Below are 144,179 nucleotides of genomic sequence, written 5' to 3' on the forward strand. Positions count from 1 at the left end.
ATAGATGACTACTATATTTTTTAAATAGTATATTTTTAATATAGTACAATATATTTTTGTGTAATATATTAATAAAGCTCATGCAAACATTAAGAAAATGTTTCCTAAAAACTTTAATGACACAATCTCTCTTTAATGCATTTCTTTTAATAATAAGACATAAAATATACACAAGCATTGTATTACCAGAGATGTGTTTCAGTTGCTGTAATTCAATAGTAATATTCAAAGAAAAACAATAAAACTTAATCTCCAAAGCATTAAACTGAGTTATAATGAAATTTGTGCTGGGTGCTGCCAGAAAATTAGACGGATGAGATAAAAGGCAAGCGTTTACATTGTAATTGTACTGTAAATCACACAGATAATAATTGTATTACACAATTGAATGTAGGTATCTTGAGGAAATGCAGGGAGCTACAGCTAAAGCTACAATTTCTTAAGACCGAGTAGCTCCTGGAAAGATTGACAAGTTAAATAGATTTTTTTCATTCAATATTAAAACAAAGACATAGTAAACTGCAGCATAAATTATCTCCTAGTACTTTATGTACCGGTTATTTATTTAGGACTATTAAAGCACACCTTCACCCAAAAGATAACACTGAGGCCTGCACGGTGGCCATGCATGCTTGCTCAGTTTTTGAGGTGCTAAAGTGGTCATACACGTTCAACGCCTGTCATCTGCACACTTTTTCAGCTGACAGCTACTTTTCCCGATTCCCCCAAAAACATGCATCGAGCATGAATGGTTATTTATAATGGGAAGGGATAATAAGCTGGCGAGACTTCGGTGAATAACTTTGGTATTTGATTTTTAAACTGGAAAACCATTTTAAAACTTGGATCCGAATTTCAGGGACCAGTCGGACCCAAAGCAGAGTTTGGATCCGAGTTTTAAAATGGAACAAGACTTCAGGAACAATTGACTTCTCCTCATCGGAGGCTATACATTTTAATGCTGTACGAAGATGGACGTTTTGAGCGAAGCGACTTCGGATCTAAGATCCAAAACTCACTTCACTCATCCCTAGTCAGGAGCAACAGACAATTAAAAAGAGTGAAGAAAGAAAAAACATGAAATTGCAAACATTTTCTGATAAGTTTCACAATGATATATTTAACACTAGTATTATCCCATCCAAACTGGCACTGTTTGGTGCTAAATCTAGGATTGGTCTGCAACAATGTCAATAGCCAGTACATAAAGTTATAACTCTGGACTCCCGTGGTGACCGCTGTCCTAGGGGAACAAAGGATTTGGTGATTTCATACTGTCTTATCTTTAAAGCCATTTGCGTTCAATATCTGCTGTACCTAATGGAGCCGGCCATATACAGCATATACTCCCCAACATGGGGTTCCATCTATACAAAGCATGTGCACATATGCTTTTACCCCTTATGGCCTGGGACAATTTTGACCTTGAGGACCAAAGCAAATTTTTTGACTTCAACTCTTATTGCATTCCATTAATCATAACTTGTATGTTGCAAGGTGAGCTTTTCTTTTTGGGACTAAAGATGAGCGAATTGATTCATATGAACAAGATTTGTTCATCTTACAGTGCTCTTCAGCGGCAAGGGGCTGTCGCTGATGTTCAGGAGGCTTCCCACTGCTGCTTGATTGACATCTCACCTGGCCCTGGCAATCTTGCACCAGGGCCGCTCTGCCGAGTAGCTGTGCTACTGCTACAGCAACTGCATGTACTGCTACACAGACATTGTAAAGGCAACACAAGCAGTTTTTTTGCTATACCTATGTGTCTTCTAACAACAGGAATTTTGGTCAGATAGCCATGGGGTCCTTCAATGGATCCTGGATAGAGATGAGCGAATTGATTCTAAAATTCAGCAATTTGCCAACAAATTAAACTGTAAAGTTTAGACAGCAGCGTTGGAATTGGTGTCTACAGCCCACCAGTAAAATTCATTCTAGTAGCTCACTGCACACCTAGCCTCAGACTGTTCTGTCCTGGAGCCCATGTCAGTCTCCTGCTGATGGCTTGCTTTGGACCAGGACTCTCTAAGCCTGGAACAGATGGTCACACAGCGGCAGGCCGCAGCAAGACAGCGGAAAGTCTGATGATGGAGGCTCCTGCAGCGTCATTGAGAAGGCAGGTCCCTGGGGATGCGCGCGCTACAGGCAGAGGGCAGCCAGCGCGATGTGAGGGTAGTCCTTCGCACTCCTCGTCTGGGAATGCCAGACACTGGGTTCTTTCTCCCATTATGGATACCGCGACTGCATGGATACCTTTGTTTATGAAAGTGTCACCAAATGTATCTATAGCAAATACTCACCCTTTAATCACTGAGAGGTTTTTATTAGTGACCTGCATGAGTAGAGATGTTTGTAAACAAAGGGATACTGCAAATTAGCTGTTAATTATGCACACTTTTAGAGGAGGAGTTTACCTCCTCCCCACCTACACCTGGGGCTATTTAAATGGAACCTGTCACCTGTTACCAGTTTCCTAACTAAAGGCAACATAAATAAGTGACTGATTCTCTTAGCAAAATGCTGGGTCACTTTCTTCAATTGACCCAGTCAATCTGCCAACATCTTGTATTGAGAAGCTCCAGCTCATAATGAGGAGTCCTGAATATTCATGAGCTCCTGACTCTCCCTGCCTATCTGCTGCTGATTGACAGTTATTTTCCATATAAATCAGCGGCAGGTGGGCAGGGGAGTGGCTATAGCTCTGAATTAAATATACGCTGGACTCACTGACATCACGCTGGACTCAAATCAGCTCATTAGCATTTTGGCATGCGGCATCTTTGTGTGTATATTATGAGGTAACCATCTGTCACACCAGTTAATGATTGTATATAATTAGTTAGATTATAATCAAATATCCACATGACAGGTTTCCTTTAAGTTTCATTCTGTTACATGACCCACTGCTTGATAAAGACCACAGGTCGAAACGTTGCTATGTTTGTTGCTCTTCAATAAACCACAAGATCATCTGAATTTACTGAGTGTTGTGTATTTTCTGCATTGTCTAGTGCAGGGATGGGCAAACTGGGGCTCTCCAGCTGTTGTAAAACTACAACTCCCAGTATGCCCAGCCTGCCTACAGCTATCAGCCTACAGCTGAGCATGATGGGATTTTTAGTTTTACAACAGTTGGAGAGCCGCAGTTTGCCCATCACTGGTCTAGTAGGACAATCAGCCTTTGTCCTCATCTGCGTGCACCACTCACCCCATGGACCGTTATCAGGTACCAAGTGGAGTTTTTCTAAAATGAACTATACCCTATTTGGGTTTGGAGTGCTGCTTTAATTACGTTACCTAGAAGTCATCTCAGGCACCCAATGTATCCTTAATAATAAATTGAGTAGTTTGCTAAATAATCAACACATTATTTTATATGGATGCATAGGCTGGTTGAGATGCTGTTTGCTGAATATAGTAGAGACAGTGTGTTGCGTTGTGTGACTCTTGTGCTGGTATTACAGCTCAACCCCATTCCAATGAATGTTTCCAAGCTGGCATACCAGCATACAGCCTATGGTCAAGAGTGGGGCTAGTCTAGAATAAAAGTCACACTTCTGAGACACACTGTTATCTCCAGAATGGGGCCCCTGAAGTGAACATAGAGCAGCTGTACATGTGCGACGATCCTTTGTTCACCACTATGGGAGTTCTGAAAATAGCCGAGCACCAGCTCAGTTTTTTTCAGCAGTCTCATAGCGGTGAATGGAGCTATAACCGCACATGTCTGGTGTGCTCTCCATTTACCACTATGGAACTTCTGAGGACAGTAGATCATCCTTGCTTGACTATATTCAGAACTCACATAGTGATGAACAGAGAGCATGACTTTCATGTGTGTTGCTCTCCTTCACTTTGGGGGCCCCATTTTGGAGATAGGAGTTATCTGACAATGATGACATATCTTAGTGTTGTGCCATAAATTTCCGATATGGACCAATCCCTTTAATTAACCCTTAAACTCTGGTGATTGAGGGGGTCTTTTTTATTAAGAACAGCATTTTAGATGCCGGTCTTGATGAGCCCCTGCACTAGTAGTGGATCCGCCAAAGTTATGTAGAGGAGCCGACCTCTACTTAACTTCAGCATATCCAACGCCGGTCTAAATGCCAGTTGCCTTGTTTGCTTACATTTAGAACTTTTTCTTCACCTAAAACATGCATAGAGAATGCGTCACATCCACTTCTTTAGACCTGGTGTGAGCAGGGAAAAGTTGCAGACTGCAGAACAAATAACCCCCTGTGTATTGCTTTGTCGATGGGACAAATTAAACAGATTGCATTCATGTTTTTTGAGCACTCGCTCCGTACAGTATTCTAAGAAAGTTTTATGCAAATCAACTTCGGATGTTTCATCCGAAGTCGATTCGCTCATCCCTAGTTGTCACCATAGGCCGTTGTTATGGTCAAACAATTAATTTACCAGTCTGAGGTGTTTATGAAAATCACACAAAAAAACTGTTCACTGGGTAGCAATATCGTGGAGACATTCCACTGGCAGAAGCTGTACTAGTAAGGTCAACACTGATAACTCATGGTAATGTGTTCCTGTAGTTACTGGCTCAATCGGATTGAGATCTGGGGAATTTGGAGGCCAAGTCAACGCACTTTTTGTCATGTTCCTGAAAAATGTATGGAGTGTGGCAGGAAGCATTATCCTGCTGAAATTGGCTGCCAACATTAGGCAATGCTATAAGGAAGATCTTACAGCAATGGTTAGGTAGCTGGTACATATCGGTGTTAACATTGACATGAATGCCAAGACGCATGGTTCCTGTTCTGTTGTTCATGTGCCCACTGTAGGTACTTTTAGTAGTGAACAGGGTCAGTTTGGGCACTCTTACCTTTCAGCATCCATGCAGAGCAAGCTGCAATGATCTGTGTGTTCCGACATCTTTCTATCATAGCCAACATTAACATTCTCAGCAATTTGTTGTACAGTAACTTTTGTGTGCGGGTTATGCTTCACTGCCCATGCACCCTGAGCCTTGGGTTTCATGATTGCTTCCCATGAACCCCTTTTGGTAGTAATATTATTTTTTTCTGCATGCATCACAATTTGGCCCTCTGGCAGACCTCAGATCCCTATGATTGCCTAATTTTCCTGCTCCCCACTAGTGATGAGCGGCATAGGCAATATTCGCTTTCGCAATATTTAGCGAATTTGTCGCATAATATTCACAATAAATTTGTGAATTCGTTATTTTTTGCAATTTTGCAAATCGGCACTAATGATGCGCATATTTTTTGCGCAATACATGCAACTTCACATTTTATCAGGTCTGAGTAGATATTACTCATTGGAGCACTAAGTATTGTTGTGACATCACAGCACTACAGTATGTCTGTAGCATGTATGTATGTATGTATGGGCAGCAGAGAAACAGTAATTCCTATCACACTACCTAACACCCTGCACCCTGCACAGATACACTATATCACTATCTAACCTACACTGATCTCTCACTAACTATCTGTATTATATATATGAGCTAACTAACTATTTAATGTAATTGGATAAGGAATAGGATCCAGATGAAAGCACAGAGCACAGCAATGACACTGCTGTCTCTCTCAGAACTGCAAAAAAACTGCAGAAAATGGCTGCTGGGGAGTCTCCTATATAGTAAGGGGTAGGCAACTTTCCTATTGGTTGCTAGGGATGTTGCTAAGCTCTGATAAAGACATTGCAGCCTTCTCATTGGCCCACAAGCAAGAAGGGAGGTTACTGATGAAAAAAAAATATAGCACTATATTCTACATCTTCGTGAATTCTTGAAGTGCAGATAATCGTGCAAAAAATTCACGATTAGAAAATTCGCGATCAACACTACTCCCCACATATCAACTTCAAGAAATAACTGTTTACTTGTTGCATAATGTATCCCACTGCTTATCAGGTGCCATTTTCACGAAGAAATCAGTGGCATATAAAAGAAGATGGTAATCCGCAAAGACGGACATATTGAACAAATTCTTTCTTTGTTCACAACAACTTTTGCTTATACCTTACACAATTCTTCCCTTCTGCATTATGTAGATGTCCTCAAGTGACCTTTAATGTATGAATTCTCAATCATCCCATTGGGAAGGGGATGAGTATGCATTACTTAATTCCCTATTAAACATTTATAAAGCTGACATCATAGAATCTACATTTATAACGTTGCACAGTTATTCTCCTCTCCACCCCTAGAATAGTACTTTTATATGGCATCATTGATTTGGTCTCTATGGTAAGTAAATCAATTTTTGTTTAAGACTTTACCCAAAAATTTCAACATGAAACACATGCAAGCAGAAGTTAACTGCTTTAAATTATGTGGATTTTCTATATTTTATTAAAATACAGTGCATTAGGAGTATGTAGGAGTGTGAGCTTTAAAAATGTTTCATAATTTTAACTCAATACCATTTCTGCAGCTATAAAGCGGTTTTCCAAGAGGTTTTACTCTAGATGACGGGGACCCCTGACGATCAGCTGTTGGAGGAGGCATCGGCACTCTCAGTAATTCTGTGGCCTTCTCACAGCCTTTCCTAGGCCACGTGATGTCACATTCATCGGTCAGATGACCTAGGCACAGCTCAGCCCCATTGAAGTGAATAGCGCTCCGCTGCAATACCAAGGATAGACGCTAGCCGCCGAATTGCGAACATATGGCGATGTCAGCGCACGCCATATTCTTTTGCTGCATTGCACCGAACTTTGACCCATGACACATCCATCAGGTGGGACAGGACAGTCAATTGAGATGTTTCAGCACATGGACACACCCCAACCCTATAACAAAACCCGATCTGGCAGCAATTTTACATTATGTGTTTTGCCAGTGTAGGGAGAGGTTGCATTTTGGAGCAGGGACAGGCTGTTAGGAACTTAGGGACACCAAATGCTAGCTAATAGGGCCACAAAAGTAATTTTAAGGACTGGTAACGTTGTGCTATTGATAGTTGTGATACACAGAGGGGTGTGATATACTTATAATATACTTTATAACATTGAAAGTATATTATAGTGCATTTGTATGCTTCCAGAAAATACTGATTGAGGGCTGCGATCTATCAGCTTCTACAAAATAGTGATTGATGTTTTCCATATACCTGCGTCCACAAAATTATTGCGTGAGGGTGATATACCTGCTTTAACTAACAACTGATTAAAGCCTTCCATATATCAGCTTCCACAAAATAGTGATAGAGGTTTTCCATATACCTGCGTCCACAAAATTATTGATTGAGGGTGATATACCAGCTTCAAATAACAACTGATTGAGGCCTGCCATATATCATCTTCCACAAATACTGCTCTTCTCTAGGGACTTTGGCACAGGGTCATTTTGAAAATGACAGGTAGAGGAAGAGGCAGGCCATTCCACAGGGGTGGTAGGGGTCAGGCAGGTGCATCAGGCCGGAGCCTAAGTGGGAAGTTGGAAGTTGGAGAAGGTGTGTGCGATTATGTCAAAGGACGCACTAGAGTTGGTTGAGTGGCTCATTCAGCCTACCGCTTCTGCACCCTTCTCATCCTCTGTATCTGCACCCTCTTCACTCTCTGCTGTGTGCACCCCCAAAGACACCATCACCACCACCATAGCCCCACCACTCGAGTCAGAGGAATTATTTTCCCATCCATTCCCAGACCTTTACCGATGCGCAGCCATTCTTGGCATCAGATGAGGAAGAGGAGGTAGCAACGGCCGCCACCCAGCGGTCTGACGACAGTACCCAGATCAGCCCAAGGAGGGAGGTCCCTGCTGTTGCTGCCTACTCCGAGATCTCTAATGTCAGTGGTGGTGAAGGTGACGATGATGAAGTGTCGATGGACATCACGTGGGAAGAGGAGGGGAGTTCAGAGGGAGAGACGGAGCAGCAGTTAGGGAGGAGAAGGAGGAGAAGCAGGCAGAACTTGCAGTGCACAGGAGGTAAAAAGCAGACTACAAATGTATCTGGAGCGAACCATCCACCATGCACGGTCACATCTTGCGCTCCCAAGACGCCGGCACATGGTTCCGCAGTGTGGGCTTTTTTAACGTGTCAGCTGCTGACAATAGTGTTGCCATCTGCAGCCTGTGCTGTCAACGCATAAGTCGCAGTAAGCCCAACACTTACCTACGGATGACCGCCTTAAGAAGGCACCTGGCCTACCATCACCGAGACCAGTGGGAGCAACGCTGTCACAACCCACATAGCCACACTCCTGGCGTTCCAAATCCTGCCTCTTCTCCTTCTCATCTCTCCTCCCATTTGTCCTCCACTCCACCTTCAACCGTGCTGTCGTCGCGTTCATCTGGCACAAGGCAGACCTTCAGGGCCCAAATGTTCGAGTGTAAAATAAATTATGACGCCGGATAATCCTCTTGCCCAACAGCTGACCGCTGGCTTAACGGAACTGATTGTCCACCAACTACTGCCATATAAATTGGTGGACTTCGAAGGCCTTTAGAGAATTTGTGGCCATTGGCACACCACAATGGAAGGCCCCCGAAGGAAATATTTTTCCCAGAAGGGCACCCCTGTACTATATGGCCACGGTCATCAGCAAGTTAATATATCTCTGTCGGTGCCAAGATACATCTGACCACAGACACGTGGTCTAGCAAACAAAAGCAGGGAAGGTACATAACTTTTACTGCCCACTGGGTGAACCTTCTGACAGCCATCAAGCATGTGACCCGTAGCACCCGTGTGGATTTGGTGTTACCGGCACGGATTGCATGCAGGCCTGCCTCTTCTTCTCCTCCTCCTACTCCATCCTCCGTCTCCTCCTTGGCTGGCTTCTCCTTTTCCACTGCTACCGCCTCTTCCGTTGCACCCCCCATGCTCCCCAGAACCTATTCGATGTGCCAGGTGAGACGTTGCCATGCTGTGCGGCGGCTGTGGTACCTGGAAGCCAAGAGCCACACCGGTCCTGCGCTGCTTTCAGCTCTGCAATCAATGGCTAAACCTGCTCAATTTGACAGTTGGTAAAATGGTGTGCGACAACGGTGCCAATCTGCTGAGCGCGCTTTAAACAGGGCAAAATGACACACGTGCCGTGCATGGCACACGTCCTGAACTTAGTCGTGCAGCGATTCGTTGCCAAATACCCCGGGGTCCAGGACATTTTGTGGCTGGCCATTTTAGAAGATCTTACATGGCCATGGCTCGACTTGCTGATGTTCAGCGGCGACACCACCTGCTTGTCAGACGTCTGATTTGTGACAGCCTCCTTGTATATGCTTGATAGGCTGCTCCAGCAGAAGCATGCCGCTAAATATTACCTGTGTGAACTCTGCAGCCGGACAGGTTCTGGGCAACTTGGCTTTTTTTCACCGCGCCAGTGGCTGCTCATGCGCAACGCATGCAGACTTCTGCGGCCATTTGATGAGATCACCAAACTGGTCAGTCGCAGCCAGGGCAGTAAGATCGTACCTTACGGCTTCTTTCTGGAGCGTGCATTGCATTGTGTCATTGATCAAGCCGTCGAGGAGCAGGAGCTGGAAGATGAGGAAGTCGCAATGCTGAATGAATTCCCGGGGGGGCTACTCCATCTGAGACAAGTCAGAAGGAGTCTGAAGAGGAGTCAGAGGAGGATGGTGTCTTGGGGGAGGAGGAGGAGGAGCAAGAACAGGCTTTAAACTTTTCAGGGATCCCTGGTGTTGTCCGTGGCTGGGGGGAGGAGACCGAGGACGACATTCTCCTGGGTGAGCCAAGGCGCTTCACCGCTTCCAATTTAGTGCAAATGGGGGCCTTCATGCTCCAGTGTTTGAAGAGGGACCCTCATATAAAAAGCATAAAGGGCAGGGACCAGTACTGGGTGGCAACGTACTTAGACCCCAGATACAAACACAAAATGGCCGACATGTTACCAGCATCACAGAGGGCTGTCAGAAAGCAGCATTTCCAGGCCTTGCTGCGAGAGATGCTGCATTCTGCTGTTGCGTGCACTGGCAGACGAGTTTTCACCCACAGCAACAGGTGTGGGTACCAATCCTACCGCGCCTGCAAGAACAGGGCGGTTTGAAGATTTGTTGGTCACTTCGGATATGAGATCATTCTTGCAGATAACCCATCAACAGCTGCCCTCCGGATCAAGCCTCAGGGAATGCCTCGACTGACTGACTACATTAGGTTAATGGCCGATGTGAACGTTCTGAGAAGCGAGGAACCCGTGGACTAAAATTAATGAGGCATGGATCTCAAAGGAATTCAACACCTGTAATGAGCAAGTGTAATTGAATTTCCTCAAGCCAGCCCACACATATCCGCCACCACCCAGAACAAAGAATGGTCCTTGTCTTATGAATATACAGCGGCATAAAGGGCCTTTTCTGTCAGGTGAATGCCTAATTTGTGGGGCCTCTACTCCAGTGGCCTACAGTAAAAATGTATCCAGTGACCGCCTAATGTACCTCCAGCCACATCATCACAAGTTCTTCTCTTTCAGGTGAATGCCTATTTTTTGGGGCCTGTACTGGCCTTCAGTTAAATTTTTAGCCAGTGACTGCCTTATGTACTTCCAGACACATTATCACAAGTTCTTTTCTGTCAGATGAATGCCTAATTTTTGGGGCCTGTACTCCCGTGGCCTAAAATAAAAAATTTCTAGGCACATTTTTGAGAGTTTCCCTTTAAGACGCATACAAATGGCCCCTGATTAAAATACATATTTTTTGTGAAAATCTTTGACAATGATCCCCCTCTGGTATGTCACTGTCCATGTTGTGGGACTATTTGTGTACTTCTAGTAAGTATTTGGTGGCTTCAAATATGACCTGAATGTTTTTCAGGTTCGCCTGCCATTAAAGTCAATGGGGCCCGCCACGAACGCGCAGTTCGCGAACATTTGATCGCGAACGCCGATATTTGACCATCACTTATTAGCAATATATTATATATTATATTTCTTTTGACGTGGAGGTATATATTCATGTAATGAATGGGGAAGATCTCACACATCTCTGTGCAGGAAATGTGAATATTAGGGTATGACTACACCCTTAGATTCTGGATGAAGTTTTGACAGCCAAAATCAGGAATGAATTCAGAAAAGAGGAGAAAATATATCTTCCTCTCATCCACTCCTAAGTTTGGCTCCCAAAATTGCTTATAGAAACATGATTCTGTGGCCGTCCCCATATACTTCAGAGAGAGTGCACCACATCAACTACGGTAGTTTGTCATTTTGGGGCTTGTTCGTTCCATGTACTTAGACTGTGCTGATATTTAATTACAAGCATCAACACAATCTTAGAACCTCCATGTTTTCACTGGAGGGAGGCAATAAAAGTGCGTCAAATTGATCATAGTGGCTGATAGTGGATAATAAATTTGGTGCAGGGCTAGAATCTTTGATGGGGACTGATGTTCCCATAAGCCAACTTTGATCCTCTGTATGTGGAGTGAGATGCACCTAATTTTGTTAAGAAACAGATGCCTCCTAATAAATTAAATGCATTTCAGGCTTTCCATGTGCCCGAAGCTCAAATCTATACCAGCAGGGGCTGAACAATACCTTACATCAGTTTCTGGAGTAATTTGTAGTAAAACTGGGGGACAATGCTCCTCCTACTAAGCCCCGCTCCTTACCTCGTCACTTTAGATAAGTGGTGAGAAGCTCAAAAATTCACTAATTATGGAGCAAATATAGTATGATCCATATGCAACTTTTTGAGACCACACAAGTGCCGTTTAAAGAGTAACTAAATATTTGCATCAAATATTAATATGATATTCCTAATGCCCTAAAAAAACTTTTTCTAATATACTTTATTTATTCATTTAGTATTTTTCTTAAAACTCAGTTCTCTGTACACCGCTGACCGCTCAGCCGTGTACGGAGTACGGGGTGTGAAATTTATGTATTTGGCCGCAGCAGCGCAGGGAGTACGGGCAGGAGCGCATATTGTTGTTCCTGCACGTGACCCCGGAGGATTACTAAATCCTGGCATAGCACATGGGCACCTGCTTCTGCCTGCTCCGCTAAACTTAGAGCTGTCCTGCAGTTCTCTTAGCTTAGCGGAGCAGGCAGAAGCAGTAGCCCGCTCTGCTCAGCTAATCCTGGCATAGTACATGTGTACAGGGTACCCGTGTGCTATGTCTGGAGTTAGTAATCCTCCGGTGTCACGTGCAGGAACAGCAATATGCGCTCCTGCCCGTACTCCCTGCACTGCTGCGGCCCCGTTCATAAATTTGACACTCCGTACACAACTGAGTTTTAAGCGGACAGTGAATGATGCGCTTTAGGCCTCATGCACACGACCGTTGTGTGCACCCGTGGCCGTTGTGCCGTTTTCCGTTTTTTTTCGCGGACCCATTGACTTTCAATGGGTCCGTGGAAAAATCGGAAAATGCACCGTTTTGCAGCCGCATCCGTGATCCGTGTTTCCTGGCCGTGAAAAAAATATGACCTGTCCTATTTTTTTCACGGCCAACGGTTCACGGACCCATTCAAGTGAATGGGTCCGTGAAAGAACACGGATGCACACAAGATTGGCATCCGTGTCCGTGATCCGTGGCCGTAGGTTAGTTTTTATACAGACGGATCCGAAGATCCGTCTGCATAAAGCTTTTTCAAAGCTGAGTTTTCACTTCGTGAAAACTCAGAACCGACAGTATATTCTAACACAGAAGCGTTCCCATGGTGATGGGGACGCTTCTAGTTAGAATACACTACAAACTGTGTACAAGACTGCCACAGGGGGCGGTGATCAGCACAATTAACCCCTTCAGGTGCGGCACCTGAAGGGGTTAATTGTGCTGATCACGGCCCCTGTAAGAGATCAGGGCTGCCAGGCAGCAGGGGGCAGACCCTCCCCCCCTCCCCAGTTTGAATATCATTGGTGGCCAGTGCGGCCCCCCCCCCTCTATTGTAATAATAGGTTGGTGGCACAGTGTGCGCCCCTCCCTCCCTCCCTCCCTCCCTCTATTGTAATAATAGGTTGGTGGCCAGTGCGGCCCCCTCCCTCCCTCTATTGTAAAAATTTGTTGGTGGCACAGTGTGCCCCCCCCTCCCTCCCTCTATTGTAATAATTCGTTGGTGGCACAGTGTGCGCCCCCCATCGGCCCCCCTCCCTCTATAGCATTAACAACATTGGTGGCCAGTGTGCGGCCCCCCATTCCCCCCCCCCCATCATTGGTGGCAGCGGAGTTCCGATCGGAGTCCCAGTTTAATCGCTGGGGCTCCGATCGGTAACCATAGCAACCAGGATGCTACTACAGTCCTGGTTGCCATGGTTACTTAGCAATAGTACAATAGTAGAAGATTCATACTTACCGGCTGCTGCGATGTTCGTGTCCGGCCGGGAGCTCCACCTACTGTTAAGTGACAGGTCTGTGCGGCGCATTGCTAAATGAACCGTCACTTACCAGTAGGAGGAGCTCCCGGCCGGACACGAACATCGCAGCTCCCAGGTAAGTATGAATCTTTTACTATTGTACTATTGCTAGTAACCCGCTGCCACCAATGATCGGGGGGGGGGGGAAGATGGGAGGCCGCACACTGGCCACCAATGTTGTTAATGCTATAGAGGGAGGGGGGGCCAATGGGGGGCGCACACTGTGCCACCAACGATTTATTACAATAGAGGGAGGAAGGGGGGGGCGCACACTGTGCCACCAACAAATTATTACAATAGAGGGAGGACGGGGGGGGGGGCACACTGTGCCACCAACAAATTATTACAATAGAGGGAGGAAGGGGGGGGCCGCACTGGCCACCAATGATATTCAAACTGGGGAGGGGGGGGGTCTGCCCCCTGCTGCCTGGCAGCCCTGATCTCTTACAGGGGGATATGATAGTACAATTAACCCTTTCAGGTGCGGCACCTGAGGGGTTAATTGTGCTGATCACGGCCCCCTGTAAGAGATTGGATGCTGCTAGGCAGCAGGGGGCAGTCATGTACACAGTTTGTAGTATATTCTAACTAGAAGCGTCCCCATCACCATGGGAACGCCTCTGTGTTAGAATATACTGTCGGAAATGAGGTTTCACGATCTAACTCATATCCGACAGTATATTCTAACATAGAGGCGTTCCCATGGTGATAGGGACGCTTCAAGTTAAAATATACCATCGGATTGGAGAAAACTCCGATCCGATGGTATAAAAGGGACTCCAAACTTTACATTGAAAGTCAATGGGGACGGATCCGTTTGAAATGGCACCATATTGTGTCAACGTCAAACGGATCCGTCCCCATTGACTTGCATTGTAATTCAGGACGGATCCGTTTGGCTCCACACGGCCAGGCGGACACCAAAACGACTTTTTTTTCATGTCCGTGGATCCTCCAAAAATCAAGGAAGACCCACGGACGAAAAAAAACGGTCAAGGATCACGGGAAAACGGAACCCCGTTTTGCGGACCGCAAAAAAATACGGTCGTGTGCATGAGGCCTGAGGGAGGGAAAAGACTAAGAAAAATACAAATTTAATAAATAAAAGTATATTAGAAAATTGATTTTTTTAGGGCATTAGGGACATCATATTAAAATTTGATGCAAAGGTTTAGTCACTCTTTAAGCGTTCATACATCTCCCCTTTGTATAAGTGAATACCAACTATTGTTTGGCTTACTTTGTGCAGAATTTTGGAGCAAAATGTAACTTCTTAGCCCATACTTTTTCCCTTTAGGTCATAACCTAACGGCACTAGCTGCTGTGAATTTTTCTAAAACTAAATGCACCAAATTGCACCAAAAATGTCCCTAACTTTGTAGTATCATATGACAAAGCCTATGAATAAGCCTATGTATAATCACATTAGTAGATGGTTACTGTAGAAGAATGTTACGCAGTGGTATAATATTGGTGAGTTTACACTTCGGATATTGTAAAGTAATAGTTTGTTCTTAATGTTATTGAAATTCACGACACTTATTCATCTTCCTACCTCACATCCATATATTATGCTATGCTGTCTCTCTCCTCGCAATGCTTTCTTTATTAAGAATTCACATTGCACAAAATACAGCCATCAGTGTCAGCCTCCTTTAGATATATGTAAAACTGACTATGGAGATTATACCGGGGGGATTTGTTGTTTTAGTAGGCACACACAACAGTTATTTCCCTATGGCACAACTAAGTCCATTAGTCACTTTAAATATTGGGGTTTACAGCTAAGCCATTCATCATGCTAACCAAGCCACCAGGGGTATTCTCTTCCTCGGGTCCTGTAAACATGAAAAACCTAGACACATAATGAAATATTCATTTTAACCCAGCATGCACTGCACCAGTATGTCTTTTCTTATGCTTCTGAAGACCGCGGAACACCTTATTAAATATGTAAGGGGAACGGTGTGTTTAGCTCATAAACTAGGAGAAAAATACTGCAAATAAAACCATTACCAGAATTTATAGGACATATATTCCTCTATAAGCAACTTTAGTTACACAGCTAAACTGGGACATGAGGTAGGCAGAGTAGGCAGTTGACTATGGGCCACTAAGTGGAGCATTTATAGATTAACCACTTGTCAACTGCCTATTGACTGTACAGTGATCCCTCAAGATACAATGTCCTCAGGATACAATATTTTCAACATATGTTTTTTCTGACCCATCGTAAGTTGAAACTAGACTCAACATACAATGCCTCAGACTCAGATCCAACCAATCAAGGCCACTTCTCTGGTAATAGCTGTATTAGTTGCTAGTTATCAGCTATTCCTGACTGTTATATATAAGGATCTGTTTTATCCGTCTTAGTTATCTGCTTATTTATCTTAAATCTTCATTTTCTCTTATCTTGGATGACATTTTGGGGCTGTGGAACTGATTACTCAACTTACAACGGTTTCAGCATACAATGGCCATCCTGGAACCAATTAATATTGTAACTTGAGGGACCACTGTATATGTGCAGGTAGTTGGCATATATCGCTACACAGATGTTTTAAAATGTCTGTGCAGAGACCACAGCTGTGTGATAATCTGCAGCTTCAGGAGCAGGATGCCCACTGTCATTGATAGCAGGGCTCCCCACATCGAAGGCAGGGATGGTTTTTCACTGTCTCTACCTTCCCCATCGCTTTATACCACTTCCTGCTCTAGTTCTAGCGGTCATGTACTTGGCGGGTAATTGGCACAAGTTGCTGGGTCTTAGCAGACCCAGATTAGCTCTATAGTGAGGTTGTACAGCCTTGAAAATCCTCTATGGGGGCTACATTCCACCTGTAACTGAGGCTAGCCATTTAGCCCAAATTTTGACATTTAGCCGACCATTGACCAACTCAGATAAATGTCCACGCACAATAATATCAACCTAGCTACAGGTTCTAAAATCCACAGCATGTTTATTATTGCCATGATCTAAGCACGGAAAATCTGTGGATTTGCTTAATTGAATTATCTGCCCATAGATCCACTCAGGGGCGCATTGGCCATAGACCCTACAAGGAAATTTCCTGGTGGGCTGATGCCCCAGGGGGCCACCCAAGTCCTCCTCTCTGATGCTGACCGGGTGCATATTGAGCTCTCCACAGTAATCAGGTAGAATCAAGTACTCATAACCGGTCAGCGACCGCACATGCCCTCCTGAATTCAACTACTGACCTCTTCACCTCCTAAGCCTCCTGCTCTAGAGACAACTGGAGGAGGAGGACAGAAGATGGTAGCTATTGATGGCCATCACTGCCAGCTTTTGGGTCAGTATATTGTTCTACACTGTGTTATTTGGCTCTGCTGGGATGGTATTTTTCACTATGGCATTGTTGACTCCACCTACTTGCGTTGCCCTGCCCTCTGTTAATTTAGACCTGCCTACAAAATGGGGCCACTTTTAGTTTTTTTTCCAGGGCCACTTTATGTTCACAGTCCGTCCCTGGATCCACTGGTTAATCTGAGACAGAAGTCTGAGTTTCATTTTTGGATTTCCGCTATTGCAAATCCCTGCCATGTGAACATGGCCTTAGTCTTAAAGAGAACCTGTCACCTCTCCTGACACGTCTGCTTTAACTACTTGCATTCCCCATGTAATAACGATTCTGGAACATCTATTCTTGTAACCCTATAATTAGTGTTGAGCGAAGCATCTGAAGCGGAATTTGGTCCAAAGTTTAGGAAAACTTGGATTCCAAACTAATCCAAATTTCCTCGCACTTTATGGTAACAAATCAGTTTAACTAAAATGGCGGCTGCACATGTTAGAAAGTGTGGAGGAGACAAGCCCGGGAACACAAGATCGCCCATAATGCTGTGCAGCCAGCCAATCCGCAGGTAGCCATCCCCCTGTGATGTCACAGCTAGGCAAAGCCCTATAAAACACAAATCCCGCACAGTCGCCAGCATTTTTCCTGTGAGCTGAGCATAGGGAGAGACATGAAGACGCTCATTCACTAGGGACAGTGTTGCTGTAAAGTACAAACTGTTAACAGAGAGTGCAGGGAGACACAATTTACATTTACACAATTTGCAGTGCACCAAGATTTATCATAACTAAAATCATCTTAGCTAATCTGTTCTGTTAGCTGTATGTAGAGTTACTGAGTGTCCATATTAGGCCTCATGCACACGACAGTTGTTTTTATCGGTCCGAAAAATGGGGTTCCGTTGTTCCGTGATCCGTTTCCTTTTTTGTTTCCGTGTGTCCTCCTTTATTTTTGGAGGACCACCAGACATAAAGGAAAGTAAAAAAAAGTCTAAGACAGGTTTGCCATGCAAATGATAGGAAAAAAACGGACACGGATGACAATCTTGTGTGCCTCCGCATTTTTTAGCGGTCCCATTGACTTGAATGGGTCCGCGAACCGTTTTCCGCAAAAATAATAGGACAGGCTATATTTTTTTGACGGACTGGAACCACGGATGCGGATGGCAAACGGTGCATTAGCCGAGTTTTCAAAGGACCCATTGAAAATCAATGGGTCCGCAGAAAATCACGAAAAACGGCACAACGGACTTGGAATAAAACAACGGTCGTGTGCATGAGGCCTTATAGGCAGGTGTAATACATCGCCCTGTACACAAGTGTGCAGTGGACCAGAAATCATCCTAGCTAATCCGTTCTGGGTATACCTGATTTATAGCAATTTGTGATGAATAAATTGTTAACTAATCAAATTTCTTGTCGAACTTCGGCGAAGCGGGCAAATCAAATTTTTTAAAACTTCACTCATCTCTACCTATGATGTGGCATTCTTCCTGCTAGAAGTTGTGAATGAATGGTCAATCGTTTTCAATGAAGGTCAAGATGGGTGCTACCAGTTGTTATTGTGTCCTTGCCCAATCTGATACTGGTAGCCTGATTGGATCTTGTCGACTGTGCAGGGACACATCCCCAACTGGTAATATGCAGCTGGACCTTTATTGCAGACTGTTGGCAATTCATTCATAAACTTCTGATAGGAATAACAGAGCAATGGCACAACATGGTGTCATAAAAAGAGATGCTCCAGAATGTATTATTGCATGGGGAATCCCAGTAGTTGCGAAAACACTCATGTCAGAAGAGGCTACAGGTCCTCTTTAAAGTGGTTATCTGCATTTTTTATTTTATTTTTTTAATGGTCATTCTCTTCATATAATTAAAGGGCTGAACCCGGACATACCTCCATTTTCACCCCGGCAGCTCACCTGACTTGAGCATCGGAGCAGTTCATGCTTCGATGCTCTCCTTTGCCCTGCGCTAAATCGCGCAGGGCAGAGGCATTTTTTGGAGATCCGGTGACGTACCGGGCTCTCCATGGGGTTGCCAGGAAGCCCAGTGATGTCACCGGCACTGATCGGCGGGCTTTAGCGCTGCCCTAACCAGTAAGCGCAGGGCAAAGGAGTGCATCGGAGCATGAACTACTCCGATGCTCAAGTCAGGGTGGCTGCTGGGGTGAAATTATGGATATGTCCGGGTTCAGCTCTGAACCCAGTCAACCCCTTTAAGCAGTTTAACAATATTAATGTTGACAATATTCCAACCAGGCGAGTGCTGTGCCTCCCGTTCCTTCGGCACCTGATCCTAGCCCAGCTACAGACAACGATGTAAACAGGTTGCAGCTACGCAGTCTGGCAGCCTTGGGCACTGACTGCTCACAGCGCTCAGGGCTACCTGACTGAACAGACACAACCCATGTACATCGCGGGTTGTAACCGGGCTAGAATCATGTGCCACATGTACAGCACATGATCCAGAAAGTCCCCTTAACCTAATTACATGGGGACCGTAACACTATCACTGTTGCGGATGGGAACTGGCCATGTGCACGCCATATGCTCAGGATGGGGACCCGTTGACTTGAATGGGTCCGCGATCCGCAAGATATAGCAAAAGATAAGACATGTATTATCTTTTGCGTTGTGGAGGCACAAACCCCAAAGTCCATGGAAGAGACTCGTAGTGTTTCCATGGGATTCTGATTTGTGCCTCCACTCTGCAAAAGATATGACATGTCCTATCTTTCGCAGGATCTTGCAAATTGCGGACCCATTTAAGCATGTCTGCATCTGCAGCACGGAGTGCACATGGCCAGTGCCCGTATAGTGCGGATCCTCCGTATGCTGTCCGCAATACTGGCACGGAGCCCTTACGTTCATGGGTATGAGCCCTTAAAGTGCTTAATCACATGAAGGGGATCCATTAAAATTAAAACAAAATTGTGGATAACCCCTTTAAGTGTTGGGCCCATCGTTTCTGACAATACAATACAGAATATATATTTGATCAAAGCCACCAAGTGTTCCCGCACTGACTGCATTTCACAGCATGTTCCCATCACTGTTATATGCCATTTGAGTCTGATGATAGAAAATTAATAAATGCAAATATCACACATTTTCCAGTCTAGGTTCCATTTTTTTCCTGCTTTTGAATAAAGAGAATTCAAGAATGCGATGGAATCTCCGAGGCGCAGCCTGATTCCTGCATGGATCAGGGATTACAGATTGCCTTTTTAGCCTCATCTTATCCAGATAGTTTTTTTTTTTCCAGTTATTTAATTTACTCTACATGAAGTCTATTGATTATTCAAGCTGGCAGTCAATTTTATAGGGCACCCCATGGTTTCTTTGCTTAATGTAGTCAATAAGTGTAATTGCTTGATCAGTACAGACCATGAAACAGGTTTTTGTGTCTCTTTTTTACAATGCGTTGATAGCTTTATCTGATGCATCCTTGGCAGGGTGTAGGTTTTACAGCACTATCCAGAAATCCCAGTGGTCTCTGGATTAATGACTATAGCTTTCTGCCGGAGCTGCTGATACTGCTGTCCTGAATGTATTAGCACATCTGGCACGCCATGTTCGTTTCTGATGCCAGCCTCTTTTGTTCTGTACCCTCGGAATATCTCGCCAGTGCCTAGTTAACTGGTATCAGTCTACTGAATGTAACTAAGGCTCTGCTTATGAGTATACATTATTAACCTTTACTTACATGGAGAGCTCGGTGTTGTACTCAGTCTGCATTCCTGTACGTAAGCCCCAGCTCATGTGAAGCTACTGGCTGAAAAGCTTGAGCTCATGGTTAGGGTGTGACCACACAGCGTGGTCGTTATGTGGTCATGCTGCGGTCAGGTACGCAGAAAACTCCAATTGAACTGAGACTGCACTCTTTAGTCGGTCTGCATTGTTAATGGCCTTGTGGCACCTGCAATACCATGCAACCGACCAAACAGCGTGGTCTCACATAGCTTAATTATGGCCCGTTGTGGCCTATAGCACCTGACCATAGCAAGGCACTGCATGGTCGCACCCTTGCCTTTTAATGTTTATCTTTTCTTCATAGGGTATGTTCATATAGTTTTAATTCCACTTGGATTTCAGGGCATTTTCAGTGCAGAAATCCACATGAAAGCCATAGCAAATCCATATTCCGTTATTTCCAGTAACAGTCATCCGGTCTCATGAATTTCAAGAATGGCCATGCTTCTTCTTGGCATGGTTTCTGTATGGGAGCCATGGCTGGTGACCACACACAGAGTAATCCATGGTCAGATCCGCAGCATTGAAGCTATATAATCCAGGGGCAGAAATCGAAGGGTCAGCCACAAATTTCTGTACTCGAAATACACATCAGATTTCACCAACGTGTATTTAAAAGCATGTGAACTTACTTTTACAATGATATACATATTTAAAATACTGCAAAGTGACAGATAAGTCAAACCCTAGATCAAGAACATTCAACTAGGTGGAAGGTCAATGTTGCTAAAATTATTGTGACCTACTCCTGCTGAAAGTCCTTCATCATCAGCACCATTACCTCCCCCAGGGTCACTTTCTACAGGGTATTCACCATAGACACTAGAACCCCCTCGCCTATACCTTTCAAATAGTGCCCATGGGGCTCTGGTAACAGGCAAATACCTCTTCTATAGCAATAGCATAACCCGACTGTGGTCTTCAGACAGTGGTCTCAAAGTTACTAAATATAAAGTGAACCTGTCAGCTGACTTACGCTACCCTGTCTGGAGAGCGGGATATGACAACGGGAGAGAAGCTTTCAGAATAAAATAAGAGTAAATCCTGACTCCTAGTGGAGACTGTAAGAGTCCTGATTTCCCTGCCCACACACAGAGAATGACAGCTCTGCCTGTATCAGTGTATGTAGGCAAAAAGTTGTCAAAAAGTTGACAATCATCATGTCAGGATCTGCTATGCTTTTTACTTAGCAATCTTGCTACAAATCATATGAACCCAACGCGTTTAAGGGAACCTGACACAAACGCGTTTTTAGTGAACCTGACAAAGGGGACGTTTTATTCTTGAAACGCATTTTTCATTACTACAACTAATAAAGCCTTCTCCTAATACCTACTCCTGTTGTCTGACCTGCAGTGTTGTGTCCTCTTTTCTTCTCTTTGCACCTTGTCGATTTCGGGCCGAGATTTGGACCTGACTAGATGGAGAGAGGCAGTAAACCTCTACTGTTAGGAGCTGAAGCTTGGAGACATGTTGTGCCCTCAGCGCAAATACACAAATACATAAGGTTAGCAGATACTGCTAACCCCCTGCTTATGTCCTGCACATGGTGAAATTCTGTTTTCTATTTTATAAAGATGTTGTGTTCATTTTTTCCTATAAAGAAGTAGAAGAGAAATGTAGGAAACAAATGCCACATCTAGAGAAACAGTCTTATGCCATGATTGGTGTAAAAAGGGAAAATCAGAAAGCACATGCCAATATCTTTCTAACAAAGCTAGAACCAGCCTTGTACCTCAGATGGGTCCAAGGATCTCCCCTTTCACTGCTCCAATTGCTCTGCTAGATTATCTTCAGCCTGGTGGCTCATGGAGTGTGTCCCTTCTGCTTCAGCTCTCTCCCTGTAACTGTCACAGCTTCTAACAGAAGATATGGCTGGTGGCAGTTGAAGATTTAAATTGAGCACTTTCGACCAGCTCAGTGAAATGGACAAAAAAAATAAGGAAAAGAACAAACAGCAGGTGGCGCTGTACAGATACATTTTATTGAATAGTTCAGTGGCTATAATATATTTTTAACTACATGCAATTAAAAAAGTATTCAGTTCAAGGTGGTGGTTTAAAAAGTATAGAATATGTGCCACAACCTCTTTAACACTGCAAAAATGCAATGTTAATAGGGCATTTAATAATTTCCTATTGGCCAATATGTAATATTTGACAGTAGCTGTTTTGTTTTTTTGCTAAAAAAAAATGCCGACAAACCACTGCAAAGACCAAAATGATATTAATACTTCCATAGACATTTTCCTATAGTATGTATGATAAATACACTACTGTCTACTATACTTCCCTGACTGCTGTAGTGTCTCAATAGAAACACATGAAGACTGGGATTAGTTTGTTCTGTCCATTCCCCTTTAAAGAGTGAATAATATCTGCAACATTTATACGCTTTAAAAGCAGGTCCTCTGGCACATTCCCTAACAGATTTACAGTAATTAAAGATCTGTAACTCTATTTCTCAGTACATTATGTCAACGACTCAGGCAATGTTTGCTGAGACTTGATTGTCACAGTTTTATGTTTGGTGAAATTGGGTTATTAGGCATATAAAACATTGTCTCTCGAAGCAGGCCAAGAAAATGTAATAAAAACATGCAGCACAGGTGCATAAATCCATGGACAATATAATTATATAGCACACATGTGCCATTCACAGTGCTGGAGGTGACGTTGCCAAATGTAAACGTACTATACTATACTTCAGACCAGCTGCAGGACGCGCAGTGTTTTCCCATCTGAGTTTAATCGAGAGGTCAGACGTGTAACGTTGTGACTAACCAGTTTCCTACTACTTTCTCATTTTTACAAATTTAATGTTCCATTCACACTGTACACTCGGGGTGGGGGGGGGGTCTGGAGAACATGTCTTGAGCTCAATTGTTTCAATCCAACGTAATATGTTTTGTTGTAATAATGAAAACAACAGCGACATAAAACTCACACCCAACAAAAAAGTAATAGACTATTCTTTATGATGAGATATCTACTTGTTCTATATACTGCGATATTCTGTAAAATCATATGAAATGAGAAGGTGAGCTGGGTCTATAAAATGACTATGCTGAAACCTGCTAGTAGGTTATAAGGAGCTAATAAAATGAATAAAGCCTTTAATGCTGGTCCAAACAGATGTGCATCACCATGGGATTGGTCCTATAGCTACAATATAGACTGAAGAAGAGTTGTCACAGCTGAAAAGCTTTCATAATTATGTATTTTCATCTGTGACTTTGGAGATCCAAAAACGTAGCAACTTTTGCCGCTTTGTTGGCATCTTGTGACTTTTGTATGGCTGAGCAAAAGATTAGCACCTTTATGTACTGTAAGTCAGTCCTCTAGATTTATGGCACCAAAAATGTGTTGAATTATCTACAGAGACTCAAGCTGATATTGGAGGTAGGTTCTGAAGGTCTCACATCACTGGGAGATGTGTCCACACAAATTTTGGCCCCTTTTTTTTAGACTAATAGGGCTTTATATTTTGGCATAAAAATTCAAAAGTGATGCAGGGATAGAGTTTAGAGTTTGTCTTCTTAAACCTGGGGCATACATACAGTAGGATGCAGTTGGAAAGCCTAGGGCCATGCAGTATAGAGATATGAAGAATACTGCAGGCAAAATGGGTTACTACATGGCCACATATGAATAAAGTTATATAAAGGAATGAATGGATGAATGGTCACACTCCTGTAATTCCCAGAGCTGTTCAGCCTTCTGGATAAGTTTGGAACTTCACTGTATGACATGCAAATGGGCCAAAAGGCATATATACAGGGGCTAAAGGCACCAATCTTCAGAACATCTTTACTTGTGTGCTTAATCACTGTGCCTTCCTCTGATGATATTACTATTACTAGATTCTTCAAGGGGTTATCCGAGACTAAATCAGACATCCAGACGTGGCTGACTGCAGTGGTGATGATACTCTCCTGGTCACCACTACTGCTACTCTTATACAAAACTTGTGAAACCCTTAGGCCCCTTTCACACGGGCGTGTATTCTGCGCGGATGCGATGCGTGAGGTGAACGCATTGCACCCGCACTGAATCCTGACCCATTCATTTCTATGGGGCTGTGCACACGAGCGGTGATTTTCACCCATCACTTGTGCATTGTGTGAAAATCGCAGCATGTTCTATATTCTGCGTTTTTCACGCAATGCAGGCCCCATAGAAGTGAATGGGGCTGCGTGAAAATCGCAAGCATCCACAAGCAAGTGCGGATGCGGTGCGATTTTCATGCACGGTTGCTAGGAGACGATCGGGATGGAGACCCAATCATTATTATTTTCCCTTATAACATGGTTATAAGGGAAAATAATAGCATTCTGAATACAGAATGCATAGTAAAATAGCGCTGGAGGGGTTAAAAAAATAAATTAATTAAACTCACCTTAATCCACTTGCTAGTGTAGCCCGGCATCTCTTCTGTCTTCATCTGTGCTGTGAGCAATAGGACCTTTGATAACGTCACTGCGTTCATCACATGGTCCATCACATGGTCCATCACCAAATTATTTTTATTTATTTTTTAACCCCTCTAGTGCTATTTTACTATGCATTCTGTATTCAGAATGCTATTATTTTCCCTTATAACCATTTTATAAGGGAAAATAATACAATCTACAGAACACCGATCCCAAGCCCGAACTTCTGTAAAGAAGTTCGGGTTTGGGTACCAAACATGCACGATTTTTCTCACGCGAGTGCAAAACGCATTACAATGTTTTGCACTCGCGCGGAAAAATCGTGCATGTTCCCACAACGCACCCGCACCTTTTCCCGCAACGCCCGTGTGAAACCAGCCTTAAGGAACCATGACTGAGGGATTCCCATTTTCTTACATTTAGAAGGCTGATGAAAAAATGTCCTCCATCATTACATAAGGATATGTCGTTTGAAAGAAAAAAAAAGTACGGTAATGAAAAAAGTAAATGAATGTAGCTACAGTAAATCCCTTCAAATTACTATATTTAGCCTCACAAAACTAGATTATATGTCACAAAACATTTGCCACATATAGGAGAAAATAATAATTTGTTTTATGATCTTGAACCCTGTCAGGTGGGAATGCCATTTGTCAGCTGTTCACCTATTTTGTCCCTGGTGAACTAGGAACTCTCATAATTACATGTCACGCTGTTATCTTTGCTAATCATATGCAGCCTTATATCTCCCAGTCACAGGTACCTACTGGTCCAGTTTCCAAAGCAGCATCAGTAGCATTTTATGCAATTGTCTTTTATCTACAAGTGTAATTTTTATTTTTGTTTAATATTTAATTAATTTCAAACTAGAGAAAAATTTTTAAAATAAATATTTAATTAACTTCATTAATTCTTACATGATCTAAAACTACATCTTTGCAACAACAAAAAATTATAGGCAAGTTCCAGGACACTATTTTATTATAATCAGAGATGAGATAAGTTTTTAAAAATTCGATTCAGACGATTCAGCAAAGTTCTTCAAAAAATGTGATTGTTTTGAATTAATTTGTCACGAATCATGATAAATCTGGTATACCCTGGCCACTCTGCCTAATCATACGCATCCTACCTGGTGGCCCAATCTCAGTGTGAAGCCTTGGAACTTAAACTGCAGGGACAGTGCAGGGAGAGGGTATCGCTATGTGAATTATGTGCTAGTGCACCCACATTCATAGTTAATCTGTTTTGTACGTACTATGCGATCCATATTACAGGCAGTTGATATTTTTCACCATCTACATCACTGTGCAGGGCACCAAGATTTATAGCTTATCCCTTCTATTAGCTGTTGAATTACTGTGTGTCAGTATTACAGGTCAATAAAAGCATGAAGTCTAATTTATTGCTGTGGACTTAACCATGCAGTGCCCCAAGATTCACGTGGTAGACCCATGACAGAGTGGGGATGGTGGTGGCAACAGTTGCAGTAACCGTGACAATAGTGGTCCCATGACAGAGTGGGGGCAGTAAGGCTGTGTTAACATCACTGTTTATGTTTCTGTTCTGATCTGTCAACAGATCTGATCTGTCATCTGAGCCATAAAGCCTCTTTCAGACAGAATTTTTTCAGTGTTTTTCATCAGTATTTGATAAGTAACTTTAAGCCAAAAACAGAAGTGGGTCCAAAACTGAAATAAAATGTAATGTAATGGAAAATCTCATCTGTAATTTGGACCCACTATTGCCTCAGGCGTTCCACATCCAACTTCCTGGAGGGCTAAGTGGCATTCAGCACTAACTGTTCTGTCTTGTCCTTACATGTCCAGGGCTGAAAGGAATTGCCATGTGTCTACAATTTGCCGATAGGTATGGGTTACCCGCTCAACATCATTCGTCATAGAAATCTGGGATTGTAATACTGGAGAAGACTAATTTATTTGGTAAAAGACTAAATTGTTCGCTAAAAAAAACTCATGGGCAACTCTGCTGTGCAATTTATTTGCCCACAGGGTGTTAAATAAGACCACCCTGTAACACTAAATCACAGTAACTGTTTGGCTACACTCTACATGCCACAAACAGTAGAATGAGACAGGTGTATCACCCCAATTTTTGAATCAGGGCCCAATAGCATTGCTTATCTATTAATCAATGTGGACACGCCACAAACAGTAGAATGTGACAGGGGCATCACTACAATTTGTGAATCAGGGCCCAATAGCATTGCTTATCTATTAATCAATGTGGACACGACACAAACAGTAGAATGCGACAGGTGTATCACCCCAATTTGTGAATCAGGGCCCAATAGAATTGCTTATCTATTAATCAATGTGGACACGACACAAACAGTAGAATGTGACAGGTGTATAATCCCAATTAGTGAATCAGGGCCTAATAGAACTGATTTTCTATTAATCAATGTGGGCACACCACAAACAGTAGAATGAGACAGCTGTATCACCCTACTTTGTGAAACAGGACCTAATTGCCTATCTATTAATCAATGTGTTTATCTATAACAGAACAGATTAAGTATTAATGGTGCAGCAAGTGAACTAGATAAACGCACGTATATATTAGACAGCCTGTTGAGGCTAGGTCTGACACACAGTAAGTCTATGTATAACAGAACAGATTAAGTATGAATGGTGCAGCAGATGAACTAGATAAATGTGCCTATATATTAGACCGCCTGTTAAGGCTGAGTATAACGCACAGTAAATCTATGTATAGCAGAAGAGATTAGTATGAATGGTGTAGCAGATGAACTAGATAAACACTCCTATATATTAGACCGCCGGTTAAAAATTAGTCTAATGCACAGTAAGTCAGTACGTCTCTGTTTAACAATGAATGTCGCAGCAGTTGAACAAGATGCACAGGGCAATTACACTGAGCCTAAACTGTCCCTTCAGTCTCCCTATGTTCTCCCTATGCTCCCCCTACTGTGTCTAAAACATCTCCCTACAATTTCCCTACACTATACCTGCACTGTTCTTATCCAATATTCTACATTTAAAAGCGTTCTAACACACTGTCCCTAGCGCTTGTCATGGCTCTCTCTATGTTCAATTCACAGTGAAATGGCAGCAACTGTGCAGGATAAGGCTTTTATAAGGCTGTGATATCACAGGGGATGTCTATCTGCTGATTGTCTGGCTGCACGGCATTATGGTTCATATTACGTTCCCGGGCTTCTTACTTTCACTTTGTAACACGCGCAGCCGTGATTTTTAAAAAAAAAAACAATTTGTTACCTGAAAGCACAAGGAGATTTGGATTCTAAGCAAAATTCAGATGGAAGTCAATTAGTTTCACTTTAATTCGCTCAACACTAATTATAATATTCCATTATTTGTCAAATTATGACTTTTTTTTAAATGTTAAATACCATTGTTTTATGCGGAATACTATTTTGTGACACAGAATGGAAATGGAAATGTCGGGTCAAACTTGCATGACCTCTGATTTGTTAATTATTCAATAAACATAAAGTATGATTATAGGCAAATGACTCAATAAACCATCCCAAACCATTGAGAGACTATTTCATTTTGTGACACAGAATACCGTTTACATTTTGTGACACAGAAAATAATTTTGTGCCACAGAATACAAATTTCTGACAAAATGCTGTAATATCTTTGTGACCTAGATTGCTTTTTGGTGAAACAGTGATATTTTGGGCTATAAAATATCATTTTGGGGCACAGAATTTATTACTGTCAAAATTTTTTTTTAATGATCAGGAAACTAGTTGTTTTTATGATCAGGAAATTGATTTCTTTGTAGTGAATTAAATTGCACTAGCCAGCAACCTGGCAAAAGTGATAGAACAATCAAAAACCTCAGACATCAAAAAGAAAGGATGGCCTGTTCATTGCATAATGCTAAGTGATCTTTTGCTGCTGTTTCACATAGGACTATAAAATACATTTATTTATAGGTAGATAAGCAGATCATTTGAGAACACAAATAACTTTAGACATATTGTAGACTTTTTAGGAGAATTCTCAAAGTTTCTACACAATTTCTTCGGGAAAAAATACTTACAAAAGAGCAATATATTCAGCATCCATAATAATGAATTTCAGAACATCTGCTCTCTGTGACACCTATTAATAATGAACTCGCAACATTTCTGCTTTTCTTGTCATCAAAACATAGGCTGTCATTAGGACAAAGATTTTCTGATTACTTGCAAACAGATGTTGCAGCATTTATGACTACTAATCTTAATATTTCTGGAATATTAAAGACATTGTAAAGGCACTATGCAAATGGTATAAATGTAACTATAGAAAAAAAACACAGATTTAATATTTTGCTGTTGTTCGCAAAACAATTCAAGTCTGGAATTATATACTATTAGGTTGCAGCTTTCATTGTGCAGTTTCGGTGAGTTTTACAAAACCCCAGAATAGATGCTAAATTGTATCAATGCCGCAACATGTGAACACAGTGTTAACTTTCAATAACATTTTTATTTATTTGAAAGTAAGAACAGGAAATGTACACAACATCAAAAACGAAACAATCTCAAGAGTCATCAAGAAGCAACAACATACGGTAAATAGGCATTATATAACTGAACATGCAGGGAAAAATGGCTGCCCCAATTATACAGGATGCATTGCAATGACAGAGCAAAAAAACAACGTACAAAAGCACCATGGGGTAAAGAGCATAATAATAAGAGAGATGAGGGATCCCAGCAACCCAGCCCTTTCTCCGAGATCCCTGTGGCACCACAAAGCCCCAAAACAGGAAAAATGGTAGAGATTGCACAAAGTTAGGTAAGCCTAAAGCCTAAAGGCTACCATTACTGATGGCAACTGCCAAGACTTTAATAACTAAAACTAGAACCTAGCCAATGAAAAAACAAGGACAAAGACCAAGACGACAAGAGTGAAACACAAGACACACTAGGAGAGGAATGGGAAGAAGGAAAATAATGGAATATAACAGAAAAGAAATATGTTATTTAGAGGGGGAGGGGGAGGGAGTTGCCCAACACCATCGTCAAGATCCTAAATTGTAAATAGGTAGATGGATATCCCCAAACCAAGAGAAAAAGACACAGTCTTCCATAACCCATAAAAGGTGGCTCAGTGGTTAGCACTGGTGCCTTGCAGCGCTAGGGTCCTAAGTTTGAATCTGACCAAGGACAACATCTGCATGGAGTTTGTATATTCTCCCTGTGTTTGTGTGGGTTTCCTCCAGGTTCTCTGCTTTCCTCCCACACTCCAAAGACATCCTGATAGGGAACTTAGATTGTGAGCCCTATTTGGGACAGCAAGTGATGTTAATATCTATAAAGCGCTGCGGCATATGTCAGCGCTAAAATAAACAAATAAAATAAATAAACTACCAGGCTTACTAATTTCTCCTTTCTGTAACTACATTAGACCACAGTCTCGTGGTCTGGAGAGTATTGATACCAAATGGACCATGTTCATTTAAACAACTTTTCCTGGTCACCAAGGACTGCTGCCAGTTTCTCATTAACCATAATCCAGGAAAACTTCAATTTAAGCAAGTCAAGGCTGACAGAGGGGGTCCTCCAGAAGAGTGCTATTGCTATTCTAGCCGCACTAAAACATATGGAAATTCATCTATGAAAAGTTATAGGAATATCAGGAATTCAGCACCCCAAGAAAGAGTCCCACAGAGATTTGCGCAGATTGAACTTAGAGATAGTATGGATGAAATTTATCAACTTGAATCCAAAACCTAGTGAGTTTAGGGCACTTCCACCTGAACTGTTTCCTCCTAACCACAACTGTGAACACACAACCTTGAGACATTAGATTACATTTGGGAGAGTCTCTGGGAATTCAAAAACAGATGTAGCCGAGCTAAACTTGGTGGTTAACACGTTAAGTAAACAATGGCAAAATAATGTTAATCGACTTTTTCAAAGTATTCCAATGGCTTTTGTCATGAGATAACACTGTGACATGTGTTATGAGTCAATTTTAGCTCAGCTACTGTACATCTGCATTAAGGCCTTATGGCCCGCATTGGATAAGGAAAGATTAATCAAAATCTTAGTGGTTGCTTCTGCCATATCTTCCCAATCTTCCCAATCTTCTTCATTGTCCTCCTGTTTTCGCATGTATGAAGGCTTTCCTGATAGATATACCCAGTCCACATATGGGCCCTGTTTTATTATGTCTTTACTCCATAATTCTGGCTTCAAAAAGTCACAAAAGGTTTTTTTTTTGCAAGTTTTTGGGCTCACTTGCGAAAACAATTTGTGACTTTTTGCATTTTTACACGACTAGCTCCAGTTTTGAAATATGGGTGGGAAACTGGGAATGTTTTCTTATGTTTAGGAGCTTCACTACAGATTTAGGTTTATCACTGAGACTTTTTTTTAAAAGTCGCTAAAAAAAGCGCAATCTCACTCCTGTAGGAGGTTGAAGTAAGAAAACTAGAGCTTTTCTAGACAAAAGGGTTTGATTTAAGGATGAGACAAATTTATCAAACTTGCGACATTTGATAAATGTGTCATAAGTACTCTAGCGCAGACGCAAGCAAAACTGATTTCAAATGTTCTCCTCATGATAATTTCCCCCCATAGTCTTGAAAGATGTTATTGGGACACCCCCAGGTTCCTAGGATAGTCACCCGAGGGGGGCGGTACCGACAGGAAAATACAGCCAAAAGCTGGGCCAATTGGGCACTGTGATAATACTTAATGAGGTAGCGTAAAGGGTTCTCTTGTGATCCAATGACATTTGTGTTGACAAACTGGCTGAGTTTACTCTGAAGACCATTTTAAATCCTACATGAAACTGGAATGGGCAGAACAAATACAGGATTTTTGGTAACTAAGCCATGGATCAGCCCTAGCCAAGGTAGTTGACTGAATAAGGTCCTGTTCCAGTCAATGTATAAGAGGGAGATAATTGACCTTGAATAAAGAGCCAAAGGGGAGACTAGTCTGCTTCCAGTGAAAGTCAAAGTTCAGTTTTAGAATCTGCACTACCAGATCGGTTAGATTAATATTTAAAGCAAGAGATTTAGAGCGATAACCCCTCAGAACTGACAATCTATAAAACCCGGCAAGCAGGCGAAAAAAGATTGGGGAGAGACGTGAAAGGAGAAGATATAAACAAACGAACGTCATCTGCGAATAAAGCACACTTATTTTCTTGACCTTCTATGTGAAAGCCTTTGATGTTTAGCTATTGAGCCAAAGGTTGATAGCTAATGCGAAAATCACGGATGATAAAGGGACAACCTCATCTTGTGCCCCATGTGATATTTTACAGTGAACTTAGTGTTAAATAAAAGTCAAATCCTACTTTACTGAAGTTGCCGAAATAAATTAAAAAAAACACATTGCTCCATATACAGTGTCTTTATTTTGGTGCCTCACATCCTGGAATTAACATGGATTGTTTGAGGATTTGCATCATTTAAGGCTACTTTCACACTTGCGGCAGTGTGATCCGGCGGGCAGTTCCGACGACAGTATTCGCCGATCTGGCTGTGACTGAAAGCATTTGTGCGGCGGATCCGTCTCACAAATGCATTGCAAGAACGGATCCGTCTCTCCGCTTGTCATGCGGACAGACGGATCCATCTTGTATCTTTTTTCACATTTTTACCTGTCTGTGCATGCGCAGGCCGGAAGGACGGATCCGGCATTCCGGTATTTTGAATGCCGGATCCCGCACTAATACATTCCTATGGGGAGTCTTCAGTTTTTTTCGCCAGAGATAAAACCGTAGCATGCTACGGTTGTATCTTTTGCCTGATCAGCCAAAACTACTGAACTGAAGACATCCTGATGCATCCTGAACAGATTACTCTCCATTCAGAATGCATGGGGATATGCCTGATCAGTTCTTTTCCGGTATAGAGCCCCTGTGACGGAACTCTTTGCAGGAAAATAAAAACGCTAGTGTGAGAGTACCCTTAGACTATTGTGTTCTGATCCATCACATAAAATTCAAATTAACAAAACATTGAACTTAAGGCTGTAATGTAACAAAATACGAAAAAAAGTCAAGGGGGCTGAATACATTTGCAAGGCACTGCATGTAACGCTCTTAATTTTACTAGTGTTTAGCGCGAATATTCGAATAGCGAATATCAATCGCGAATATCGCAACTTTGATAATTCGCAAATATTACGCATATACTGCTAAATATTCGTTATATCGAATATTAGTCATTTTTTACATCTGAACAAATGATTCCTCCCTGCTTAAAATGCTTGTGGTCAATGAGTCAGGCATACTCCTCCCCACAAGCGTCCCCATCACCATGGGAACGCCTGGTGGTTAGAATATACAATCAGATCTGAGTTAGATGGTGAAAACTCAAATCCGATGGTATATTCTAACACAGAGGCGTTCCCATGGTGATGGGGACGCTTGAAGTTAGACTATACCAACAGGCGCATACATACTGGCCCCCTGTTGCCTGGCGGCACCTGACCTCTGACAGGGCACTGTGATCCACACAATTAACCCCTCAGGTGCCGGATCACAGCACCCTGTCAGAGGTCGGGTGCCGCCGGGCAGCAGTGCGCCCCCCCCACTATTAAAATCATTCATGGGCAGTGCGCCCTAACCCCCTCCCCCTCACCAGTATTACAATCATTGGTGGCAGTGCGCCCTCAATCCCCCCTCCCTCCCCAGTATTAATCATTGCTGGCAGTGCGCCCCCCATCATTGGTGGCAGCGGCAGTTCCGATCGGAGTGTAATGCTGGGGCGCCGATCGTTTACCATGGCAACCAGGACGCTACTGAAGTCCTGGGTCCTGGCTGCCATGGTCAGTTAGTCAGCATTGTACTTACCTGAGCTGGGGCCGCTGGGCGCTCCTTCTTCTCAAACTCACAGGTCTGTGCGGCATATGCTTATAGCAATGCGATTTTTTTATTACAGATTTTTCGCAATAAAACGAATATCTCGAATACGAATATTCGCGAATATATGACGAATATTCTACCATATATTCGCGAATATATGACAAATATTCTACCATATATTCGCAAAATATCGCAAATTCGAATATTGCCCCTGCCGCTCATCACTAAATTTTACCACAACATAGACAATAAAATTAGATAACACAATTACATTATTTAAATGGTAGATGCATAGGAAGATGGATGATAGATAGATAGATAGATAGATAGATAGATAGATAATAGATAGATAGATAGAAGGTTTCTATATTTTCTATAGTTCTGCAAGGTGCAGAAAGATGTTGCTGTGAATAGTAGAATCTAATATACATACTGAACATTGAGGATCTCACTTTTGGTCTATTAGAGAAAGCGCCTCCTAGTCAGGGGAACATTACACATTACCATGCTTCACTCTGCTGAAAAACAGTTCCAAAAAAAATCTTTACTCATGAAATATTTATATTCCAGACACATCACTAAAAGGAGAGTATGATTACAGGGACTGGATTATATGATTGTAACATAATTGCTTTATTTTTAGGCCTTGATGCTTAAGGAAAACATGATCTAGAAGAAAATGAGCAGTGAAGTTTGGTAACAGCGTACATTAATCAAAAAGAAAAACGCTGCAAGAAAGATGTGATCGTTCAGCTCTTTTATCCCTAAAACTTTTTTTTTTTTTTTACTTTTAAAATATGTAAGGAGCCTCTGTTTTGTCCTCATTTATCATCCGCTTGTCATTAGATCACAGCACAAAGGTGTCAATATTACTAAAGATTCTACATGATATTGGAAGGCTTCTCCTGCAGGGATAGACTACATCTTATGATAAATGGCTTGTTAAGTGCAATAACATAAGGAAAACATTGACTAATTCCATTGATTTTGTTTTTAAATGTATCTGTATGGTATGTTCAGTTAAGCGTAGAAAGTGTAAAATCTATATTCTGTAAAGAAAAATACAGATTTTATAGAAAATAAGACCATGGAAACAAGCAAAGTAGGTTCCCTACCAACCAAGGAAATGTGTCACCAAAAAATTGTATCTGCCAATTAAAACCAGTTAGCGACACATATATTTTTTTGCAAACCGTAATTTTTAATTTTTTTATTTTCTGTTTACTGAACATGATTATGGGGGCAGCCATCTTACCTGAGCTGTTCTCAGCATTTAGAAAACCTTAAGAAAATTGTCTTATGGCAACCCCATGGTCCATAAACACAACAGTCAGGAGGGGACCTCATTGACTTCTATGTGAGAGTTGTCTAGGCATGCTCTGTGATCTGTGCAGAGGTCATTGCAAAAGGAAAGAATAGATAAGCTTTGACAATCACCTATTGTGAATGGAGGATCTTCTTAGCTGTCATTCTGATCCTGCCTGTAATGATATCACCTCTGTGTACAGATAAGAAGGTAACTGCAGTAAAGTGATCTGTACAGACCAAGAAGTGGCACCTATTATTAGGCTTAGTGGTTGGTGCAAAAACTGCAGGAATTTATGGTTTTTGTTTAAATATAGATTAGTGACATGAAAATTAAAAATATTACCAAAAATGTGGTTTAAATAATAGGTAATTTTCTGATGACACATCCCCTTTAAAACTGGTCTAATTTGCAGTAGTCTTATGTTTAACCCCTAATGACCAGGCCTGAAAAGCATATTTATTTTTTTCATTTTTGCATTTCAGCAGCCATAACTTTTTCATTTATCACTGACATGGCTGTCTGAGGTCTTGCTTTATGTGAAATATATATTTTTGACGTTGTTCAAAAGTATATCTAAATTTACAGTACATATATATATATATATATATATATATTGTAGGGGTCAGTTAAACCCTGGAAATCTCCACCCTCGACCAGACAGCTGGTGCCAGCAAGGCCCGCTCGGGATGTACTCCCTGCAGACCCAGCTCCAGAGGTCTGTTGGCGGGGAACCCATGGACACTAACTATGACTACCGGCCCTCGATGTATGCCAGGTGCCGTCGTGTGCATCCATGGAGACTTAAAGGACTATCCCACCGCCCTGGTGTCTCTATCCACGGTGGCCTGCAGATGGACTCATGAGGTGGCCGTCGCCACAAAGTTACATTATGAACTAATATTTGGGAGAGACTTCCCCGGTTTCCTGTCACTGTGGCTTGAGGCGAGAGCCACTGATACACATGGGGCAGGAGCAACCCCAATAGAATGGCCTTGCTCAGGGGGGAAACTGGAACCCCGGGAACCTGAGACCAAAGGGCCAGCAGTAGGGGTGGCTGCCACTGCGGGGGAGCCAACCCCACTGAATGTAATGGTGGAAGACGTGGAGGATTTGCCGCCGGGTCCGGAGTTGGCAGACCTCAACGTCTCTGGAAACAATTTTGGTACAGCACAGCACCAGGACCCGACTCTATCTCGGGCCTGGGAAAATGTGGTAGCAGTTGAGGGTGAGCCGCAACAACCGGGAGGCAAGTCTATGTTCCCCCATTTTGTGGTTCAACAGGAGATGCTATACCAGGTAAATCAACTATGGGGTGAGCATATTGAACAGTTGGTGGTGCCCAAGGCGTATCGCAAGCTCGTGTTGGAGTTAGCACATGTTCTTGGGGGACACCTGGGCCAGCAGAAAATGCAGGACCGAATTCTACAGCAGTTTTACTGGCCCAGTGTGTTCAGAAAGGTGGAAGAGTATTGCAAGTCTTGCCCAACCTGCCAGATAACTAGCCCCCAGCCACATTTCCATAGTCCCCTGGTCCCTCTCCCGATTATTGAGGTTCCATTCGAGCGGATCGCTATGGATCTCATAGGCCTAGTACTAAAGTCCGCTAGAGGGCACCAACACATCTTGGTAGTCCTGGACTATGCCACTCGGTACCTGCGACATACCTCGGCTAAACTCATAGCCAAAGAGTTAGTGGAGATGTTTTCCCGAGTGGGCCTACCGAGAGAGATTCTGACCGACCAGGGGACCCCTTTTATGTCAAAAGTAATGAGGGAACTCAGTAAACTACTACAGATCAAACGTCCATCTATCACCCGCAAACAGACGGCCTGGTAGAAAGGGTGGAGAAAGCCGGAGCAGATGTACCATGTAAACTTACTGAAACCGTGGAAAGATAGGGAGACCAGTACAGACAACAGCCCCCGGCCGGGTTTTTTGGGGGTAGAGTTTACAGTCCCACGGCCTGATACGAGAGAAGCAGTTGCCACAGTAAAGATAGCTGACAACCTTTTCTCTAAACAGACTCAGGAGGCCAGGGAGTTTGTCAGCAGGAACACGGATGTGTTTTCGGACCTCCCTGGACGCACTTCTATCATCCCACATGACATTGTCAATGAGCCTCAGGCCAGAATCCAGTTGAAACCATACCTGGTACCTGAGTCGCGGCGACAAGCCATCTCGGAAGAAGTGCAGCTGATGTTACAGCTGGGCATCACCGACGAGTCAAAAAGTGAATGGGCCAGTCTGAAGTCTTAATACCCAAGCTGGATGGGGTGTTACGATTCTGTAACAACTTCCACAAACTTAATGAGGTTTCCAAGTTTGACGCATATCCCATGCCTCGAGTGGATGAGCTTATTGAGAAGTTAGGCCAAGCCCTGTATTTTGCTGTTTTGGACCTCACCAAAGGGTACTATCAGTACAAGGTATTACCCTTTGATCTACATGGCGCTCCCGCCACGTTTCAAAGGCTAATAGACATTGTACTCCATCCACATCATCGGTACTCTTCGGCGTACCTGGATGATATCGTTATCCACAGTACCGACTGGGAAAGTCACCTACCTAAAGTACAGGCTGTAGTGGACTCCCTTAGGGATGCTGGTTTAACCGCTAACCCCAAAAAGTGAGCAATAGGGTTAGAAAAGACCAAGTACCTAGGGTATGTAATTGGGCACAGAGTTATCAAACCTCAGGTGAACAAAATGGAGGCAATTCGGATATGGCCACGATCTGTCACTACTCGGCAAGTAAAGTCCTTCCTGGGAATGGTGGGATACTATATGAGGTTTGTCCCCCACAAGTCAGTGACGGTCCACTGGAATGAGCAGGTGGAAAAGGCTTTCTCCGCTTTGAAGTCATCCCTGTGTGGATCCACGGTTTTGGTGACGTCCGACTTTAAAAGGGAGTTTATAGGTGTTGCCTTCGGCGCCAGAGGAAGATGGTAGTGTGTGCCTGAGCTCCGTCTAACTAGCTCTGCTTTATCGAAGCCTACGCTCGCTATACCGACCAGATCATGGTGAAAATCGGCAACCCGAGACAGGGAGATACCCAGCAACACCAGAAGCATCCAGTTACCTCGGGGGACATGGACAAATTTATTAAAAAAGCGGCGGCAATACATGTCGCCAAAGAAAGCAAGATGGCGCCCGCGGCTGCCCCTGAAGACGAGTATCAGAACTCAGAGGGAAGAGACAGCGACTCAGAAGAGGCCGGAGGTCGTCAAAACCTTCCTATCTCCAGGAAATACTTGAAGTCAGTCCTCACCAAAGCCCTGGAACCACTAGTAAGTGAAGTTTCCTCCATGCGGCAGGACATTAAACACATTGGGGGCAGAGTAGAGGATTTGGAATCCGCTCACAACGCTGCACTAGATTTCCAGGCGGCTGCTTCTAACAGCTTACAAGTGGTCCAAAACCACCTGAACAACGTCTATGCTGCGTTAGAAGACCAAGAGAATCGGGGCAGGAGGAACAACCTGAGGTTCCGAGGCCTGCCCAAATCTATTATCCCCTCAGAAATCCCAGAGGCTATGATGGCATTATGTGAGCAAATCCTAGGCCCCGATTATCCTAGCCCAATTATTGAAAGGGCTCACAGGGCCCTTCGCCCAAAACCAAAACCAGCAGAACCGCCCAGAGATATAATCTGCCGGTTTCTAAATTTTCAGGATAAAGAAGCCATACTAGAAGGCGCCAGGAAAAAATCGGAGGTCCTGTTCAGGGATTACCGCATCCATATATACCAGGACCTGGCACCGATCATCCTAAAAAAACGCAAGGCCTTGAAACCTTTAACAGAATGGCTCATCCAAAAGAAAATTACATACAGATGGACTTTTCCTTTTGGCATCTCCTTTCTATACGATGGGAGCAGGATTACAATCAGAACCCACGCTGACCTGGAACAACTGTTTCAGCATCTGGAAATCCACAACATGGAAATAGAAAACTGGGACTTGATCCAAGATGTCGCCTCCTTGCCGGATATTCCCAAGCCGCAGCCTTTTGAACCCAGAAGGACCCCCAAAGCCCAGCGACAAAGGAAAAAGGCCAATTCAATCACACCTAGACGTCTCTCCACAGACTCCTTCTGATTCAATGCGAATCTATTATGTCTAGTACCTGCTAACCCAGTTATTCTTCCTGGGAAAAGATAAAGAAATGATCCATATCAACCCTCTATAAGTATACTGTTAATATGTGTTAGCTTTAAAAATTTACCTTATTACCTCCCCTCCATCCTGCTATTCCCCCCTTTTTTCCCCTTTCTTACACCCCCTGCCCCCCCTTCCCCCCCTCCTTCTCCTTTACCCTTCCCCTCCTCCCCCCTTCCCCCTTTCCTCCCCCTTTCCCCCTATCTGCTTTCCCCCCATCACTCAGAACAAGCTGCAAGGAGCTTTTGAAATTAGATATCCAAAACCTCCATACTAGGCTGACATGGTCTCTCCTCTTCATGCCTAGACCCCTAGTCTCATAAAGCCCCATATTGTACGGTCGGTAGTATCGGAGTGGGATGCGTTCCATAGGTTCGTTCCCTTCTGATACTTACTCAAGATATCGTTGATAAAGCTTTGCTATTTCAAGGGTATACCCACTTCCCCCCCACCTACTGAGTAATGTCTATGCAAATTCATTGCTTATGTCTTTTGTTTTACTCTTGTTATTTTAGTTACCACGTTTTTACTGTTACAACGTCACCTGAAGACCTCAGATGGATGAATTTGGTATGGGCTGCACATCAAAGGTTGGATCTTTCCTTACTATTAGATGCTAATCTCCTCCACATAGAGCTAGAGATTTTCCTCCAAACCACACTCACCGCGGACTCTACCCTTCCTCATATCCCAGATGGATGACCTTAAGATAGCATCCTATAATATCAGAGGCTTCAACTCGCCGTCTAAGAGACGTCAGATATTTGGCATGCTGAAGAGAGAGGGAGTAAAGGTAGTATTTTTGCAGGAAACACACCTAAAGCTAGGCCATTTCCCTAACCTTTCATATTCATACTTCTCCCAATGGTTCCATAGTGGCTCCAATTCTTCAAACTCCAAAGAGGTTAGCATAGGTCTACAGAAAGGAGTTCAGTTTCAGCTCATGGACCAAAAATTAGACCCGGAAGGCAGGTTTATAATGCTGAAAGGGAAAATCCTGCACCAAACCTACACATTTGTCAATGTGTATGTTCCCAACAGGAAACAAATTCCCTGGTTGAAAAATATTTTAGACATAATGAACAACTTCAGGGAAGGTACTTTAATCTTAGGAGGAGACTTCAATCTGGTACTGAATCCCTTATTAGACTCTTCATCAGGCAAATCAGCACACTCTCAGTCAGCTGTCCGCTCCCTGACTTCGAAGTTATGGAGGGCCCAGCTTATTGATGTTTGGCGCACGTTCCACCCAGACACTAGGGACTACTCCTTTCATTCAACAGTCCATAACTCATATCAACGTTTGGACTACCTCTTTATATCCAAAAACCACTTACAATACTGTAAAGACACTAATATAGGTAATATCCTCCTTTCCGACCACTCCCCTATATATCTGACCCTTACCTCACCTAAGGAAAACAAATCCCATAGATCTTGGAGGTTAAATGAACAACTGTTGGGAAATGCAGAATCCAGATCAAAAATTAAAAAAGCACTAGAAGACTACTTTAGTTTGAACGTATCCTCAGGGGTATCCTCTCAGACCTTATGGGACGCCCACAAGGCGGTAATACGGGGTCAGTGCATTAGCATTGGAGCTTATCTTAAAAGCCATCTAGAAGAACTAAACGGATATAGGCGTTCCCTCAAAGATCTTCTTAACACTCTTTCAGCAAAATACTACCTAAACTCACAACAAAAGATCTTTGCCCACGGGAACAAAGCGTCTAGGTTCGTAATGAATAGAGTCAAAATGAGGAAATCAAACAACTTTGTCCACAAACTAACAACTACATCAGGCTCACACATCTTTGACTCAGAACTCATTGCATCACAATTTAGAAGCTTCTACGAAGCATTATACAATTTGGATACTCCCACCTCCCATCTTTCCTCACAAGAACTCTTGTCCCCTCTCTCTACATATTTAGAAAAGTTACATCTTCCAACTTTAACCGAGGAGAATAGAATAACGCTGACCTCCCCCTTTACGTCAACAGAACTCTGTGAGGCCATACGTAACTCCCCTAAAGGGAAAAGCCCTGGCCCAGATGGCCTACCCATCTCATATTACTCTACATTCCAGGAAATCTTAGTTCCTTACCTAATTCCGCTTTTCAATCAAACCCTTGCCAACACTCCTCTCTCTAGCGACATGACTAAAGCCCATATTGTTTTAATCCCTAAAGAGGGCAAGGACCCAACACTATGCCCTAGTTATAGACCTATCTCTCTCCTTAACATTGACCTTAAACTGTTGGCCAAATTGCTAGCAAATCGCTTAGCGTCTATACTTCCCACCCTAATTCATAGAGATCAGACTGGCTTTGTTAGGGGGAGAGAAGGTAAAGATAATACCGCTAGAGTGCTTAACATCCTCTTTCACATACAAAAGAAATCACTACCTTTGGTCCTTCTCAGCACAGATGCTGAGAAGGCATTTGATAGGGTTAAATGGTCCTTTATGAAAGCGGTCCTTTCCATACAAAAATTCCCGACATCCTTCCTATCAGCCATAGATGCCATGTTTTCAATGGCCTCAGCCTCCATATCAGTCAACAATATTATTTCCTCCCCTTTTTTAATTAGCAATGGAACTAGGCAGGGCTGCCCTTTATCCCCCCTTCTTTTTGTTTTATGTATGGAACCCCTTCTGCATTCCATTAGGTCTGACAGAGATATCAGAGGAATAACCCTTGGAGATCAAGAACACAAGACGGCAGCCTTTGCCGATGAGCTGCTGATGATGATAAGCAACCCTTCAGTAGCTCTCCACAAGATCTACCACCACTTAGAGATATTTGGCAAATACTCCAACTTTAAAGTCAACCACAGTAAATCCCTGATTATACACTCCGGCCTATCGACCTCCTTGGCTAAACATCTAGAGCATAATTCCCCCTTTAATTGGTCAAGCCCTCATTTAACTTATTTAGGTATTAAAATTAGCAAAGACCCCTCCCAATTGTATGCCTTAAACTATGTGCCACTACTAAACCATATTTCCACCTCTCTTAAAAACCTTGATTTACCAATCTTCTCATGGTTCGGTAGGAAAAATTTACTTATGTCCCTAGTTCTACCTAAGCTGACCTACTTACTTCAAGTCCTCCCTATTCCTGTCCCTTCCTCATATTACGCTTCTCTTCGGTCTTTATTTAGTTCATTTATTTGGAATGGGAAAAAAGCCCGCCTATCATATAAGATCCTAAATAGACCCAAGGCACTGGGCGGAATAGCTCTCCCAGATCCAGAATTATACGGGAAGGCTGTCTTACTAGCCAGAGCGGTAGACTGGCTGAGAAACCCTCCTCATAAGTCTTGGGTTCAGATGGAACAAACCTTAATCAAATCATCTTTTAAAGCTCTTGTGTTAGGGCATAAATGCTTTCTTCCCTTTCCACCGGATGTAACTCCTCTGATTAGGGCCACTTTTAACACCTGGAAATGGTTCCAATCTACCTTCCTCCATATTCCTTTCCCTTCGCCACTCCTTCGAGTGGGAGATATCCTGCATACCGCACCTAAAGCCTTACAAGATAGCCTACCCACACACCTTAGAGTCTCCGATATTTTGCTGAGAGATCTATACACCGACGATATTCCTCCTTCACTAAATAAATTGAGGGAAATCCTGGCTATTCCTTCTTCTCTTGCGCTTAATAACCCAATTTACTTCATTAAAACGTATTTATCCCTCCACATTTCTTTAGGTGACCTAATAAGACCACTAACATGGTTTGAAAGCTTGATAGAAAACTCACAAAATCCCCCAAGAATCATATCACAATTTTACAGCAGACTCAGATCCCACACCTCTAATGTTCTACCTTCTTTCATGGGCCATTGGGAGAAAGACCTAAAACATACTTTTACAACTAAAGAGATTGACACTATCCTACAATCCCCACATAAGTCTTTTAGATGCGTTCGTATTCAGGAGAACGGTTATAAGATTATGACGAGATGGTACAAGACACCGGATATCGTTTCTAGATACTCAAGTTCTGGATGCGATAAATGTTGGAGATGCCTATCAGACAGAGGTTCCTTTATACATGTATGGTGGAATTGCCCCAGCCTTTTTGCCTGGTGGGAGAAAATATTTCAATTAGCCAACCATATATGCGGAGCAGATCTAGTTCCTTCCCCAGAAATCGCACTCCTGAGTCTCTTTCCATCTGGTCAGAAGATTTTAAACCGAATACTTTTCAAACACCTGATAGCAGCAGCAAGATTCTTAATTCCGAAACTATGGCTTTCCACAGAACCCCCTTCCATTGACCAATGGTTATCAAAGGTCGACCAAATACACAGGTTCGAAGAAATCTCATCCTGGGAATTGAGAAACTTCCAAAATTTCAAGAAGTTGTGGAGAGATTGGGAAATCTTTAGAAACCCTAACAACACCCCCCAAGACTTATCCTCAAACACAGAATTTTTAAACCCTCTTGTTTAAGGTCCTTCATCCTTAATAATTGCAGCTATTCACCTACTGCGCCCATGCCAGTTCATCCATCCATGCATACTATGCCAACTTAATTCAGACAAAAAGCTATACTTAATAGAATATGTAAAATGGTAAGGATGCTTTTACCTACATATGTCAAGATATACCATGTGACGTTAATGTTTCTATTTTCTGTTATTATTCACTATTACTTTATTGTGAGGTTTGGCCTCCACCTGTACTGTATCTTGGTTTTCAATAAAGGAAATAAAAATAAAAAATTTAAAAAAAAAGGGAGTTTATAGTACAGACTAATGCCTCCAAAGTAGGTCTTGGTGCTGTTCTGTCTCAGGAGGTCAACGGGGAGGAGAATCCCATTGTCTTCCTTAGTCGGAAGCTTACCCCAGCTGAGACCAGGTATAGTATAGTGGAGAGAGAGTGCCTGGCTATCGAGTGGGCACTTGAGTTTCTCCGCTATTATTTGTTAGGAAGAAAATTTTGTCTGGTGACCAACCACTCCCCTATCAAATGGATGAGCCAGGCCAAGGACGGAAATGCCTGGGTCACCCGGTGGTTTCTGTCTTTGCAAAATTTCACATTTTCGGTGGAACACAGGGCAGGCCGGTTACTAGGAAACGCGCATGCCCTGTCCCGGGTACACTGTTTAATGTGTGTCCACCCCCTCAGGGTTGAACAAAGGGGGAGGTATGTAGGAAGGAACAAGGGGCCATCATTGATGGTCGGTATGTGTCACGAGGTTCCTGGCCTCGTGAGGTAAGAGACGTTTTTTTTTTCCTGAAGTGTCATTATTGCAGATTGCAGTCTGACACTTCAGCTGTTTAGTATGGCTGTAAAGCTGATCCGGGATGGCTCTTACTGGGAGTAGCCAAAGTGCTGGGTGGGTGGCTTCACCACGTTCCAGGCCGGGTCTTGGCAAGCTTAAAAAACAGTCAGCACCATCAGGTGGTGTGGATTTTCCTCCATCTGACATTGAAGCTGTGGAGTCCTCTAGGCTGAAGACTGCAAACAGGTGTGCAGGCTGCCTGGAAGCCTGCCAGTGAACTTTTCTGTGGCTGAGCATTCAGCCAGGTGTGAACCGACACCTAGGATTCCAAGTGAACATTGTTTTGTTTTTGCTGTGTGTGAACAAGCACCAAGACTGTTATGTTTTGCTGAGTGTGAATAAAACACAGAAGTTTGATTTACAACCTGGTTCCTTGCCTCTATACTGCGTCCGCTAACTTGTCTACCAGAGCAAATCCCCACTATACATATATATATATATACTGTATATATACACACACCTAATATACGTTTTTATTTTTTATTTAATGTGTGTACGAAAATGTATTTTACACTAATAAATGGTGATTGTTTTTTTGGGGGGGGGCTGTTATTTTTTTATCACATTATTTGTAACATTTATTTTTTAAATCCCATTATGTGATTAACATTTTCTAACTTTTTTTCATGCTTATAATGTGTTAGCATACTCCTGTATGACAATACATTATACTCTGTGCCTGTATGACACAGATTGCTGTTAGGGCAACACCAGTGTTTTTGTTTATTTTTTTAAGCCTCCCACCCAACATCGAATAATGCTACCTGGATCACATCATAGCTTACAGACTGAATATTTAGGCCCCTTTCACACGAGCAAGATTTCCGCGCGGGTGCAATGCGTGAGGTGAACGCATTGCACCCGCACTGAATCCGGACCCATTCATTTCTATGGGGCTGTGCACATGAGCGGTGATTTTCACGCATCACTTGTGCGTTGCGTGAAAATCGCAGCATGCTCTATATTGTGCGTTTTTCACGCAACGCAGGCCCCATAGAACTGAATGGGGCTGCGTGAAAACCGCAAGCATCCGCAAGCAAGTGCGGATGCGGTGTGATTTTCACGCATGGTTGCTAGGAGATGATCGGGATGGAGACCCGATCATTATTATTTTCTCTTATAACATAAATATAATGGAAAATAATAGCATTCTTAATACAGAATGCTTAGTAAAATAGGGCTGGAGGGGTTAAATCTAAAAAAATATATATTTTAACTCACCTCATCCACTTGTTCGCGCAGCCCGGCTTCTCTTCTTTCTTCTTCTTTGAGGATAAGGACCTGTGGTGACGTCACTGCGCTCATCACATGGTCCGTCACATGATCCATCACTATGGTGATAAGGGAATAAGGGAAAATAATAAAATCTACAGAACACCTAACTGAAACCCGAACTTCTGTGAAGAAGTCCAGGTTCGGGTCTGGGTACCAAACATGCGATTTTTCTCAAGCGCATGCAAAACGCATTAAAATGCTTTGCACTCGTGGGGGGAAATCGCGCATGTTCCCGCAACGCACCCGCATCTTTTCCCGCAACGCCCATGTGAAACCTTAGTGTCTCCCACTCACAGGGGGGGGAGGAGAACCGGTCTGGGGTTCATACTACCTCATGGGATCCAAGACCCAGATCATTGGGTCTAGAAGAATGAATGAAATTAGATCATTAGTACACAATCAGCAAAGTCAATACAATACTGGTACATTGATAGAATTAAGTAATTAAATAAAAATCCCAGTTGAGTCCTTTGGGGAAGAGGCTCTGGAGAGTATAAATCCAGTAGGCCTCTAATTGGTTTAGTAGATACCGGTATATATGGTTACCACCTCTCCTTGGATACTGGACTTCTTCAATGATTTGAAATTTTAATTGGAAAATAATGTGTTGGGCCTTCAGAAAATGGTCAGGTCGAGGGAACCAATTCTTTTTACACCAAATGGTCGATTTGTGACTGATGATGCGATCTTGAATAGATTGTGAGGAGCCCGCAGGGACATTTAATGGGATGGACCACAAAGGATGATTTGCATATGTAGAAGCCTTTGATAGGGAAGGTCATTCCAGTGTGTGTGTGTGTGTGTGTGTGTGTGTGTGTGGGGGGGGTATGATTCGGTCATCTTTCATGACATTAGAATAGCAACTACAATGAAGGTTGGGGTATGTTCCCTGCCCAGTGGTGTAACTACAATTGACTTGGCCCCAACACAAGTTTTTGAATGCCCCTCCCACTCCAACAACTTCTTTGCAACCCCTAACTCACATGTATCCCCACTCCTGTGGTTAGCCAAATTAGGCTCTCAGACAAGGCCCACTAGCTTCTCAGTCCATTTCCTACAGTGTCACTGTATATAATGTCATTGTATAATACTGTTGAGGGTGCCCTAACAATAAAATATTTTAGTCTTCCTCCTGAGGGGGCCCCTTGTGAATCTGGGCCCCAAAGAAGCCGCTTCCCCTGCTTCCCCTATTGCTACGCCACTGGGCCCGCCGTTGGGTGTGTAGGAAGGGTTGTCTAGGTATGTGTGTGATAATGCCAGAGTCTGAGCTTTGACTACTTTGCCCCTTAGGTTTGGTGGACGCTTGAGGCACATAAGTGGTGATGACTAGAAAGTTTGGATAAAGGGATATGTTTCTCTGAACAGAGGCCATACTTCTATTTATATAACTTCTATTCAACACCTCCAGAGCTGAACTACGTCTTGACATCACTCACAGAGTCAGGTCATAGGGCATACCTATACTCACTACATTTATAATGCCCATCTGGCGCTCCCCTTGAGGTAGCAAGGTGGCACTCTTTGCCCAGTGCTAGAATTGGATCTGATCTGTACACAGTAAGTATCTATGCCCTTGGTGAACCTTCCATTCATAGTGTGCCCAGGGTGGCCATCCTCCTGTCCCTTCGATAGCTACGCAAACTATGGACACTTTCTTTTCTTCTCCTCTGATGTATGCTCTTTCCTTAACGTCTCCATTTAGAGATAAGATCGCCATGATACTTTCTTTCAGCCGCGTCTTATCTCTGCAGAGTTTATCACAGAAAAAAAATGTAAGATTCCTATCATCCTCTACCCCCTGGGGCCTCAACACTGTCATCCTGCTGCTACCCACAATACTGTGGTAGGGTCATACAGATAGTCCTCCATAACAATATGCTCCTAAACTGTCCTCAATGGTAATAGTGTTCCCTAAAGTACCTTCAATAGCAACCGCATTAGTAGTAATGGCCTCCATATTGTGCCCAATAATGATGCCCCCACAGCATCCCAAATATTAATAAAGCCCCCTAGGAGGGAGGAGGAGAAAAGTTGATAGGAGCGCAGGAGCAGGCAGCCGAGGGGCCGAGCAGACTTCCCTGTCACACTTGCCTGCTCCGCCTTTCAGTCGTCACACTGCCTGCTCCTGACTACGTGTTCCTGGCTACGTGCAGAGCTGTGCCCTGAGAGCTGTGCACAGCCAGAAATACATCCCTAAGGTACCCCTAATGACCCCAGTCCTAATAAAGTGACCCCCCAATAAAGTAACCCCCCTAATAAAGTCACCTCACTCCTAATAAAGTGAGTCGTGACCTCACTCCTAATAAAGTAAAAGCGAAGAGGTAGAGCAGCATTAACGGACCTCACCGACCAATCCCGGAATGCATCAGCCACAACAGGACCGCAGATCCGTAGCAGTCCACAAAACAGTAGAAAGAAGAAAGGTTACGGCAGCATCTCCGGTATATCCTTTATTGAAGCCATGAGTGTGTACAAGTAGCAAACAAATACGACGTTTCGGCTACATAGTAGCCTTTATCAAGCATGTAAACATTAATTATAACAACCATAAATAGTGAAAGTTAACTCCTCCCACCGATTGGTGGGACCAACCAGCGTAAAACCACAACCCACTAATATCATCTGTGTAATTAAGAGGTGAACACAATCAGGTATCTAATTAAACATGTCGACCCCTGCAATTTGGTGCTCGGGGCAACTGCCCACCTGACTCCCCCTCATGCTACCCCACTGCTGGGTTCACAATCTAAATTCCAAACTAACCTCTCAGTATATTTTTGGAGTGAGCTCTGCCTCTTTAGTGTAATTATAGTATATAAAATATCTGCTCCTGGTTTTTGGAAAGGCTACACCACATAAGGTAGTCACTATGTTAAAGGGGTTTTACATTGTTAGATATTGATGGCCTATCATCAGAATATGTTATTAATATCAAATCGATGAGAGTCCAACACCTGGCACCCCCAATGATCAGCTGTTTTGAGCCACCACCGGTGGTGGAAGCAAAACTTCCATCCACTGTGTAGTGGCCATGCCAGGGTACTACAGCTCAGCTCCCATTCAAGTGGATGGAGCTGTGCTACAGTATGCCAGCACCAGAAACTACACAGTGGATGAAGTCTTCCCTCCACTATATTGTTTACGGCACTCGAGACAGCTGATTGTTGTGGAAGCTGGGTGTTGGAAAATAGGTCATCAATATCCTTGGGCCAGAAAACCCCTTTAACAACAAGCCCATTATTTGACCATAAAGATATATTTGTTCCTTGTGAGCCCAGATTGTTCCATGTAGCATATCCAAATAGAACTGTTACATTAGTAGAGCTCATTTGGCGCAATGTACCACTAATTTTTTACATGACCCCGTCTTAGAAGATTGTATATTTGTTTGTAAATGGTGGAGCATGAGATACTGCTACTTGCCAAATACTTCTGGCATGTCAAAAGCTGGAACAGATGAAAGATATGAAAAATGACCTCTTAAAATATCTCCCATTCTGCAGGGAAATATTTGACACCATGAGTCTAACATTTAAATATTGTGGAGTCAAGTTTGGAAAAATCAGACAGATATAATTATTGGTGTCCTTGTGACCTCTAGGGAATAGGTCAGGAACACAAAGGAATAGGTGTCCCTAAATATTTCCAACTCTCCGGCCATAAACCGAGGCGCATGTTGGTAATACACAATTTGAGCTTTGCCATGCAATTTAGCACATTACTGTTTCTTCAATTATTACATAATTATTAGTTTATCCTAAATCATCGTATTTCTACCATACATTTATATTTTATATTCATATTCACCTCATTATTTTTTCTTATTGAAAAAAGCTAAGATATTAGCTGAATGTCAAAAGGGAAACATAATACATTAAATACAGTACTTTTTTGTGGTATTTTTCTCTACTTTCAGAGCCGTGTTTTGAGTGTTTTTTTTTTTTTGAAAATGCAACATACGCTAGGCATGATGTTTTTTCATGCTTTCCCCCCATAGTCTTCTCTATAGGAGTTCATGAAAATCATGAAAAACATGCATGCAGAATTGCATAAAAAAAACGCTAAAAGATTCTTGCATTCAATGAATTGCAATTCATTTCCATTTTTACAAGCCAAAAAGGAAAAAAAAAATAATAAGTGTGAAGGAGACCTTAGGCCAGAATCATATATGCAATTTTTGTGATGGATTTTTCTTAGCCAAAGGAGTGGATAAAGGGGGTCATTTATGATAAGAAGTACGCCACTTTTTGGAGTACTTTTGTCACAGATTTGGTCACAAAGGGGATTTGCAGCCGAATCGACGACTTTTACCCACTCACGCCATTTTCCGAGGTGGCGGAAAAAGGGTGTGTGGTGTGGGTGGAGAAGGGGGTGGGCTGTCTGGCCTGTCTCATTTATCATTTTCTACACCTGTTTTTAGCATAGAAAATGACAAATCTACGCCAGCAAGGGAGTTTTGATGGGACAGAAATCACTTAAAGGGGTATTCAAGTTGCTAAAGTTATCCCCTATCCACAGGATACGGATAACTATTAGATTGGTGGGGGTCCTACTGTTAGGACCACCACTGATCAAGAGAACAGGTACTCCATACCCCTCGGGGTGCCCCGAAATGAACGGAGCTGCCGGTCAAACATACGCACTGCCGCCATATGGGAGATCCAGAAATAGTGGAGCTCTGTATTTGGCCGCCTCCGTAACTCCCATTGAGATGAATGAAGGGGCAGTGAGCATGCATGACCTCCAAGGGTTATGGGATACCCCTTCTCATGATTGGTGGCGGTCCCAGCAGTAGAACCCCAACCAATCTAATAGTTATGCCCGATCTTTTAAAAACCGGAAAACACCTTTAATTAGCAGCAATTTAGCAAGAGCTGCATGTGGGAGAACACAATTTTCCAGTATTCACGCACACATATGCTGGCATGTATATGTACATCATTGTCAGAGATGGCCCTTGGGGATGCTATTGGGCTTGGGAGGGCTGGCCTGGCACTGAGCTTCTTCCTGACATGAAAACACTGCATTTACATGCAGCTGCCTGTAGAGGGAGCACAGTGCAGATAGATTTTACACCTTTCATTGCTTTAAATGGTAACTGTAAAATTTGCATGCACTGAGCTCCCCCTAGTGTTAGCTTAAGTCAGACAGTTTTATAATAAACTGAGGGATGTTGCAGACATAGAACTGTAATTACAAAAAACAAGATGGCTGCACACCATTATACATACAAACAATAGAGCTAAGAAATGGGGGTCATTCTAAATAAAAGTGGTACAATACCGACTATAATTGAGTTAATAGAAGCTCTTAGCGCACATATTTGCTCCAACATGTGTCGGGCCCATCTACCAGGCGTCAAGGTGGCTTCCGCAGATGGGTCCCTAATAGGGTTGAGCGAACCCGAACTGTAAAGTTCGGGTTCGTACCGAACTTAAGGATTTTTGGACCCAGAACCCGAACATTTCTGTAAAAGTTCGGGTTCGGTGTTCGGCGCTTTCTTGGAGCTTTTTGAAAGGCTGCACAGCAGTCAATCAACAAGCGTCATACTACTTGCCCCAAGAGGCCATCACAGCCATGCCTACTAATGGCATGGCTGTGATTGGCCAGAGCAGCATATATATATAAGCTTGAGTCACATAGCGCTGCGCGTCACTCTGCTGTTACAAGTGTAGGGAGAGGATGCTGCTGGAATTGTGATTTCAGGGAGAGCATAGGAGAGAATCTAACTCAGCGATCTACAGACAAATAGTTGTGTGGGTGCAGGGCACTATCGTTTTATCCTGCCCTGAGCTCATTGACAAAAAAATACAAACTTTTAGAATTCTGTTAGTTAGGTGGGTGGCGGCGGTGGCGGCCATTTTATGCATGCTTAGTGCACCAGCACTGCATCTGAGCTTTTGGGACATTGCAAATCGCCATTTTTGGGGGGAAAACTACAACATCTGTATTAGTCAGTGTGCAATTTAAGGTAGAAATACACCCATCATTTTCTGGGGTTTGAAAAACACACTTTTTTTTTTCTTCAAAAAACTGTATTTTTCAGATCTGCAAGTGTTAAATTCAAGTTTAATATATACAGTTTTCATATTCTGTTAGCAAAAAAAGACTTTTTGGGCAATCTACAACATCTGTATTAGTCAGTGTGCAATTTAAGGTAGAAATACACCTATCATTTTCTGGGGTTTGAAAAACACACTCTTTTGACAAAAAACACTATTTTCAGGCCTTGCAGCATCAGCACGTGTGAAATTACAGGCTTATATACTGCTGTCAAATTCCGTTTTTAAACACACTCATTTGGGCACAAAAAATTTAGTTGGCAGCCTTTGATGCAGATGTCATTGTGAGATACACCCTAAATACATTTGGGTTACATTCAGAGATTTTAAATACCGCCATTTGGTGCACCAATTTTGAATTCAGGCCTACACTGGTTCAGGCCCCTGAGAGATACCACCTCTACATACAGGGGTTTGAATTAGGCATTTTAAATACAGCCATTTGAAATACAGCCATTTTGTGCAAAGATATATTTACTGCAGGCCTACAGAGGTTCAGGCCCTCTGAGATACCACCTCTACATACAGGGGTTTGAATTAAGAATTTGAAATACAGCCATTTGAAATACAGCCATTTTGTGCAAAGATATATTTACTTCAGGCCTACACTGGTTCAGACCGTGTGAGATAGCCCCCTACATACAGGGGTTTGAATAAGGCATTTGAAATACAGCCATTTTGGGCAAATAAATATTTAGTTTAGGCCTACAGAGGTTCAGGCCCTCTGAAATACTACCTCTACATACAGGGGTTTGAATTAGGCATTTGAAATACAGCCATTTGAAATACAGCCATTTTGTGCAAAGATATATTTACTTCAGGCCTACAGAGGTTCAGGCCCTCAGAGATACTACCTCTACATACAGGGGTTTGAATTAGGCATTTGAAATACAGCCTTTTTGTGCAAAGGTATAATTACTTCAGGCCTACAGAGGTTCAGGTCCTGTGAGATACCACCTCTACATACAGGGGTTTGAATTAGGCATTTGAAACACAGCCATTTGAAATACAGCCATTTTGTGCAAAGAAATCTTTAATTGAAGCCTAGTCTGGTTCAGGCCGTGTGAGATACACTCTTTACATACTGTCGCTCTTTTCTACTATTAATTAAACACCCATTTAGGGCAAGATCCTAAATTCAAAAAATATGAGGAGAGCGTCAAATAAGGGACGTGGCCCAGGTCGTGGTGCTGCTGGTGGAGCTCCTGTTGCAGGGAGAGGACGTGGTCGTTCTGTGCCAGCTACACGCACAAGTGAAACCTATTCCTCAGGTGCGAGTAGGCGACAAAACCTGCAGCAGTATTTGGTCGGGCCTAATGCTGCTCTACGAATGGTGAGGCCTGAACAAGTACAGGCGATAGTACTGTAGATTGGGTTGCTGACAGTGGATCCAGTTCCTTAACATTGTCTCCTACCTAGTCTCCCGCTGAAAGACCACAGTTGGCACCTGCAGTCGATGTCCATCAGTCTTTCACCTCACCTCCTTGCAAATCAGCCAAGCAGTCTGAGCCCCAAGTCATGCAGCAGTCTCTTCTGCTTTTTGATGACTCTGTTAGCAGGGTTTCCCAGGGCCATCCACTTAGCCCTGCCACAGAAGTGGAAGAGATTGAGTGCACCGATGCCCAACCACTTATTTTTCAAGATGAGTACATGGGAGGACCATCGCAGCACGTCTCGGATGATGACGAAACACAGGTGCCAACTGCTGGGGCTTTCGAAAGTGTGCAGACCGACAAGGAAGTCAGGAGTGAAGACTGGGTGGAAGATGATGTGGAGGATGATGAGGTCCGCGACCCCACACGGAATCAAGGTCATGCGAGTGACCGATGTAGTTCGGAGGAAGAGGCGGTGGTCGCACAGAGCCACCAGCACAGCAGAAGAGGGAGCAGGGTGCAAAAGCGGAGCGGCCGTCCTCTAGACAGTACGCCTCCTACTGCCCACCGCAGCAAGGGACCGAGCACACCAAAGCCAGCTCCAAGGAGTTCCCTGGCGTGGCAGTTCTTCAGACAATGTGCTGACGACAAGACACGAGTGGTTTGCACGTTGTGCAATCAGAGCCTGAAGCGAGGCATAAACGTTATTAACCTGAGCACAACCTGCATGACCAGGCATTTAAGTGCAAAGCACTAGCTGCAGTGGAGTAGACACCTCAAAAACCAAGAAAGGTCTCTGGCTCCTCCTGCTTCCTCTTCTGCTGCAGTTGCGGCCTCTTCATCCACCTCTGGAGTGACAGTGCCACCTGGCACCCCACAAACAGAGGATCTGCCAGCAACACCAACACCTGGGTCACCAAGCATCTCCACAATGTCACACAGAAGCGTTCAGCTCTCCATATCCCAAACGCGATCCCTAGCCCTGAATGCCAGCATTTCTAAATTACTTGCCTTTGAAATGCTGTCAATCCGTCTGGTGGAGACGGATAGTTTTAAAGGCCTTTTGGCGGTGGCTGTCCCACAGTACGTGGTGCCCTGCCGCCACTACTTTTCAAGGCGATCCCTTCCCTTCACAACCAAGTAGGCAACAAAATCAGGTGTGCACTGCGCAACGCCATCTGTGGCAAGGTGCACCTGACTACGGATACGTGGACCAGTAAGCACGGTCAGGGCCGTTATATCTCCATAACAGCACACTGGGTTAATGCAGTGGCGGCTGGGCCTGAGGATGATAGCAGTTTGGCACATGTCCTTCCACCACCGAGGATTGCAGGGCGCTTCAGTTTTCCTACTGTTGCTTCCTCCTCCTACTCTGCTTCCTCATCAGGTCAGCGTAACACCTTTACCACCAACTTCAGCACAGCCAGGGGTAAACGACAGCAGGCAGTTTTAAAACTTATCTGTTTGGGGGACAAACCCCACACCACGCAGGAGCTGTGGACGGGCCTTGAACAACAGACCGATGAGTGGTTTGTGCCAGGAAGAGGTCGCCAACGCAGCTGGGGCACCGCCAGCACCTCAGAAGGCAGGGTTAGCATGGCCGAAATGTGGAAAAGCTTTGTCAGCACGCCACAACAACCAGCACCACCAGCTGATATGGAATGTCTTAGCAGGAGGCAGCACTTCACCAACATGGTAAAGCAGTATGTGTGCACACGCCTACACGTACTGAATGACGGGTCTGCCCCCTTCAACTTCTGGGTCTCCAAATTGGGCACATGGCCTGAGCTTGCCCTTTATGCTTCGAAGGTGCTGGCCTGGCAGTCTATTGTCTTAAAGTGTATTTAACACGGCATTGCTGCCTTTACCTACAACACCACATTCACCGCCTCCTCAACCTCCGACTCCATATTCACCTCCTCCTCTGAGTTGCAGGTTAATAATTAGTAAATTTTTTGTTATTTTATTTTAAGTTATTTCCCTATCCACATTTGTTTGCAGAGCAGTTGCCATGCTCTTAAGCACATTTTACTGCCTTTTACATCCCTCTAGCCTTTTCAAGGACTGTTTTAGAGCCATTTTTATGGCATTTTTGCTGGGTGACAAGAAGCTAGTTTTGCCGTGAATAAACCCCTGCTGTGCCTGGGTGACAGGGGCCTAAATCTCTCAAAATCCTCTGTTCTATTGCTGGGTGACATGAAGCTAGTTTTGCCGTGAATGAACCCCTGCTGTGCCTGGGTGACAGGGGCCTAAATCTCTCAAAATCCTCTGTTCTATTGCTGGGTGACATGAAGCTAGTTTTGCCGTGAATGAACTCCTGCTGTGCCTGGGTGACATGGGCCTCGTTCTCTCAAAATCCCCTGTTCTATTGCTGGGTGACATGAACCCCCTTTTGCTGTGAATGAACCCCTTCTGTGCCTGGGTGACATGGGCCTAAATCTTTCAAAATCCTCTGTTCTATTGCTGGGTGACATGAACCCCCTTTTGCCGTGAATAAACCCCTGCTGTGCCTGGGTGACAGGGGCCTAAATCTCTCAAAATCCTCTGTTCTATTGCTGGGTGACAAGAACCCCCTTTTGCCGTGAATGAACCCCTGCTGTGCCTGGGTGACAGGGGCCTAAATCTCTCAAAATCCTCTGTTCTATTGCTGGGTGACATGAACCCCCTTTTGCCGTGAATAAACCCCTGCTGTGCCTGGGTGACAGGGGCCTAAATCTCTCAAAATCCTCTGTTCTATTGCTGGGTGACATGAACCCCCTTTTGCCGTGAATAAACCCCTGCTGTGCCTGGGTGACAGGGGCCTAAATCTCTCAAAATCCTCTGTTCTATTGCTGGGTGACATGAACCCCCTTTTGCCGTGAATGAACCCCTGCTGTGCCTGGGTGACATGGGCCTCGTTCTCTCAAAATCCTCTGTTGTTTTTGCTGGGTGACATGAACCCCCTTTTGCCGTGAATGAACCCCTGCTCTGCATTGCTGACAGGGAACAAAATTTAGTGAAAACATCTGTTACTGATCGGAAGATGCGCGACTACAAGCGCACGCTGATGATAGCATTCCCACCTGACAGCGGGGGCACAGTGGAAGTACAAGGCGAAGGCAGAGGAGGAGGAAGAGGTCGCCAACGCAGCTGGGGCACCGCCAGCACCTGAGAAGGCAGGGTTAGCATGGCCCAAATGTGGAAAAGCTCTTGGAGGTGCTGACCTGCCCTGCAGCCAGTGTATAGTGTGAACGTGTGTTTAGCACGGCAGAGAGCATTATCACAGGCCGCAGCCAATGTGGACAAGCTTACGTTTATTAAAATGAACCACTTTTATCTAGAATGACCCCTATTTCTTAACTCTATTGTTTGTATATATAACGGTGTGCAGCCATCTTGTTTTTTGTAATTATGTTTGCTTCATGGATATGCACCTGTGATTCTGAAGGTTCTAGTCTAAATTTTCTTGTAGTATATATTGATGGTAGCACCTCTTTTAGACTGTACATCTACCTGGGACTTCTGAGCAGAGTACGTATGTAGCTGGTCTCTACACTGCCCTGAATATTGTAGGCTTAAGTAAGTCAAAGAGAGGCAGTATATTTAGTGTTAGGGACCCATCTGCGGAAGTCACTTTGACGCCTGGTAGATGGGCCCGACACATGTTTGAGCAAATATGTGCGCTAAGAGCTTCCATTAACTAATTTATAGTCGGTATTGTACCACTTTTATTTAGAATGACCCCCATTTCTTAGCTCTATTGTTTGTATATATAACGGTGTGCAGCCATCTTGTTTTTTTGTAATTATGTTTGCTTCATGGATATGCACCTGTGATTCTGAAGGTTCTAGACATAAAACTGTATGGCGAAAATTATCTGTGTATTTATGCTATCTATGTGGTGTAAATGTATTGAGAAATATGGTGTTCAGAATGACTGTCTTATTTATGTAGCACTCATTCCACTTTTTTCGACATCGGAAGTCGGATAAAGAGGGTGAACACTATGACTTTATTTTTTATTTGAATTTTTTTGTAAAGTTTCTGCCTAATAAAAAAATGTAAATTTGTCAGAAATCTGGGGAGCTGCACTTTGCCTGAGAGGGTTTAATTCATGCGTACTTTTGTTCGTTGAATAACTACGATAATTGGACTTCGGTAACTAATTTTAAATATAAAAAAAACACTTAAAAACTTAAAACCGAACTGGTCTTCGGTTCTGAGTTACCAGTCGGAACCGAAGTCGAATTTGGTTTAAATTTTTAAAGTGGTTTTCCATATTTAAAATTAGTTACCGAAGTTATTCAACAAAATCATGCGCGACTTCGCAAATAACTAACTTCGGCTATTCGGAGCCCATACATTTTAATACTGTATAGAGCGGGATCTCCATACAGTAGTAATCCGAAGTTTAGAACAAAGCGACTTTGGATGTAACATCCGAAGCTCGCTTCGCTTATCTCTAGTCACATGATAGCATCAGAGCATGTGGAAAATATGCTGTGGATCTCTGCAGCTAAGGAAGACGAGGACTATTACCCAGGGCTCTTTGTTGGGTTTATACAATTGGTCTCATTGGCTATGGACAAGAAGGGCGGTTTGGTGGTATGCCAATGGGTTCTAGGGAATTCCTCAATTCTGCAAGGTAATTATCAGATGGCTCCTACAGCTAATTGTATAATAGTAGATGATACATATTAAATCATTGACAGAGCAAGTACTCAGCCCCACTCTCTGTTAACTTTGATGTTAACCAAGAAAAAACATGTTTTTCTCAGACTTTTCAGTCTTGTAATTAAGAGCCACAAACCAATGCGGTTGTGATTAAATGTTTTTCACAGTTACATAGTGGAGCATTATTACATAATTCATTACACTTCTCACATTGCTGGCTAAATAGGTAAAATATTGTTTTTATTTTTTATTTTACTAAATATTTTCTTGTTAGACGACAATCATGGCCTGTAAATTCATTAAGGATACAACAATAGCAGCCACTCAAGGCATTAAGATTTTTTTCCCTTTTATTTATTTTCTTTTTTATACAAGCATAGAAACAATAACATTCAGACCTTCATATCTCAGGAGCAAATAGAGCCATAGGTCTAAAATCTATACCTTTCCCTCTATTATCTTGACCGTATCTTAATTTTTCCCAAAAAGTCTTTATCCTGCTACATAACCAAAAGCAATACATTCTATCTGCCTCATACTGTTTGCATCCTGTTTATACTCCCTTAAAGGGCTTGTCTCATCTGAGACAATGGGGACATATCGCTAGGATATGCCCCCATTGCCCAATAGATGCGGATCCCAGAGCTCCACCGTTCCCCATTATAGTTAATGGGGCTGGTGGGCATTCAATTACCGTCTAGCAATGTCGGAACCAGAGAGCTGCGGCAGGCTGTTCCATGTCGAACCAGCATGCTGGATCTCTTGCTGCTAGTGCAAAACTAGCCTAAGTGTCCAGAGATCAGGGTAGAAATGTTCCCCAGGTCAACTCCTTATATATCTTAATGAATCAATCAAGGATGGAATACCTGCGCGGCCGCCAAGAGCCAATATCATTATAAATAGCTCTAATTATAATAATGTCGCTGCTGGGTTCTACCCGGGTTATTGCCTATGTTCCAGTATTAGTGTGTAAAAACTAAAAAGGTAGCTCTGAACCCGCGCTGATAAAGATCATATAGTCAGCAAAATGTATGTATTGGTCTCTCACAAGATTGAGCTGTAGCTGGTGAGAGTAGAGAGGAGAATGTGAATGAAATTACAATAACTGCCTCAAAAGTGCACAAGAAGGGTAATATTATATTACATTCAATCAGTACTTGCCTCAATGATAATATGGGGGCCACTCAAAGCAAGCCAGGTTGTATCTGCTTCCCCGCTACCTCCGCAAGTGACTTCCAGGCTGCCGTGATGTAAATATCACGATAGATCTTCAGTTTCCTACAACTCACATGTGCGCCGCCAGCCAGGCGCTCACACACGTGGGAGAAAGCCGCTGTAAAGGGGGAATATTAATTACCAATATTTATGTAAATATCAATAATTAATATTCATAAATAGGAGGAGCCTTCTACCGATGACTCCGCCTATTTATACCTTTATATTAATAACACACTTTCACTTTGCCTTACGCTAATCACTAAGCTAGCTGCAAGCGCCTAACTGACTACCGCTAGTAACCACACGTTACACAGTAGGTACAAATAACACACAATATTTATTAACACCTACAGTACATAACACACGCAATGCACTAACAATACAGTACTAAAAATACAGTACTAAACTACACTACACAATCCCAAATTCCACCTACAAACTAACTATACATTACAATAATACACTTACATACACACACATACATTAACAGCCCACCCAACCTGGACTAATAACTATCCCTACAGGGAAATGAAGAGTTAAACATCCCTCAAGGGGTTATGTACTCAGCCCATCCAGGGAATGCTTCAAGTCGTTGGTGGGGTAGTGGATCGTTGTCCCGGGGGGATATCCTCTTGAGGGGGGCGGGGGCGGCTCGGCTCCTCTCCCTCAGTGCAGGGGCCGCCGGATACTTATATCCGGCGGCCCGCACTGCCGCACCACCCACACTGTGGCGCGCGCCACCATCAGGGACACGTGGGCCGGCGCAGTGAGATGATGTCACTGCGCCAGCCCGCGCGTCCCCGGACGAGCGCGTCGCGGCCGCGCCACCTGACAGGCGGGAGAAACCTTTTGATCTCCCGCCTCCAACACTTCGCATTCCGGACAGCGCGATAGTAATCGCGCTGCCGGATGCACATAATAGAAGGAGGGGAGGTTTCTCTCCTCTTCCTATTATGCATAATTATCTCCAGCAGCGCTGGAGATTGTAGCGGATTGTATTTAGCCTGTCCTGTTTAATTCCTGTAAAACGGCATTCGGTTAATTGTATTGGTATGTACTGTAAACTGCAATGTTTACTATGTTAAATGCATTGCTTTTCTGTCCCTCTGTCATCTCCCATCAGCCCTTGCTATTGTCTGGCCCTACCCTTCCTTGTACCATAATCTTCTATGTGACCAATTGTATGTAAATGGGGCTGTTGGGGAGTTTAAAAGTGTGTGCTGTGTCTAAATAAAGTCAGTTCTGCTCCTGATGCTGTGTGTCGTCCAGTCATTGGGATTGCTGTTGGGATATTATTGGATTACTTTCCCTGCTGGAATTACTACTCTATGGATTTATAAGACTTGTTCCTGAGCCTCACTGGGATCTTAAGTGGAGATTCGCTGTGGAATATCAGCTCTCCGCTACATTGGTTGGCAGCGCTGGGATCCAGACTCACAGAGGAACAAGGATTAATGGAGATTGATTACTCCACTTTAAAACGATCCACACTTAAAGATCTTCTGGAAGCAAGAGGTATTTCAGCCAGCAACAAAACAAAGGCAACACTTATCTCTGAAATAATGGCAGAAATCCGAACAGAGGATGATTCGGTCACTGCACAGAGGGACGAGACGGACGGAACAGAGCAAGCAGAGTTCCAAAGGCAGCTCCAATTCAGACTGTCATTTTATGGGGAGAACCCACCAGTGGAAATTATCTCCAAGACAATGACAGAGGTTCAAGAATTTATAACGCGGCAAAGGAGACCACAAACACCAAGCCCAGCAGTGTCTATGGTGCAAGAGGGTAAGCCAAAAATTCCATACCAGGCATTTAAAATGAAAGTAGAAGCGGAGGAAGATATAGATGCATTTCTCCAAGACTTTGAAAGACTATGCATGTTACATAAAATACATATGGAAGATTGGGTACCCATCTTAGCAGGACGGTTAACTGGGAGGGCAGCTGAAGCCTACCGTACGATACCAGATACAGAAATTAGGAATTACAGCCGTGTCAAAGAGGTTATTCTGGCCCGATATGCTATGACACCAGAGGCATACCGAAGACGGTTCAGGGAATTGAAAAAAGCAGAAAAGACTAGCATGCAGAATGGGCTTGCCGTTTACAAAGGGCAGCCTTCGGATGGGTACAGGCGAACCAGGCACGGTCCATGGAGGACCTATTACAAATGCTGCTACTAGAACAGTTCTATGATGGGATACCCGCAGACCTGCAGGAATGGGTGAAAGACCGTAACCCCACGTCTATCACAGAAGCAGCTAAAAAGGCCGATGACTATATGGATGCCCGCAGGCAGCACAAGCTTGTGGGTGTTAAACCAGCTGTGCGACCTCTAGGGGGAAACCAATTTTCAGCTAGCACCAACACACCACTAAGACCGCTACCCCCACCAGCTCCTACAGCGGCTCAACCGAGGTTTCGCCCACCTTCCTCTGTGCAATGCCACCAGTGCTAGAGGTGGGGACACTACAAGCGGGAATGCCCGCAGCTTAGAGACCGATCCACCTGGATCCGACCAGGACCACCACCACCACCGAGAGCAGCAGCACACCACTATCAGGAGGAGACACCCACTGCTTATGGCTCTGCAGTTCCAGTCACCACTATAGAACAGTGGGAAGTACTCCACGAAGCCAACCCACTACAAGCACAGGCGGATAATCGGCAGCACCACAGGCAAACAGTATACCTGGAGGGGAAACCTATGCAGGGACTCAGAGATTCGGGAGCAACCATAACCTTGGCCCAAAGCCACTTGGTCGCGGACAAAGCTAAAACCAATAGAACTGTGGCTGTCAGGGTTGCTGGGGGAGCCGTATATCGGCTGAATACAGCAAGGGTTCATTTGCATTGGGGTGCGGGGTCAGGGACTGTGGAGGTGGGGTTGATGCCCCAATTACCCGCAGAGGTGATACTGGGAAATGACCTGGGAAAGCTCACATCTGCGTTTGAGCCGCAAACCACAACCACTGAGGAAGCCCATCCAGTGGTCACCAGGCAACAGGCCTGCGCCCAGGACTACAACACACTACTGGAGGTTGAATGAAAAGACTGTATCAGACGCTTATCCGATGCCCAGTATGGATGAACTGCTAGACCGGATGGCCAGAGGCCAATACCTCACTACTATTGATCTGTGTAAGGGGTACTGGCAGATACCCCTGGCTCCGGACGCCATCCCTAAGTCAGCCTTTGTCACCCCATTCGGCCTATACCACTTTAAGGTTATGCCATTTGGGATGAAAAACGCTCCGGCTACGTTCCAGCGGATGGTGGACCGACTTCTAGATGGGTTCCAGGACTACACCTGTGCCTACCTCGACGATATTGCAATTTTTAGCAATACCTGGCAGGAGCACTTGACCCATATAGGAGCAGTTCTTGTTCTGTCCCCACATGAAGGCGAATGAAGATGTAAATGATAATGACTTTGTGACTGTCCTACCTTCGTATCCAAGCAGTGGAGCAGACCGGACCGGCAGATGCTCAGGTTAGATGGATCCAGACGTAGACATGAGGATGCAATCAAATGTGGGTTTATTTGATCCAGAGCAGTTACATACGGTGATACAATACAGGAATGCAGTAGATGTTGTGATGTGGATGTCTTTCCTGAGGCTAACTGCTGAGGCAACTGCTGAGGCTACTGCTGGTCAAAAACTGATGCCTTCACAAGCCAAGGTGTGTGTCTCCAGTCACAAAGGATGCAGCACTGAAAAAGGCTACAGGAAGTGACCAGGCCCAAGGCTGCTAAAACCACGCCCAGAGATAAAACTTTATAGACAACGAACGAGGCGTGCAGCATACAAATTCCGGCCAGCAGATGGCAGCAGAGAACAATAGATTTAAACAACATAGGTAAAACAAGAAATAATGCAGTGCAGAAATTCAATATGAAAGGAACAGCACACTCCCCGTCTGAAATTCACTTTGGGGATTTCACTATGACGAATGTCAATAAAATATAAACAACCTGTAAAAGAAAAACATGTTAGAATGCAAACATAGATTAGTCCTGTGTTCAACTTGGAATGGAGAAGATCTGCGAAACTTGATACAGTCCTGTTCACCCATCAGGGACGTTCTCGATGGGTCTCATCCAACTGGAGAAACGTTCAAAGAGCTGACAACCGAAGCTGGCGGTTTGCTTTGTTCCAGTGACTAATGCACTAACTTCAGTGCGGATTTCTGGATCATTATCCGGATCCTGGATGCTGAAAACTTCCTGTACACATTCGTCCGCCTCTCCAAGCAGAAACTCTGAACCTGTAAGCCAGGTAGAGTTAGTAAAGGAACCTATAGACATAGGCCTAGTGGCGTGATCTGCTGGATTAAGTTCGGATGGTACATAGTGCCATTGTTCAGGTTGGTCCGATTGTGGATGTAACCTAAAACGACCTTACTGTCGGTGTAATACTGGACTTCAGCTATGTCGACACCCAGTTGTTGTTGTACGAAATCCGTAATCTCCACTGCCAACACAGTCCCACAGAGTTCCAGTCTGGGAATAGTATGAGCGGGCTTGGGGGCTAACTTAGCCTTACCAAAGACGAATCCAACGTGATTTTGGTTGTTGGGTTCTGTCACCTTCAGATAGGCAACCGCTGCGATGGCCTCCGTGGAGGCGTCCGAGAACACGTGGAGTTCTTTCTTTATGCTAGAGGAAAGTGAAGTTTTAATATAGCATCTCGGGATGTGGATCTCATCCAAGGCACACAAAGATCGCTTCCAGGCTTCCCATTTTTGCTCTTTCTCGGAGGGAAGTGGGGTATCCCAATCCTTGACTGTTTCAGAAAACTGTCTCAGTAGAGATTTACCTTGTATGGTAATGGGCGCTACAAATCCCAGCGGATCAAATAGGCTGTTTACCACTGATAGGACGCCTCATTTTGTGAATGGCTTGTCTGCACAACTTATCTGAAAACCGAAGGAGTCAGCCGAGAGATCCCATCTGAGGCCCAAGCTCCTCTGCACAGGTGGACTGTCCAGTCCCAAGTTAATATCCTTGAATCCTGGTGCATGATCGCCTGATTCGAAGGCCCTCATAACGGCCAGGCTGTTTGAAGCAATTTTGTTTAGTCTATGTTTAGCTTGGTACAACATACCTTGAGTCCTTTTGAGCAGATCGATAGCCGCTTCTTCAGTCGGTAGTGATTTGAGTCCATCGTCTACGTAGAAGTCCTTTTCTACAAAGTCTCTGGCGTCTTTACCGTACTCGGATTCTCCCTTTAATGCAGTTCGCCGAAGGCCGTAATTGTCACGGCAGGTGAAGGGCTGTTTCCAAATACGTGTACCCTCATTCGATATTCTGCCATCTCTGCGTTGGTGTCGTTATTCTTGTACCACAGAAACCTGAGGAAATTCCGGTGGTCCTCTCTGACTACGAAACAGTGGAACATCTGTTCAATGTCAGCGGTGATGGCAACGAGCTCTTTTCTGAACCTCATCAGCACTCCAACTAGGTTAGGCTACTTTCACACTTGCGGTAGAGAGATCCGGCAAGCAGTTCCGTCGCCGGAACTGCCTGCCGGATCAGGCAAAATGTATGCTAACTGATGGCATTAGTAAGACTGATCAGGATCCTGATCAGTCTTAAAAATGCCTGATCAGTCGAAAAAATACATTGAAATGCCGGATCCGTCTTTCCGGTGTCATCCGGCAAAAACGGATCCGGCATTTATTTTCTCACCTTTTTTTCAGTCTGCGCATGCGCATACCGGAACGACGGATCCGGCATTCCGGTATTCTGAATGCCGGTTCCGGCACTAATACATTCCTATGGGAAAAAATGCCTGATCCGGCATTCAGGCAAGTCTTCAGTTTTTTTAGCCGGAGATAAAACCGTAGCATGCTACAGTTTTCTCTTTTGCCTGATCAGTCAAAACGACTGAACTGAAGACATCCTGATGCAAACTGAACGGATTACTCTCCATTCAGAATGCATGGGGACACACCTGATCAGTTCTTTTCCGGTATAGAGCCCCTGTGACGGAACTCTATGCCGGAAAAGAACAACGCAAGTGTGAAAGTAGCCTTATTCGTCAGATTAGGACCTGTGAGAAGGACATCATTAAGCGATACACCTTGATGTTTGGCACTTGAGTCGAAAACAACCCTAATTTGATTAGGTTTCCGTGGGTGATACACTCCAAATGAAGGCAAGTACCAGCACTCGTCGTTCTTCCCTAAGGATGGAGCTGGTTCTGCATGGTTGTTGCGGAATATTTTGTCGATAAAGGCAACGATGTGTTCTCTCATCTCAGGCTTACTGTTCATGGTACGCTGAAGAGAGTTAAATCTAGACAGAGCTTGTTCCCTATTGTTCGGGAGTCTCACCCTGGTAGCTCGGAAGGGTAATGGAGAAACCCAGTGATTGGTTTCGTCTTTAAGGAACTCATTGTCCATTATCTTGATAAATTCTCTGTCCTCTACTGACAAAGCTACTTTATCATCGTCCTTGCTTGTGTGAAAGACTAATCTTCCCAAGTTGTCGGCAAAGGGAGGAATGTCGTCAGGTGGTTGTATGAGGTCTGGAGCCTTCTCTTTCACCTCATAGTGATGAGGGCAAGGCTTAATGCAAGTTGTGCGTCCATCTCCACGCACGAACGTTTTGAATGAGTGGATTTTTGGCTGATCCAAACATACATTTCCTATGACTACCCATCCCAAGTCCAGTCTCTGGGCGTATGGTGCATAGGTCGGGAAAATTACACTGTTGACGCACCTTGTGTACCCTTAGATTGTCTCTGCCAAGCAGGAGTAGAATCTCGGCGTTGTTGTCCATAGGTGGGATAACGTTGGCTAGGTGCCTTAGGTGTGGATGGTGAAATGCAGCTTCCGGGGTAGGAATTTCATCCCTATGGTTGGGTATTTGATCGCATTCGATCAGCGTCTGTAGAGGTATTTCCGTATTTCCACTGACGGAACAAGCGATGAATCCTTGTGCCCTCCTGCCGCTAGTCTCTATGCGACCCGAGCAGGTGTTTAAGATGTAGGGTTCTGATGGTCCCTTTATTCCAAAGGCTTCAAAGAATTTAGGTCCTGCTAGGGAGCGGTTGCTTTGGTCGTCAATGATGGCATACATTTTTACTGCCTTTTCTGGTAGCCCCTCCGGGTAGACCTTGATTAGGCATATGCGGGCACAACATTTCTCACTCTGGCCCTCCCCACATACGTCCAAGCATGAGCAGGAAACAGCAGTGGCTGTGTTAGCGTGGTTCTGGGGCCCCCGCCATGACTTTGAGCAGGACTGGTGGTGACAGCAGCAGGTGAATCCCTTGTGAGTGGAGTTGGGTGCATAGCTGAGGCATGTCTTTCACTATGACACTCCTCACACTTGATAATGGATTTACAGTCCTTAGCCATGTGCTCCAATGAAGCGCAGCACTTGAAACATACCCCAAGCTCGGTGAGGACTTTCTTGCGCTCCTGTATGGTTTTGGATCTAAATCCTCTGCATTTGTTCAGTGAGTGTGGTTTTTTATGAATGGGACATTCACGATTGAAGGCCTTGTCTCCTGATGAGGTAGTGTACTGTCTACCAGTGGGTACTGCAGATGATGGTAGGTTAGTCTTTCTAACATTCACGCTGCTCTTAAAGTCTCTGTGTTTATGCACAATACTTTCATACCTTGATGATGGTGTCACTGAAGCTGTAGTATTGAACTCCAGGAAGTCAAGGCTGGGGTCATTCCTCATCTGGGACTGTTCATCGATGAATCTACAGAAATTAATAAATGGGGGAAAAGTGACGTCATGCACTCTTTTGTACCTTGGGACTGATGCCGCCCACTTCTCTTGCAGGAAGTATGGTAACTTCACGACAATTGGGTTCACCCCATGGGCTGTATCCAGGTAGCACAACCCGGACAGACGAGGGTCTCTTTTGGCGAGCTCCAGTTCCATGAGCAAATCACTTAAATCCTGAAGCTTATGGACATCCTTGAGACTGATCTTGGGGACGTTCTGCAGTCTCCTGAATAGTGCCTTCTCTATTGCTTCTGCACTGCCAAAGGTGCGTTCGAGTCTCTGCCAGGCTGCAGCGAGACCTGCTTCTGCTTGTCCCACATAGACAGTTCTAAGGCTCTTGATGCGATTTGTGGAGCCTGGGCCCAGCCAGTTGATCAAGAGGTCGAGCTCCTGCTCTGCGGTTAGGTTGAGGTTGGCGATGGCGGCTTTGAAGGTTGCCTTCCAGGCTCTGTAGCTCTCCGCACGGTCATCAAATTTTGAGAGACTGGTGTTAATTAGCTCTCTGCTCACCATAAACCTGGCAAACTCAGACATATCTGATTTCTCACTGCTTGTTGCCATGACAACTTGTGATGCCCCTGGGGCGTATAGGCTGCGTGGCGTGAAAGGGTGAGATGCTTCCGGGTAGAATGATGTTGCTGCAGGGTTGAGCTGTGGTCTAGCCTCTGTAGATTCTGATGACTGCTGCTTGAGCTGTGGAGGTAGGCCAGGAAACACCTGGTAGCCATCTTGCTGTAATAACTGCCCTTGAGAGAGCGCGTCTGGGCGACTGTTATTGGATTGCTCGGGTGCTGTGGGTGTCACTGGCACTGCGGGTAGAGCTGACTTGGAGGTTTCAGTGTTGTTGGCTTGGACAGTACAGCACACTGGGGGTGGTGCAGATAACTGTTTCAGTACATAGTCGCTGGTGCGATCAGCTGGATCGTCTATCTCCTCTGGTGGTAAGCAGACTGAATCAAGGCCTTGGCTTAATGCTTGCTCAAGTAGTCTTACTTTTGCTAATGCAATTTCCTCTTCCCTCTCTGATTCAAGGATCTTTATTCGAGCCTCTGCTTCTGCCCTCTTGGCTTCTGCCTCTGCTTCTGCCCTCTTGGCTTCTGCCTCCGCTTCTGCCCTCTTGGCCGCCGCCATCTGTGCTTCTGCCCTCGCAAGGACTTCTTTTTCAGTGAAGGAACGTCTCACTTTGGATTGCTCTGCATTTATGCGGGTCTCTAGTAATCTGTCGCTCAGGGCGGAGCTTCTAGAGCATGATGATCTGTAGGACCGCGAGGAATGTTTGGATGAATGCGATCTGTGTGATCTGGTTTCTTGCAAATGAGAGATGCAGAGTTCCACTTTATCTTTAGTGTCCAGCACCATGGCGTCTCTTTGTCTGTCTATTGATTCTGCCTTGCACAATTCTGACGGGGCTTCTTCAATATTAGAGTCTTTTAGAAAGGTGGATATACCTTGTGGACAGTCTCTTGTATCTTTCATGGGCTGCGTTCAGCCGCCCGACGGCAACTTGTAAACTGGTGGCATCGCCTGAGGAGGACTTAAGTCCTGATATGAGGGAGGAAACTCGTTCCCATAGCTCTTCCAGGTCGTCACATAGCTCATCTTTCCTGGTGTGATAATTTTCTGTGATCTTTATAGTTGGTTTGAGAGAGCGCCTTGGTCGCGTGACTTGGTCTGCTGGAAGTGTGGGTTCTACCTCCAGCTCTTCATAATGATCAGTATCAGGTTGCATTTGCTTTGTTTCATCACTGGGGAACTGTACAAGGTCCTTTTCGGACATTTTGATTTAAGGTGCGCTGTCTCTTTAAGAAATTTAACTTTTGAATTGGGGGCTGAAAATTGCAGTGCGGCTCAGATGAGGCACCCCGATGAGTTTCCCAAGGTGTTTTGAGTGAATTGCGGGGTTTGGTTTAAGGGAGGCCCCGCGTGCGTGAACAGTTCTTATATCATGCGAGCAAGGGTTAATATAGGATGCAGAAAGTGGCTTGGCGAGTAGTGGAGGACTTCCAGGCGAGAGTATATCTACGGCGGACACGCCGTGCTTCCTCTTAGGCTTATGGGACGTGCACTGTTGCTGGGCAGATTTGCTGCGAGTGGGCCTGTTGCAGGGGAGGTTCCTGAGTGTGGCGCTGGGCTCTGAGGGAACCTGTAGCCGGGCATTGGACATTCAGACGGATATTGACTGGACTATAAGGCTTTAAGGCAGTTTTTGACTGTTCTGTCCCCACATGAAGGCGAATGAAGGTGTAACTGATAATGACTTTGTGACTGTCCTACCTTCGTATCCAAGCAGTGGAGCAGACCGGACCGGCAGATGCTCAGGTTAGATGGATCCAGACGTAGACATGAGGATGCAATCAAACGTGGGTTTATTTGATCCAGAGCAGTGACATACAGTGATGGAATACAGGAATGCAGTAGATGCTGTCATGTGGATGTCTTTTCTGAGGCTAACTGCTGAGGCAACTGCTGAGGCTACTGCTGGTCAAAAACTGATGCCTTCACAAGCCGAGGTGTGTGTCTCCAGTCACAAAGGATGCAGCACTGAAAAAGGCTACAGGAAGTGACCAGGCCCAAGGCTGCAAAAACCACGCCCAGAGATAAAACTTTATAGACAACGAACGAGGCGTGCAGCATACAAATTCCGGCCAGAGGATGGCAGCAGAGAACAATAGATTTAAACAACATAGGTAAAACAAGAAATAATGCAGTGCAGAAATTCAATATGAAAGGAACAGCACAGTTCTAGACAGGATTAGGGAGGCCGGTTTGACGTTGAAACCGGCCAAATGCAGTATAGGAATGGCCGAGGTACAGTACCTGGGCCATCGAGTGGGTTGTGGGAAACAGAAGCCAGAACCAGCCAAAGTAGAGGCTGTAGCCCAATGGCCTACCCCTAGGACTAAGACTCAGGTGTTGGCATTTCTAGGGACAGCAGGATATTACAGAAAGTTTGTCCCCAATTATAGCGCCCTGGCCAAACCCCTTACTGACCTGACCCGTAAGAATCTTCCCCGCCAAGTAACCTGGACCCCGGAGTGTGAGCAGGCCTTCCAACATCTGAAAAATGCACTTATTAATGGCCCTGTCTTGGCAGCTCCCAATCCAACTAAACGTTTTCTTGTTCACACAGACGCTTCTATGTTTGGATTGGGGGCAGTGCTGAGCCAAGTTGGGGCCGATGGCGGAGAACATCCCGTGGCTTACATAAGTCGCAAACTATTACCCAGAGAAGTAAGCTACGCCGCCATCGAGAAGGAATGCCTGGCTGTGGTGTGGGCCCTAAAGAAGTTACAGCCGTATTTATATGGACAGGCTTTTTCCCTGCTCACGGATCACAACCCGTTAGTATGGCTGAACCGGGTGGCTGGGGACAATGCCAGGCTGCTGCGCTGGAGTTTGGCGCTGCAGCCTTTTGACTTTAATATTCAGTACCGCCCGGGCAAACAAAATGGAAACGCTGACGGGTTGTCGAGACAAACTGATTTGGAGAAATGATCGGGTGAGCACCCCGGACATCCCCAAGCCGATCCGTGCTGGATCAGACTGTGTATGCCGGCTTGTGGGCAAGGGGGAGCAGTGTAGCGGATTGTATTTAGCCTGTCCTGTTTAATTCCTGTAAAACGGCATTCGGTTAATTGTATTGCTATGTACTGTAAACTGCAATGTTTACTATGTTAAATGCATTGCTTTTCTGTCCCTCCGCCATCTCCCATCAGCCCTTGCTATTGTCTGGCCCTACCCTTCCTTGTACCATAATCTTCTATGTGACCATTTGTATGTAAATGGGGCTGTTGGGGAGTTTAAAAGTGTGTGCTGTGTCTAAATAAAGTCAGTTCTGCTCCTGATGCTGTGTGTCGTCCAGTCATTGGGATTGCTGTTGAGATATTATTGGATTACTTTCCCTGCTGGAATTACTACTCTATGGATTTATAAGACTTGTTCCTGAGCCTCACTGGGATCTTAAGTGGAGATTCGCTGTGGAATATCAGCTCTCCGCTACAGAGATAATTAATACAAAGGACTCAGATTCTATGGAATCAGAGTTCTTTGAAGCATACAGGATGACCGGACTCTTGTCCGGTCATTCTGATGCAATTAGCCAGGTGGCATCAGTGTGAATGCTTGGGGCACATTCACACTGATACCTCTGGTTTTGGTGAAATTTTTATGAGCAATACTATAGGAGGACACATATAAAGGGGCACCTATAAAAAAGGACATATTAGGGGGCCACAGATATATACAGTCATGTGAAAAAATTAGGACACCCTTTGAAAGCATGTGGTTTTTTGTAACATTTTTAATAAATGGTTATTTCATCTCCGTTTCAACAATACAGAGAGATTAAAGTAATCCAACTAAACAAAGAAAACTGAAGAAAAGTCTTTTCAAGATCTTCTGTAAATGTCATTCTACAAAAATGCCTATTCTAACTGAGGAAAAAGATAGGACACCCTCACATGTATTCCCTCTTAAATTGGCTCAGATCTCACACAGGTATATCACACCAGGTGCACATAATTAGTAGATCGTTACTCTGCATGTTGAATGAGGCTTGCCCTATTTAAACCTCAGACATTTAGTTTGGTGTGCTCCTGACTGTTGAAGTGAGAGTGAGCACCATGGTGAGAGCAAAAGAGCTGTCAGAGGACTTCAGAAAAAAGATTGTAGCAGCCTATGAGTCTGGAAAGGGATTTAAAAAGATCTCAAAAGATTTTGAAATCAGCCATTCCACTGTCCGGAAGATAGTCTACAAGTGGAGGGCTTTCAAAACAACTGCCAACATGCCCAGGACTGGTCGCCCCAGCAAGTTCACCCCAAGAGCAGACCGCAAGATGCTAAAAGAGGTATCCAAAAACCCTAAAGTGTCATCTCGAGAACTACAGCAGGCTCTGGCTACTGTTGATGTAGAAGTACATGCCTCTACAATCAGAAAGAGACTGTACAAATTTAACTTGCATGGGAGGTGTGCAAGGAGGAAACCTTTGCTTTCCAAGAGAAACATCGAGGCCAGACTGACATTTGCCAGCGATAAAGTTGACAAAGACCAGGACTTCTGGAATAATGTTCTTTGGACAGATGAGTCCAAAATTGAATTATTTGGACACAACAGCAGAGGACATGTTTGGCGTAAACCAAACACAGCATTCCAAGAAAAGAACCTCATACCAACTGTGAAGCATGGAGGTGGAAGTGTCATGGTTTGGGGCTGCTTTGCTGCAGCAGGACCTGGTCAGCTCACCATCATAGAATCCACGATGAATTCTACTGTGTATCAGAAGGTGCTTGAAGAACATGTGAGACCATCAGTTAGAAAATTAAAGCTGAAGCGGAACTGGACCATGCAACATGACAATGACCCAAAACATACTAGTAAATCAACCAAAGATTGGCTGAAAAAGAAGAAATGGAGAGTCCTGGAATGGCCAAGTCAAAGTCCAGATTTGAATCCCATTGAGATGCTGTGGGGTGACTTGAAAAGGGCTGTACGTGCAAGAAACCCCTCAAACATCTCACAGCTGAAAAAGTTCTGCATTGAGGAGTGGGGTAAAATTTCCTCAGACCGATGTCGAAGACTGGTAGATGGCTACAAGAACCGTCTCACTGCAGTTATTTCAGCCAAAGGAGGTAAACACTCGCTATTAGGGGCAAGGGTGTCCTATCTTTTTCCTCAGTTAGAATAGGCATTTTTGTAGAATGACATTTACAGAAGATCTTGAAAAGACTTTTCTTCAGTTTTCTTTGTTTAGTCGGATTACTTTAATCTCTCTGTATTGTTGAAACGGAGATGAAATAACCATTTATTAAAAATGTTACAAAAAACCACATGCTTTCAAAGGGTGTCCTAATTTTTTCACATGACTGTATATATATATGCATACGTCTCAACCCTTTCTCAACAGCCGCGTGGGAGAATGCCGCGTTGTTGGATTTCCAGTTTCGAAATCCATGGATTTCTTCCTCAGGGATAACTGTGGATTTTCCACTGCCACAGTGCCCCTCTTCCAGTAGAAGAGGGTACCTCTAGTATTGGAAGATCCACACCGAAGACTCGTCTCCCTCACACACGTGGTTGGAAGCGGGGTTGTTGGATTTCCAGGGAGACGAGTCTTCGGTGTGACGTCACACACTGCAGATTAGGGATGCCTCCTAGGTCCACTATTGCTATCAACGCGTTTCGAAATCCACTGATTTATTCCTCAGGGATAACTGTTGATCTTCTACTGGAAGAGGGGACCTGTGGCAGTGGAAAATCCAAAGTTATCCCTTAGGAAGAAATCCATGGATTTCGAAACTGGAAATCCAACAACGCGGCATTCTCCCATGTGTGCGAGCAGCCGGCCGCCGCCGCACATGTGAGTTGTAGGAAGATTTACATCACGGCAGCCTGGAAGTCACTTGCGGAGGTAGCGGGGAAGCAGATACAACCCGGCTTGGTTTGAATAGCCCCCATATTATCATTGAGGCAAGTACTGATTAAATGTGTTATAAGGGCAATATTATATCACATTTAATCAGTACTTGCCAGCTACAGCTCAATCTTGTGAGAGACCAATAAATAAATTTAGCAGACTACACGATCTTTATCAGCGCGGGTTCAGAGCTACCTTTTTAATACTTATATATCTTCTTTATAATTGTCTAAAAACTAAGTTTAAATATAAAGGGTGGCCCACGAAAAAGTAGCCCGCCTTCAATAACTCCAAATCAAACTGCCTAATAGTAAATCTGTTAGTTGTCCATAACAACCAATCAGAGCTCAGCTTTCATTTTTTCAGAGCCCTGTAAGAACTGAAAGCCAAGCTCTGATTGGTTGCTATGGACAAGATTTACTATTAGGCAGTTTGATTTAGAGATATTAGAGGTGGGCTACTTTTTTGTGGGCCACCCTGTATATTGGTCCAATCTCACTCAAACCACATTCATAACTACATAAATTTCCCGACAGCCACCATCAGCCATAAATTCAAATCTTTTGTGTTCCCTCATTGCTTAATGAATCAAGAAAAATAGTTAATTAATGTTTACCTTAAAGTAAATGTGCCACCAAAAATGTTATCTGCAACTCATAGCTTTTTTTGCTAATATGTTTTTATTTTCAAATTGCATATTTATTTATTGTCTTCCCTAAACATGATTATGGGGGCAGTCATCTTGCCTGAGCTGTTCTTAACAGCATTTAGGAAGCATTTAGGAAATTGCTTTACGACAGATCCATGGTCCATAGACACAATGGTCAAGAGGGGACCTTAATGACTTCTATGGGAGAGTTTTCTAGGCATGCTCTGGGACCTGTGCAGAGGTCATTGTATAGGTAGGGAATAGATACACTTTGACAGTCACCTATTGTGAATGTGGATTATTAGGCTTAGTGGCCAGTGTGGAAACTGCGGTCAGACTGGTCACCAGGCCAGGTTCCCATAATAAAAAAAAGTTTGAAATCTATGGATGTAAGTTAGGGTATAACAAATTAGCAATGAGTTAGCAGTATATGTAAAATTTAAAAAAACAAAACAAAACTGAGTCCTTCTTTTAAACAAGAGGGGTGACAGGGGGCACCCCTTCTTTGTCCCCTTCATCATTTTTTTTGCTCTACAGAGCACTAGTGAGACCTCATTTGGAGTATTGTGCTCAGTACTGGAGACCATATCTCCAGAAGGATATTGATACTTTGGAGAGAGTTCAGAGAAGAGCTACTAAACTAATACATGGATTGCAGGATAAAACTTACCAGGAAAAATTAAGGGACCTTAACATGTATAGCTTGGAATAAAGACGAGACAGAGGGGATATGATAGAAACTTTTAAATACATAAAGGGAATCAACAAGGTAAAAGAGGAGAGAATATTTAAAATAATAAAAACTGCTACAAGAGGACATAGTTTTAAATTAGAGGGGCAAAGGTTTAGAAGTAATATCAGGAAGTATTACTTTACTGAGAGAGTAGTGGATGCATGGAATAGCCTTCCTGCAGAAGTGGTAGCTGCAAATACAGTGAAGGAGTTTAAGCATGCATGGGATAGGCATAAGGCCATCCTTCATATAAGATAGGGCCAGGGGCTATTCATAGCATTCAGTATATTGGGCAGACTAGATGGGCCAAATGGTTCTTATCTGCCGACACATTCTATGTTTCTATGTTTCTATCATCCCAAACTGTTCAAATATAACATTAGAAGTACAAACTTTTGGGAGGGTGCTTCCCCTCAACCCATATCTAGAGCAAGGGCCACATAGCTTCATTGGTATTCACTGCCCTGAAGTGAATAAAAAAGAGGTTACTGATATCAAGTGGCCACCTAGAGTTAAGGCCACCCAGCTGCTTCGTGCCTCTGAATGCAGTAACGCCAGTACTGCCCTGATAAAGGCCCTGCATATTGCTACAATGTGGCCCAAACTGGGTGTATTATTAAGTCTAAGGCTTCTGTCTTGAGATGTTACTCCACATTCTACATCACCCTTTACTAGAGTAAGATTGAGACAACTTTTGCGACTTTGTAAAAAGTCACTTCTGATAAATCTGGCTTAAAGCAGCTTGGCAGGATAACCATGCAAACTTTCCCACTCATTTTTTAAAACTGGAGTGAGTGGTGTAAAAATGTTAAATGTCTCAAAATGTTTGCACAAATAATCCCAAAAAGTTTCAAAGACCTATATATTGCAACTTTTTGAAATGAGAGTTCTGAACTTCAGGGTGTGATAAATTCCTCTATAAGTTTACACATACTTATAGAAATCTGTATGCACCGTTAGAATACTATACAAGCTTCCAATGGTTCTGAAGGTTTAGAAATCATATCTACGTCTGGTGTACCCTTTTCTTGTAATTATGGAAGTATCTTTATTGGGTAAGTGGTTAAAGATCCTGAGCAGCTACAACCTCCATCTGAGAAAATGCTTTCCCATATCTCATGAAGTTTTAGAACAAACCAATGCTGCATTAATGTCTAATTTTTGTACATTTTCCAGGTATACAAATAGTACAATTATGTTGTTACAATCTTTTTTCAAGATGTATCAAATTTGAATCCTTAGGAACATGGCGAGTTCTAGCCACTGTCAGTTCCTACATCACAACCGGGTATGACATGTTGTATACATTTTCATTAAGCCCCACAAAGCAGAAGAGTTGTTTCAATAGTCCAGCAGATATACTCAGTAGACTCCTCGTCTTCGGGCAGATGTAGAACATAACAGAGATGTTATTATTTTCATGGATTCTTGAGCACCTGCCTTCATTTACATTTTATAAGCTTGAGTAGCATGCATGATTTCTTCTCCGCGCTGTCTGTCCACAATCATTCATAGTTAATGTTTTGGAGGAAGGAATCAGAGGCAAGTGAAATAATCTTCTCCTTCATAAATTATTCTGTTTAAACTTTCAGCTTCGGCATTCCAGCTCTCAGCCTGATGCTCCACAGAAGGCTTGCTCTCAGCTTGCTATTATGAAAAGCACAGAGGATTGTGCTAATAGTAGAGCTTGATCTAGAAGTCTATTCTATTGTATTACTCCAAACCATTCATTATATAGAGTGTGGACTGGTAATTCTGGGTCCAATTAGATCAATACTTCCACTCACTTTCAATTGGGGTGATGGATCGGCTTGTGGCAAGGACTGAGGCAATTTTCCCGACTCCTCTGCATTCCCATAGGCACGTAGCGTTTGACAGATTGGAAAGAGCTGCCACAATGGAGTCTGACACAGATGGTGTAATTAGAAAATGCGAACAGTGAGTGTGAAATTTATCTTTGATCAGAGCCTCCTTGCCAGATTGTCATCTATGTTAATATGATGATGTTTTTTTTTTGGAGATAGATAAAAAAAAAAAAGAGAGAGAAGCCTTGAGGAGGAGATGCATCACCTCTCTGAATGCAAAGTTTCTTTAATACTTACCCGCATCACAGTAGAGGGAGGAAGTGAAAGAACTTGATACAATTGTAATAATTTGAGTGGTAAAATAGATATGGAAGATGACAGAATAATATCAAAAATTTATTTTAGCCTGGATACAAAAACATTGATTCTCTGTACACGCATATAAATAAACCCGTGGATATAGACGCTTAATATTAAACCAGGAGCAGAAACGAATTAAAATACAGAGCATGTAAATATGATACATATGCATATTCTGGAGCTAAAATATATTTCTACAGCTCATTTGTTTTCCGTTATGTCATGCCCATGTGCAGGAAGAGAATTCCTTATCAGATTGCTGTAACACTTCACTTAACACGAAGTGTGACCTGAATATTGATACGGATTTTAATGTAAAGACACGTAGCTGTCCGTCATGCACGCGATATTGTATTATTACACTATGCACATTATCTTGTGATGGTACAATTATTTTATATGTTCTTTATTGTGCTGACAGCAAGGCTAGAAATCATAGAGTGTTAGGCCATCAACTTTATTAGAAGATATATTACTTAACTACAACAATTTAAAGATATTGCAATATCTTCCAGGTAGTCAAAGACTAGTGGCGAGCGAATTTCTTCGATTTAGATTCAATTCAGGTCTGAATAAATTTGACCTAAATGAAAGGTGCTCCAATTTCATGTAGAGTTGTGGATGACTTTCTGGGGTCTCCTAGGACTGTATCCAACTAATTTCAGAGCCTTTAACATCATCAATATGTATGGCTATAAACGTATGGTAAAAACAGCGTCTTTAGAAACAAACCGCACTGTAGAATTTTTTACTTAAAAATTTAATGTTCCCTTTTTGGCAGCAAATGCCTGCCGTTTTGAATACACACACACCTCTCCTGGGGCTATGTAATCCTCCTTCTTTACTTTTCCTGTCTTCTGATCTGAAAAATGGCTGATGCCATTTTGATAAATTCACTCGAATCAAATCTCCAAAAATTCTGATTTGACGTAAATTTTGGGAAAATTCAGCTAGAATCTTTTCAAACATCTCTATCAAAGACTAATGGTTTATCTTGTGTCTGATTCAGGCCAATGGAGGTTTTGTAGTTTACACCGTACCTCGTATTGTATAGATTAGAGATGAGCGAATCAAAGCTGACGAAGTGGAATTCGATCCCAATTTCAGGAATTATTCGATTCGCACCGAATCCGAATTTACTCACGCTTCATGGTAATGAATCGCATTTTTTCCTAAAATGGCTGCTGCATGTGTGAGGACATGGAGCAAGGAACTCTGGGAACGAGGGATCACCCATAATGCCATGCATGCAGCCATTCAGCAGCCAGCCAGACCTGTGATGTCACAGCCCTATAAATAGCCTCAGCCATCTTGGATTCTGCCATTTTCCAGTGTACTTAGTGCAGGGAGAGACGTCAGCAGGCGCTAGGGACAGTGCTAGGAGAGACTTAATTGTGCTAAAAAAACGATTTACAAGTTCAGGCAAAGATTATTCAAGGTGTAGGGAAAGGATAGGGAGGAATCATTCCACAGTATTTATGTTGAACAGGGTTCAGTCGGGGAGGTTACAGCCTGGGTAATAGGAACAATCCTATTACACCTTGCTGCAATGACTGGGGACCTAATTTGCCATTATACAGCTCTGTAATTCCAGCAAACCGTTCTTGTTATTGGGGTGCAAGTGCTGTTTGAAACAGCCATTAACAGGGTTTATTACAAGGAAATATTTCTACGTCTTATTTGCCCTTGTGCGGTGCAGTTATATGTTCTAAAGCATTTTTTGGCTTGTATTAGTAGAAAAAATGGCTTATTAGCTGTTGTGTGGTGAAGTGCGATAATTACAGCCCTTTTTGTAGTGTATTAGTAGCAAAAGAAAAATATATTTGCCGTTCAGAGGTGCAGTTATATGTTCTAAAGCCTTTTGTGGAGTGTATTAGTGGCACAAAAAAAGTATTTACCGTTGTGTGGTGAAGTGAGAAAATCACAGCCCTTTTTGGCATGTATTAGTGGGGAAAAAAGGGCTTATTAGCCGTTGTGTGGTGAAGTGAGAAAGTTTAAGACTTTTTTGGGGTGTTTTAATTTCCTTTTTATTTATCTGATCTAAGGCCCCTTTCACACGTGCGAGTATTTCGCGCGGATGCGATGTGTGAGGTGAACACATTGCACCTGCACGGAATACCGACCCATTCATTTCTATGGAGCTGTTTACATGAGCGGTGATTTTCACGCATCACTTGTGCGTTGCGTGAAAATCGCAGCATGCTCTATGTTTTTCACTCAACGCAGGCCCCATAGAAGTGAATGGGGTTGCGTGAAAATTGCAAGCATCCGCAAGCAAGTGAGGATGTGGTGCGATTTTCACGCACGGTTGTTAGGAGACCATCGGGATGGAGACCCAATCATTATTATTTCCCCTTATAACATGGTTATAAGGGAAAATAATAGCATTCTGAATACAGAATGCATAGTAAAATAGCGCTGGAGGGGTTAAAAAAAATAAAAAATAATTTAACTTACCTTAGTCCACTTGATCGCGCTGCCGGCATCTCCTTCTTTGCTGATTGTAGGAACAGGACCTGTGGTGACGTCACTCCGGTCATCACATGATCCATCACATGATCTTTTACCATGGTGATGGATCATGTGATGGACCATGTGACGACCGGAGTGACGTCACTACAGTTCCGTTCCTACAATCAGCAAAGAAGGAGACAGAAGGAGATGCCGGCAGCGCGATCAAGTGGACTAAGGTGAGTTAAATTATTTTTTATTTTATTTAACCCCTCCAGCGCTATTTTAATATGCATTCTGTATTCAGAATGCTATTATTTTCCCTTATAACCATGTTATAAGGGGAAATAATACAATCTACAGAACACCGATCCCAAGCCCGAACTTCAGTGAAGAAGTTCGGGTTTGGGTACCAAACATGCGCGATTTTTCTCACGCGAGTGCAAAACGCATTACAATGTTTTGCACTCGCGCGGAAAAATTGCGCGTGTTCCCGCAAAGCACCCGCACATTTTCCCGCAACGCCCGTGTGAAAGAGGCCTAACAGTGTATCAGACAGAGAAGTGCTAAGCCCTGCACAGGGGAGTGGCAGAGGCCTAAATGTTTCTGGCGTAGGCAGAAGTCACAGTAGAGTAAGGGGGCATGGCAGCAGGAGTCGCAGTGAGAGACCTCAGTTCCCGGTGTCATCTAGTGGTCGTGTCTTGACCAGCCACCCAGCGGTTCTTGAATGGTTGACTCGGTCATCTCTGTTTTGGATCCACTCCTGTAATTCTCAAAAATGTGCTCTGCTGGAGCCTAGAGAAATTTAATTTTAGGCCACGGGAGTACGGGCCCTAAAAATTAGGCATTCACCTGGCATAAAAGAAATTGTGATTATGTGGCTCGAGGTATATTATGAGGTCACTGAATAACAATTTTACTGTAGCCCACTGGAGTACAGGTCCCAAATATTAGGCCTTCACCGTACAGAAAAGATCAAGTGATTATGTGGCTGGAGGTATATTAGACGGTCATTGGATATCAATTTTACTGCAGGCCAGTACAAATATATGTCAAATACATATGTTTAAAAGAATAAAATCCCCCCTATTGAATAAACCCCAAATGATAATAGGTGAAATTCGATAACACGTGGTTGTCACAGGTGTTGAATTCCTCCGAGGCACCAACAATTAGTCATTCACCGTACAGAAAAGATCAAGTGATTATGTGGCTGGAGGTATATTAGATGTTCATTGGATATCAATTTTACTGTAGGCCAGTGGAGTACAGGCCCCAAACATTAGGCATTCACCGGACAGAAAACATCAAATGATTATGTGGCTACAGGTATATTAGATGTTTATTGGATATCAATTTTACTGCAGGCCAGTGGAGTAAGGGCCCCAAACATTAGGCAGTCACCGGACAGAAAAAAATCAAGTGATTATGTGGCTGGAGGTATATTAGACAGTCATTGGATACCAATTTTACTGCAGGCCAGTGGAGTACAGGCCCTAAACATTAGGCATTCACCGGACAGAAAAGGACTTTTATGCCGCTGTATTTACATAAGACAGGGACCATTCTTTGTTCTGGGTGGTGGCGGATATGTGTGGGCTGGCATAAGGAAATTAAATTAAGCGTGGTCATCACAGGTGTTGAATTCCTACGAGATCCATGCCTCATTCATTTTTAGAAATGTGAGGTAGTCCACACTGTCGTGAGCTAGGCGAGTGCGCTTATCGGTCACGATCCCCCCTTTCAGGCAGGACACTCAACGAGGGGCAAGCCAAGAGTTCCATGGCAAATTGTGCCAGCTCTGGCCACAGGTCAAGCCTGCACACCCAGTAGTACAGTGGTACCTCGCTTCTTAGAGCGTCCACATCGTCCGTTAACCCGATGTAGTCGGACACCTGTCGGTCTACTCTAGACGTTCCCTGAGGCTGGATCCTGAGGACAGCTGTCCATGGGATGGCTGCAAGAATGATCTCATATCCGAAGTGACCAACACATCTTCAAACTGCCCTCTTCTTGCAGGCGCAGTAGGATTGGTACCTGCAGATGTTTCTCTGTGGGTGAAAATTCCTCTGCCAGCGCCCGCAACAGCAGAATGCAGCATCTATTGCAGCAAGGCCTGGAAATGCTGCATTCTGACAGCCCTCTGTGATGCTGGTAACATGTCTGCAATTTTGTGCTTCTACCGGGGGTCTAAATACGTTGCCACCCAGTACTGGTCCTTGCCCTTTATGCTTTTCATATGGGGGTCCCTCTTCAAACACTGGAGCATGAAGCCCCCCGTTTGCACTAAATTGGAAGTGGTGGAGAGCCCTATCTCCTGCTTATCTCCCAGGAGAATGTCGTCCTCGGTCTCCTCCCCCATCCACGGACAAGACCAGGGATCTCCAAAAAGTTTAAACCCTGCTCTTCTTGTTCCTCTTCCTCCTCCTCCCCCAGGCACCATCCTCCTCTGACTCCTCTTCAGACTCCTGCTTACTTGTCTCAGATGGAGTAGCCCACCCTGGGAATTTCTTCAGCATTGCGACTTTGTCATCTTCCAGCTCCTGCTCCTCGACGGATTGATCAATGACACAACGCAATGCATGCTCCAGAAAGAAGGTGTAAGGCACGATAGCGCCCTGGCTGCGACTGACCAGTTTGGTGATCTCATCAAATGGCCTCAGAAGTCTGCATGCGTCACGCATGAGCAGCCACTGGCGCAGTGAAAAGAAACCAAGCTCCCCAGAACCTGTCCTGCTGCAGAGTTAACGGCATGTTGCTGCTGGAGCAGCCCATCAAGCATATACAAGGTGGAGTTCCAGCGCATCGGGCTGTCACAAATCAGATGTCTGATGGGCAGGTTGTGTCCCCGCTGAACGTCAGCATGGCCAGAGATTTTCCTGGCCTGCCACAGAACGTCCTGGACCATGGGGTATTTGGCAACGAATCGCTGCACGACTAAGTTCAAGACTAGAGTTGAGCGAACATCTGGATGTTCGGGTTCGAGAAGTTCGGCCGAAATTCCCGAAAATGTTCGGGTTCGGGATACGAACTCGACCCGATCTTCGCCCCGAACCCGAACCCCATTGAAGTCAATGGGGACCCGAACTTTTCGGCACTAAAAAGGCTGTAAAATAGCCCAGGAAAGGGCTAGAGGGCCGCAAAAGGCAGCAAAATGTAGGTAAATCCCCTGCAAACAAATGTGGATAGGGAAATGAATTTAAAAAAATAAATAAAAAAAATTAACCAATATCAATTAGAGAGAGGTCCCATAGCAGAGAATCGGGCTTCATGTCACCCACCACTGGAACAGGCCACTGTGAGATATTTAGGCCCCGGCACCCAGACAGAGGAGAGTGGTCCCATAGCAGAGAATCAGGCTTCATGTCATAGCAGAGAATCAGGCTTTATGTCACCCACCACTAGAACAGGCCACTGTCAGATATTTTTAGGCCCCGGCACCCAGACAGAGGAGAGAGGTCCCATAGCAGAGAATCAGGCTTCATGTCACCCACCACTGGAACAGGCCACTGTCAGATATTTAGGCCCCGGCACCCAGACAGAGGAGAGAGGTCCCATAGCAGAGAATCAGGCTTCATGTCATAGCAGAGAATCAGGCTTCATGTCACCCACCACTGGAACAGGCCACTGTCAGATATTTTTAGGCCCCGGCACCCAGACAGAGGAGAGAGGTCCCATAGCAGAGAATCAGGCTTCATATCACCCACCACTGGAACAGGCCACTGTCAGATATTTTTAGGCCCCGACAACCAGACAGAGTAGAGAGATCCCATAGCAGAGAATCAGGCTTCATGTTATAGCAGAGAATCAGGCTTCATGTCACCCACCACTGGAACAGGCCACTGTCAGATATTTTTAGGCCCCGTCACCCAGACAGAGGAGAGAGGTCCCATAGCAGAGAATCAGGCTTCATGTCTCCCACTACTGGAACAGGCCACTGTCAGATATATAGGCCCCGATACCCAGACAGAGGAGAGAGGTCCCATAGCAGGGAATCAGGCTTCATGTCATAGCAGAGAATCAGGCTTCATGTCACCCACCGCTGAAACAGGCCACCGTCAGATATTTTTAGGCCCCGGCACCCAGACAGAGGAGAGAGGTCCCATAGCAGAGAATCAGGCTTCATGTCACCCACCACTGGAACAGGCCACTGTCAGATATTTAGGCCCCGGCACCCAGACAGAGGAGAGAGGTCCCATAGCAGAGAATCAGGCTTCATGTCATAGCAGAGAATCAGGCTTCATGTCACACACCACTGGAACAGGCCACTGTCAGATATTTTTAGGCCCCAGCACCCAGACAGAGGAGAGAGGTCCTATAGCAGAGAATCAGGCTTCATGTCACCCACCACTGGAACAGGCCACTGTCAGATATTTAGGCCCCGGCACCCAGACAGAGGAGAGAGGTCCCATAGCAGAGAATCAGGCTTCATGTCATAGCAGAGAATCAGGCTTCATGTCACCCACCACTGGAACAGGCCACTGTCAGATATTTTTAGGCTCCGACACCCAGACAGAGGAGAGAGGTCCCATAGCAGAGAATCAGGCTTCATGTCATAGCAGAGAATCAGGCTTCATGTCACCCACCACTGGAACAGGCCACTGTCAAATATTTTTAGGCCCCGACACCCAGATAGAGGAGAGAGGTCCCATAGCAGAGAATCAGGCTTCATGTCATAGCAGAGAATCAGGCTTCATGTCACCCACCACTGGAACAGGCCACTGTCAGATATTTAGGCCCTGGCACCCAGACAGAGGAGAGAGGTCCCATAGCAGAGAATCAGGCTTCATGTCATAGCAGAGAATCAGGCTTCATGTCACCCACTACTGGAACAGGCCACTGTCAGATATTTAGGCCCCGGCACCCAGACAGAGGAGAGAGGTCCCATAGCAGAGAATCAGGCTTCATGTCACCCACCACTGGAACAGGCCACTGTCAGATATTTTTAGGCCCCGGCACCCAGACAGAGTAGAGAGATCCCATAGCAGAGAATCAGGCTTCATGTCATAGCAGAGAATCAGGCTTCATGTCACCCACCACTGGAACAGGCCACCGTCAGATATTTTTAGGCCCCGGCACCCAGACAGAAGAGAGGTTCATTCAACTTTGGGTTGCCCCGCAATATAATGGTAAAATTAAAAAAAGAGTATTGAATGAAGATGTGCCCTGGAGTACAAGAATATATGGTTAAGGGGAGGTAGTTATAAATGTCTAATCTGCACAAGGGATGGACAGGTCATGTGGGATCCATGCCTGGTTCATTTTTATGAACGTCAGCTTGTCCACATTGGCTGTAGACAGGCGGCTGCGTTGGTCTGTAATGACGCCCCCTGCCGTGCTGAATGCACGTTCAGACAAAACGCTGGCTGCCGGGCAGGCCAGCACCTCCAAGGAATAAAAGGCTAGCTCTGGCCACGTGGACAATTTGGAGACCCAGAAGTTGATTGGGGCCGAACCATCAGTCGGTACGTGGAGGGGTGTGCACACGTACTGTTCCACCATGTTAGTGAAATGTTGCCTCCTGCTAACACGTTCCATATCAGGTGGTGGTGCAGTTAGCTGTGGCGTGGTGACAAAACTTTTCCACATCTCTGCCATGCTAACCCTGCCCTCAGAGGAGCTGGCCGTGACACAGCTGCGTTGGCTACCTCTTGCTCCTCCTCTGCCTTCGCCTTGGGCTTCCACTTGTTCCCCTGTGACATTTGGGAATACTCAGTAGCGCATCTACCAACGTGTGCTTGTACTCGCGCATCTTCCTATCACGCTCCAATGCAGGAAGTAAGGTGGGCACATTGTCTTTGTACCGGGGATCCAGCAGGGTGGCCACCCAGTAGTCAGCACACGTTAAAATGTGGGCAACTCTGCTGTCATTGCGCAGGCACTGCAGCATGTAGTCGCTTATGTGTGCCAGGCTGCCCAGAGGAAGGACAAGCTGTCCTCTGTGGGAGGCGTATCGTCATCGTCCTCCGTTTCCCCCCAGCCACGCACCAGTGATGGGCCCGAGCTGCGTTGGGTGCTACACCACTGTGAACATGCTTCATCCTCATCCTCCTTCACCTCCTCCTCATCCTCGACCTCCTCATCCTCCAGTAGTGGGCCCTGTCTGGCCACATTTGTACCTGGCCTCTGCTGTTGCAAAAAACCTCCCTCTGAGTCACTTCTAAGAGACTGGCCTGAAAGTGCTAAAAATGACCCCTCTTCCTCCTCCTCCTCCTCCTGGGCCACCTCCTCTTCCATCATCGCCCTAAGTGTTTTCTCAAGGAGACATAGAAGTGGTATTGTAACACTGATAACGGCGTCATCGCCACTGGCCATGTTGGTGGAGTACTCGAAACAGCGCAACAGGGCACACAGGTCTCGCATGGAGGCCCAGTCATTGGTGGTGAAGTGGTGCTGTTCCACAGTGCGACTGACCCGTGCGTGCTGCAGCTGAAACTCCACTATGGCCTGCTGCTGCTCACACAGTCTGTCCAGCATGTGCAAGGTGGAGTTCCACCTGGTGGGCATGTCGCATATGAGGCGGTGAGCGGGAAGGCCGAAGTTACGCTGTAGCGCAGACAGGCGAGCAGCGGCAGGATGTGAATGCCGGAAGCGTGCACAGACGGCCCACACTTTATGCAGCAGCTCTGACATGTCGGGGTAGTAGTTGTGAATGAACTTCTGCACCACCAAATTCAGCACATGCGCCAGTAAAGGGATGTGCGTCAAACCGGCTAGTCCCAGAGCTGCGACGAGATTTCACCCATTATCGCACACCACCAGGCCGGGCTTGAGGCTCACCGGCAGCAACCACTCGACGGTCTGTTGTTCAATACCCCGCCACAACTCCTGCGCAGTGTGGGGTCTGTCCCCCAAACATATGAGTTTCAGAATGGCCTGCTGACATTTACCCCGGGCTGTGCTGAAGTTGGTGGTGAAGGTGTGTGGCTGACTGGATGAGCAGGTGGAAGAAGAGAAGGAGGTAGCCGAGTAGGAGGAGGAGGCTACAGGAGGCAAAGAATGTTGCCCTGCGATCCTTGGAGGCGGAAGGACGTGCGCCAAAGAGCTCTCCGCCTGGGGCCCAGCCGCCACTACATTTACCCAGTGTGCAGTTAGGGAGATATAGCGTCCCTGGCCGTGCTTACTGGTCCACGTATCTGTGGTTAGGTGGACCTTGCCACAGATAGCGTTGCGCAGTGCACACTTGATTTTATCGGATACTTGGTTGTGCAGGGAAGGCACGGCTCTCTTGGAGAAGTAGTGGCGGCTGGGATCAACATACTGTGGGACAGAAAGCGACATGAGCTGTTTGAAGCTGTCTGTGTCCACCAGCCTGAATGACAGCATTTCATAGACCAGTAGTTTAGAAATGCTGGCATTCAGGGCCAGGGATCGAGGGTGGCTAGGTCGGAAATTACGCTTTCTCTCAAATGTTTGTGAGATGGAGAGCTGAACGCTGCCGTGTGACATGGTGGAGATGCTTGGTGATGGAGGTGGTGGTGTTGATGGTACATCCTCTGTTTGCTGGGCGGCAGGTGCCAACATTCCTCCAGAGGCGGAGGAAGAGGCCTAGGCAGCAGCAGAAGAGGTAGCAGGGGGAACCTGAGTGAGTTCCTTGTTTTTAAGGTGTTTACTCCACTGCAGTTCATGCTTTGCATGCAGATGCCTGGTCATGCAGGTTGTGCTAAGGTTCAGAACGTTAATGCCTCGCTTCAGGCTCTGATGGCACAGCGTGCAAACCACTCGGGTCTTGTCGTCAGCACATTGTTTGAACAAGTGCCACGCCAGGTAACTCCTTGAAGCTGCCTTTGGGGTGCTCGGTCCCAGGTGGCTGTGGCCAGTAGCAGGCGAACTCTCTTGGCGGCGGGTGTTCTGCTTTTGCCCACTGCTCCCTCTTTTGCTACACTTTTGGCTCGGTCTCACCACTGCCTCTTCTTTTGAACTCTGAAAGTCAGTGGCACGACCTTCATTCCATGTGGGGTCTAGGACCTCATCGTCCCCTGCATCGTCATCCACCCAGTCTTCCTCCCTGACCTCTTGTTCAGTCTGCAAACTGCAGAAAGACGCAGCAGTTGGCACCTGTGTTTCGTCATCATCATAGACGTGCTGAGGTGGTATTCCCATGTCCTCATCATCAGGAAACATAAGTGTTTGTGCGTCAGTGCATTCTATGTCTTCCACAGCTGGGGAAGGGCTAGGTGGATGCCCTTGGGAAACCCTGGCAGCAGAGTCTTCAAACAGCATAAGAGACTGCTGCATAACTTGAGGCTCAGACAGTTTCCCTGATATCCATGTCCGCGTCCCTTACTAGATGTTTTCCTAATTGTTACCGTTCACCACAATAAGAAAAAAATGATTTGTCCCAATGTATTGAATTCAAATTCAGGCCTTTTTTTACAGCCACCTAACACTCTCTGGCTATCTATTTAAGTACCGTATTACACTAATACAGGCACAGCAGTAACCACAGATTTAGGGGAATATAAATTGTAGGCTTAGTATCTAGGCCCTGGATGAAAGGTATCCTTTTACGGACAGAATTAGACTTGGAGATGCACGGTAGCGTGTGAAGTTATTGAGGATGACCCTATCCGCACCTTCAATCTAATATACCCTTTTATGGATAGATTTAACCTTAGCCTGATAGAGCAGAAACCACTAATTTAGGGAATTGCTAAGTTGGGAATTGTATTCAACCCAGAACAAAAACTGTGCTTCGGCAGACAGTATTACAATTGGCTAGCCACAGCTGAAACACCAGATTTAGGGTACTGCTATTTTGGCAATTGTATTTTACCCCTCAATAAAATAGCAAGCACAGCCAAGCCCCTGATGTAGGATATAGCAAAAAAAAACAACACACTATTGATGGTTAAAAATGGACTTGGTGGCAGCTTGTGCTGGCGCACCACAAGACACAAAATGGCCGCCGATCACCCCAGAAAAAAGTGACTGAAAAACGCTCTGGGCAGCCTTAAAACAGTGAGCAATTGAATAGCAGAGGTTGTATGATACAAAGCTGTATATCGATCACTTCAGTAAATAAATCCCTGCCTAATCTCGCCCTAACAGCAGCAGCTGCATCCTCTCCCTACACTGATCAGAGCAGAGTGACGTGCGGCGCTACGTGACTCCAGCTTAAAATAGAGGCTGGGTCACATGCTGCACTGGCCAATCACAGCCATGCCAATATTAGGCATGGCTGTGATGGCCTTTTGGGGCAAGTAGTATGACGCTTGTTGATTGGCTGCTTTGCAGCCTTTCAAAAAGCGCCAAGAAAGCGCCTAACACCGAACCCGGACTTTTACGAAAATGTTCGGGTTCGGGTCCGTGTCACGGACACCCCAAATTTCGGTACGAACCTGAACTATACAGTTCGGGTTCGCTCATCCCTAGCCACTGCTGCTACTGCCACCAACACCACCACCAACACCTCCTCCTCATAGCAGTATAAACGCTGACACTTCTCACACAAGTCCTCAACAGGAAGATTATCTAGAGTATCTTACATAGTACATGGGGTATTATTGCCTCTTCTTCGCAAAAAAGAAGGAAGGTTCCACACTGTCATGGGGCAGTGAAGATAGAGTTGATGCAAGTGAATGGCTTCTCACATTCTGACTCGCCGATGACGAGGAATGTGTCTTCTGTTTTCCACTCTGTCATTTACCAGACATTTTATTATGAGGTCTATAAATGAAAAGTCACAGGTTTAGTCAGGGGTGCACCTAGCCTTTCTGCTGCCTGAGGTGAAAACTGAAATGGCGCCCCCCCCAATGCCAATTTATTAACTTAACCCCTTTGCCACAATAAAAGCGCTCATTGCCCATGGCACTTCTGCTGCCCCCCTCTTCTTGCCCCTACCTGGTGCTGCCTGAGGCGATCACCTCACCTGGCCTCATTAGTGGTGCACCCCTGGGGTTACTACACAGATTATTAAATGGTATCAAAATATAAAATGTTTTTTTCTGTAATTTACAGATAAAGGAGCAATTAAATGTCCCTCCCTTTCTACAAACACACTACACACCGGTATTGACAATTTCCAATGGTATATTAACAAAATACAATACTAAAACTGCATGGCATAATAATGTAATGCAATATGTTAACTAAATCTGCATGGTATATTGACATAATACAATGTGTTGAATGAAACTTGTATATTGATGCAGTACAATGTGTTAACAAAAACTTTACGATGTATTGGATACAATACAAAACTTCACAGTGTATTAACCTAATGCAAAAAGTTGAATGTGTTTATTGATGGAGTACAATGTGTTAACTAAACTAGCTTCCAAGCAAGCCCTTCTAAAATGCCTGTCAGCCGTTCCGCCCTGTTTCCTGCTAATTTTAAAATTTCAAATTTTGCGTGATTTGTCCGAAGTGAATCGCCAAAATTTTTGGATTTGTTTAGAATCAGTTCATTCATCTCTACCCCTGACTCCTCCAAACACAAGCAGGCTCAGATCGATTGAGTGTGAATGTGTTCTCAATGTGGAACCTCTACCAACCACCACTGAAGGTAGCTTATCTCCCTCAAGAACAAAAGAGTCAGGCATGTTGAAATCCTCAGACCTGGTCCTTCTTCAACTGACACCCCACATTGTGGTAAGTATATTCAGATACCCTCACATATATTAGATGGTCACCTGATTCTGCCAAAATCTGTGAATTTTGTCAAATGTTAATCTAATGTGTATGGCCATCTTTACTGAAGTCTAACAGAAGCAAAAGAATATTCTAACGATGCAAAGGCTGAATTTCAGCATTAAGCAGAATCTCAAGGCTCGCCGCACACTTCTCACTAGAGCTGTTCTAATCCTTCGGAAGAGAATCCTTTAAAATGTAATTGTGTTAGCTAAGGTTAGTCAATTGCAAATTCGGATTTGAAGTACCAGAAGTCGGGAGAAATTAAACCTTTGATCTGTACATCAAGAAAAAAAAATGATTATCCAATTTCCCTAGTTCCCCTGGAGTCACAGTTAAAGGGCTCGTATACATGGTATTAATTTTCAAGAAGGTAAATTAGCATAATTAATGGCTCGCCATATTTGGGGGTAATACTGTATGTAATTAACATCAGATAGTTCTGTTTTACCACCTGCCCCCAGATTTCATTGTTTTGCAATGTATGAACTGTACAGGAGGAAATTTTCTCCTTTGCTGCACCGAGCTAAAAGCAGCTTCCTTCATCAGAATAAGCCATTAGCTGTAATGGCATGTAGGTGTAATGGAATGTGCTTGAAACATCTGTGCTGAGAACAGGGGAGAAATTGCTGCATGCAGTCGTAGGCCTTTGGGAGCTTGATTAAGGATTGCTTCAGAGAACTTGAGATCAAGCCTGGGATACAAAATAACAGGAGAAAGAAAAATAACGCTAATAGATTTACGCTTGCACTGTAGGGAGAACAAAGGAATTTTTTTAAGTTACTTTTTATGGTTCTTATATTGCATCACTCTCTGTTGGGTTTTCACTGATTGAAATATTAAGTAAAAACAAGAGTTACAAGGCAAATATCATTACAGCTGCTTTAAAATACAGCTGCTCCTGTAAAGTGCTGTTTTCCGTTCTTCTGATCCATCAGAAGAACAGGACACAACAAATAAAAAAAAGGATCCGTTATTTTAGGCATCCATAATGCTCAGTTATGCTCATTTTGCTGTTTTAGCCATTTCCATCTGTTATTTTAGGTGAAAAAGGTGTTTAAAATACAGGATCCGTTAATTTTATTTTTTTATTGTTCTCTGTTCTTCTGATGGATCAGAAGGACGGAAAATGAAATGATGATGTGAATAATGATGGACGAACATTGGCCGGGACAGTTCGTGAACGCGATCGTGCGAACGCGATCAAATGTTCGCGAACCGCAAGTTCACGGCGGGCCCCAATAACTTTAATGGCAGGCGAACCTGAAAAACCTTCAGCTCATATTTGCAGCCACCAAATACTTAGAAGAAGTGCACAAATAGTCCCACAACATGGACAGTGACATACTAGAGGGTAATCAATGACAAAAATTCTAACAAAAAATGTGTGTCTTAATCAGGGGACATTTTTATGCGTCTTAAAGGGAAATTCTCTGAAATGTGCCCTGTCAGAGCCTAGAAATATTTTTATTTTAGGCTACGGGAGTACGGGTCTTAAAAATGAGGTATTCACCTGACATAAAATAAATTCTGCTCGAGGTACATTATGCTGTCAATAGATACAAATTTTACTGTAGACCACTGGACTACAGGCCCCAAACATTAGGCATTCACCGGACATAAAAGATCAAGTGATTATGTGGCCGGAGGTATATTACACAGTCAATGGATATCAATTTTACTGCAGGCCAGTACAAGTACAGGTCAAATACATACCGTATTTTTCGCCCTATAAGACGCACCTAGGTTTTTGAGGAGGAAAATAAGAAAAAAAATATTTTTAACAAAAAGGTGTGCTTTTGGTGGGTTTTGAACTAATGATGGTCTGTGGATGACACTATTATGGGGGATCTGTTGAGGACACTGTTATGGGGGATCTGTGGGTGACACTGTTATGGGGGATCTGTGGGTTACACTGTTATGGGGAATCTGTGGGTGACAATATTATGGGGGATCTGTGGGTGACAATATTATGGGGGATCTGTGGGTGACACTTATGGGGAATCTGTGGGTGACACTTATGGGGGATCTGTGGGTGACACTGTTATGGGGATCTCTGGATGGCTCTTATTGGGGTCTCTGGATGGCACTGTTATGGGGATCTGTGGATGACACTGTTATGGGGGGATCTGTGGATGACACATATATGTGTCATCCACAGATCCCCTCCATAACAGTGTCCCTGTAGTGTGAATGACCCCCAATACAGGGGGTGGGGGTCGCATCTGGTTTTATAATGACAGCGGGGCCCGTGCAGTGACTGTACTCTACTACACGGGCCCCGCTCACTGTATATACCGTAATCTTATCTATAATTGTAGGCATTGTTAATATATACAAATTCAGGGTAATCAGCGCCTGTATTACTTACAACAAGCGCTCGGTAGCAGAGAGGAGGGAGGAGGCAGGCCGGGAGGACGGGCGCTGGCAGCGTGAGTCACTACGTCATGCGCCCACGCCGCCTGCTTCATTCATAAAGTGGCCGGCACAGGCGCGTTAGGTAGTGACTCACGCTGCCAGCGCCCGTCCTCCCTGCCTGCCTCCTCCCTCCTCTTTGCTACCGAGCGCTTGTTGTAAGTAATACAGGCGCTGATTACCCTGAATTTGTATATATTAACAATGCCCACAATTATAGATAAGATTACGGTATATACAGTGAGCGGGGCCCGTGTAGTAGAATACAGTCACTGCACGGGCCCCGCTATCATTATAAAACCAGATGCCGGCCCCCAGCCCCTCCTCCCTCTCAGCTGATACACCCGCCGCACGGCATCGCGTTGCGGCGTATCATTGACAGTTCGGCAAAATGCAGCATTCGCCCCATAAGACGCACTGCTATTTCCCCCCCACTTTTGGGGGGGAAAAAGTGCGTCTTATAGAGCGAAAAATACGGTATGTTTAAAAGAACTAAAAATATTAAATTTTATTAAAAACATGGCTAACGAAATAATAGTTGAAATTCGATAACACGTGGTCGTCACTGGTGGTAAATTCCTCCGAGGCCGCAACAATTATTCATTCACCGAACAGAAAAGAACAAGTATGTGGCTGGAGGTAGATTACACGGTCATTGGATATCAATTTTACAGCAGGCCAGTGTACTACAGGCCCCAAAAATTATGCATTCAGCGTACAGAAAAGAACAAGTAATATGTGGCTGGAGGTAGATTAAACGGTCATTGGATATCAATTTTACAGCAGGACAGTAGACTACAGGCCCCAAAAATTCTGCATTCAGCAGAAAGAAAAGAACAAGTACTGTATTTTTCGCTTTATAAGACGCACTTTTTTTCCCCCAAAAGAGGGGGGAAAATGACAGTGCGTCTTATAAAACGATGGTTGACTTTTTTTACAGGGCCGACACGATGTATCGCCGGCCGCTATGCTGCACAGTGTGGCCGGCGATACAGTCACAGTGCGGGGAGGGAGGAGGGGCTGGAGGCAACTCACAGCGGGGCCCGGTGCAGTCACTGTATTACACTGGGCCCCGCGCACAGAAGTCTCTTTGTATGTAAAATCTTTCATTAATCCTTTATACCGTAAATCGCTGTCCTTTTGATAAACTTTACTAGCCTAATCGCCTGCATCAGTACTCACTATGAATGTAGCGTGCGGTCCGGCCGGCGTGTGAGTCACGCTCCTCCCACTTCATTAATGAAGCAGGAGCAGGATGAAGTCATGCGCCGGAAGGACCGCACGCTACATTCATAGTGAGTACTAATGCAGGCGATTAGGCTAGTAAAGTTTATCAAAAGGACAGCGATTTACAGTATAAAGGATTAATGAAAGATTTTACATACAAAGAGACTTCTGTGCGCGGGGCCCGGTGTACTACAGTGACTGCACCGGGCCCCGCTGTGAGTTGCCTCCAGCCCCTCCTCCCTCCCCGCACTGTGACTGTATCGCCGGCCACACTGTGCAGCATAGCGGCCGGCGATACATCCGTGTCAGCTAGTTTATCAAAAGGAGAGTGATTTATTCAGGATTAAAGAAATATTTTACATACAAAGAATAAAGTACTGTAATGCTGTGAAACATAGGGCCATGAGGGGGACCAGCATAAGATGCAATATGTGTGTCACCCACACATATAGCATCTTATGCTGGCCCCCCTCATGGCCCTATGTTTCACAGCACACATCCCCCATAACAGTGCATCATCCATAGATCCCCCCCATAACAGTGCATCATCCACAGATTCCCCCCATAACAGTGCATCATCCATAGATCCCCCCCATAACAGTGCATCATCCACAGATTCCCCCCCATAACAGTGCATCATCCATAGATCCCCCCATAACAGTGCATCATCCACAGATCCCCCCCATAACAGTGTGTCATCCACAGATCCCCCCCATAACAGTGTGTCATCCACAGATCCCCCCATAACAGTGTGTCATCCACAGATCCCCCATAACAGTGCGTCATCCACAGAGCCCCATAACAGTGTCATCCCCAGACCATTAGTTCAAAATCCCCGAAAAGCACACCTTTTGGTTCAAAATATTTTTTTTCTTATTTTCCTCCTCAAAAACCTAGGTGCGTCTTATAATCAGGTGCGTCTTATAAAGCGAAAAATACGGGTAAGTATGTGGCTGGGGGTAGATTAAACGGTCATTGGATATCAATTTTACAGCAGGACAGTAGACTACAGGCCCCAAAAATTCTGCATTCAGCAGAAAGAAAAGAACAAGTAAGTATGTGGCTGGAGGTAGATTAAACGGTCATTGGACATCAATAGGGATGAGCGAACCCGAACTGTATAGTTCGGGTTCGTACCGAATTTTGGGGTGTCCGTGACACGGACCCGAACCCGAACATTTTCGTAAAAGTCTGGATTCGGGTTCGGTGTTCGGCGCTTTCTTGGCGCTTTTTGAAAGGCTGCAAAGCAGCCAATCAACAAGCGTCATACTACTTGCCCCAAGAGGCCATCACAGCCTTGCCTACTATTGGCATGGCTGTGATTGGCCAGTGCAGCATGTGACCCAGCCTCTATATAAGCTTGGGTCACGTTGCGCTGCACGTCACTCTGCTGATTCAAGCATAGGGAGAGGTTGCAGCTGCGACGTTAGGGCGAGATTAGGCAGATTAACTCCTCCAAAAGACTTCATTCTGTGATCGATCTGCAGCTGTGGATCATTGAAGTGCTATTATTGACTTGCTCACTTTTTTGAGGCTGCCCAGAGCGTTTTTAGATCACTTTTTTTCTGGGGTGATCGGCGGCCATTTTGTGACTTGTGGTGCGCCAGCACAAGCTATCACCAAGTGTATTTAACCATCAATAGTGTGGTTATTTTGTGCTATATCCTACATCAGCTGCAGGCTGAGCCTGTGTCACCGAAGTGCATTTAACCATCAACAGTCTGGTTATTTTTTGGCCATATACTACATCAGCTGCAGGCTGAGCCTGTGTCACCGAAGTGCATTTAACCATCAACAGTCTGGTTATTTTTTGGCCATATACTACATCTGGTGCAGGCTGAGCCTGTGTCACCCAAGTGCATTTAACCATCAACAGTGTGGTTATTTTTTGGCCATATACTACATCAGGGGCAAGTTGAGCCTGTCACCCAGCGCCTAAAAAATAGACCTGACATTTCTATTCAACCAAATCTGTACTGTTTTAGCTGGTCAAGTTATTTGTAGTGACCGTAAAAGCAGACTTTTTGTTCTGGGTTGAAAAACTATTCCCAAATTTGCCATTCTCAAAATAACTAGTTTCTGGTATATGAGGCCTACTTGAAATCTATCCCAAAAAGGATATCTTACATTGAAGGTGCTGATAGTGTCATTCAGAAAAACCTAAGACACACGCTACCGTGCAGATAGAAGTCTAATTCTGTGATTAAACCTATACCTGTCACATTGCGCAAAAAAAAAAAAACAGGCCTAACATTTTTATTCAACCAAATCTGTAGTGTTTTAGCTGGTCAAGTTATTTGTAGTGACCGTAAAAGCAGACTTTTTGTTCTGGGTTGAAAAACTATTCCCAAATTTGCCATTCTCAAAATAACTAGTTTCTGGTATATGAGGCCTACTTGAAATCTATTCCAAAAAGGATATCTTACATTGAAGGTGCTGATAGTGTCATTCAGAAAAACCTAAGACACACGCTACCGTGCAGATAGAAGTCTAATTCTGTGATTAAACCTATACCTGTCACACAGCGCAAAAAAAAAACAGGCCTCACATTTCTATTCAACAAAATCTGTACTGTTTTAGCTGGTCAAGTTATTTGTAGTGACCGTAAAAGCAGACTTTTTGTTCTGGGTTGAAAAACTATTCCCAAATTGGCCATTCTCAAAATAACTAGTTTCTGATATATGAGGCCTACTTGAAATCTATCCCAAAAAGGATATCTTACATTGAAGGTGCTGATAGTGTCATTCAGAAAAACCTAAGACACACGCTACCGTGCAGATAGAAGTCTAATTCTGTGATTAAACCTATACCTGTCACACAGCGCAAAAAAAAAACAGGCCTCACATTTCTATTCAACCAAATCTGTAGTGTTTTAGCTGGTCAAGTTATTTGTAGTGACCGTAAAAGCAGACTTTTTGTTCTGGGTTGAAAAACTATTCCCAAATTTGCCATTCTCAAAATAACTAGTTTCTGGTATATGAGGCCTACTTGAAATCTATTCCAAAAAGGATATCTTACATTGAAGGTGCTGATAGTGTCATTCAGAAAAACCTAAGACACACGCTACCGTGCAGATAGAAGTCTAATTCTGTGATTAAACCTATACCTGTCACACAGCGCAAAAAAAAAACAGGCCTCACATTTCTATTCAACAAAATCTGTACTGTTTTAGCTGGTCAAGTTATTTGTAGTGACCGTAAAAGCAGACTTTTTGTTCTGGGTTGAAAAACTATTCCCAAATTGGCCATTCTCAAAATAACTAGTTTCTGATATATGAGGCCTACTTGAAATCTATCCCAAAAAGGATATCTTACATTGAAGGTGCTGATAGTGTCATTCAGAAAAACCTAAGACACACGCTACCGTGCAGATAGAAGTCTAATTCTGTGATTAAACCTATACCTGTCACACAGCGCAAAAAAAAAACAGGCCTCACATTTCTATTCAACCAAATCTGTAGTGTTTTAGCTGGTCAAGTTATTTGTAGTGACCGTAAAAGCAGACTTTTTGTTCTGGGTTGAAAAACTATTCCCAAATTTGCCATTCTCAAAATAACTAGTTTCTGGTATATGAGGCCTACTTGAAATCTATCCCAAAAAGGATATCTTACATTGAAGGTGCTGATAGTGTCATTCAGAAAAACCTAAGACACACGCTAGCGTGCTGATAGAAGTGTCATTCTGTGATTAAACCTATACCTGTCACACAGCGCAAAAAAAAAACAGGCCTCACATTTCTATTCAACCAAATCTGTACTGTTTTAGCTGGTCAAGTTATTTGTAGTGACCGTAAAAGCAGACTTTTTGTTCTGGGTTGAAAAACTATTCCCAAATTTGCCATTCTCAAAATAACTAGTTTCTGGTATATGAGGCCTACTTGAAATCTATCCCAAAAAGGATATCTTACATTGAAGGTGCTGATAGTGTCATTCAGAAAAACCTAAGACACACGCTACCGTGCAGATAGAAGTCTGATTCTGTGATTAAACCTATACCTGTCACACAGCGCAAAAAAAAACAGGCCTGACATTTCTATTCAACCAAATCTGTACTATGTTATCTGGTCAAGTTATTTGTAGTGACCGTAAAAGCACATTTTTTGTTCTGGGTTGAAAAACTATTCCCAAATTTGCCATTCTCAAAATTGTGGTGAATGGGAACAATGAGGAAAACATCTAATAAGGGACGCGGACGTGGACGTGGACATGGTCGTGGTGGTGTTAGTGGACCCTCTGGTGCTGGGAGAGGACGTGGCCGTTCTGCCACAGCCACACGTCCTAGTGAACCAACTACCTCAGGTCCCAGTAGCCAGCAGAATTTACAGCGATATTTGGTGGGGCCCAATGCCGTTCTAAGGATGGTAAGGCCTGAGCAGGTACAGGCATTAGTCAATTGGGTGGCCGACAGTGGATCCAGCACGTTCACATTATCTCCCACCAAGTCTTCTGCAGAAAGCGCACAGATGGCGCATGAAAACCAAGCCCATCGGTCTGTCACATCACCCCCATGCATATCAGGGAAACTGTCTGAGCCTCAAGTTATGCAGCAGTCTCTTATGCTGTTTGAAGACTCTGCTGCCAGGGTTTCCCAAGGGCATCCACCTAGCCCTTCCCCAGGGGTGGAAGAGATAGAATGCACTAACGCACAACCACTTATTTTTCCTGATGATGAGGACATGGGAATACCAACTCAGCACGTCTCTGATGATGACGAAACACAGGTGCCAACTGCTGCGTCTTTCTGCAGTGTGCAGACTGAACAGGAGGTCAGGGATCAAGACTGGGTGGAAGACGATGCAGGGGACGATGAGGTCCTAGACCCCACATGGAATGAAGGTCGTGCCACTGACTTTCAGAGTTCGGAGGAAGAGGCAGTGGTGAGACCGAGTCAACAGCGTAGCAAAAGAGGGAGCAGTGGGCAAAATCAGAACACCCGCCGCCAAGAGACTCCGCCTGCTACTGACCGCCGCCATCTGGGACCGAGCACCCCAAAGGCAGCTTCAAGGTGTTCCCTGGCATGGCACTTCTTCAAACAATGTGCTGACGACAAGACCCGAGTGGTTTGCACGCTGTGCCATCAGAGCCTGAAGCGAGGCATTAACATTCTGAACCTTAGCACAACCTGCATGACCAGGCACCTGCATGCAAAGCATGAACTGCAGTGGAGTAAACACCTTAAAAACAAGGAAGTCACTCAGGCTCCCCCTGCTGCCTCTTCTGCTGCTGCCGCCTCGGCCTCTTCTGCTGCTGCCGCCGCCTCGGCCTCTTCTGCTGCTGCTGCCGCCGCCTCGGCCTCTTCCTCTGCCTCTGGAGGAACGTTGGCACCTGCGGCCCAGCAAACATGGGATGTACCACCAACACCACCACCTGCGTCACCAAGCATCTCAACCATGTCACACGGCAGCGTTCAGCTCTCCATCTCACAAACATTTGAGAGAAAGCGTAAATTCCCACCTAGCCACCCTCGATCCCTGGCCCTGAATGCCAGCATTTCTAAACTACTGGCCTATGAAATGCTGTCATTTAGGCTGATGGACACACACAGCTTCAAACAGCTCATGTCACTTGCTGTCCCACAGTATGTTGTTCCCAGCCGCCACTACTTCTCCAAGAGAGCCGTGCCTTCCCTGCACAAACAAGTGTCCGATAAAATCAAGTGTGCACTGCGCAACACCATCTGTGGCAAGGTCCACCTAACCACAGATACGTGGACCAGTAAGCACGGCCAGGGACACTATATCTCCCTAACTGCACACTGGGTAAATGTAGTGGCGGCTGGGCCCCAGGCGGAGAGCTGTTTGGCGCACGTCTTTCCGCCGCCGAGGATCGCAGGGCAACATTCTTTGCCTCCTATCTCCTCCTCCTCCTACTCAGCTTCCTCCTCCTCTTCTTCCACCTGCTCATCCAGTCAGCCACACACCTTCACCACCAACTTCAGCACAGCCCGGGGTAAACGTCAGCAGGCCATTCTGAAACTCATATGTTTGGGGGACAGGCCCCACACCGCACAGGAGTTGTGGCGGGGTATAGAACATTAGACCGACGAGTGGTTGCTGCCGGTGAGCCTCAAGCCCGGCCTGGTGGTGTGCGATAATGGGCGAAATCTCGTTGCAGCTCTGGGAGTAGCCGGTTTGACGCACATCCCTTGCCTGGCGCATGTGCTGAATTTGGTGGTGCAGAAGTTCATTCGCAACTACCCCAACATGTCAGAGCTGCTGCCTAAAGTGCGGGCCGTCTGTTCGCGCTTCCGGCGTTCACACCCTGCCGCTGCTCGCCTGTCTGCGCTACAGCGTAACTTCGGCCTTCCCGCTCACCGCCTCATATGCGACGTACCCACCAGGTAGAACTCCACCTTGCATATGCTGGACAGACTGTGCGAGCAGCAGCAGGCCATAGTGGAGTTTCAGCTGCAGCACGCACGGGTCAGTCGCACTAAAGATCAGACACACTTCACCACCAATGACTGGGCCTCCATGCGAGACCTGTGTGCCCTGTTGCGTTGTTTCGAGTACTCCACCAACATGACCAGTGGCGATGACGCCGTTATCAGCGTTACAATACCACTTCTATGTCTTTTTGAGAAAACACTTAGAGCGATGATGGAAGAGGAGGTGGCCCAGGAGGAAGAGGGGTCATTTTTAGCACTTTCAGGCCAGTCTCTTCGAAGTGACTCAGAGGGAGGTTTTTTTGCAACAGCAGAGGCCAGGTACAAATGTGGCCAGACAGGGCCCACTACTGGAGGACGAGGAGGACGAGGATGAGGAGGAGGTGGAGGAGGATGAGGATGAAGCATGTTCACAGCGGGGTGGCACCCAAAGCAGCTCGGGCCCATCACTGGTGCGTGGCTGGGGGGAAACTCAGGACGATGACGATACGCCTCCCACAGAGGACAGCTTGTCCTTACCTCTGGGCAGCCTGGCACACATGAGCGACTACATGCTGCAGTGTCTGCGCAACGACAGCAGAGTTGCCCACATTTTAACGTGTGCGGACTACTGGGTTGCCACCCTGCTGGATCCCCGGTACAAAGACAATGTGCCCACCTTACTTCCTACACTGGAGCGTGATAGAAAGGTGCGCGAGTACAAGCGCACGTTGGTAGACGCGCTACTGAGAGCATTCCCAAATGTCACAGGGGAACCAGTGGAAGCCCAAGGCGAAGGCAGAGGAGGAGCAAGAGGTCGCCAACGCAGCTGTGTCACGGCCAGCTCCTCTGAGGGCAGGGTTAGCATGGCAGAGATGTGGAAAAGTTTTGTCACCACGCCACAGCTAACTGCACCACCACCTGATACGGAACGTGTTAGCAGGAGGCAACATTTCACTAACATGGTGGAACAGTACCTGTGCACACCCCTCCACGTACTGACTGATGGTTCGGCCCCATTCAACTTCTGGGTCTCCAAATTGTCCACGTGGCCAGTGCTAGCCTTTTATGCCTTGTAGGTGCTGGCCTGCCCGGCGGCCAGCGTTTTGTCTGAACGTGTATTCAGCACGGCAGGGGGCGTCATTACAGACAAACGCAGCCGCCTGTCTACAGCCAATGTGGACAGGCTGACGTTCATAAAAATGAACCAGGCATGGATCCCACAGGACCTGTCCATCCCTTGTGCAGATTAGATATTAACTACCTCCCCTTAACAATATATTATTCTACTCCAGGGCACTTCCTCATTCAATACTATTTTTAATTTCATTTTACCATTATATTGCGGGGCAACCCAAAGTTGAATGAACCTCTCCTCTGTCTGGGTGCCGGGGCCTAAATGTGTGACAGTGGCCTGTTCCAGTGGTGGGTGACGTGAAGCCTGATTCTCTGCTATGACATGAAGACAGATTCTGCGCTGACATAAGGCCAGATTCTCTGTTACGGGACCTCTCTCCTCTGCCTGGGTGCCTGGGCCTAAATATGTGACAGTGGCCTGTTCCAGTGGTGGGTGACGTGAAGCCTGATTCTCTGCTATGACATGAAGACAGATTCTGCGCTGACATAAGGCCAGATTCTCTGTTACGGGACCTCTCTCCTCTGCCTGGGTGCCTGGGCCTAAATGTGTGACAGTGGCCTGTTCCAGTGGTGGGTGACGTGAAGCCTGATTCTCTGCTATGACATGAAGACAGATTCTGCGCTGACATAAGGCCAGATTCTCTGTTACGGGACCTCTCTCCTCTGCCTGGGTGCCTGGGCCTAAATGTGTGACAGTGGCCTATTCCAGTGGTGGGTGACGTGAAGCCTGATTCTCTGCTATGACATGAAGACAGATTCTGTGCTGACATAATGCCAGATTCTCTGTTACGGGACCTCTCTCCTCTGCCTGGGTGCCTGGGCCTAAATGTGTGACAGTGGCCTGTTCCAGTGGTGGGTGATGTGAAGCCTGATTCTCTGCTATGACATGAAGACAGATTCTGCGCTGACATAAGGCCAGATTCTCTGTTATGGGACCTCTCTCCTCTGCCTGGGCCTAAATGTGTGACAGTGGCCTGTTCCAGTGGTGGGTGACGTGAAGCCTGATTCTCTGCTATGACATGAAGACAGATTCTGCGCTGACATAAGGCCAGATTCTCTGTTATGGGACCTCTCTCCTCTGCCTGGGCCTAAATGTGTGACAGTGGCCTGTTCCAGTGGTGGGTGACGTGAAGCCTGATTCTCTGCTACGACATGAAGACAGATTCTGCGCTGACATAAGGCCAGATTCTCTGTTACTGGACCTCTCTCCTCTGCCTGGGTGCCTGGGCCTAAATGTGTGACAGTGGCCGGTTCCAGTGATGGGTGACGTGAAGCCTGATTCTCTGCTGTGACATGAAGACAGATTCTGCGCTGACATAAGGCCAGATTCTCTGTTACGGGACCGCTCTCCTCTGTCTGGGTGCCGGGGCCTAAATATGTGACAGTGGCCTCTTCCAGTGGTGGGTGACATGAAGCCAGATTCTCTGCTATGGCATGAAGAGACTGATTCTCTGCTGACATGAAGCCAGATTCTTTGCTATGGCATGAAGAGTAAATGTCCAGCTAAATCAATATGAATCAATGAAGAAGGATCACAAAGTCATTATAATGTCCAGCAGTATTGATCCCTTTAAAACATAACTTTTACTTTTCAAATTGTAAAATAATACCACCGTAGTGGTTCACCAGTGAACAATGATAAGACGAACAACAATAATCAAAGATACAAAATGCTCCTGGGAGCCAGCCGTGGATACACCTATAAAGTGGTGAGTGAACACAAGGCAGCTAGGGGGAGCAGTGGGTGAAACTATACTTTCCCTACGCTCACCCTGGCTACGACCTCAGCCCAGGGACGTCCCCTGATGGTGGAGACTCCCTGTCCTCGTTCCTGGGCTGACTGCCCTGCGTTTACCCTCCTCTCCAAAAATATCAAAATGTGCTCCCCAGGAAGCTGACGGGTGTAGTGATGTGTCCCTGGTAACTAAATACCCTCAGGGACACCAATAGATAAAGACCAGATCAATATGCAGGTGAATTGGATAGATATCACCTATATAAATGAGGGACCAAGCACAGGGGCATCATAACGGTGCGTTCCCAGGCTGGTTCCACAAAAGCCCCTACGCGTTTCCCCTATTGCTAGGTTCATCAGGGGGCATTTATGGTCAGAGATACAACCATCATCAAATGATAAATCAAAGATACTTAGGATATAGTTGAGGCAACAGGACCAGAGACGCAGATGATATTAAGTATAGGACCAAGGGACCCGTTTGATATGTCCCACCTGTAAGAAATAAAGACATTCTCAGTTTGGGTGCTGGATATAAAATATATATCCCCTACAGCTCCTTTAGATCAGCACTTACTTAGTATCCTGTGCAGTCAGGAGGCTAGAGGGCCCAAAAGATAAGGGCCAGCACTTCACCCAGGAAGCTGTGAGCAAAAAATTGCATGTAGTATGAGGCACATTACATGCCATGATGGTTTCAACTATTAATAAATGGTCCTTACTTACATTTACGCTGCGTCCTGGTAGCGTCCTGTTCCTCCTTTCATTCACACTCGCTCTCATTCCCCTAAATACCCACTTACCAGCTGTACAGAGTTCGCGCTGATTAGCATGCAAAATCAGCTCATGCCAGGAAGTGAGGCGCCACAGCCGGCGTCACTGCCGGTCTGTGCGCCGCATACACATGTATCGATCCGTCCCTCCAAAGGCCAGGGGCGTTCCTCCCATCTCTAGGCGCCGACCGGGTCAGGCGGAACGCACTCTGTGGTAGCATCCGGTCACATGGAACGCACAGTCGCATCACTTCCGGTCTGTGCGACGCCTATCCCAGGTGAAACGCACAGAGCGGCCACATCCGGTCCTATGGAACGCAAGATCGCGTCACATCCGGTCTATAAGCCGAACCATTGACAGTACATAGAATTGCTATGTCAAAGGAGGCAGCCCAACAGGCCAGGCGACGCTCAATACATATATATATGCAGCAAGAATCATCTGGCATAAAAGTGTGTATTTAAGCATACTGTTGTTTCTCTTATCTTTCTGTCTAAAAATAACGCCACTTCGGTAATTTTATCAATGGCCAAGATGAAATAACAGGATACATTCTGTATCCAGACTGCACATTAGCCATCCAATGTGCCCTAGGTGTCACCTTTATCGTAGGGAATACACCCAAGTGAAAAGCATGATAGTGAACCATTATTATCATCCTTCACACCCTATTCTCCTGCCCCTACCAACAGTATGCTTAAATACACACTTTTATGCCAGATGATTCTTGCTGCATATATATATGTATTGAGCGTCGCCTGGCCTGTTGGGCTGCCTCCTTTGACATAGCATTTCTATGTACTGTCAATGGTTCGGCTTATAGACCGGATGTGACGCGATCTTGCGTTCCATAGGACCGGATGTGGCCGCTCTGTGCGTTTCACCTGGGATAGGCGTCGCACAGACCGGAAGTAACGCGACTGTACGTTCCATGTGACCGGATGCTACCACAGAGTGCGTTCCGCCTGACTCGGTCGGCGCCTAGAGATGGGAGGAACGCCCCTGGCCTTTGGAGGGACGGATCGATACATGTGTATGCGGCGCACAGACCGGCAGTGACGCCGGCTGTGGCGCCTCACTTCCTGGCATGAGCTGATTTTGCATGCTAATCAGCGCGAACTCTGTACAGCTGGTAAGTGGGTATTTAGGGGGATGAGAGCGAGTGTGAATGAAAGGAGGAACAGGACGCTACCAGGACGCAGCGTAAATGTAAGTAAGGACCATTTATTGATAGTTGAAACCATCATGGCATGTAATGTGCCTCATACTACATGCAATTTTTTGCTCACAGCTTCCTGGGTGAAGTGCTGGCCCTTATCTTTTGGGCCCTCTAGCCTCCTGACTGCACAGGATACCAAGTAAGTGCTGATCTAAAGGAGCTGTAGGGGATATATATTTTATATCCAGCACCCAAATTGAGAATGTCTTTATTTCTTACAGGTGGGACATATCAAACGGGTCCCTTGGTCCTATGCTTAATATCATCTGCGTCTCTGGTCCTGTTGCCTCAACTATATCCTAAGTATCTTTGATTTATCATTTGATGATGGTTGTATCTCTGACCATGAATGCCCCCTGATGAACCTAGCAATAGGGGAAATGCGTAGGGGCTTTTGTGGAACCAGCCTGGGAACGCACCGTTATGATGCCCCTGTGCTTGGTCCCTCATTTATATAGGTGATATCTATCCAATTCACCTGCATATTGATCTGGTCTTTATCTATTGGTGTCCCTGAGGGTATTTAGTTACCAGGGAGGCATCACTACACCCGTCAGCTTCCTGGGGAGCACATTTTGTTATTTTTGGAGAGGAGGGTAAACGCAGGGCAGTCAGCCCAGGAACGAGGACAGGGAGTCTCCACCATCAGGGGACGTCCCTGGGCTGAGGTCGTAGCCAGGGTGAGCGTAGGGAAAGTATAGTTTCACCCACTGCTCCCCCTAGCTGCCTTGTGTTCACTCACCACTTTATAGGTGTATCCACGGCTGGCTCCCAGGAGCATTTTGTATCTTTGATTATTGTTGTTCGTCTTATCATTGTTCACTGGTGAACCACTACGGTGGTATTATTTTACAATTTGAAGAGTAAAAGTTATGTTTTAAAGGGATCAATACTGCTGGACATTATACTATGGCATGAAGAGACTGATTCTCTGCTGACAAGAAGCCAGATTCTTCTATGGGACCTCTGTCCAATTGATATTGGGACATTTTTATTTTTTTTATTTTTATTTTAATTCATTTCCCTATCCACATTTGTTTGCAGGGGATTTACCTACATGTTGCTGCCTTTTGCAGACCTCTAGCTCTTTCCTGGGCTGTTTTACAGCCTTTTTAGTGCCCAAAAGTTCGGGTCCCCATTGACTTCAATGGGGTTCGGGTTCGGGACGAAGTTCGGTTCGGGTTCGGATCCCGAACCCGAACATTTCCGGGAAGTTCGGCCGAACTTCTCGAACCCGAACATCCAGGTGTTCGCTCAACTCTAGACATCAATTTTACAGCAGGCCAGTGTACTACAGGCCCTCAAAATTATGCATTCAGCGTACAGAAAATAACAAGTAATATGTGGCTGGAGGTAGATTACACAGTCATTGAATATCAATTTTACAGCAGGCCAGTGTACTACAGACCTAGAGTTGAGCGAACACCTGGATGTTCGGGTTCGAGAAGTTCGGCCGAACCTCCCGTAAATGTTCGGGTTCGGGATCCGAACCCGAACCGAACTTAGTCCTGAACCCAAACCCCATTGAAGTCAATGGGGACCCGAACTTTTGGGCACTAAAAAGGCTGTAAAACAGCCAAGGAAAGAGCTAGAGGGCTGCAAAAGGCAGCAACATGTAGGTAAATCCCCTGCAAACAAATGTAGATAGGGAAATGAATTAAAATAAAAATTAAAAAAATAAAAATGAACCAATATCAATTGGACAGAGGTCCCATAGCAGAGAATCTGGCTTGACGTCAGCAGAGAATCAGTCTCTTCATGCAATAGCAAAGAATCTGGCTTCATGTCAGCACAGAATCAGTCTCTTCATGCCATAGCAGAGAATCTGGCTTCATGTCAGCACAGAATCAGTCTTCATGTCATAGCAGAGAATCAGGCTTCACGTCACCCACCACTGGAGCAGGCCACTGTCACACATTTAGGCCCCAGCACCCAGACAGAGGAGAGCGGTCCGGTAACAGAGAATCTGGCCTTATGTCAGCGCAGAATCTGTCTTCATGTCATAGCAGAGAATCAGGCTTCACGTCACCCACCACTGGAACAGGCCACTGTCACACATTTAGGCCCCGGCACCCAGACAGAGGAGAGCGGTCCCGTAACAGAGAATCTGGCCTTATGTCAGCGCAGAATCTGTCTTCATGTCATAGCAGAGAATCAGGCTTCACGTCACCCACCACTGGAACAGGCCACTGTCACACATTTAGGCCCCGGCACCCAGACAGAGGAGAGCGGTCCCGTAACAGAGAATCTGGCCTTATGTCAGCGCAGAATCTGTCTTCATGTCATAGCAGAGAATCAGGCTTCACGTCACCCACCACTGGAACAGGCCACTGTCACACATTTAGGCCCAGGCACCCAGGCAGAGGAGAGAGGTCCCGTAACAGAGAATCTGGCCTTATGTCAGCGCAGAATCTGTCTTCATGTCATAGCAGAGAATCAGGCTTCACGTCACCCACCACTGGAACAGGCCACTGTCACACATTTAGGCCCCGGCACCCAGACAGAGGAGAGCGGTCCCGTAACAGAGAATCTGGCCTTATGTCAGCGCAGAATCTGTCTTCATGTCATAGCAGAGAATCAGGCTTCACGTCACCCACCACTGGAACAGGCCACTGTCACACATTTAGGCCCAGGCACCCAGGCAGAGGAGAGCGGTCCCGTAACAGAGAATCTGGCCTTATGTCAGCGCAGAATCTGTCTTCATGTCATAGCAGAGAATCAGGCTTCACGTCACCCACCACTGGAACAGGCCACTGTCACACATTTAGGCCCCGGCACCCAGACAGAGGAGAGAGGTCCCGTAACAGAGAATCTGGCCTTATGTCAGCGCAGAATCTGTCTTCATGTCATAGCAGAGAATCAGGCTTCACGTCACCCACCACTGGAACAGGCCACTGTCACACATTTAGGCCCAGGCACCCAGACAGAGGAGAGCGGTCCCGTAACAGAGAATCTGGCCTTATGTCAGCGCAGAATCTGTCTTCATGTCATAGCAGAGAATCAGGCTTCACGTCACCCACCACTGGAACAGGCCACTGTCACACATTTAGGCCCAGGCACCCAGGCAGAGGAGAGAGGTCCCGTAACAGAGAATCTGGCCTTATGTCAGCGCAGAATCTGTATTCATGTCATAGCAGAGAATCAGGCTTCACGTCACCCACCACTGGAACAGGCCACTGTCACACATTTAGGCCCCGGCACCCAGACAGAGGAGAGCGGTCCCGTAACAGAGAATCTGGCCTTATGTCAGCGCAGAATCTGTCTTCATGTCATAGCAGAGAATCAGGCTTCACGTCACTCACCACTGGAAAAGGCCACTGTCACACATTTAGGCCCTGGCACCCAGGCAGAGGAGAGAGGTCCCGTAACAGAGAATCTGGCCTTATGTCAGCGCAGAATCTGTCTTCATGTCATAGCAGAGAATCATGCTTCACGTCACCCACCACTGGAACAGGCCACTGTCACACATTTAGGCCCCGGCACCCAGACAGAGGAGAGCGGTCCCGTAACAGAGAATCTGGCCTTATGTCAGTGCAGAATCTGTCTTCATGTCATAGCAGAGAATCAGGCTTCACGTCACCCACCACTGGAACAGGCCACTGTCACACATTTAGGCCCAGGCACCCAGGCAGAGGAGAGAGGTCCCGTAACAGAGAATCTGGCCTTATGTCAGCGCAGAATCTTTATTCATGTCATAGCAGAGAATCAGGCTTCACGTCACCCACCACTGGAACAGGCCACTGTCACACATTTAGGCCCAGGCACCCAGGCAGAGGAGAGAGGTCCCGTAACAGAGAATCTGGCCTTATGTCAGCGCAGAATCTGTCTTCATGTCATAGCAGAGAATCAGGCTTCACGTCACCCACCACTGGAACAGGCCACTGTCACACATTTAGGCCCCGGCACCCAGACAGAGGAGAGCGGTCCCATAACAGAGAATCTGGCCTTATGTCAGCGCAGAATCTGTCTTCATGTCATAGCAGAGAATCAGGCTTCACGTCACCCACCACTGGAACAGGCCACTGTCACACATTTAGGCCCAGGCACCCAGGCAGAGGAGAGAGGTCCCGTAACAGAGAATCTGGCCTTATGTCAGCGCAGAATCTGTATTCATGTCATAGCAGAGAATCAGGCTTCACGTCACCCACCACTGGAACAGGCCACTGTCACACATTTAGGCCCAGGCACCCAGGCAGAGGAGAGAGGTCCCGTAACAGAGAATCTGGCCTTATGTCAGCGCAGAATCTGTATTCATGTCATAGCAGAGAATCAGGCTTCACGTCACCCACCACTGGAACAGGCCACTGTCACAAATTTAGGCCCAGGCACCCAGGCAGAGGAGAGAGGTCCCGTAACAGAGAATCTGGCCTTATGTCAGCGCAGAATCTGTATTCATGTCATAGCAGAGAATCAGGCTTCACGTCACCCATCACTGGAACAGGCCACTGTCACACATTTAGGCCCAGGCACCCAGGCAGAGGAGAGAGGTCCTGTAACAGAGAATCTGGCCTTATGTCAGCGCAGAATCTGTATTCATGTCATAGCAGAGAATCAGGCTTCACGTCACCCACCACTGGAACAGGCCACTGTCACACATTTAGTCCCAGGCACCCAGGCAGAGGAGAGAGGTCCCGTAACAGAGAATCTGGCCTTATGTCAGCGCAGAATCTGTATTCATGTCATAGCAGAGAATCAGGCTTCACGTCACCCACCACTGGAACAGGCCACTGTCACACATTTAGGCCCCGGCACCCAGACAGAGGAGAGCGGTCCCGTAACAGAGAATCTGGCCTTATGTCAGCGCAGAATCTGTATTCATGTCATAGCAGAGAATCAGGCTTCACGTCACCCACCACTGGAACAGGCCACTGTCACACATTTAGGCCCAGGCACCCAGGCAGAGGAGAGAGGTCCCGTAACAGAGAATCTGGCCTTATGTCAGCGCAGAATCTGTCTTCATGTCATAGCAGAGAATCAGGCTTCACGTCACCCACCACTGGAACAGGCCACTGTCACACATTTAGGCCCAGGCACCCAGGCAGAGGAGAGAGGTCCCGTAATAGAGAATCTGGCCTTATGTCAGCGCAGAATCTGTATTCATGTCATAGCAGAGAATCAGGCTTCACGTCACCCACCACTGGAACAGGCCACTGTCACACATTTAGGCCCCGGCACCCAGACAGAAGAGAGCGGTCCCGTAACAGAGAATCTGGCCTTATGTCAGCGCAGAATCTGTATTCATGTCATAGCAGAGAATCAGGCTTCACGTCACCCACCACTGGAACAGGCCACTGTCACACATTTAGGCCCAGGCACCCAGGCAGAGGAGAGAGGTCCCGTAACAGAGAATCTGGCCTTATGTCAGCGCAGAATCTGTCTTCATGTCATAGCAGAGAATCAGGCTTCACGTCACCCACCACTGGAACAGGCCACTGTCACACATTTAGGCCCAGGCACCCAGGCAGAGGAGAGAGGTCCCGTAATAGAGAATCTGGCCTTATGTCAGCGCAGAATCTGTATTCATGTCATAGCAGAGAATCAGGCTTCACGTCACCCACCACTGGAACAGGCCACTGTCACACATTTAGGCCCAGGCACCCAGGCAGAGGAGAGAGGTCCCGTAACAGAGAATCTGGCCTTATGTCAGCGCAGAATCTGTATTCATGTCATAGCAGAGAATCAGGCTTCACGTCACCCACCACTGGAACAGGCCACTGTCACACATTTAGGCCCCGGCACCCAGACAGAGGAGAGGTTCATTTTACTTTGGGTTGCCCCGCAATATAATGGCAAAATGAAATTAAAAATAGTATTGAATGAGGAAGTGCCCTGGAGTAGAATAATATATTGTTAAGGGGAGGTAGTTAATATCTAATCTGCACAAGGGATGGACAGGTCCTGTGGGATCCATGCCTGGTTCATTTTTATGAACGTCAGCTTGTCCACATTGGCTGTAGACAGGCGGCTGCGTTTGTCTGTAATGACGCCCCCTGCCGTGCTGAATACACGTTCAGACAAAACGCTGGCCGCCGGGCAGGCCAGCACCTACAAGGCATAAAAGGCTAGCTCTGGCCACGTGGACAATTTGGAGACCAAGAAGTTGAATGGGGCCGAACCATCAGTCAGTACGTGGAGGGGTGTGCACAGGTACTGTTCCACCATGTTAGTGAAATGTTGCCTCCTGCTAACACGTTCCGTATCAGGTGGTGGTGCACTTAGCTGTGGCATGTTGACAAAACTTTTCCACATCTCTGCCATGCTAACCCTGCCCTCAGAGGAGCTGGGCGTGACACAGCTGCGTTGGCGACCTCTTGCTCCTCCTCTGCCTTCGCCTTGGGCTTCCACTGGTTCCCCTGTGACATTTGGGAATGCTCTCAGTAGCGCGTCTACCAACGTGCGCTTGTACTCGCGCATCTTCCTATCACGCTCCAGTGTAGGAAGTAAGGTGGGCACATTGTCTTTGTACCGGGGATCCAGCAGGGTGGCAACCCAGTAGTCCGCACACGTTAAAATGTGGGCAACTCTGCTGTCGTTGCGCAGGCACTGCAGCATGTAGTCGCTCATGTGTGCCAGGCTGCCCAGAGGTAAGGACAAGCTGTCCTCTGTGGGAGGCGTATCGTCATCGTCCTGTGTTTCCCCCCAGCCACGCACCAGTGATGGGCCCGAGCTGCTTTGGGTGCCACCCCGCTGTGAACATGCTTCATCCTCATCCTCCTCCACCTCCTCCTCATCCTCGTCCTCCTCGTCCTCCAGTAGTGGGCCCTGTCTGGCCACATTTGTACCTGGCCTCTGGTGTTGCAAAAAACCTCCTTCTGAGTCACTTCGAAGAAACTGGCCTGAAAGTGCTAAAAATGACCCCTCTTCCTCCTCTTCCTCCTGGGCCACCTCCTCTTCCATCATCGCCCTAAGTGTTTTCTCAAGGAGACATAGAAGTGGTATTGTAACGCTGATAACGGCGTCATCGCCACTGGCCATGTTGGTGGAGTACTCGAAACAGCGCAACAGGGCACACAGGTCTCGCATGGAGGCCCAGTCATTGGTGGTGAAGTGGGTTTGATCCACAGTGCGACTGACCCATGCGTGCTGCAGCTGAAACTCCACTATGGCCTGCTGCTGCTCGCACAGTCTGTCCAGCATATGCAACGTGGAGTTCCACCTGGTGGGCACGTCGCATATGAGGCGGTGAGCGGGAAGGCGAAAGTTACGCTGTAGCGCAGACAGGCGAGCAGCGGCAGGGTGTGAACGCCGGAAGCGCGAACAGACGGCCCGCACTTTATGCAGCAGCTCTGACATGTCGGGTAGTTGCGAATGAACTTCTGCACCCCCAAATTCAGCACATGCGCCAGGCAAGGGATGTGCGTCAAACCGGCTAGTCCCAGAGCTGCAACGATATTTCGCCCATTATCGCACACCACCAGGCCGGGCTTGAGGCTCACCGGCAGCAACCACTCGTCGGTCTGTTGTTCTATACCCCGCCACAACTCCTGTGCGGTATGGGGCCTGTCCCCCAAACATATGAGTTTCAGAATGGCCTGCTGACGTTTACCCCGTGCTGTGCTGAAGTTGGTGGTGAAGGTGTGTGGCTGACTGGATGAGCAGGTGGAAGAAGAGGAGGAGGAAGCTGAGTAGGAGGAGGAGGAGACAGAAGGCAAAGAATGTTGCCCTGCGATCCTTGGCGGCGGAAGGACGTGCGCCAAACAGCTCTCCGCCTGGGGCCCAGCCGCCACTACATTTACCCAGTGTGCAGTTAGGGAGATATAGCGTCCCTGGCCGTGCTTACTGGTCCACGTATCTGTGGTTAGGTGGACCTTGCCACAGATGGCGTTGCGCAGTGCACACTTGATTTTATCGGACACTTGTTTGTGCAGGGAAGGCACGGCTCTCTTGGAGAAGTAGTGGCGGCTGGGAACAACATACTGTGGGACAGCAAGTGACATGAGCTGTTTGAAGCTGTGTGTGTCCACCAGCCTAAATGACAGCATTTCATAGGCCAGTAGTTTAGAAATGCTGGCATTCAGGGCCGGGGATCGAAGGTGGCTAGGTGGGAATTTACGCTTTCTCTCAAATGTTTGTGAGATGGAGAGCTGAACGCTGCCGTGTGACATGGTTGAGATGCTTGGTGATGCAGGTGGTGGTGTTGGTGGTACATCCCATGTTTGCTGGGCGGCAGGTGCCAACGTTCCTCCAGAGGCGGAGGAAGAGGCCGAGGCGGCGGCAGCAGCAGAAGAGACCGAGGCGGCAGCAGCAGAAGAGGTAGCAGGGGGAGCCTGAGTGACTTCCTTGTTTTTAAGGTGTTTACTCCACTGCAGTTCATGCTTTGCATGCAGGTGCCTGGTCATGCAGGTTGTGCTAAGGTTCAGAACGTTAATGCCTTGCTTCAGGCTCTGATGGCACAGCGTGCAAACCACTCGGGTCTTGTCGTCAGCACATTGTTTGAAGAAGTGCCATGCCAGGGAACTCCTTGAAGCTGCCTTTGGGGTGCTCGGTCCCAGATGGCGGCGGTCAGTAGCAGGCGGAGTCTCTTGGCGGCGGGTGTTCTGATTTTTCCCACTGCTCCCTCTTTTGCTACGCTGTTGGCTCGGTCTCACCACTGCCTCTTCCTCCGAACTGTGAAAGTCAGTGGCACGACCTTCATTCCATGTGGGGTCTAGGACCTCATCGTCCCCTGCATCGTCTTCCACCCAGTCTTGATCCCTGACCTCCTGTTCAGTCTGCACACTGCAGAAAGACGCAGCAGTTGGCACCTGTGTTTCGTCATCATCAGAGACGTGCTGAGGTGGTATTCCCATGTCCTCATCATCAGGAAAAATAAGTGGCTGTGCGTTAGTTCATTCTATCTCTTCCACCCCTGGGGAAGGGCTAGGTGGATGCCCTTGGGAAACCCTGGCAGCAGAGTCTTCAAACAGCATAAGAGACTGCTGCATAACTTGAGGCTAAGACAGTTTCCCTGATATGCATGGGGGTGATGTGACAGACCGATGGGCTTGGTTTTCATGCGCCATCTGTGCGCTTTCTGCAGAAGACTGGTTGGGAGATAATGTGAACGTGCTGGATCCACTGTCGGCCACCCAATTGACTAATGCCTGTACCTGCTCAGGCCTTACCATCCTTAGAACGGCATTGGGCCCCACCAAATATCGCTGTAAATTCTGCTGGCTACTGGGACCTGAGGTAGTTGGTTCACTAGGACGTGTGGCTGTGGCAGAACGGCCACGTCCTCTCCCAGCACCAGAGGGTCCACTAACACGACCATGTCCACGTCCGCGTCCGCGTCTCTTATTAGATGTTTTCCTCATTGTTCCCGTTCACCACAATTTTGAGAATGGCAAATTTGGGAATGCTTTTTCAACCCAGAACAAAAAGTCTTCTTTTACGGTCACTACAAATAACTTGACTAGCAAAAACAGTGCAGATTTGGTTGAATAGAGATGTGAGACCTGTTTTTTTATGCGCTGTGTGACAGGTATAGGTTTAATCACAGAATGACACTTCTATCAGCACGCTAGCGTGTGTCTTAGGTTTTTCTGAATGACACTATCAATACCTTCAATGTAAGATTTTCTTTTTGGGATAGATTTCAAGTGGGCCTCAAATACCAGAAACTAGTTATTTTGAGAATGGGAAATTTGGGAATGCTTTTTCAACCCAGAACAAAAAGTCTGCTTTTACGGTCACTACAAATAACTTGACCAGCAAAAACAGTGCAGATTTGGTTGAATAGAGATGTGAGACCTGTTTTTTTTTGCGCTGTGTGACAGGTATAGGTTTAATTACAGAATGACACTTCTATCAGCACGCTAGCGTGTGTCTTAGGTTTTTCTGAATGACACTATCAATACCTTCAATGTAAGATTTTCTTTTTGGGATAGATTTCAAGTAGGCCTCAAATACCAGAAACTAGTTATTTTGAGAATGGGAAATTTGGGAATGCTTTTTCAACCCAGAACAAAAAGTCTGCTTTTACGGTCACTACAAATAACTTGACCAGCTAAAACAGTGCAGATTTGGTTGAATAGAGATGTGAGACCTGTTTTTTTTTGCGCTGTGTGACAGGTATAGGTTTAATCACAGAATGACACTTCTATCAGCACGCTAGCGTGTGTCTTAGGTTTTTCTGAATGACACTATCAATACCTTCAATGTAAGATTTTCTTTTTGGGATAGATTTCAAGTAGGCCTCAAATACCAGAAACTAGTTATTTTGAGAATGGGAAATTTGGGAATGCTTTTTTAACCCAGAACAAAAAGTCTGCTTTTACGGTCACTACAAATAACTTGACCAGCTAAAACAGTGCAGATTTGGTTGAATAGAGATGTGAGACCTGTTTTTTTTTGCGCTGTGTGACAGGTATAGGTTTAATCACAGAGTGACACTTCTATCAGCACGCTAGCGTGTGTCTTAGGTTTTTCTGAATGACACTATCAATACCTTCAATGTAAGATTTTCTTTTTGGGATAGATTTCAAGTAGGCCTCAAATACCAGAAACTAGTTATTTTGAGAATGGGAAATTTGGGAATGCTTTTTCAACCCAGAAAAAAAAGTGTGCTTTTACGGTCACTACAAATAACTTGACCAGCTAAAACAGTACAGATTTGGTTGAATAGAAATGTCAGGTCTATTTTTTAGGCGCTGGGTAACAGGCTCAACTTGCCCCTGATGTAATATATGGCCAAAAAATAACCACACTGTTGATGGTTAAATGCACTTGGGTGACACAGGCTGAGCCTGCACCAGATGTAGTATATGGCCAAAAAATAATCAGACTGTTGATGGTTAAATGCACTTGGGTGACACAGGCTCAGCCTGCACCAGATGTAGTATATGGCCAAAAAATAATCAGACTGTTGATGGTTAAATGCACTTGGGTGACACAGGCTCAGCCTGCAGCTGATGTAGGATATAGCACAAAATAACCACACTATCGATGGTTAAATACACTTGGGTGACACAGGCTCAGCCTGCAGCTGATGTAGTATATGGCCAAAAAATAATCAGACTGTTGATGGTTAAATGCACTTGGGTGACACAGGCTCAGCCTGCAGCTGATGTAGTATATGGCCAAAAAATAACCAGACTGTTGATGGTTAAATGCACTTCGGTGACACAGGCTCAGCCTGAAGCTGATGTAGGATATAGCACAAAATAACCACACTATCGATGGTTAAATACACTTGGTGATAGCTCGTGCTGGCGCACCACAAGTCACAAAATGGCCGCCGATCACCTTAGAAAAAAAGTGATCTAAAAATGCTCTGGGCAGCCTCAAAAAAGTGAGCAAGTCAATAATAGCACTTCAATGATCCACAGCTGCAGATCGATCACAGAATGAAGTCTTTTGGAGGAGTTAATCTGCCTAATCTCGCCCTAACGTCGCAGCTGCAACCTCTCCCTATACTGATCATAGCAGAGTGACGTGCGGCGCTACGTGACTCCAGCTTAAATAGAGGCTGGGTCACATGGTGCACTGGCCAATCACAGCCATGCCAATAGTAGGCATGGCTGTGATGGCCTCTTGGGCCAAGTAGTATGACGCTTGTTGATTGGCTGCTTTGCAGCCTTTCAAAAAGCGCCAAGAAAGCGCCGAACACCGAACCCGAACCCGGACTTTTACAAAAATGTTCGGGTTCGGGTCCGTGTCACGGACACCCCAAAATTCGGTACGAACCCCAACTATACAGTTCGGGTTCGCTCATCCCTATACAGGCCCCAAAAAATATTCATTCAGCGTACAGAAAAGATCAAGTGATTATGTGGCTGGAGGTCTATTAGACAGTCAATGGATATAAATTTTACTGAAGGCCAGTACAAATACAGGTCAAATACATATGTTTAAAAGAACTAAAAATATTGAATTGGATTAAAAACATGGCTAATGAAATACCCCCTCTTGAAAAAAAAAAAAAATAATGATAATAGTTGAAACACATGGTTGTCACAGGTGTTGAATTCCTCAGAGGCCCAAAACATTAGGCATTTATCGGACAGAAAATTCCTTTTATGCCGCTGTACTTACCTAAGACAGGGACCATTATTTGTTCTGGGTGGTGGCGGATATTTGTGGGCTGTCATGAGGAAATTCAATTAAACGTGGTCGACTTGTCACATTAGTGGAATTCCTCCGAGATCCATGCCTCATTAATTTTTTGAAATGTGAGGTAGTACACACTGTCGTGAGCTAGGCGAGTGCACTTATCGGGCACAATCCCCACTGCTGTGCTGAACGTCTTTTCGGACAGGACACTGGATGAGGGGCAAGCCAAGAATTCCATAGCAAATTGTGCTAGCTCTAGCCACAGGTCAAGCCTGCACACCCAGTAGTCCAGGGGTTCCTCGCTTCTCATAGCGTCCACATCAGCCGTTAACCTAATGTAATCGGACACCTGTCGGTCTAGGCGTTCCCTGAGGCTATATCAGGAGGGCGGATGTCGATGGTTTAGCTGCAAGAATGATCTCATATCCGAAGTGACTAACACATCTTCAAACTGCACTCTTCTTGCATGCGCTGTTGGATTGGTACCCGCAACTGTTTCTCTGTGAGCGGAAATTTCTCTGCCAGTGCCTGCAAAAGCAGAATGCAGCATTTCTCAAAGGAAGGCCTGGAAGTACTGCATTCTGACAGCCCTCTGTGATGCTGGCAATATGTCTGCCATTTTGTGTTTGTACCAGGAGTCTAAATGTTTCCACTCAGTACTGGTCCTTGCCCTTTATGCTTTTTATACGGGGGTCCCTCTTCAAACACTGGAGCATAAAGGCCCCAATTTGCACTAAACTAGAAGTGGTGGAGTGGTCCTGCTCATCGTCCAGGATAATGTCGTCCTCGGTCTCCTCCCCCCAGCCACGGACAACAACAGGGATCTCAGAAAAGTTTAAACCATGCTCTTCTTGCTCCTCCTCCGCCCAACACCATCCTTTTCTGACTCCTCTGCAGACTCATGTTGACTTGTCTCAGATGGAGTAGCCCCTCTAGGAATTCATCCAGCATTGCGACTTCCTCATCTTCCTGCTCCTGCTCCTCGACGGCTTGATCAATGACACGATGCAATGCACGCTCCAGGAAGAAGGCGTTAGGTATGAAGTCACTGAGCACGCTGGCTGTGACTAAACAGTTTGGTGATCTCATCAAATGGCCGCAGAAGTCTTCATGCGTCGCGCATGAGCAGCCACTGGCGCAGTGAAAAGAAACCAAGCTCCCCAGAACCTGTCCTGCCGCAGAGTTCGTACAGGTAGTTGTTAACTGCACGTTTCTGCTGGAGCAGCCTATCAAGCATATACAAGGTGGAGTTCCAGAGCGTCGGGCCGTCACAAATCAACATCTTCTAAAATGGCCAGATATTTTCCTGGCCTGCCACAAGACGTTCTGGACCCCAGGGTATTTGGCAACGAATCGCTGCACGACTAAGTTCATGACGTGTGCCATTTTGCCCTGTTTCAGCGCGCTCAGCAGATTGGCACCGTTGTCGCACACCACTTTATCAACTGTCAATTGAGCAGGGTTAGCCACTGATCGGCCGGTGACTAACAAAGCTGAAAGGAGTACAGGACCAGTGTGGCTCTTGGCTTTCAGGCACAACAGCCGCAGCACAGCATGGCAACGTCTCACCTGGCACGTCAAATAGGTTCTGGGGAGCTTGGGGGGGCGCAGCGGAAGAGGCGGTAGCAGTGGAAAAGGAGGAGTCAGCCCAGGAGGATACGGAGGATGGAGTAGGAGGAGGAGAAGAAGAGGCAGGCCTGCATGCAATCCGTGGCGGTAACACAAAATCCACACGGGTGCCACGGGTTGCATGCTTGACGGCCGTCAGAAGGTTCACCCAGTGGGCAGTAAAAGTTATATACTTTTCCTGCCCGTGTTTGCTAGACCACATGTCTGTGGTCAGATGTATCTTAGCACCGACACTGTGTGCCAGAGATACATTCATTTGCTGCTGAACGTTGTCATATAGCTCTGGGATGCCCTTCTGGGAGAAATATTTCCTTCCAGGGACCTTCTATTGCGGTGTGCCAACGGCCACAAATTTTCTAAAGACCTCCGAGTCCACCAGTTTATATGCCAGTAGTTGGTGGGCTATCAATTCCGACAAGCCAGCGGTCACCCCTTGGGCAAGAGGGTTATCCGGCGTTATCATCTTTTTATGCTCGTACTTTTGGGCCACGGAAGCCTACTTTTTGCCAGATGAACGCGACGACAGGAAGGTAGAGTGGAGGACAAATGGGAGGAGAGAGGAAAAGGAGAAGAGGCAGGACGTGTAGCGCCGGGAGTGTGGCTTTGTGAGTTCTGATGGTGTTGCTCCCACTGGTCTCGATGATGGGAGGCCAGGTGCCTTCTTAAGGCGGTCGTCCCTAGGTGAGTGTTGGGCTTACCGAAACTTATGCGTTGACAGCACATGCTGCAGATGGCAACACTATTGTCAGCAGCGAACACGTTAAAAAAAGCCCACACTGCGGAGCCATGTGCCGGCATCCTGGGAGCGCCAGATGTGGATTGGAATGGATGGGAAAATAATTCCTCTGACTTGAGCGGAGGGGATATGGTGGTGGTGTTGTTAGGGCTGCACACAGCAGAGAGTGAAGATGGTGCAGATAGAGAGGATGAGGATGGTGCAGAAGCGGAAGGCTGAGTGAGCCACTCAACCAAGTCTGGTGCGTCCTTTGACGTAATCGCACGCACCTTCTGCAACTTCCCCCTTAGGTTCCGGCCTGGTGCACCTGCCCGACCCTACCACCCCTGTGGAATTGCCTGCCTCTTCCTCTGCCTGTCATTTTCAAAATGACCCTGTGACAAAAGTCCCTATAGAAGAGCAGTATTTGTGGAAGAAGGTATATCACACCCCTGCCTCAATCAGTTTTTTTGGGGGGGGCAACTGGTATATCACACCAGTAGAAATTATTTGTTCCAATAGCGTTTGTTACTCTGTGTAGCTGCGGTAACACAGCAAAACCGCAAACAAATGCAGTACTACCTAAATTCACTATATAAAAAGTATATTATTTTCATATAACACGCCTGCATCAATCAGTTTTTTTGGGCTGCAACTGGTATATCACACCAGTAGAAATTATTTGTTCCAATAGCGTTTTTCACTCTGTGTAGCTGCGGTAACGCAGCAAAACCGCAAAAAAATGCTGCACTACTTAAATGCACTATATAGAAAGTATATTATTGGTATATCACACCCCTGCTTCAAACAGTTTTTTTGGGGGGCAACTGGTATATCACACCTTTAGAAATTATTTGTTCCAATATCGTTTCACACTGTGTAGCTGCGGTAACGCAGAAAAATCGCAAACAAATGCTGCATTACCTAAATGCACTATATAGAAAGTATATTATTAATATATAACACCCCTGCTTCAATAAAAAAAAATTTTTTGGGGGGAGGCAACTGGTATATCACAACAGTAGAAATTGTTTGTTCCAATAGTGTTTGTCACTCTGTGTAACTGCGGTAACGCAGCAAAACCGCAAACAAATGCTGCACTACCCAAGTGCACTATATAGAAAGTACTGTATATTATTGGTATATCACACCCCTGCTTCAATCAGTTTTTTGGGGGGGCAACTGGTATATCACACCAGTAAAAATTTTTGTTCCAATAGCATTTGGCACTCTGTGTAGCTAAAGTATTGCAGCAGAACCGCACACAACTGCTGCACAATACAAATGCACTATAATATACTTTCCATGTTAGAAAGTATATTATAAGTACACTGCTCAAAAAAATAAAGGGAACACAAAAATAACACATCCTAGATCTGAATTAAATAAATATTTTTCTGAAATACTTTGTTCTTTACATAGTTGAATGTGCTGACAACAAAATCACACAAAAAAAAAATGGAAATCAAATTTTTTAACCCATGGAGGTCTGGATTTGGAGTCACACTCGAAATTAAAGTGGAAAAACACACTACAGGCTGATCCAACTTTGATGTAATGTCCTTAAAACAAGTCAAAATGAGGCTCAGTAGTGTGTGTGGCCTCCACGTGCCTGTATGACCTCCCTACAATGCCTGTGCATGCTCCTGATGAGGTGGCGGACGGTCTCCTGAGGGATCTCCTCCCAGACCTGGACTAAAGCATCTGCCAACTCCTGGACAGTCTGTGGTGCAATGTGACATTGGTGGATAGAGCGAGACATGATGTCCCAGATGTGCTCAATTGGATTCAGGTCTGGGGAACGGGCGGGCCAGTCCATAGCATCAATGCCTTCGTCTTGCAGGAACTGCTGACACACTCCAGCCACATGAGGTCTAGCATTGTCTTGCATTAGGAGGAACCCAGGGCCAACCGCACCAGCATATGGTCTCACAAGGGGTCTGAGGATCTCATCTCGGTACCTAATGGCTGTGCAGCCCTCCAAAGAAATGCCACCCTACACCATTACTGACCCAATGCCAAACCGGTCATGCTGGAGGATGTTGCAGGCAGCAGAACGTTCTCCACGGCGTCTCCAGACTCTGTCACATCTGTCACATGTGCTCAGCGTGAACCTGCTTTCATCTGTGAAGAGCACAGGCTGCCAGTGGCGAATTTGCCAATCTTGGTGTTCTCTGGCAAATGCAAAACGTCCTGCACGGTGTTGGGCTGTAAGCACAACCCCCATCTGTGGACGTCGGGCCCTCATATCACCCTCATGGAGTCTGTTTCTGACCGTTTGAGCAGACACATGCACATTTGTGGCCTGCTGGAAGTCATTTTGCAGGGCTCTGGCAATGCTCCTCCTGTTCCTCCTTGCACAAAGGCGGAGGTTGCGGTCCTGCTGCTGGGTTGTTGCCCTCCTACGGCCTCCTCCACGTCTCCTGATGTACTGGCCTGTCTCCTGGTAGCACCTCCATGCTCTGGACACTACGCTGACAGACACAGCAAACCTTCTTGCCACAGCTCGCATTGATGTGCCATCCTGGATAAGCTGCACTACCTGAGCCACTTGTTTGGGTTGTAGACTCCGTCTCATGCTACCACTAGAGTGAAAGCACCGCCAGCATTTAAAAGTGACCAAAACATCAGCCAGGAAGCATAGGAACTGAGAAGTGGTCTCTGGTTACCACCTGCAGAACCACTCCTTTATTGGGGGTGTCTTGCTAATTGCCTATAATCTCCACCTGTTGTCTATCCCGTTTGCACAACAGCATGTGAAATTGATTGTCACTCAGTGTTGCTTCCTAAGTGGACAGTTTGATTTCACAGAAGTGTGATTGACTTGGAGTTACATTGTGTTGTTTAAGTGTTCCCTTTATTTTTTTGAGCAGTGTATATTACACCCCTCAGTAAGTCCTAAGGACTTTTGTGGCCGTATTAGCTAGCACTTGGTGTCCTTAACAGTCTATCCCTGCTCCACACAGCAACCTCTCCCTACACTGGCAATAGACTGAATATAAAATGGTGGCCAGATCGGGTTTATTTACAAGGTAGGGGGTATGTCCATGTACTGAAAGGTCTCAATTGGCTGTCCTGTACCAACTGATGGATGTGTCATGGGTCAAAGTTCTTCACAATGTAAAAGAATATGGCACCAGCTGACCTCGTCATATGTTCGCCCGTTCGGCGAACCGCAAACAAGCAAAGTTCGCCGTGAATCAACCGTCGGGTGAAACGCAAGGCCATCTCTAGATGTGAACCCGGCCTTACTTGTAATTGTCTTGAATCCAACCTCATCATCTGCATTGTACACACTATTGTTGTGTTTTCCCAAATATATTTCTACAGTTTCTGCTATACAGAAGTACATATTTATTAGGGTATCTAAGCCTATTGTGCACAGTACTAAGGAGTAGAGATGGCCTTGTGGTATGCCCGGCTGTCCTTTCGCGTTTCGCCGAACATGTGAACATATGGTGATGTCTGCTGGTGCCATATTCTTTTGCATTGCACTTTGACCCATGACACATCCATCAGGTGGGACAGGACAGCCAATTGGGACGTTTCAGCACATGGACACACCACACCCTATAACAGAACCCAATCTGGCAGCCATTTTACATTCTGTGTTTTGCCAGTGTAGGGAAAGGTTGCTTTGTGGAGCAGGGACAGGCTGTTAGGGACTCCAAACGCTAGCTAATAGGGCCACAAAAGTCCTTTTAAGGACTGGTATAGGTGTGCTATCGATAGGTGTGATATACTGAGGGGTGTGATATACTTATAGTATACTTTTTAACATAGAAAGTATATTATAGTGCACTTGTATTGTGCAGCAGTTGTGTGCGGTTCTGCTGCGATACCGCAGCCATATAGAGGGACAAACACTATTGGAACAACTATTTGCAACGGGTGTGGTATACCTGTTGCCCCCAAAAAAACTGATTGAGGGGTGTGATATACCTGCTTCCACAAAATATTAATTGACGGCTGCGATATACCTGTTGCCCCAAATAAACAGGGTAGTGTGATATAACTGTTGTGGCAAAAAAATTATTGAGGGGTGTGATATACCTGCTTCCACAGAATACTGGTTGAGGGCTGCGATATACCTGCTTCCGCAAAATACTGATTAAGGGGTTCTATATACCTGTTTCCACCAAATATTGATTGAGGCCTGCGATATACCTGCTTCCACAAATACTGCTCTTTTCTAGGGACTAAGGCACAGGCTGGAGCCTAAGTGGGAAGTTGGAGAAGGTGCGTACTATTACTTCAAAGAAAGCAACAGAGTTGGTTGAGTGGCTCATTCAGCATTCTGCTTCTGCACCCTCCTCATCCTCTATATCTGCACTCTCCTCACTCTCTGCTGTGTGCACCCCCAAATACACCACCACCACCACCACCATAGCCCCTCCACTCGAGTCAGAGGAATTATTTTCTCATCCATTCCCAGACCGTACCGATGCGCAGCCATTCTTGACATCGGATGAGGGAGAGGAGGTAGCAATGGCAGCCACCCAGCGTTCTGACCACAGTACCCAGATCAGCCCAAGGAGGAAGGTCCCCACTGTTGCTGCCTACTCTCAAATGTCAGTGGTGGTGAAGGGGACGATGATGACATGTCGATGGATGTCATGAGAGAGGAAGAGGAGGGGAGTTCAGATGGAGAGAGGGAGGAGAAGCAGGCAGAGCTTGCAGGGCAAAAGAGGCAAAAAGTAGACTGCAAATGTATCTGGAGCGAGCCATCCACCATGTACGGTAACTTCTGGGGCTCCCAGGACAACGGCACATGGCTCAGCAATGTGGGCTATTTTTAACATGTCAGCTGCTGACAATAATGTTGCCATCTGCAGCCTTTGCTGTAAACACATAAGTTGCGGTAAGCCCAACACTCACCTAGGGATGACCGCCTCCCATCACCGAGCCCAGTGGGAGCAACGCCGTCAGAACCCACAAAGCCACACTCCCGGCGCTCCACGTCCTGCCTCTTCTGCTTCTCCTCCCATTTGTCCTCCACTCCGGCTTAAAAAGTTGATGACGACGAATTACTCTCTTGCCCAACGGCTGACCGCTGGCTTTTTAGAACTGCTAGTCCGCCAACTACTGCATATAAACTGGTATACTCGGAGGCCTTTATAAAATTTGCGGCCATTGGCACACCGCAATGGAAGGTCCCCCGGAAGGAAATCTTTCTCCCAGAAGGGCATCCCATTGCTATATGGCCCCGTTCAGCAGGAAGTTAATGTATCTCTGGCACACAGTGTCGGTGCCAATATACATCTGACCACAGACACGTGGTCTAGCTAACATGGGCAGGGAAGGTACATAACTTTTACTGCCCACTGGGTGAACCTTCTGACGGCCGTCAAGCATGAAACCCGTCGTTCCCGTGTTTCCACCACGAATTGCATGCAGGCCTGCCTCATCTTCTCCTCCTCCTACTCCATCCTCCGCCTCCTCCTCAGCTGACTTCTCCTTTTCCACTGCTACCGCCTCTTCTGCTGCGCCCCCCAAGCTCCCCAGAACCTATTCAACGTGCCAGGTGAGTCGTTGCCATGCTGTGCTGCGGCTGTTGTGCATGGAAGCCAAGAGCCACACCGGTCCTGCACTCCTTTCAGCTCTGGCTAACCCCGCTCAATTTGACAGTTGATAAAGTGGTGTGCGACAATGGTTCCAATCTGCTGAGCGCATTGAAACAGGGCAAAATGACACACGTGTCGTGCATGGCACACGCCCTGAACTTAGTCGTGAAGCGATTCATTGCCAAATACCCCGGGGTCCAGGACGTCTTGCGGCAGTAAAATCTCTGGCCATTTTAGAAGATCTTACACGACCATGGCTCGCCTTGCTGACGTTCAGCGGCGACACCACCTTCCCGTCAGACGTCTGATTTGTGACGGCCCGACGCGCTGGTACTCCACCTTGTATATGCTTGATAGGCTTCTCCAGCAGCAACATGAAGTTAACGACTAACTGTACGAATTCTGCAGCAGGACAGGTTCTGGGGATCTTTTCACCGCACCAGTGGCTGCTCATGCGCGACACATGGAGACTTCTGCGGCCATTTGATGAGATCGCTAAACTGGTTAGTTGCAGCAAGGGCGCCATCAGTGACATCGTACCTTACGCCTTCTTTCTAGATTGTGCATAGCATTGTGTCATTGATCAAGCCGTCGAGGAGCAGGAGCAGGAAGATGAGGAAGTTGCAATGCTGGATGAATTCCCAGGGGGCTACTCCATCTGAGACAAGTCAACATGAGTCTGAAGAGGAGTCAGAGGAGGATGGTGTCGGGGCGAAGGAGGAGAAAGAAGAGGAGGAGACCGAGGACGACATTATCCTGGACGATGAGCAGGAGCCAGGCCACTTCACTAATTCCAGTTTAGTGCAAATTGGGGCCTTCATGCTCCAGTGCTTGAAGAGGGACCCCTGTATAAAAAGCATACCTTTCTGAAGAGTGCTTTGCGTCGTGTCATTGATCAAGAGCAGGAGCAGGAGCTGGAAGATGATGAAGTCGAAATGCTGAATGAATTTCCAGGGGGGGCGACTTCAGACTTCATCTGAGACAAGTCAGCAGGAGTCTGAAGAAGTCAGAGGAGGATGGTGGCTGGGGGGAGGAGGCGGAGGAGCAAGAAGAGCAGGCTTTGAGGGGGACTTTAAACTTTTCGGGGATCCCTGGTGTTGTCCATGGCTGGGGGGAGGAGACCGAGGATGACATTCTCCTGGGCAGTGAGCAGGAGCCAGGGCGCTCCACCGCTTCCAATTTAGTGCAAATGGGGGGGGCCTTCATGCTCCAGTGTTTGAAGAGGGACCCCGTATAAAAAGCAAAAAGGGAAAGGACCAGTACTGGGTGGCAACGTACTTAGACCCCCGATACAAAAACAAAATGGCGGATATGTTACTATAATCACAGAGGGCTGTCAGAATGCAGCATTTCCAGGCCTTGCTGCGAGAGATAGTGCATTCTGCTGTTGTGGGGACTGGCTGAGGAATTTCCACCCACAGAGAAACAGGCGTGGGTACCAATCCTACCGCGCCTGCAAGAAGAGTGCGGTTTAAAGATGTGTTGGTCACTTCGGATATGAGATCATTCTTGCAGCCAACCCATCGACAGACGCACTCCTGATCCAGCCTCAGGGAACGCCTAGACCAACAGGTGTCCGACTACATTGGGTTAACGGCCGATGTGGACGCTATGAGAAGCGAGAAACCCCTGGACTACTTGGTGTACAGGCTTGACCTGTGGCCAGAGCTGGCACAATTTGCTATGGAACTCTTGGCTTGCCCCTCATCGAGTGTCCTGTCCGAAAGGACATTCAGCGCAGCAGGGGGGATCGTGACCGTTTAGCGCACTCGCCTACCTCACAACTACCTCACAGTGAGGACAACCTCACATTTCTAAAAATGAATGAGGCATGGATCTATGAGGAATTCAACACCTGTGACGATCACGTGTAATTGAATTCCCTCATGCCAGCCCACACATATCCGCCACCACACAGAACAAAGAATGGTCCTTTTCTTATGTATATACAGTGGCATAAAAGGCCTTTTCTGTCAGGTGAATGCCTAATTTTTGGGGTCTCTACTCCAGTGGCCTACAGTAAAATTTTTATCCAGTGACCGCCTAATGTTTCTCCAGCCACATATTTACAAGTTCTTTTCTGTCAGGTGAATGCCAAATTTTTTGGGCCTGTACTGGCCTACAGTAAAAATTTTAACCTGTGACCACCTAATGTACCTCCAGTCACATCATCACAAGTTCTTTTCTGTTAGGTGAATGCCTAATTTTTGGGGCCTGTACTTGCCTACAGTAAAATTTTTATCCAGTGACAGCCTAATGTACCTCCAGCTACATAATCACAATTTCTTTTCTGTCAGGTGAATGCCTAATTTTTGGGGTCTGTACTGGTCTACAGTAAAATCTTTATCCAGTGACCACCTAATGTACCTCCAGCGACAGAATCACAATTTCTTTTCTGTCAGGTGAATGCCTAATTTTTGGGTCTTGGCCTGAAATAAAAAAAATTTAGGCTCCAGCAGGGCACAGAGAGAGTTTCCCTTTTAAGACGCATAAAAAATGTCCCCTGATTAAAATACATATTTTTGGTGGGAATTTTTGCCAATGATCCCCCTCTGGTATGTCACTGTCCATGTTGTGGGACTATTTGTGCACTTCTAGTAAGTATTTGGTAACTGCAAATATGAACTGAAGGTTTTTCAGAATCGCCTGCCATTAAAGTCAATGGGGCCCGCCGCGAACGCGCGTTCGCGAACCGTCCTGGATGATATTCGTCCATCACTACTAAGAACCTATTATAGCCTAAGATCCTTTTTGCTATTTCAGGGATCATAGTATGCATGTGTATTATATTCTGATGAACGTGCTACAGGTGTATGTGGGCCATTGGATGGACAAGCACAGAGAATATTTACTGAGTTCAATATATTTTTTCTGATTTTATATTGATGATGTATATAGATCTCAAATATTTTCTGATTGATCTTTGATTTTGCTATGCTAGCGTACTATATTTTACTAGCGTACATAGACTGTTCGGTAAATCTAATGAGAGTAGTTCGTCTTCTTCCTGGCTGTGAAGAGGTCCACAGCGACTGGACAGGGTTAGAGCCAGGGAGAAGGCGATGCCCACTGAAAAAAGCAGAGGTCTTCTCCTCCCTGTATCAATGCTAGTAATTAGGATATTTGGCATGATAACAGAGCGGGGAAGGAGCGTTGTGGCACAATGGAGGGGCCAATTATGTTTTAAAAATAGCGCAATGGCATCTGCTCAAGATGGACTACAGTATAAGGGCTTGTTCACATGATCGTTTCCCCTCTGTGCCCGTGCTGTGGACCGCACTAGAATGGGTCTGCAATCCATCTGTTCGGGAAAAAGATAGAGCAAGTTCTATCTTTTTGCGTTACGGAGGCACGGAACGGAACCCCAGGAAGCACTCGGTAGAGCTTCCATGGGGTTCCGTTCCGTGCTTCCGTTGCGTTCCGCACCGCATCTCCGGATTTGTGGACCCATTCAAGTGAATGGGTCCATATCCGTGATGTGGAATGCACATGGCCGGTGCCCCGTGTATTGCGGACCCGCCATATGTGGGCTGCAATATGACCACAGGGGGCACATGGTCGTGTGAATGAGCATTAAGGCTTGATTTTAGAAAATAAATCTGAAGACAGGTCCTCTTTAAAGGTGGAACCCTTTGCTCTCTGGAGTGGGTGCCTGCTTGTACTGTGGAGGTCGGGACTGGGTTAAAAAAGCAGCCATGAGTTTACCCATATACTATGGGGCAGTTTTATTATACGTTCACTCCAGAATTCTCGCTTCAAAAAGTCGCAAAATAGGGCTTTTGTGACTTTTTACACTTGCTTGCGCAAACATTTTGTGACTTTTTACAGTTTTACACCCCCCCCCATTCCAGTTTTAAAATATGGGTGGAAAAGAGGATGTGGTTAGCTACGTTACTGAATTTCTATCAGATTTATCATTGAGACTTTTTAAAAAGTTGCAAAAAAAGTTGCAATCTCTGTCAAGAAGGAGCGTAGAGTGGGAAAACTGGAGTAGCATTTCTATACAAAAGTGTTAGGTTTAAGGATGAAACAAATTTAAAAAACAACATGAGACATTTGATAAATATGGCATAAAGTACTCCAACATAAACTCAAGCCAAACTAGCTTCAAATATTCCACTCATGATAAATTCCCATCTATGGTTTTAAATGTGTGCAGATGTCATGTTTGAGAAGAACACAAGTTTTTTTTTTCCCATGGATCAACTATTATTGCTTTTTAATTTTATGGAAAGTGTTTGTTTTTCTATTTTTTCAATAGGAGTGCTAAAGTCCTTCTATTTTTTGTACTGGATCACAAGATGAATAATGCAAGGGATGAGTTAGAGGATATATTCAGTCCAGGCCTGACATCATCTTATGGAGCCGTTATCTTAGCAGTATGACAGCGCAGTTTAGCCACAGAAAAAAAAAAAACCAGCAGAACCATGACGGAAGACAGAGACAGGAGAGGACGTGTCCACTTGCCCATGACTGAATGGGACCTGCATATTTGCTTAATTTTGCAGGAGGTGTTGACTAACCTTTGTCTTTGCAGTATGCACTTGGAGGTGTGGCTGCTTCCATTTTGGTTGTGGACTCCTTTTCACGGGCTGTTTTAGTGCAGTATATATAGATGTAGTCTGCTCTCCCTGATTTCAGAGGCCTGCTTGCACAGAGAGAAATAACAAATGGAGCAGACATAGTATTGGACCCTGGAGTAAGAGACTGAATGGCACAGAGAGAGATGTAGAGTAGGTTCCCATCCAAATTAAGATCACCTTGCAATGGTGGATGGGCACAAATGATTTTGAAAATGTACATTTGCTAAGAACCTCATATTCATTTTTTGTAGTGAATATAGTATTAGTCGATATATTCTATGCTTGTAGAGTGCTGTGGATGGGATTGTTGGCAGGGATCACAGCCACTTACCATAAGATGCAGTGAATTAGGAAAGGCAACCTGTACTGTATAACTATGTATAGGATTTTGCATGCCTTATGTATAAATTTCAAGGATTATTAATTTTCTTCTTAAAGGGGTTGTCCAATTTTTTTTTTCAATACCCTCCCCCACCAGCGGTACCTGTGAAGAGATCTACTGTATGCTTATCTGCCCCCCACCTCTCAGTGGCTCCTAAGCCTTCCAGTTATTGCCCTTCCAGTCCCCGCCTGTCATCTTCTGCATGGATGGGGTCATGTGCACCACTGCAGCCAGTGGCTGGCCAAGTGGCACATCACTGCTGGGTCACAGGCCACTTGGAAAAAAAAAGCCACCTCTGAGACCAGTTATTAGCTGCAGCAGCGCACGTAACACTATCTGTGCTAAAGTTGACAGGGATCGGAAGTGATTGAAGACATTCCGGGAGCCACATAGCCGTAAGAGAGCGAATAGGAGCATATAAGTGTAGATCTTGTCACAGGTATTGCTTGAGGGGAATTTAAAGGAGCAATCCTAGGCAACCCTTTAAGGATTCGATTTTTAAAAACTTTATAGGTGAATTGTGAATTAATACACATTTTTAAAATAATGAGCTATGCTTGGTTATTAACACATTTACAGTGACTTTTTCTTTTCTTTTTTTATAAGGCACATAGCACGATTGTCTTTTTTATCTCGTGCCTTTCAGTTGCACTTTATGTTTATGTTTTGCTGCAGGAAACTCTAGTTTGTTTGCACACATTTATATAGGGAAAATTAGAAATAACAAAGCCTACAGCATAATAGGAATGATCAAACTAATAAAGGGTGCTGGCTTCTCCTCTTTGGCGATTACATTGGAGGAAATTAACCCCTTGCTGGCTTAGAAGGGCCCAAAAGAGTATTTGCATTCAATGTACACAATGGTTTGATTAAGAGGAGAAAATATCAAGCAAATTTTGCCAAAGAAATAGTTGAAAGACCTCATTAACGGGGAAACAAGCCTTTAACTATTTGGCAGCCATTTGATCTCTCGATAAACATGCTGTTTAATACTGAATAACAACAAATGATTGTGCACTTAAGCACTCAACTCCTCCCATGTTGGACCAATGCCAGAAATTACGTTGTTTGCTGAAATGCAAAAAAAATAATATATGAAAAAAAGAGGAAGCGTAGTAAAAGAGGGGAAAAACAAACAAAAAAAAAACTATCTGATGGCGCCCGCCTTCTTTACTGCAGAAAGCACCTGCTGTTTAGGTAGGGGAAAAAAAAAATACAAAAATAAAAAAGTGGTATCACTCGTTCCTTAAAAGATTTTCTGGGCTTTGAGCCAATGGCACAACGTGCTTCAGGTGCACTGCGAATAGTAACAACGTAAAATGTAGAAAAATAATACAATATATGGGATTTTAATGTCTATACAAGGACGGCATGAATTTCCTGAATTTCTTATTTCGAAGCTCTGAGAATTGGGTCTGATGAACTGGGTTTGAGAAATCCGCCCACCTTAAGTCTTCACATTTAACCTAACAGTAAGTCTATAAATAATTGAACAGAATTTGCTGCCGGAATTCGTATTTATGAGGTCAATGTACAATGATGTGGGTTTAAATGGCAAGTTACAGAAAATGATTACCCTTTTGAAAAAAAAAAAAGACAAATGGTCTTGCCCCCTTTTTTTTTTTGAATTGGAAATGAGATTGTACAATTAGAGTGCCACTTATAAGCAGCTTTCAGATGAAAGGCAGGGTAAAATACAGATGTAGCATAGAATAGTACTGGTTGGCACGGAGCCAGAGAAAAATAACATATTCCCTTCACTAAATTACTCCATTGCCATCTGGAAGTGTATAGATCCCACACAAGTGTGTGTCCTGAATGCAGCGTATGAGATGCAGATGAAAAAGGAACATGGCTTACGTTTTTTTTCAAACATCTGGATATCTAAAGTATGTACATCTCATATATATATATATATATATATATATATATATATCTTTATAGAATCTTGAACTCTTGAACCTACTGTATATCACACTGGCATGGTAATATCTTCAGAAAGGCTGTTCTACATTCTTACACTTGTCTTCAGTTGAACAGTGATTATAAATAGAAAAATTTAAAATGCAAATAATTAAATAATTCAAGGAGCACGAGGAGAAATTACATTTTCCTACAAAATAATTCTCAGAATTGAAATTGCTCTTACGTCCAGTCACTGGTTCAGTAGCATGGCAATGGCACAGCTTTAGGCAAACGTAAAGGGGTTGTATGAGATTAGAATTAAATTTTTTATTTTTTGCAGAAACAGATGTTCTCTTGTCCATGGGCTTTGTCTGGTAGGCACAGAAGGTAGAGCAAAACGTTTTTTACCCCTATGCACGGCGCCACCATCCCTTGGATCAGCAATATATACAGAAGATAAAAGTAATTTGTTTTTTCAGATAAATTCAGAGTTTTTTTGTGTGTTTAAAATTCAAATTACAAGTTACTGGCATATATATTCTCATCGGTTCAGGTAGTGGTTATGATGTCATATAAAATATATCAGATATACTATATATATTAAAAATGCTGTATATATTAAAAACAATTTTCAATTTTCACTCACTTCACCCAGGAGGTACCGGATGGGATAATCACAAAACACCCACCGGATCACCTCCTGCGCCTGGGTCGCCTATAAGATCCCACGGAATGACAGCAGTCCAGTCGAGCTTCTTGTCAATCGACTTTTATTCAAACCACAGGGTAGGGTGAAGGTATCTTGCTCTGGTAGAGCAGCTCATCTCCTTTGTTGTTAAGCTGCAATACCAGATGCTGACCATATGCAAGAGCGGCATTGTTTCCAAAAATAAGATACAATACCTTGTTTTCTAATTGCATACAACCCCTTTAACTCTATTAAATGTAGTCTCCCTTGATTTCTTTTTGCAGCCTACATATGCATCACATGTTATACACTTGTTTATGTTGCGAGACCAAATTTCTTAAAGGGGTACTCTAGTAGTAAGTAAATATCGGTAAAATATCTGAGTATATGTCACGTTCACACTTCTAACATACTCTGAGTCCAAATATTGTGCTAAGAGCTGAGTTTATGGGTCCTTGTTAAGGTTAGCGAATCAAAGGGAAAATTCAATTCGCCACAAAGCCAAATGTCCTCGTGTTTCATGGTAACGAATTAATTTTACCTGAAATGGGGTAAAAAAAAAAATCCTACTAATCTCATCTGTTTCAGCGCGAAGAGCCCACCACCTCTATCTTGATTGAAGATCCTGCGTGAAATCTCATGAGTGGTGAAGTATGGCATTACCACGATGGCCAATGTGATGACGTCATCATGAGCCTGAGAGATTTTGCAATGGATCTTCAATCAAGATGGCAGTGGCAGGCTCTGCGCTATCAAATGGATGAGGCAAGTATGATTTTATCTTTTTATAATTTTTATTAAAACCTTATAGAGGACCTTTCACCAGAATAAAACATCTAAACTAACTATACAGACATGTAGAGCGGCTCCCAGGGATCCCCCTGCACTTACTGTTATACCTGGGCGCTGCTCCGTTCTCCCGTTATAGCCTCCGGTATCTTCATAGTTAGGCTCCACCCAGGGGAACCTGCCGGCGTCTCCTTCTCCTATGCTGTAGCGCTGGCCAATCGCAGCGCTCAGCTCATAGCCTGAGAGGTTTTTTTTTCTCTCAGGCTATGAGCTGAGCGCTGCGATTGGCCAGCGCTACAGCATGGGAGAAAGAGATGCCGTCAGGTTCCCCTGGGTGGAGCCTAACTATGAAGATACCGGAGGCTATACCGGGAGACTGGAGCGGCGCCCACGTATAACAGTAAGTGCAGGGGGATCCCTGGGCGCCGCTCTACATGTCTGTATAGTTAGTTTAGATGTTTTATTCTGGTGAAAGGTCCTCTTTAATATTAATGTCAGATGCCGCAATCAGCGATGAACGGCACAATCGCCACTCCCTGTCATTTTGCACCCACTACTTACAAAGAAATGTGCTTTGCGACAAAGTAATTAGTCACAAAGCAAATTATTTTGTGAAATTCGGCGAAGCAGCCGAATAAAATTTTCAAGAAATTTGCTCATCTATAGCTGTGATTGTAGTGGGATTGTCTCCAACTTTTTACTTAAGTTCCTTGACTTGGATAGAACGCTTACATATATTGTGCATCCATTGATTTTACTTACATGGACATATTGTGCAGCGCTTTACAGACATTATGGTCACTTGCTGTCTCCAATGGGGCTCACAATCTAAGGTTCCTATCAGTATGTCTTTGAAGTGTGGGAGGAAACCAGAGTACCGGGAGGAAACCAGAGTACCGGGACAAAACCCACACAAACACGGGGAGTACATACAAACTCCATGCAGATGTTGTTCTTGGTTGGATTTGAACCTAGGACCCCAGCTAACCACTGAGCTGCCATTTTTATTATTATTATTATTTATTATTAAAGCGCCATTCATTCCATAGCGCTGTACATATGAGAAGAGGTATATATACATAATACAGAAAATTGCAATCATCTATCTATACTTAAGAGAACATGTCTTCTTCTTCCTTACAAAGGCAGATCCTGAGATTAGTGTTTGGCGACTGTACTTCAACAGTCAATAGGGCAGATTTTCTAATCCTAAAGATAACATAAACTTAAGGGTTTTTTACACGGGCTGAGAATCCACCAGTTAATCGCTAAGGAGTGTTCATAGGATTATCTGGCGGTGTGAAGGTGCTGCTTGTCCATCGGGTAAGAGATCATTTGTGCAGACACAAAAATCATTATTTGCCGGCAGCAGATTGTGCTGTATAAACATGCTCTGCTGCTGGCATACCGTCTGTATGGGTATGAGAGATATCATTAGTGATTGCTCCTCTCCATACTGTGCAATGGATCGCTGCATATAAATGCAGCACTCTCTTACGCTGACAAGCAGGAGATTGCCAGGAAGAAATGCACTTTTTTTTTCCTGTTATTTTTTGGGGAGGGCTTTGAGAGGAGGGAGTGTCACGGCTGTGTCATGGTCTGGTATAGTGGACCATGACACTTTTGCCATGCATGCTTGTTGTCGGTGGCAGTCGTGGTGGCAGGTAAGTGCTGTTGCTCCAGTGTGTGTTGTGGACGCTTTGACTTATCTGCCAATCTGGGTTTTGCTCACTGGCTTTCCCTTCCCTTTGTTGCTAGGCCTATGGGAGACTCCGGTTCATCCGTGTCGTGGATGAACCAGTTGTCTCTTATTCCTGTCTCCTATTTCAGGGATCATTAGGGTCAGAAGGGCCCAGGTTCCGGAGTATGAGCCCCCCTACCATTGAGGCTGGCTCATATAGTTAGGAGGTCAGGGATTGGATTAGGGTGGCGTTAGCAATTTTCTTCAAGCTTTCAAAATGCTGTTAAGAAAAACTCAAGATGGCCGCCCCTATAATCATGTTAAGAAAATACAATACAAAAATCTGTAATCTGAAAATAAAATTCAGATTAGTAAAAAAGGATTTGTATTGTTATCTGGTTTCAACTGACCGAAAAAAATATTTGGTGACACATTTCCTTTGAGACTGCTCAAATTTACATCTTATGTTGTTCTTTAGCGATCGAACATTTGATGGCAGGAATAGTTGCAATATGTAGTGTTATTTTTGTTGTAAAAAATAGCTCAACAGAAATTTAATGGACTCCATTTTAAGTTAATGGGATGGGATTAGGCAGGATCTTTTCAGATCCAGCATAGCTAAGCCTGTGAGCACTGGGTGTGCTCCTTTTACTATAAAGCTATTTATGTAGCTTTTTGACTTAGTGTTTTTTTTCCAAATTTTGAAAGTGTTGTCACATTCTTGCATTACTTTACAATGAATATATATTAAGAACCGTTCTTACCCCCGTGGAGCTTACAATCTAGTGACATGCAAATGCCTCCTATACTGAACCTATATTAAATTCCATCCAGCCACTTACTCATAAAGTTGTAAACTGAATAAATAAGTCGATTACTAGAATATCATGAATTATTTAAACAACAAAAAAATTATAATATTAAAACATAGAATTATGGAATTCTAAAATAAAATCACAATCTAATTCTGGAAATAGAAAAAAAAGGGTTAGAGGAAAAAAAATAATACAAGATGCAAATACAGTATATGGTTCAGAACATACCACAATAAGCCATTAGGATAAATCCTTACTGGCTGTCCGTCTTGGATAACTATGAAGCAATTAAACAAGAGTAGTGATGAGGGGCAGGGGCTATATTCGAATTCGCAATATTTCACGAATATTTGGGTGAATATTCGTCATATATTCGCAAATGCCAGATTATTTCTTGATGTAATATTCGCGTAACGCGTGGGTCACTTTTGCTACATTTCCAAGCTGCTAGAAGTTTCCTGAGAGTGGAGAATATGATTGGCACGGCAGAACATTAAAAATGGCTTTATATGCAATTAGAGTGCTCCAATATATTTGCCATTGCGCTAATCGTCACTAATGATGCGAATATTTTGGCACAATACGTGAAACTTCACATTTTACCAGGTCTGCATGAATTTATGGACAGCAGAAGCTATCACACTACCTAACACACTGCACTGCAACATCTACACTATATCCGGATATAACTAGAGTTGAGAGGACACCTGGATGTTCGGGTTCGACGAGTTCGGCCGAACTTGAAAAAAAAGTTCGGGTTCGGGACCCGAACTTGACCCCGAACCCGAACCCCATTGAAGTCAATGGGGATCTGAACTTTTGGGCACTAAAATAGCTCTAAAATAGACCTGGAAAGGGCTAGAGGGCTGCAAAAGGCATCAAAATGTGCTTAAGAGCATGGCAACTGTTCTGCAAACAAATGTGGATAGGGAAATGACTTAAAATAACATAAAATACAGAAAAATTAAAAATAACAATCTGGATCTAGGAGTAGGAGGTTGAGGAGGCGGTGGATGGGTGGATGTGGCGGTGTAGGTTGACGTGGCGGTGTAGGTGGAAGCGGCGGTGAAGGAGGAATAGGTAGCCAACACTGATTTGTGTTATTTTTTATTTTTAAATTGGGGTATCCCCCAAAATATTGGGACATATAACAAAATAAAACAAAGAATAAGTGCACTTGAGTACAAGAATGGATGGTATAAATGTCTATTCTGCACAAGGTATGGACGAGTCCTGTGGGATCCATGCCTGGTTCATTTTAACCACCTCAGCCCCCATGGCTTAAACACCCTGAAAGACCAGGCCACTTTTTCTACTTCTGACCTACACTACTTTCACCGTTTATTGCTCGGTCATGCAACTTACCACCCAAATGAATTTTACCTCCTTTTCTTCTCACTAATAGAGCTTTCATTTGGTGGTATTTTATTGCTGCTGACATTTTTACTTTTTTTGTTATTAATCGAAATTTAACGATTTTTTAGCAAAAAAATGACATTTTTCACTTTCAGTTGTAAAATTTTGCAAAAAAAACGAGATCCATATATAAATTTTGCTCTAAATTTATTGTTCTACATGTCTTTGATAAAAAAAAAAATGTTTGGGTAAAAAAAAAAATGGTTTGGGTAAAAGTTATAGCGTTTACAAACTATGGTACAAAAATGTGAATTTCCGCTTTTTGAAGCAGCTCTGACTTTCTGAGCACCTGTCATGTTTCCTGAGGTTCTACAATGGCCAGACAGTACAAACACCCCACAAATGACCCCATTTCGGAAAGTAGACACCCTAAGGTATTCGCTGATGGGCATAGTGAGTTCATAGAACTTTTTATTTTTTGTCACAAGTTAGCGGAAAATGATGATTTTTTTTTTATAAATTTTTTTTATTACAAAGTCTCATATTCCAATAACTTGTGACAAAAAATGAAAACTTCCATGAACTCACTATGCCCATCAGCGAATACCTTGGGGTGTCTTCTTTCCAAAATGGGGTCACTTGTGGGGTAGTTATACTGCCCTGGCATTCTAGGGGCCCAAATGTGTGGTAAGGAGTTTGAAATCAAATTCTGTAATAAATGGCCGGTGAAATCCGAAAGGTGCTCTTTGGAATGTGGGCCCCTTTGCCCACCTAGGCTGCAAAAAAGTGTTACACATGTGGTATCTCAGTATTCAGGAGAAGTTGGGGCATGTGTTTTGGGGTGTCATTTTACATATACCCATGCTGGGTGAGATAAATATCTTGGTCAAATGCCAAATTTGTATAAAAAAATGGGAAAAGTTCTCTTTTGCCAAGATATTTCTCTCACCCAGCATGGGTATATGTAAAATGACACCCCAAAACACATTCCCCAACTTCTCCTGAATACAGAGATATCAGATGTGTGACACTTTTTTGCAGCCTAGGTGGGCAAAGGGGCCCACATTCCAAAGAGCACCTTTCGGATTTCACCGGTCATTTTTTACAGAATTTGATTTCAAACTCCTTACCACACATTTGGGCTCCTAGAATGCCAGGGCAGTATAACTACCCCGCAAGTGACCCCATTTTGGAAAGAAGACACCCCAAGGTATTCGCTGATGGGCATAGTGAGTTCATGGAAGTTTTTATTTTTTGTCACAAGTTAGTGGAATATGAGAATTTGTAAGAAAAAAAAAAAAAAAATCATCATTTTCCACTAACTTGTGACAAAAAATAAACAATTCTAGGAACTCGCCATGCCCATCACGGAATACCTTGGGGTGTCTTCTTTCCAACATGGGGTCACTTGTGGGGTAGTTATACTGCCCTGGCATTCTAGGAGCCCAAATGTGTGGTAAGGAGTTTGAAATCAAATTCTGTAAAAAATGGCCATCGAAATCCGAAAGGTGCTCTTTGGAATGTGGGCCCCTTTGCCCACCTAGGCTGCAAAAAAGTGTCACACATGTGGTATCTCCGTATTCAGGAGAAGTTGGGGAATGTGTTTTGGGGTGTCATTTTACATATACCCATGCTGGGTGAGATAAATATCTTGGTCAAATGCCAACTTTGTATAAAAAAATGGGAAAAGTTGTCTTTTGCCAAGATATTTCTCTCACCCAGCATGGGTATATGTAAAATGACACCCCAAAACACATTCTCCAACTTCTCCTGAATACGGAGATACCAGATGTGTGACACTTTTTTGCAGCCTAGGTGGGCAAAGGGGCCCAAATTCTAAAGAGCACCTTTCGGATTTCTCTGGTCATTTTTTACACATTTTGATTTCAAACTTCTTACCACACATTTGGGCCCCTAGAATGCCAGGGCAATATAACTACCCCACAAGTGACCCCATTTTGGAAAGAAGACACCCCAAGGTATTTCGTGATGGGCATAGTGAGTTCATGGAAGTTTTTATTTTTTGTCACAAGTTAGTGGAATATGAGACTTTGTAAGGGAAAAAAATAAAAATAAAAAAATCATCATTTTCCGCTAACTTGTGACAAAAAATATAAAATTCTAGGAACTCGCCATGCCCCTCACGGAATACCTTGGGGTGTCTTCTTTCCAAAATGGGGTCACTTGTGGGGTAGTTATACTGCCCTGGCATTTTCCAGGAGCCCTAATGTGTGGTAAGTAGGTAAATGACCTGTGAAATCCTAAAGGTGCTCTTTGGAATGTGGGCCCCTTTGCCCACCTAGGCTGCAAAAAAGTGTCACACATGTGATATCGCCGTATTCAGGAGAAGTTGGGCAATGTGTTTTGGGGTGTCTTTTTACAAATACTCATGCTGGGTGAAAGAAATATCTCGGCAAAAGACAACTTTTCCCATTTTTTTATACAAAATTGGAATTTGACCAAGATATTTATCTCACCCAGCATGGGTATATGTAAAATGACACCCCAAAACACATTGCCCAACTTCTCCTGAGTACGGCGATACCACATGTGTGACACTTTTTTGCAGCCTAGATGCGCAAAGGGGCCCACATTCATTTTATGAGGGCATTTTTAGATATTTGGATCCCAGACTTCTTCTCACGCTTTAGGACCCCTAGAATGCCAGGGCAGTATAAATACCCCACATGTGACCCCATTTTGGAAAGAAGACACCCCAAGGTATTCAATGAGGGGCATGGCGAGTTCATAGAAATTTATTTTTTTTGGCACAAGTTAGCAGAAATAGATTTTTTTTTTTTCTCACAAAGTCTCCCTTTCCGCTAACTTGGGACAAAAATTTCAATCTTTCATGGACTCAATATGCCCCTCACGGAATACCTGTCAAATAAATGTCAAAATATTTTTACGCATTTGGATTCCGTGAGGGGTATGGTGAGTTCATGTGAGATTTTATTTTTTGACACAAGTTAGTGGAATATGAGACTTTGTAAGAAAAAAATAAATAATTTCCGCTAACTTGGGCCAAAAAAATGTCTGAATGGAGCCTTACAGGGGGGTGATCAATGACAGGGGGGCGATCAATGACAGGGGGGTGATCAGAGATTCTATATGGGGTGATCACCCCCCTGTCATTGATCACCCCCCTATAAGGCTCCATTCAGATGTCCGTATGTGTTTTGCGGATCCGATCCATGTATCCGTGGATCCGTAAAAATCATACGGACATCTGAATGCAGCCTGACAGGGGGGTGATCAATGACAGGGGGGGTGATCAATGACAGGGGGGGTGATCAATGACAGGGGGGTGATCAGGGAGTCTATATGGGGTTATCACCCCCCCTGGAAGGCTCCAGGGAGACGCCTGTATGTGTTTTGCGGATCCGATCCATCTATCAGTGGATCCGTAAAAATCATGCGGACGTCTGAATGGAGCTTTACAGGGGGTTATCAATGACAGGGGGGTAATCAATGACAGGGGGGTGATCAGTGAGTCTATATGGGGTGATCACCACAGTCATTGATCACGCCCCTGTAAGGCTCCATTCAGACGTCCGTATGCGTTTTGCGGATCCGATCCATCTATCAGTGGATCCGTAAAAATCATGCGGACATCTGAATGGAGCTTTACAGGGGTGTGATCAATGACAAGGGGGTGATCAATGACAGGGGGGTGATGAGGGAGTCTATATGGGGTGATCACCACAGTCATTGATCACGCCCCTGTAAGGCTCCATTCAGACGTCCGTATGCGTTTTGCAGATCCGATCCATCTATCAGTGGATCCGTAAAAATCATGCGGACATCTGAATGGAGCTTTACAGGGGGGTGATCAATGATAGGGGGGTAATCAATGACAGGGGGGTGATGAGGGAGTCTATATGGGGTGATCACCACAGTCATTGATCACGCACCTGTAAGGCTCCATTCAGACGTCCGTATGCATTTTGCGGATCCGATCCATCTATCAGTGAATCCGTAAAAATCATGCGGACGTCTGAATGGAGCTTTACAGGGGGTTGTCAATGACAGGGGGGTAATCAATGACAGGGGGTGATCAGTGAGTCTATATGGGGTGATAACCACAGTCATTGATCACGCCCCTGTAAGGCTCCATTCAGACGTCCGTATGCGTTTTGCGGATCCGATCCATCTATCAGTGGATCCGTAAAAATCATGCGGACATCTGAATGGAGCTTTACAGGGGTGTTGTCACGGCCATGCCCATGACCGTGACTCCTTTACCGCATGCGGTTGCCTGCGGTTTTGTATGGGCGTTCAACCACGGGTGAGGGCCGCTTGTCTGTGGCCTCACTTGTGGTTGCCGCGGGCAACCAGTGTTTTTAGCAGCAGAGCAGCCTGAGCGTCGCTAGGTAGCTTGCTGCCCTGGCATGCGGTCACACCTAGCAACCTTCTGTTAGGTGTGTGTGTTGTGTGCACCGTGTTTTATGTTAGTGAGTGTGCACTTTCCCCTTTAAGTTGTGTTTTCCCTTCCCTGGTGTTGGAAGGGTTAATCTCCTTCCTAGTGTGTGTGCACTGGGTGTGTCCGTTTGTGGGTGTGGCTGCCTGGGCTATAAAGCCTCAGTTGAGACTGACTTCTTAAGGGTTCTCCAGCCTTGTAAGCTGGAGGAACTCTCCTGGTCTTTTCCATCTGCCAGTGTGGGCCACCCTTGTGATCATAAATTGTCATACATTATGTTATGTTATGATCAGTTGGTTTGTTCCTGTGTATATTTGTGCAGCTATGGATCTGGGTTCCTGTGTGTGGTTGTGTGTTTGCTGGGTTCATTGAATCTTGTCTGGACTTCAGCTTGCCTGCACAGGGATCCAGTCAGCAAGGCTGTGGCAGGTAAGTGGAGCTAGTTCACATTACCTGCCATATCCATAGTACTGTTTGTGTTTCCCAACAGCTTGGCCGTTGAGACTCCTGCTCCTCCGTGCCTAGGAGGAGTGGGGCGTCTTACTCTGACTCCTAGCGCAGGGACCGGACGGAGGGTGAGTTAGGGATCCGAGGTTCCTGCGCATGGGTCCTCCTACCTTTAAAGTCGGCCCATGCTGTTAGGAGTTAGGGTCAGGGTAGGGACGCTGTTAGGAGGTGACCTGCTCCCTATCCTGTTCTCCTGGCCGAGTAGGCCATAACATGACCTGGCTATACACGGCTGAGGATTTCCCCCATCCTCAGCCGTGACAGTATGATCACAATGGCTCCTCACGTGGTGCTCCCTCGAAAGAGGGTAAAGCATGCACCGCTATCTGCGGATGGGGTGCATGCGCGTTCTCCGGAGGGAGAGCGTTATGGGGCTTTCACCATTTACGGCGCGGTGAGTGGCATTCCCCGCCATTCCTAGCTCACCGTTGTCCGTGTTGGTGTCCCCTTTTGTTTGTCTTTCCCCTCCCCCCCCTCCCATTGTTTTCTAAGCCTCACCAACCTCCCCCTTTTTTTGTTGGGAGGGGCTTTGAGGGGTGGGAGTATGCTTCCCTCGAAAGAGGGTGTAGCATGTACCGCCGTCTGTGAAGGGGTACATGCGCGCTCTTCGGAGGGAGAGCGTTCTGGGGGTTTCGCCTCTGATGGCGCGGTGAGTGGCGTTTCCCCGCCATCCCTTCACCGTTGCCTCGTGTGGCGTCCCCCTGATCTTACTACACGTGGTGTGTGTCTGGTATGCGGTATGCATACCTTCGAAAGAGGGTGCAGCATGCAGTGCCATCTGTTTGTGGCCTGCATGCGCGTTCTCCGGAGGGAGAGCGTTCCTGGGGGTTCTCCGTTAACGGCACGGTTGGTGGCTTATTCCCCGCCACCTTACCTTCCGTGTCCGTGTTGGGGATCCCTCGTCCCTCTCCATGTTCCCATCTCTGGTCGTCTGCTGGCAGCACTCCGTAAGTGGTCCGGCTGTATGCTGGTTAGGAGTGTCTGCTGGCAGCGACTGGAGTGGGGACGTGAGTGGAGAGTCCCCTCGTCCACTCTCAGTGGTTCCATTTCCGTGTCGCTGGTGCGGGCTGCAGGCCTCGTCGGACTGGCTGTGTTGTGTGCTGGGAGAGGATGCAGCTGACAGCGACTTTCTGGGAACCTTGTCCTGAGAGTGGACGTTCCCTTCTCCTATCCCCTTGTGCGAGTCTCTCACCAGTTTCCTTTTTTTTGGTGGGGGGGCTTTGAGGGGTGGGAGTGTCACGGCCATGCCCATGACCGTGACTCCTTTACCGCATGCGGTTGCCTGCGGTTTTGTATGGGCGTTCAACCACGGGTGAGGGCCGCTTGTCTGTGGCCTCACTTGTGGTTGCCGCGGGCAACCAGTGTTTTTAGCAGCAGAGCAGCCTGAGCGTCGCTAGGTAGCTTGCTGCCCTGGCATGCGGTCACACCTAGCAACCTTCTGTTAGGTGTGTGTGTTGTGTGCACCGTGTTTTATGTTAGTGAGTGTGCACTTTCCCCTTTAAGTTGTGTTTTCCCTTCCCTGGTGTTGGAAGGGTTAATCTCCTTCCTAGTGTGTGTGCACTGGGTGTGTCCGTTTGTGGGTGTGGCTGCCTGGGCTATAAAGCCTCAGTTGAGACTGACTTCTTAAGGGTTCTCCAGCCTTGTAAGCTGGAGGAACTCTCCTGGTCTTTTCCATCTGCCAGTGTGGGCCACCCTTGTGATCATAAATTGTCATACATTATGTTATGTTATGATCAGTTGGTTTGTTCCTGTGTATATTTGTGCAGCTATGGATCTGGGTTCCTGTGTGTGGTTGTGTGTTTGCTGGGTTCATTGAATCTTGTCTGGACTTCAGCTTGCCTGCACAGGGATCCAGTCAGCAAGGCTGTGGCAGGTAAGTGGAGCTAGTTCACATTACCTGCCATATCCATAGTACTGTTTGTGTTTCCCAACAGCTTGGCCGTTGAGACTCCTGCTCCTCCGTGCCTAGGAGGAGTGGGGCGTCTTACTCTGACTCCTAGCGCAGGGACCGGACGGAGGGTGAGTTAGGGATCCGAGGTTCCTGCGCATGGGTCCTCCTACCTTTAAGGTCGGCCCATGCTGTTAGGAGTTAGGGTCAGGGTAGGGACGCTGTTAGGAGGTGACCTGCTCCCTATCCTGTTCTCCTGGCCGAGTAGGCCATAACATGACCTGGCTATACACGGCTGAGGATTTCCCCCATCCTCAGCCGTGACAGTTGTGATCAATGACAAGGGGGTGATCAATGACAGGGGGGTGATGAGGGAGTGTATATGGGGTGATCACCACAGTCATTGATCACGCCCCTGTAAGGCTCCATTCAGACGTCCGTATGCGTTTTGCAGATCCGATCCATCTATCAGTGGATCCGTAAAAATCATGCGGACATCTGAATGGAGCTTTACAGGGGGGTGATCAATGATAGGGGGGTAATTAATGACAGGGGGGTGATG

This window comes from Bufo bufo, chromosome 5, assembly GCF_905171765.1.
Source record: "Bufo bufo chromosome 5, aBufBuf1.1, whole genome shotgun sequence".
Taxonomy (NCBI): Eukaryota; Metazoa; Chordata; class Amphibia; order Anura; family Bufonidae; genus Bufo; species Bufo bufo.